This window comes from Tetrao urogallus (assembly GCF_951394365.1).
Source record: "Tetrao urogallus genome assembly, chromosome: 23".
NCBI lineage: Eukaryota > Metazoa > Chordata > Aves > Galliformes > Phasianidae > Tetrao > Tetrao urogallus.
The window spans coordinates 3607829-3715926 of NC_136836.1; the positions used below are offsets into that span (position 1 = coordinate 3607829).

General features: G+C 49.1%; 7 protein-coding genes across 12 annotated transcripts; 5 read left to right on the forward strand and 2 right to left on the reverse strand.

Moving 5' to 3' along the window:
• Positions 1-923: 923 nt before the first annotated feature.
• On the reverse strand, positions 924-5154 carry UTP11 (UTP11 small subunit processome component; the record flags this gene model as incomplete). Its single annotated transcript, XM_079545996.1, has 8 exons — positions 924-1007; positions 1582-1692; positions 3037-3167; positions 3474-3567; positions 4033-4146; positions 4392-4494; positions 4935-4996; positions 5092-5154. 8 exons carry the CDS (start codon positions 5152-5154, stop codon positions 924-926), a joined length of 762 nt encoding a protein of 253 aa, XP_079402122.1.
• A 23085-nt stretch (positions 5155-28239) lies between these two features.
• FHL3 (four and a half LIM domains 3) lies at positions 28240-30186 on the forward strand (the record flags this gene model as incomplete). The annotated part of the gene is made up of 5 exons (XM_079545994.1): positions 28240-28419; positions 28493-28667; positions 29259-29428; positions 29708-29894; positions 30035-30186. The coding sequence occupies exons 1-5, from the start codon at positions 28264-28266 to the stop codon at positions 30184-30186; spliced, it is 840 nt and encodes a 279-aa protein (XP_079402120.1). The 5' UTR covers positions 28240-28263.
• Positions 30187-34596: 4410 nt separating this feature from the next.
• SF3A3 (splicing factor 3a subunit 3) lies at positions 34597-41208 on the forward strand (the record flags this gene model as incomplete). 2 transcript variants are annotated; one of them, XM_079546057.1, is made up of 17 exons in its annotated part: positions 34597-34692; positions 34784-34831; positions 34960-35012; positions 35446-35551; positions 35957-36029; positions 36418-36509; positions 36800-36882; positions 37183-37321; positions 37635-37703; positions 38049-38116; positions 38456-38563; positions 38849-38918; positions 39215-39379; positions 39497-39607; positions 40012-40102; positions 40690-40745; positions 41075-41208. In XM_079546057.1, the coding sequence occupies 17 exons, from the start codon at positions 34597-34599 to the stop codon at positions 41150-41152; spliced, it is 1506 nt and encodes a 501-aa protein (XP_079402183.1). In that variant the 3' UTR covers positions 41153-41208. The 2 variants fall into 2 exon arrangements, with proteins under 2 accessions (XP_079402183.1, XP_079402184.1); XM_079546058.1 differs by lacking the exons at positions 34960-35012; positions 35446-35551.
• Positions 41209-47290: 6082 nt separating this feature from the next.
• Positions 47291-62257, forward strand: INPP5B (inositol polyphosphate-5-phosphatase B; the record flags this gene model as incomplete). 4 transcript variants are annotated; one of them, XM_079546213.1, is made up of 22 exons in its annotated part: positions 47291-47379; positions 47496-47543; positions 47659-47756; positions 48126-48155; positions 48741-48851; positions 52776-52869; positions 54048-54218; positions 54689-54790; positions 55179-55293; positions 55915-56031; positions 56826-57013; positions 57524-57635; positions 57785-57894; positions 58071-58206; positions 58741-58851; positions 59422-59584; positions 59740-59975; positions 60406-60519; positions 60902-60986; positions 61369-61496; positions 61728-61839; positions 62133-62257. In XM_079546213.1, 22 exons carry the CDS (start codon positions 47291-47293, stop codon positions 62255-62257), a joined length of 2595 nt encoding a protein of 864 aa, XP_079402339.1. The 4 variants fall into 4 exon arrangements, with proteins under 4 accessions (XP_079402339.1, XP_079402338.1, XP_079402336.1 ...); XM_079546212.1 differs by having other exon boundaries at positions 47291-47347; positions 47464-47543; positions 48741-48857; positions 52782-52869; XM_079546210.1 differs by having other exon boundaries at positions 47291-47347; positions 47464-47543; positions 54030-54218.
• A 1873-nt stretch (positions 62258-64130) lies between these two features.
• On the forward strand, positions 64131-76220 carry MTF1 (metal regulatory transcription factor 1; the record flags this gene model as incomplete). 2 transcript variants are annotated; one of them, XM_079546094.1, is made up of 10 exons in its annotated part: positions 64131-64541; positions 68830-69068; positions 69372-69503; positions 70080-70153; positions 71167-71300; positions 71555-71632; positions 73423-73525; positions 74106-74666; positions 75012-75071; positions 75485-76220. In XM_079546094.1, 10 exons carry the CDS (start codon positions 64131-64133, stop codon positions 75877-75879), a joined length of 2187 nt encoding a protein of 728 aa, XP_079402220.1. In that variant the 3' UTR covers positions 75880-76220. The 2 variants fall into 2 exon arrangements, with proteins under 2 accessions (XP_079402220.1, XP_079402219.1); XM_079546093.1 differs by having other exon boundaries at positions 74106-74662; positions 75005-75071.
• A 6588-nt stretch (positions 76221-82808) lies between these two features.
• Positions 82809-84923, forward strand: YRDC (yrdC N6-threonylcarbamoyltransferase domain containing; the record flags this gene model as incomplete). The annotated part of the gene is made up of 5 exons (XM_079545944.1): positions 82809-83143; positions 83268-83382; positions 83632-83751; positions 84411-84553; positions 84860-84923. The coding sequence occupies 5 exons, from the start codon at positions 82809-82811 to the stop codon at positions 84921-84923; spliced, it is 777 nt and encodes a 258-aa protein (XP_079402070.1).
• A 1719-nt stretch (positions 84924-86642) lies between these two features.
• Positions 86643-89033, reverse strand: MANEAL (mannosidase endo-alpha like; the record flags this gene model as incomplete). The annotated part of the gene is made up of 4 exons (XM_079546234.1): positions 86643-87279; positions 87716-87792; positions 88208-88317; positions 88607-89033. The coding sequence occupies 4 exons, from the start codon at positions 89031-89033 to the stop codon at positions 86643-86645; spliced, it is 1251 nt and encodes a 416-aa protein (XP_079402360.1).
• Between the last annotated feature and the right edge of the window lie 19065 nt (positions 89034-108098).

Genomic DNA, 108098 nt, shown 5'->3' on the forward strand with positions numbered 1-108098 from the left:
GCCCAGGCTCTCCTACTTGCCTGAACTGCTCCAGGACACTCAGTGATATGTCTTCATTGTTTTCAGTTGAAACCCCCTCCCAACTACCAACGCTGCAACCAGCACAACATAAACAGCACAAACTTTTGTCCCACATTTGCCTTTTGGAACTCCTGTCCTTGTATGTGCATCTCAGTATTGCCTCTCTGCTCACACTTGCTGGTTGCACTGGCAGTTTGATTACGTGGGCACTGCTCTGTTGTAAGGCACAGGGTAAAATAAGCACAGCTACACCTACAAATGTGCTCTTCTCAGCTACAGAAACAGCGTTTCTCTGTTCTATGGAGTGAAACATTCCTCTGCTTCCAGAGCCATTCCAAAAGAGTCTTTGCTAAGGCTGCATTGCAGAAGTCAGGTGCCGTCGTTAGCTGATGTCTTTCACCTCTCAAATTTCAAAGTGCAGACAGATAAAGCAGAAGAGGAAAATAAGAAGGATGTGGGGCAAAAATAGTCACTGGGAGGATCATGATTCGACTTTAACCTGTTTTGAAAACTTAGCTAAAAAGAACTGCTCTGAAGTCTGGTTTAGGCACTGCAGTGGTCCAAGAACTTAAACAGAAACTGTTCCAGCATTTGTTACCTTGTGTGCTGCATGCATCTCCCAGTCTCTGTATTCTGACCTTGACTTCACAAGGATGGTTTATGGTGTGTATTACTAGGACAGACAGGCACCTCTTGTGGCTTCCCACTGTAAATACCAAGAGAACAAACTCTTTGATTTATTAATCAATTAATTAGATAAAATATATTTATGGCTACTGCAGACCCGTGGTAATTTGTTTCAACCAAGTGTCAGGCTGTGACAAAAAGCAAACGGATCCTTCACCATAAGGAAAAAACTCTTTCTAAACAAGGACTGCAGCAGTGCTTCTTCAATGGAACGATCAACGCTTCCGCTGGAACTTGAATTTGTAAATAGCTGGGCCATTTGTTGTCTCCTTCTTCACCTTTACTTTATGAGTTTTGTCCTGGAGAAGGGGAGGAAAAAGAGAGCAATGATTTTATCTGCTGTCATGTATTTTTTTTAAACCTTATGTTACAAAGTTCCTGTCTGGAGGTTGACAAAGCATTACTGGAAAATGGTCACTTTCCACTGTTTAGACTGGAATTACATTTCCATCTGCTTTTTCTGTCCTTAGTTTGTCAGGCAGAAAATCTGTTTTGTTCAAAAGCACCAGTGAGTGCAAACGCCAATTGGGAGAGTTCCTTTTGGTCACTGGGTTAAGAGCTTGGAACCAAGAGAACTGCTTCCTTCCCTCTGCTACTTTTTAGTGTTTGAGAGGCGATGACAACATTTTAAAGACTGCGTGCTCAAGAGTTGAGCCTTTGTTGTTGATGTGATAAAGTTGGATTAGCAGGCATACATTTGTCACAGTCTGAATGCCTCACAAAATCATCGTCTTGCCTTCTCTGTATTAAAGAAGGTTACATTTCCAGGTAACTGCTAAAAACAAAGTCATGGCAAAACAAAGAGCGAAGAATCTGATACACAGACATCCAGACCCAGCAAAACAGCTCCAGAGAAACAGTCAGAGCTCTCACCAAAAGATCTTTACGTGTCTGGATTTTCTGTGCAATCACAAACATGCTCTTCTCTCGCTCAATGCGCTGCTTCAGGAGGTCGTACTGATTCTTCCTTTGTTGGTCTAATTTCTGGCAGGGAAAAAAAAGAAGCATTTCTAAGAACGAGGAACAAGACACTACAGTTCACAGCTGACCTATTCTGAGGCACTTGGACCTCACAAACATTTTTTACATTTCAATCGCATTAAAGAATGCTGCTTCAGTGTTGTGGTTGGATTCCGGAGGACTGTTTAATATCTTGATTTTCAGACTGGTTTTTCAGTTAGGTCTTTATTCTTCAAACTTGTTTTAATCTCCTCAATCTAAACCATAGGAAAAAAAAAAACAGCAAATAAAAAGCACCACGTTTTCTAGCTGAGATGCTGTGGAACATCATTTGGTAAGCAGGCAGACTTTCAGTTTTACAACTCTTCTTAATTTCAATTGCAAAAGAGCATTTAACTCCGTAAGGGAAAACTCACAGATGTCTTTTTTCACTCTGGATGAATGAGATCAATTCCTGAAGTGCACAGAAACTGCAGAGAGGCCTCCCAAAATGCAACTTGTTTGGTCATGTTTAGCTGATGGTTTTCCCAGCACAAAAAGGTGTTACAGCAGGTGTGATTGAAGTAATTAAATTAAGGAGAACGGATCCAAACATGCTTACAATGTGACTCAGACATTTAGAGAGAAAACTCGTTCAACTGCTTTACTGACAAGCCAAACCAAGAAAGCTGGCAAGATGGAAGAGACCAGAGGGTGTTTGTTATCTGACATCTGGTTCAGAAAACAACAGGTTACAAATTTACCACACAGCAGTTTAAGACAAGTTTATTTTTACCTTACACACACTGGCTTCAGCTTATAGAACTGCCCAATATCTAAACTAATTAAGAGGTGTTTCCACTGTTAAAGCCAGGTTTAGCTACTTCTAGGGCAGAGTGCTGTAATATTAAAACATCAGAATCAAAGTTGATTGTGCAAGTAATTCATCCTGAAGAATTATTACTTCTGCTAGAGTACTGTTACTGCTGGTAATACAGTACAGGCAAATAGATTTTACAGAGGACTTTAATAGAAACATTTGCTTCAGGTTCAGTGATGCAGGTTTTTGTTTGTTTTATTTTTTACAGGAGTCAAGGAAGCATCCTCATCAGATATGTATTGCTCCTTTCTGCCCCAAACTTCACAGCTCTTGGTTTATCATCCCCATTGGACTGGGACACAACCAAACAAGTTCTCCACCTTGGTCCAGAAGATTTGACTGCAGTCTCCAGGTAAGTGATGACTAAATGATACCCGCTACAGCCTTGTGTCACCAAGAAAAACTCCAAGGTAACAGAACAACTTTGTTCACCTGTACAATGGTCCAATGAACGCTTCTCACTGCTTATTATTTCTATTAAAAAAGTAAAGCATTAAGAAAAAAACTACCTTTAAATGAGCAGGATCAGTAGCTCCTTTCACTGCCTCATTCTGCAGTGTTGCAATGGTTGGTCGGTTGTAGACTCTGTCTACCAGCTCTGGAACAGTATTCAGATGAGTTGCAATATCAAACTCTTGAACTATAAATTTATAAAAAGAATTAAAAAGATTTTAGGAATAAACTCACGCAGACTTCTTGGATTAACATCCAGCAAACCTCCCAAACATGTAGCTTATGTACAGCCAGCAGCAGAGAGAGACCCAGCTAAAAAGCTCCTGTAGAACTGAGGTCGTCTTTAGTAATCAAAATAGATTTCCAGAGCTCCTGGAATAAAATCTTCTTTTATAGCAGCACATAAAGCAAGCACAATACTGCCTTATATATTTTACACTGCCTGAAACAAACTGGGGGAAAATATGTCTGGCAAAGTCTACTTACATCTTACCTTCTTTCTTAGTATCAAAAAAGAACGTGTGCTTGTTGGGCTGCTTCCCCTCAACATCCAGCAGATGGAGCTCTGACTTCAGCCTTTCGATTTTCTGCAGGAAACGACAGGTAAGCAGTTTTTCCAAAGATCTCTAAAAGGTGGAGCGATGCCTCTCTGAAGGGAATTCCTGCTTGTTCCTCGAGCTCATGAGTACCTGAACTCCTCCTTTCATTTTAATATTATAAAACGCATCTAGTTTGTGTCCTATTTTCAAGCCCTTTTCAAGTCAAGGTTACCCACTTCAGTACCAATAATACTGTTGACACGTACGTGTTTAACATCTGAAATGTTTGCAAAGGTTTGCTGTGCTTTCTGATAATGTACAGCATTGTGTTTAGCAGCTTTCTGTAGGCTCCATATACAGAACTCTGCTGACATTTTCATCTTCAATTTTCAATATTATACAAATCAGATTTCACTAAATGTAGACACAATATAAACCACCACTCTAAAAAAAAAAAGTAAACAGAACAATTCTAGGCAAACTGGGAAATGATGAGAAAACAAAGTGTATTACCTTGGCTTCTGCCACTCTCTTCATTTCCACATACTTAAGATCCTGTGTTTTCATCAGTTTCATCTGCTCAGGAGTCACTTCATCCTTTGGCTGCTTAATTACATGAACTCCATCCTAAAAACAAATTGCAGTGTGTAGATGCAGTTCTTGGTACAGAGAACCATGGGCTCTGATTTAAATTAAATAAAGGCAGAACCTTTTTGTCTGTTACACCTCATTTTCTTCCAAGACTGCAATGGGCACCGAGCCCAGTCTGTTGGTTTATTTACTAATTCTTAAATTAAAAACATGAACTAACTTTAAAAAAGCGTGACTTGGTGCAGAGTGTCATCCTACCTTAAAGCAATCTGCTTTCTCACCTTGAGCTGTGTACGGATCATTTTGAAGTAGAACTCATCAGGATTCTTGTCCAGAGCTTTCTTCTGAAGCGCTCGGAGGGCATTTTGCTTCTTGTGATAGTCCCTGGGAGGAAGGCAGAGCAGCACAGAGTTTCCCTGAGCCCACATTCCCTGACAGGAGGCACAGCGATGCAGAGTTGCCATGTGCTAGGCTGCTCAGTTTGATCCCAGTCTGAAGGATCATAGAATGGCTTGGGCTGGAAAAGACCCCAAGGATCACCAAGTTCCAACACCCAGCCACAGTCAGGTCCACCAACCTTCAGCTCTGGTACTAGAGCAGGCTACTTCAGGCTCCATTCAGCCTGGTGTTGAACACCCCCAGGGATGGAGCATCCGCAGCCTCTCTAGGCTTCCTATTCCAGCTCCTCACCACAATCTGTAAAGAACTTCCCCCGACATCAAATCTAACTCTGATCACATTCGTAGCCATCCTCTGGACCCTCTCCAACGGCTCCAGCACAGAGATAAAGCCGTTTAGCCCGCACCCCCCGCTCCCCCACTCACTGTGCCCGCAGCCGGTAGTCCTGCTTCTTCTCCAGCAGCCCCAGCTTCTTCCTGCAGGCGGGCTGCGGGGACAGGCAGGGAAGAAGATGAAGCGGAGGACCGAACTCTCACCGAGGTCCCGCGATCCGTCCGGGAAGCCCCGATGTCGCTCACCCACCTGTGCCCGCTCGCGATGCTGCCGCTGCCTCGATTTGGCAGCTTTCCTGAAGGCGGCCGACATCGCGATACGGCGCGACACGGCACAGCCGCGTGCGAAGCGACGGTCTCACCGCGCCGAGGGGTGGGGCCTGAGTGCGTGACGTCACGACGTCGCCGCAACGTAGTCACGTCGCCGCGGCGTCATCACGCCGACGCAACGTCACCACGCTGTCTCCATGGCGACAGCGGCGCTCATCCCGCGCTCTGCTGCCGCCCTCGGTTCGTGCGCTTTGCTCTTCCCGCGTCTCCGCGGCTCCCCGCGCTGTGGGGCTGGGCTCGACCCCGTCCCGAGGCTCGGTCGTTGCTCCCTACGCTAAGCCGCGGCCCGGCCCGTAGTTCTCCGTCCCATCGCCGGGCAGAGGCCGTTCCCGCTCCCGTTGTGCGCCATGAGTGCCCCGCAGCGCCGTGCCCGCGGGGAGCTGGAGCTCCAGGCGGCATGCGGGGCTCCTTCACCTCCTCACGGCGCACGGACCGCCCTGCTTCCCCCCTCCTCACCGCCCCCGGCCCGGCCCAACCCACCGCCCCTCGGCTGCGCTCCGCCCCGGGTCGGGCGGGGCCGCGCTCAGCGCTGTTGAGCAGAGCAGAGCCGAGCCGTGCCCAGCGCAGCCCGGCGACGGGGCGAACAGCGGGACGGCGAGCAGGTAGGGCTGGGGGGGGAGCTGGGAACCCGGCGGGAGCGGCCCGCTTTGGGCTTTCAGCCCCCGGTACGGCGCTGAGGGGTGGTGAGCATCCGTGCGGGGTTTGCGTCGCCCCAGAAGGAGCCCCTTCGGATCAACTCGGTGGGTTTTGTTCTCTGAAAGCACCAATGAAGTCTTTCCGCCGCTTCCTTTTGCCAGGCTGTAAAGATGCGGTGCTTAATGTGCGTTTCATTAAGAAAGCGCTGAAACTTTACCCGGCTTATAAACTCTGAAGCAAAGCAAAAGGCAATGCTCACGTTCGGTATAGAGGAACGTTCTGTGTGCAGTGAGTACCGGGGCTGGTTTGGAGTAAAGCTCCTCCGCTTTCTTCCGTTAAACAAAACCTCCAGCAGTCACAGCTGGCACCTCGCTGTTTTGTGGGAGGGCTCCGTGTCGTTGCAAAACGCCGTCGTTTTACTGAGCACGGTTTGGTTTCGGCTCCTTATGTTTCCTTACAGGTAAGGTTTTCTGGTTTGGTTTCCAGCTTTGTATGTATCTTGTACTTGTGGTTATGTTAATGAATTTGTCTCTGTTACGAGAATTCATGGGAATGTTGGTTTAGCTTACAGTTAACCTGGATGGAGCACGTTAGCTGAAGGAGATGGCACCTGGTTGTGGTTTCTCGTCTTCGTAGTGCAGGCTTTGGTGCTGGTGTCTCTCTGCTTAATTGGAGTTTCATACATTCGTTGTTTCCCTGTTTCGAAAATCATAAATCAGAACACCTACTATAGGAGCACAGGTAATACCTCGTCCAGGGTGGCTTTGGAAATCTGCAGTTCTTCAAGCTGTTACAAATAAGTGACGGTCAAATTCTGTTCACTTTTGAGAAGCCTTTTCTTGTGTATTTCCTCAGGAGCATCCAGTTTCTAAAAACCTGCCTTTGAAACAAAATAATATCTTCCTGGTGTTCACAAAGGTGTTGAAAACTGCCTAATTTATTTCCCTAATTTGCTTTGTCAAAATGTGGTTTAACTTCCTGATGCGCCATCAGCAGGATGGTAGAGAAAGGGAAGTCTGACTTTTTCTCCCATCTTATTTTTGTGCCATTCTTTTCCTGGGATGGAAACCACATGGTTTCCTCCTTCTCTTGCTCTCTTCTTCTTTAGAAGTTTTAATAGCTCAGAGTTCAGAGCTCTGGTTTTGTTCTTACCAGCTAGGACTGTAATTTTGTATACTCTTAAGGCTGGTGACACAGCCCTGCCACAGCTGAAGGCAGGGCGGTGCTTGGAAATGCCTCCAGTTCCCCAGCAGGATGCCCTGGGAACAGTTCCACTGCTGCTGGGGCACCACTGTTGCTCCATGTTGGATGTCTCTTGGTGGAAAACCTGGGCATCTCCCCTGCCTTCAGAATAGCATCTGCAGAGCTTGTGTGCTGAGGGCCAGACTGGTTGCTGGGTCTGTAGGAGAGTGGGAGGTCACTGCCGTTCCCTGTGAAGGATTTGCAGCCATCTGTAGCACGTCTGCTGTCAGCTCAGTTTCCTGTTTACACTGCAGTTGGTTTGAGAACAGGCTCTGAAGCAGCCACGCTGACTGAGGACACTGCTTCAGCTGGAGGCTCAGAGCTCCAAGGTCCCCATGGGGAAGGAAGGCAGTTGCCCTCCTCACACGTGTTTTTTTTTCCTATAGAGCACGAGCCTTGTCTGGCTGTAGACAGCGGTCACTGGACAGTAGGTTTCTGAGGGTTGTACACGTTTTGGACCTGGCAGCTTCGAGACAGCAATGAACCTTTAAATGTCAGACTCAGGAAGAACATCTCTGTGGGCAGGTTACTGGAATTCCCAGCGCACCACTTTTGGAAGCACTCGGTATAGTTCACAGCCAGGACTCGCTCTATTGCTTGTGCTATGAGGCAAGATGCTTTCTGCTGTGTTCCCAGTTGTAGCCTGGCTGATGCTGTTACATGACCTGCTGTTTTCTGCAGTACTAGCAGGAAAATGGAACAAATTGGTTATTCTTAGTGCTCAAATGATTCCTGCTCCCCCTCTCCCAGGAAAGGGACTTTTATGGTAATCACAGCAGTGACACGCAAGGTTTTCACAGTGGCCTGCTGGGGTTCTTGCTCGTGTCTGTGGGATTTTCACTGTGCTTAGCTTGCATGAGGTCATGCTTGAAGAACCCTAATTGCATCAGTAGCCTCAGGAGAGACACGAGTATAAACCTTTTTTCCTCTGCCTCACCTTTCATGTCAGAAAGTTTCCATAGACAAATATATATATTTACAGAAAACTGGGGACTGACTGGCTGCTTGGTCTGAATGGAAGCCAAGCTTTTTTTACTGGACAAACAGCTTCATAATTTCTGGTAATTGCTCATATAAGGAAGTCATTTCTCCCCTGCTGCTTGGTATCCCTGGTTGACACTCATTGCCTGTGCCCACTGCAGAGCACCAGCTTGCTCTGGCACTGCCACTTCTGCTCAGCTTTCCACTCTGGAGCTCACAGCTCCTCGTTCCTTATAGGGTTTTGACTGTTTTTGCTGATACAGCTGCAGTTTTGAGACCCTGGCTGGAAGAATGGAGAGAGAGCAACATTTTGTCTGTTGGTGCCATCAGAACAATTGTAAATGGATGAGAACAGAAAGAGCACCTCTAACAACAGCTACCAGCTGCAGCAAGAAGACCAATTGTCAGAGGGCAGAAAAACTTTACCAGTATTATTTAATCTTCAGGTTAACACTGACAACTTAGGCTTGCTTCTGAAGCCTAGGATGTTCAGGGGCAAGGGCTGAGAGTTTGGCAAGTGAAGGGATTCAGCTGCACAGATTTGCAGGTTCTGGTGGGGATGCTGGGTTCAGTCGTGCACTCTGTGCTGTGGGTGCTCAGTAGAGAAGAGGTGCCATTTATTGTAATGACTAATGTGTCGTTACTGGACTTTATCCATTAATAAGTAACGTGTATTCAGCAGCAGGCAGAAAGAAAAATGTTCCATTCTAGGGAGATGTAGTTGCTAAGAAAAGCCCTTGTTCTTTGTTTCTCCTTTCCTTTCCGTTTTGCTCTGGCTTTGCCAGGTGTAAAATACAATTGTCAGCAGTTTACAGGGAAGGGGGAGTGTCAGCTTTCCTGTTGAAGAAAATATCAAGGGTCTGATTGCAAAAAAAGGGAAACTGAAGAATGCCACACGGCTTCCACCTTCCTGTACTTCATCCTTGCAGAATTGCCTCTGCTGTGTGAGTCACTTGGTGTCTGCTGGTGTTTGCTAAACGGAGGACAGTTTTAACAAATGGTTCTGCCCTTAGTCAATAGGAACACACTGATGGGATAGTATTACTCTGGGATGAAGCAGGACAAGGACATTAGGAATAAGCTAATAGTCTTAAAATACTTAAGAGAGAGTTATTTGGAAATAGCTTAGCATGGAGGCTAAGTAGAAATGCAGTGAAGATCCTAAATTCATGTTCTTGCTCTTACTCAGCATCTCTCTGACTTTCTGTTTTGGCTCTGAACGTATCACTGCACATGATAACAGGCTTGCAGGTTTGAGACTTATTTTATATAAAGCATTTTGAGATTTTCTAATAAAATACAATCCTTAAATCAGCCACTTTTGATTAGGGTCATTGCTGGACAAAAGCTGGGTCATGTTTATGCCCAGTCTGCCCAGTGCCACTCAAGTTTGGGAGCAGAAATCAGCTTCCAGCACCATCCAAGGACATAATCTTAACTGCTTTCTAGCTGGGTTCTGAGCATCTAAGCTGTAAGCCAGAGGAATGTGCTGCATCCAACCTGAGCTGTTCGTGGCCCCTAAGCTCATAAATCCTGTGAGCAGAGAAGCCAGTGCAGGTGACTGGACAGCTGGAGCCATTCTCTGCTCACAGGGAGGAAAGGGACCTCTGAATAGCTCAAGGAAATGCTCAGTGTTGATGGAATGGCTGCAGATCTGCTTCCCTAGTGCTTCCTTCACCACATGTTACGCTTGACCCTGCCAGTACTAAACACCAATAGGAGGCAAGTCATCGTCCCCAGCGGCAGATTAAACTGCTTGGCCATTGTTAAGAGTCCAAGATTTTCCTCTCTCACCCTGTTTAAATGACTGCTTGGATGTGCAGCCAAAGTAAACATGAGCTAATAAAAAATGTAGAGATAGTAGATAGCTGTTATGGACTAAACAGTCATGCTGCAGCACAAAGATGTGTGGGTTTTACTTGCTTGTTTTCTCCTTTAGTGTTTGAAGCTCAATTTATCTGACAATGAGGTGGTACGGATCAAGTATACCTCCTTTCTCCTGTACAGGAGAACTTTGAAGAAGAAATTGATCTCCCAGGATCCATGTGGCAGCTCTGGAGCCCTTTCCTGTATTCTCCAACAGTACGTTTCCTTGTTGACAAGAAATACATTGTCAGTGGGCTTTTCACTTTTTCATCTACCCAAAATAGCACAGCCTGTGAAGGCCATTGCTGCAAGATAACATGTTGATCAGAAGTCTGGGGTGCTGCAGAGAGGTGGGATATCTATGTGCTATCACAGCTACTTGAACTTGTGGTAGAGAAAGAGTTTTGGAGAGGGTCGAAAAAACTCAGCGTGAAACAACCATGCAGTGATAGGGGTTGGGTTCTCCCTGTATTCCTGTGATTCCCATGGGATGCTGTGTTCTTTTACAAGAGTTGAAATTAATAGCTGGACAGGTAGAATAAGTGTTTGGACACGCATCTGCTTCAAGTGCTTGGATGTTGTTAGCACACGTAATCGCTTTGTATCTGAAGCTGACTGAACTGCCCAGGTCCTTGCAGTGTAACTTGCTTTGCTTTCCTTTCTGGGGCTGGTGTGCCTGCTGCTCTACTGGGTCCTGCACTCTGATCTTCAGCCTCTTCTGGGATCAGAAGTTTGTAGAGAGAGACCAAAGGCTGAGAGTGCGATATGACATGAAAAGATTACAGGCTGCTGGGCAATAATTACCACAAATGATGCAGACAAGTCCAGATCTAGGAGCAGCTTTTTCCTCTTTCATCCCAAGCCAATCGTGGCTCAGGCTGACAGCACACCTGGAAATGAGGTAATTGAATACTCTGCCCACATTGTTCAGATTAGCTGGGGCTCGGGCACAAGCAGCACAATTGTTTTCTGTGCTCCTGGGCAACTTTTGTTCTCCTGCAGCCAGGAAGCCTTACTGCTGCAATGAGACAAGACAGGATGATTCTCTTCCTTTCTTGGGAAAGGCATTCTTAAGCCACCTGTGGTGTGACTTTCCTGAGCAATACCCTTTCCAGATGTGGAGATCTTGCTGCTATTGAAGTATGAGGCGGAAATACTTCCAGTGCTGCCTGAACATGTTATTTAGGTCAGTTGGAAGGAAGGTGGCAACATGAATCAGAGAAAGGGTTGGAAGAGGAGGAAGGTCGTTAAGTAGTGCCTTGCCATCCCTGCCAGCACAGGATTTTTCTCTGCTGGTGCAGAAGGACGTTTAGAGATGCCGTTTGTTGTCTCTGTACTCTCTGCATACTCCTGTGACTATGAGTAAGTGGACTGGAAATGAAAGAGAAGACCTCAGACAAAAGCCTTGCCCTTATCTCTCTGCATCAGTATGTCTCTTTCCTGATGGATTAGCTAATCTCTCTCGGAGATAGACAGAGCATGGTCTCCTCTTCATTCCTCTGGAAAACAAGCTGCATCAGAATAATTGCTCTGACTTCATCCATTTGGGGTGAATGAGTCTTCAGAAGATGCTTTTATGGAGGCACAGCAATCCTATTTTTGTGGCAACTCTTGCTGGTGGAGAGCTGGCAGAAGCAGCTGGGGGGTTTCCCAGCAGGTAAGTGGCCAAAGGGGCATGAGGGGTAATGCAGAGCAAAGCTGACAGGGTGGGCTGAAGGGATGGTGGGAAACCTCCCAGAAATGTCCCATGTGAGCAGGGCTTTGCTGAGCACCTCGTTTCCCTTTCCCAGAGGAAGCAGCCTGAATTCACCCGTTGCTCTGTAGAGACCCGTAGGCTAAAACAAATTATTCTTACGCAGTAGAAAACACTGGAACCAACCTTAACTGATGAAGCAATTTGCCAGCATTTAGCCTCGAGGTCCCTAGTCCCTCAGGGCTCTCCAGTGCAATGACTTGAGCTGGTTTCCCAGAAAGATTCTCTTGGATATGTGCTGTTGGCAATGCTCTGGCTTGTTGCTGGCCTTTTATTTTTCCAAGAGCCAGCTCTTGTTAGCTTCGTTCTCACAGTATTGTTTTCTTTCTAGAAGAAGCTTTTGCTGGCTCTTCTAAGCCATCACATGGGAATTGCTTACTAGCTTAGATTTATTTTTTTTTCGTTTTGACCCAAAGCTGTGCTTCGCTCCCCTCTGTAACACTGCCAACATCATTTCCAGTCTCTTTTAAGCGTATGTTTTGCAATAATATCTAAACTCTTGGCTCCAAATAAGTGCCTTACAGAGAGATCCGTATCTTTTAACAAAGGAATTGAGAAGCTAACAGTGAGAACAAAAGCAATATCTTGAGAGCCTTTAAGCCTCTGCTGACCTTTCCCAAAGGCCTCGGCTGAGGCTCCTGCATCCAGCGAGCAGATGGCAGAAAGCAGGGTGGCCTTTGGTCGGTTTGCACAGTCCTCTGCCCCATCCCTGCATTTGCTGGAAATGTGCACTGCGTATTGTTGCCATCTGGGATCAAGTGTGCTATTCTTACGGTCTCCAGGGAGCCTTCTCCAGCAGAGCCCATCTCTGATGGAAGTCCTCTTTGGCTGACCTTGCACTTGGGCTAGTGTTAGCAGTGTGGATTTTTGAGATGTGACAGCAGCATTCTTCAGAGGAAGACTTGGGAAATGTCTTGTCGTGGCTGGGAAAGGCCAGTGGGCTGCTTGCTGGCTGAGTTCTCCAGGTATCCATCTAGGTACCTGATTTAAAACCAGGCAGCAATGAGGTCAATGTTAACATTTTCAAATCTTCAGGACAAACAGCCGCAGCAATGCAAAGACCCTCACCAAACCAACTGAAGAATTGCCTTTGCTTTAGCCAGTGGGAAGACTTGGACGTATAGGAAGCAAGACCAGTCAGGGAAAGTAGCAGCAGAGCTGGAAGTATTTTCTGTATCTTCTGACATTAAGAAGCTTCTCCTTGGTTTGCATCTGTGCATGAAATGGAGGCTGTCTGACCAGCAGAAATAAGGGTTAAGGTTTAGCAAATTGGCGTTTCTGGGAGTGAAGTTTCTCTAATTAGCACGTTGCTCAATTTGGGTTGCAGGTGAGTTGAGAGAAAAGTTGGAGCCGCTCCATGTGTTTGTACAGGTTTGTTGGTTATTTCTGTCCTCATTTATGTCTTGCTTTGTATTGCAGTAATGTCATAGGTCTGGAGGTTGTGTATTTCAATTAAATTTGCGCAAAATGGCTTTGGGGCAGTTTCAGCATGGGAATCTTTGTTGTTGTCCTTGTAAATATAAAACCTGACATACCAGACTAAAATAATGCAATCAGGATGGATTTTCTGTAAATATTTCCTAATCCCTCTGAATTGACATTCTTAAAACTTGTGCTCAGCTGCCATCTGTCGCGCAGGCAGAATGAGGGATCCGAGTGGGATGAATAAGAGCCCTTGGCAGTGCTATTTACACAAGTTGGAGCTGAGCTGTGTTCAGGATGTCCTGACCTGCCCAAGTTGCTGCTCGTCCATTCGCACCAGCTGCTGCTGTGTCTGGCACAATTTCCTGCATTGCTTTTTAAAGACTTCTATATGCAGGGACAGAGAGGGAAGAAAAAAAAGAAGACGAAACATAACAGAAGATCAGAAGATTCATATACTCCATAAAGCTCCTTTCCTGATGTTGCACGCTGTGGAGCAACCTCTCCCTCCAAGCTCACTGCCATGTTGTTCTGAGTGTTTTACCTTTGCACAAGGGAGCCTTTTGCTGTGTGTTCTCCATCCTTAGGCAGGTTGGATGGCCAAGCTTCAAGAGATGGGAAAGAATTGGGCACAGAGACCCCCATTGCTTCCTGATGGGAGGCTTCATGGGACTGCATGAAGGCTCTGCTCGTAAGAGGAGCTGAGCTGACGTGAAACAAATGGTGCTCCTGAAACTGATATACAAGCTGCCAAATGCAGAAACAAAGCAAGAGCAGAACCAAAATCCTTCCTGCCCTCTGCTCTGAGGCTCAGCTCAGCAGTTTGCTGTGGAACAGCCCTGCCCGCATGGTGATCCCTGAAGCATTTTATTGTGGGGAGGCTACATCTGTTTGTGCTGTGTCTTGTAATGTGTGCTCAGAGACCCGCATTGCTTCCAAACCCCGGTGCTCCGTGTCTGTCTGCGTTGATGGATGGCCGACTGCTGAACCCCCAGCATCCATTCGCCTTCTGCTCCAGCCCAGCCTCACTGAAAAGTCTTGCTCCTTCCTCAGCCCTTGGAGCCCTCCAGCTGTGCTCTGCTTGGAGCCCATCCGAGGCTCTTTTTGCCACGTCTCCCAGCAGAACCAGTGGGATGATCCCAGGAGGCTCTTCTGGACGTCTGTCCCTTTGTCCCTGGGTTCTGGGACGCCAGCCTTGTGCTTGCTGGCCCCAGGGCCTCACTCAGCCACGCTCGGAAGGGATCATAGCAGAGTTAGACCTGGCAGATGGAGGCCTGTTACCTCACCCCACAAAAATGCTTTGTTATTGAGAAAATGGAAACTGTCTGAGGTTTGGGAGCTGAATGGAGTCATTGGTGTCTGTTTTAACCACAGTTTGGTGGTGGCTGCTGAAAGTTCCCCTTGCTGAGCATTCCCTTTTCCTACACCCATAATCTTGAAGTCATCAGAGAGCTGCAGCGATTTAACCATTAGCTGAACAAACGCTGAATGCTGCTGCGTGCTCTGCAGAAACTTCACTAAAGCCTCAGCATCTTCCAGCAGAAGTAAAATGAGTGGCTAATAAATAACCCTTTACAAACTGTTGCCCAGAAAGGTGATCCCTGTGAGTACGAAGCCAAATTCAACTTCCTTTTATGATCTCAGCAGTGCCCCTTGTTTACTTGATGTATTTTTAAAACGCTGCACTAAGATTAGGCAGGAGCTTTTTGGGGGGGAAAAGGCACGCAGACACTGGAGTTCTGTACCATGGGTATCTGAATCCCAGCTCGGGAGAGAAGTTTCATCTTGTCAATGTGTTTTTTTTTTTTTTTTAAGATTTCAGTGCTGGGAACTTGGGAACCTAGGAGAAAGAATACAACTAGGGGTTCAACTATTAGCAAGCTGGTTTTCCTATTGCTCTGCGTGATTCGGGTGAGTCAATACAGACCAGCTGTAACTAAACACAAGACTTGTTGGAGTTAACAGATAGCTGTGTGCGTTTGTACCACTGTAGGATCTGATAGACCCTGCCAGTATTAAGCATTATTCACTAAGCACCCTAATAAAACTAAACCAAGCAGTGTTAGCTTTTTGGAAATAAAATGAACGTTTTATTTATGTGTATTTAAACTAGCAAATCTTTGTAAGCCAAATTGATGTCTTCCAGCTGCTACAGATGTTTTTTACATGACAAAATATTTTGGTGCTTAGAAAAACCTCGAATGCTGGCACCACAAGATATTAAATATTTAATTATTACACCGGAATGTAAATAGGGTCTTGATATTTAAAATCTGTTTACTCCAATTTCAAGTGCTTACTTAGAAACTCTTAAATCAACGTGCTTCTTATCTTGTTACATGGGAAGGAGAGTGACGACTTGGCATCTTCTCCAGATTTCTTTCAAGGTCAACGTGGGTTTTAGTAGCAGTGATTTGGTTACCTGGAGAGATCATCCCAGCTGCTTCAGGCAGGGCCGGGGAGCGATGTCTGCTGTCATGGCCTCTTTCCATTTGAGATCCCTGCTTTCCGTGGGTTTGCAGTGCAACCATAAAAATCCTTTCCAGGCTGAGCTCTGGCTCCTGAAGTCTTTGGGAGATTTTTTTAATATAAAATGCAAATAGCAGAAACAACTGGCAGTTGATTTTTCAAACTGCATCTTAGCAGCACAGAGCCCATTCTGGACATGTGTTGTTCCTGTAGCTGTAAAGCAACCTTCTTTCTTGAATGATCCAAGCCCACAGGATTTCCCTTGTGTGAGTATGTTTGAGGTTAGGTAATTTCTCTTGCTGTTTGGATGGTGGATGTAGACCGTGCAGTTTCCTACCAGAACAGTGTATCAATAGCTCAGCCCTACAGGGGAGAAATGTCTGTTTTTTTGTTTGTTTTTTTTTTTAAGCTCTTCTAATGAACCAAAAGAAAGGAAACAACAGTGTAAATGTCTATCTGAAAGGACAGAAATTCCTCTTTGAGGTCCACAGCTGATGGCAGGATTCCTTTGTAGTGCTTAGGATACAAGGGTGGTGAAAAAACAACGGGGAGGAGACCCCGAGCTGCCTCTGAGCACTATTGCCAGGCGCTGCCCCGAGCTGCTTTTGTTGGGCTTTTGACCTCATCTTGGAATTCCACTGCCCTCAGTTAAGGAAGAAATGGTTTTAACGGCTCTTAAGACCTAACACAGTCTGAACTGGGGCGTAGCTCTGTGTGTTCATGTGATAGACATTGCTGCGGTGCTGTCCTCCAGCTTCTTGCTTTGAAAGCACAAAGTTGCAGTGCTGGGAGCTGCTCACAGAGACACCACATCACAGAAATCACAGGATCACAGAATGGCCAGGGTTGGAAGGGACCTCAAGGATCATGAATCTCCAACCCCCCTGCCACATGCAGGGCCAAAAACCTCCACGTTTAATGCTAAACCAGGCTGCCCAAGGCCCCATCCAACCTGGCCTTGAACACCTCCAAGGACGGGGCATCCACAGCCTCTCTGCGCAGCCTGTTCCCGTACCTCACCACTCTCTGGGTAAAGAATTTCCCCCTAATGTCCGACCTAAATCTTCCCTCCCTCAATTTAAAACCATTTCCCCTCGTCCTGCATCGCTCAGGTGAAAGGCCTGGAGCCCAGGCTCAGGCACAGTGCTCAGTCTGCTCACCTGAACCTTTCTCTCTCCTCTGCTTCTCACAAGGAGAGCAGTGTGGGCTCTGTTTGAACATAGGTCTGTAGCACGCATGAGTAGGCATCATGTTTTCCATGCTGCTGCATCTCAGGAGGAGGAGGAAGCTTTTTGGTTCCATTGCTGGCCAGCAATGTGGATCTTGGTGCCTTTTTTTAGCTCTGCCAAGCTCGCCCTGTGCCAAAACCCTCTGAGGTGCAAATCTCAGGAGGGAGATAAATTAGCATCGTGCCCTGCAGGTGTTGTAAGGGTAAGCAGTGCTTCTGCTGGTGACAGCTGCTGGGGAACTGACCAGGCAAGAATCCTGTGAAAGGAGGAACGGGTGTCAGGTCCATGGAAACTGAGCACTCTGGTGTTTATGGTCTTGCACTGGGTCATCATATGTGTTTGTGCTGTTTGTGATGGGATGTCAGGGAGCTAAACCACCTTCCAAGCAAACTAATCTTCAGTTTGTGTCCTGGGTGAGGGTTAGTTACTAACTGCCTCTTTTCCAAGCACGTAAAGCTTTTCAAATAGAAAAGACAGCAATTAAAATTTAAGACATTTCAGTGGCTGCCTTGAATTCAGTGAACGCTTTCCTACCAAGAAAACTGCTGTGATGCCTAAATCAGAGGTTTCTGGAATATGTGGAGTGTCAGAGGTACTTATTGAAGTCATTAATAGCAGAAAGAACACTGTGTTGCATGTAACTCAGCCAAGAGAACTTTTATTTCTAGTATTTCTCAACCCTGTGCAAACATCATGTAATACACAGGAAGATTAATTCTGGCCCGTTGGGCTTGTATAGAAGTCTTGGATGTGTTGCTTTTGGAGAGCCTGAGCAGCTGTATGTGGAAAATTGCAAATGCATTTCATGTTGGCAGAGGTGTTGGACCATAAGCACACACTGCATCATGCTTCATGCTCCGAAACAATGACTCAACCCAAGAGTGATGAAATACGTGCTGTCAGATCCTTGATAACTCTGAGCTTTAATTTCAGAAGGAGATGCAAAGCAGAGCTTGGAATAAGAAGGGAAAAGAACAGGCCAGGGATTTGGAACAGCTGGGCCCCAAGTGGATGATGCTGTACAAATTGCACTGACCATTTCCAGTGGAAAGCAGTGAGCATTGCTGTCTTCAGGAGATTGAGAAGCAATTTATATCCAACAAATTGGAACCAGGGATTCCCGCGCCCCTCATGAAAATATAGAGCAACTCAAATTGTAAGAGTCCAATTTCATGTCACAAGTAACGAAATCTGAACCCGTGCAGGAAATGCAATCCCTGTGCTGATGTCACCCTCTGGTTTATGATGTGGCTGCTTTTGTTCCTGGGTGAGCGCTCCAGCGTTCTGCGAGCGAGGTGCTGACTTACAGGAGAGTCTCTTGCTCTGCACCTGCAGTGAGTGCCTGCACCGTGAGTCAGTGGGAGCCTCCCTAACTCATCCCCAGGCTCTGCACAGATCCTTCACTGCTGCGATGCAAGGTAACAACAGCCCGGAGGTTTGGGTTCCCAGCTCTGCCAGCTTGGGACATGTTGTCTGTGGATAGATTGGTTTTTAGTCTGACTCATGAGGAGAGCAGAGGGAGGGTTGTAGGGTGCTGATGTTTTCTTGCTGCAGTGAAGCCTGAAGTGCAGGAGCGTGCAGACAGCCCTGGGAGCTCTGCAACTCTTGGCAGAGAGCAGCTTGCTGTTGCTTCCTTCAGGGAAAGAGTTTGGAGCATCTCCTCTGCAGCAGAGAAATGGGGCATTGCTTTGCATCTTCTGTTTCATGGGCTGAAACATCAGCTCTTCTTGGTCTTTGTGTGGAAGCCTTGGATGTCTGCCTTTCTTTTTTATCTGTTTCACGTGGGTCTCCTTGTAAATCTCAAATTTAAGCAAGAAGATGAGGATCTGTGAATGAGCCCTAAGTCTGGACCCAGGGCTGATTAGTGTTGCTCTTTCTTATCCGTGTGTGTTTGCTCAGCAAAGGAGTGCTTTTCAGCTGTTGTTGAGTTTCTGGGCAGTCAGCACATGTGCTTTGTGCCATGTGCCAGCAGCAGGGCATGGGGCTGCAGCACAGCTGTGGGGTGGGCTCCTCCACACACTGGGAACTCCGTGTTTACTGTGTGAGTGATGCCGAGGCATTTACACTTCATTTTGTGAGTGTTTGTGACCATTTATAATAGCTGCTTCCACTGCATCTTTTGGACGTGGCGAGTTTTCGCTTTCAGAAGTGCCACCAAAGTCTTCACATCTCAGCGTATGGCAGAAACTGGAAAGCATGTGGCTCCTTGCAAATTCATCTGTAGTGTTTGCAGTGGGTTATTTCTAAGAGGTTTTGTGTAGAATGTGCATTCACTTAATAATCACAACTTCTACAGCTGGAAACGTGCAGTGCTTCAGATTAATTTTAAAAGATCTCCATGAGAAGTGCTTTATGAAGGAGACCAGTTGATGACCAGGTTGCTTAGCAAGAAGATCATTAGCTGTAGAAGATTGAAACTTATTTCGTGTCTACGCTGGCAGGAGAGTGGCTCCAGGAGGCCTCCCTCTTCCCATGCCATGTCCTTCTCAGCTTGGCTCGCCGTCCTTGGGAGCGCTGCCTTTTTCGGGATGGCTGCAGCTGGCACATGCAGCATCTCCCAGGCAACAGAGGATCTTAGTTGTGTTTCGGACCACAGGCGAGCGGTTCTTGGGATGGTAACCTGAGACAATCTGCCTCTGCCAGGATTCAGTCCTTCCCCAGATTTAGAAGTGTTCACATGCTGTGGGTTACAAAGCTGTAATTGCCTTTGCTTGCGAGGGACACAGCAGCTGTAAGAAGTGCGGCAGGCAGGACTGCAGGCTGCAGAAGTGAGGGCAGAGGCAAAGAGGCCCCTGGCTGGCGATCAGACAGCGAGAAGGCAGCTGCGTGGCATGCGAGTGGCGGTGCAGCATCTCCCTTATCACATTGGCTTTTGCTTTGCTCTGCTGGTTTTGTGTGCAGGTGCAGTGCCATCCGCCTTCCTCAGCATCGCTGTTATGTGCAGGAGGCAACTATGAATGCTTAGAGCAGGGAGACAAGGAATTGACTCGAAGAGAACATGTTGACCAAATCTGGTGGGGGGAAAAAAAAAAACACCAATCCCTTTGCCCTTGAAGCAATAGGTGCGTGTTAAATAAGATGTGCCTGTTCTGGATGTCTTTTCCTGCTCCTGTAGATCAAATTTACTCTGTGTATTAAAAAAACATCAACAACAAAACTAAAGTTGAGTGGATCCTCAATCAACAAAAGAGCTGCCAGGCTCTCAGATGAAGGTGATTAACAAGGGATGGGCTCAGACCACTCAGAACTGCTTTTCAGCATAGGTGCACAAAGCATTCACGTGGCTGCATCTGTCCCTTGCAGCCTGCCAATGTGGACACAAGCTTAGAGGCAAGCTTGAAGCTCCCGTGCAAAACAGAGACATAATCTTTTTATTCAGGGACTACAAAGCACTTTGTAAAGAGAAATTTAAATTATTCATCGCTTCTGAACTAAGAGCGGCTTCATCCTCAGTGTAAGAAAACAGCTGAAGGAAACAAAAACTACAGCACAGAGCTGGAATTGTAAGAGAACATTAGGGAAATAAAGCAGAATGCCTTTGTTTTGCAGTGATGTCCGTACCGAGATGCACAGCCCCCAAAGCAAGCACCTCGAGCAGCCTGAGTCTTTTTTTCTGCATGGAAGCTGTGATGTCTGTTTGTATTGCAAGATCTTTGTGTACTGGGTAGATCTAAGACGAAGGTAAATTGGCCTCAGCGTGCAGTTAGTCATTTCCTGTCATGCTTTCATGTTTGAGTTGTAGTGTACTGGGTTTGACCTTTATTTCTTGGGGCAAAGAGATTTTGAAACATTACTGCTGCAGCCCTCGTCCTGTGCAGTTGGATAAGCAGTTAGGCATCTACATGGCCATGGCCCAAGTCAGCTGGGTTTTATGGGCATCAATCAGTTCAGTCCCAAACTAAATGTTCTCTGCTCGATTATTATCCTCCCATGAGCTCGGTCCTTGGGACTCCCTTTTTGTTCCTGTCACAGCCAGGGTGCTGTATGGATCTCACTGTTTCTGCCCTTAGGAAATGTAGGCAGATGCCGCAGAGTTCTGCTGAGTTTGAGGCATGAATGTGGGGTTGGTTGGTTTGTTGGTCTTTCTGTGGGTGCATATTTGATATACGTTTGTTCGGTGGAGAACGCTGCCTCCATACAGGTGACCTGCTGTGATCCTGATGGGCTGGGATGGGGCTGCAGCAAATGGAAGAAGAAAGGGGTGTGCTACAACAGCAAGGTCACACAAAGCCCTCAAACACCACTTTGCAGTTTCATGTGCATTTATATATACTCTCTTTATGACTTTCTAGTTGAACCCTCATCCAGTTACGATCCCCCACCACCTTTTCTTGTCCATCACTTTGCAACGACAAGGGCAAAGGAGGCTTACTGATAGATTAATCCACCTCTAAGCAACAGGCACTTTCCAGATTAGCTCCTGCCTGGACCTGGTATGAAACCTGGGGCCTGGAGGCCAGCTGCTGCCCGTTAATTTGTTTTGATGACTATCTTTAGGGTTTGTTTGTGTTCTTGCATAACTGTTTGTTGCCAGTAGGACAGCGGTAAGCGTATGGTCTGCTCAGTGCATCTGAAAGGTTTATTCAGCCCTGCACAATAAATATATTCCTTATTCTTGCCTAATTTTCTAGTTGAAAAAGGGGAAAAAAATGGGAAAGTAAAAAAGAGAAGCAGGAAGGGATTGTGAATGTTCCCGTGCTGGGAGTTCAGTGGGAGATGATGGAGCCAACTCCAGGAGCAGTGCTATGGCTGAGCCCCACAGTGCCTTCAGCAAGGCAAGTCTTAAGACTGCGTGTGCTCTCAGCATGCATGTTTTTGGTATCCCTGTTCCCATAATGGAGTGGGAGAATACCCTTCTTTCAAATGGCATTCAGAAAGCAGTTGCGTGTTTGATTCTTACTCCTTTTTCAGGCTTTTTTTAAGCATCCAGCAGTCGCTGCCCCAAGCAGTGAATCCCCACTCCTCTCATCACGCCGAAGCTCCCGTGCTCAGTCACGCTCCTTGAAACTTGGCTCCAGTGTCTTTCTTCCTATTATGGTCACCCTGGCCATGTCTGCAGCTGCTGCCCTGGAACCAGTACCAGCTCCAGCAGCAGTCCTTGTTGCAAGCTGCTGCCAGTGGGGGCTCCCCTGGCTCAGTCGGTGTGGCACAGGGTCAGGTACCTGCTGTGGGGAGCTTGGACCATGCTCTCTCCTCTCCCAAACCTCTTCAGAGACCAGCAAGAATCTCCTCTGGCACATTTCGAAGCCCCACGTTCCCTGACCATCTGGTAAATGAGACTTCATTTCACTGGGGAGAAGTTTCTGATGTGTTTGGATCTAACTGCTTTGCTTTTGGACTTCCTCCTCGAGTTAAGTGGTCGGTTTGAATCATGGGGGTCCAAGCAGACCAAGTGGTTTCAATTCCTGACTTCCTGTTGCATGCACAGAATTTGCTTACTCTGTATACATTTTAAGTAAGATTAACAGCTGATCTCTTGAACAAACGTTGGGTTTCCATGCCAGCAGAATGACATGGGGCTCTTGTTCCAAGTGGGTCCTCGCAGCTCTGCTTTCCATTCAAGGCAGGATTTGTTCAGAACCTGAAATAATCCTTACAGATGTTTAGTGTTGCAGTCTTAACTCTGAAATTGTCTCCTTTCTCCCTGGGCAGAGTTTCATTTTCTGGTTGCATAGGAGGGACTTACACCTCTTTTTTCAACCCAGTCAGGATTCACTTTCCCTAAGGGAAGTAAGCCTGCAGCAAGAACTGAGTGGGCTATTGCCTTTCTCCTTGTCTGCCTGAGCTCTGCTGTCCCTTTTGGAAGGTGGAGACAGGCAGTGAGGACGAGCATCCAGGGGAAGCCTGCATTTCTCACTTGAATGGATCTTGTGTTTCTCTGCTTCCAAACACTGGCTTTCATGCTCAGCCCTGGAGATGCTTCCTCCTGTAGCTGAAGTCACTGGACCTGCTCAGGTATGAAAGGGACAGAAGCTTGAAGACAAATGTGGAATGAGGTCCTGACTGCAAGCAATTACAAGCTGAGTCTCGGATGGGCCATCCTGCCTGCTTTTCCACAGTGGTGTGGAAAGTTGGATTCCCTTGCAGAGTGGCCTCATTAAAAAGAGGTTCTTTCTGTAGAGGACAAATGTCACAGTGTGTACAAACACTGGCTCAGAACTTTGTGCTATTACCTTGTATGGGGATGCTGCTTTGTGAGAGCCTGGCTTAGCAGCAGCAGGTTTTCCATTCATGTTGGAAAAGTTTTATGTTTCCTTATCTTCAGTGGAAGAATGAGGAATTTATTACCAGAGGGTGAAGGTCTATGAACTCAGTAGTGCTGTGAGACCAGAACAGTGTCTTGGAGTGGCTCAGAACCCTGCACGTCCTGACTGCCCCACCGTGTCCCTGTGGGCAGAGCAGCTTTTGGGGCATGGAGGACTCCTGCCAACCTGTCCAGGTCTGCAAGCACATAAAGGGTGAGGCTGTTTCCATCTGCACACTGCGGATTCTGCATGCAGTCTCTCAAAGTGTGTTGGCTTTCCTGGATTATCTGGCTCATTACACATAGTAGTCCAAAAAATTAATCTCCACTAGGAAATAATTTGTTTTCCAGATCTTCTGAAGTGTATCTTGTCTAGCAGAATTCAATGGGTACTTAGGTCATGCATTTTGCTTTCAGAATCAGCACTGCTGATTCTGATGCAAGAAGGCATAAAAGGAGAGTCCTGGCCTTGTAGAGATGGGGCCAAGCTCCCTCAAGCTGTGTCTCTTCTCCTCCTCCTTCTCCTCCTCCTCCTCCTCCATGGAGTGATGCTGTCGTGGAAAATAAATAACAGCATACATAGTGTGCTGTGTCACTATGTATAACCTGATGAGGACGCCTCCTTTCTGCTGGTTGGGGCACCTCTTGTTGCATTCACCAGCATGGGGCTTTCTCTCTGTCAGCATGTGAGGTTCTCTGGGTAAGATCTGACCTTATGTGGGACAGCTGAGTCTCTCATATAAAAGCTGCTGGGAGCAGTGGGTTCTGGTTTTGCACTCTGAGGTCTTTTCTGAGCACCAGGAAACCCTCAGTTTACCATTCAAAGGGTGTATTAAAATTATGCACAGCCTCAGCTGCCTTTATTCCTTGTCAGATGCTTTAACAATTCTTGCTGCTTCTTTCTCTCGTAGCTTCAAGAAGCTGCCTGCTGTGCTGAGCAAAATTCAGTTCTGCTGGCACAGATCTCGTGGCAGTGCAGGGTGTTTCCTCACAGCTGTGGCAGCCATCTCAATGGATGCATTGCACAGTTCCAGGCCAGCAGTCAGTCTCCCTGTGCCTGGAGAAGCAACGGTGCTGCAGGTTTTTGGATGCCTGCAACCCAGGGCACAGCACCAGTAGTGCAGGTGGGCTGTGCTCACACCCTGCTGCTCCAGGTATCTGCTGCCTCTTCCAGGCTGCCCTTTTGTGGAGCTGGGAGGTGTAGCTGTGAGCAGGATGTGACTCAGGGGTGCCTGGAGCAGGCGGGGCCCTGTGCAGGCAGGATCCAGCTAGCAAAATGCCTGGCACCCTCTTGGCTCCCCCAGCTCTCACCTGAAGGCAGATCCAGCAGCAGCACGGATGCTGGACTGCTGGCCCAGGCCTGCAGCTCACAAGTTTGGGAGCACGGGGGCAAGAGCCATCCCCACATGGCCCAGAGGTGGTGTAGGGGAAGGGGATGGCTCTCAGTCCACAGCCTCGTGCAGGGGCCAGCGCTGCTCCCCTGAGTGAGCAGCTGGTTTCCCTTTTAGGGTTGGACGAGAGGCAGAAACAATGTCACGCGGATTCCAGCACCTATAATGGTTCTGGAAAGCCAAGGGGAACAAAGAGCGTTCTCCTCTGTTGACCTCAAAGCATGCTGAAGACCATCTTCCAAAGCTGCCTCGCCAGGAGGTTTCATCCTTACATGGGAGCCCGTCCTGCAGTGCTGCACTGTGCCCACCGCGTGCCTGTAGGTGTGAAGTGCGAGCGCCAGGGCGAGGAGAGGCAGGAACCCAACACATAAAGGCAGCTCTATTCCTGTGTCCTGAGAAGATTAGGTGTTTCCCTGGGAATAGCCTTGTTGGATTGCCTGGTGGAGCAGCTGGTTGTGACCTGACAACGAGCAACAAACGCATATGGAGTTACACAGGACTGTAGGTTCACTGTGAGTGTGAGAGACCTCGTGTAGCCCGAATTGCATCCAAAAGTGATTAAACCCTCAAGTGATTGCATGCAGCAGAAAGTCTGGCCCCGGACCTATTCTTTGCATAACAGTTCAAGACACTATAATGAATGTAACGATCTCCTGGGGTTGTTGCTAAGCCCTCTGAGGTGTTGCTGTGCACGATGACACCGGCGTGGTGTTATGTGCCTGGTACTCTGTAATTAGAAAGCAGCCTCTGCTGTGCGTCCTTGGCGAACCGCTGACCTTTCCCATACGTGCAGCTATTCTGAGCTCTGTTCCAGACTGATCAGGTTTGCATCCCGGAACACTTTAAATATTGTTTGCGAGGGGAGCTCTTGTTGCCAAAGCTGTTTGTTCTTGGGCGCAGGCGAGAAACTGAGCTTCCTTTCTTCCATGAGCGCTACTCTGTCAAGCAGAAGGATTGGGTGGGCAGCTGGCAGGCAGGGAGCTGCTGTTATTTCTGCCCTCGGACAGCTGCAAGAGTGCCCCAGGTCTGGCAGCCTTCATCCTGACATGGGGGAGTGGGTGAATGCTCTTTGCAACTGGAATCCTATCAGGTTGGGGCAACACCTTGGCTGTTGTCTGGAGGCGTTGCTGACACCAGCCTAGATCACAACTGGTGTTTACAGGGTGGTGCAGAGTGCAGAGTATCAGCACATGCTGATTAGCATGCATGATGACTACCCAAAAGTCAGTTTAAAGGGTCCTGAAGCCAGGACACATTTTTAATACACTTTCAAACTCCACTTCTTGTCTTCACGAATTGATCCCAGATCCTCATTGCAATCACAATAAGAATTGGATACTTTTGACCTATTCCTTCGCTGTGTTTCTTTTGTCTCCCTTTTCTCTGGGCTGTGACCTTGGTGCCACATCCGTGGGTGAAGATGTGGAGTTTGCTGTGGTGTTGTGCAGGGTTTGCCACTGCTGCACGACGCTGTATGCACGACCAGAACAAAGAGAGCAAACAGATCACTTCCCTGCAGCTTATCTAAGTCAAATAACTCTGAGTAAACTTCCTGGGCCTGGGTTTTATTCTCTGCAAAAGGCAGCACAACCGCCTGATCCTGTGTGCTCTCGCAGCAACCTCAGCCATGTGATGCTTGGCTCTGCTGACCCCACACCCCCAGCTAGGACCAACGGAAGCACACTACATCTGGGGAGAATCTGCTGAAAGCAGAACTGCCCCAGGGAAGCGGCGCTTTGCTTCCAGTGCACCCAGTTCTCCCAGTCTTCATTTTGAGGGCTTTGGCACACCAGCACAGTTCCAGCCCCTTGTGAGCAGGGTGGGTATTGTACTGGCACGGTACGATTTGGGGCATTGCTTTTGAGCAGAACTTGGAATATCATTTTCAGAGGGTTTCTATGGGTTTTGTTCCCTGTTCCATGCACTCCTGCAGCACCACCCACCTCACTGTCCTTAGCAAAATGCTGTGACTTGCTTTGTGGCTGGGGACAAGGAGGGACAGGCTCCGGGCTGGGGTAAGCAGCGCTCAGGGACTGAATGCGTCTCACCAGCAGAAGCCAAGGCTTCTCCCATCGTGCTTTTTTTTCCGTCTCTCGTGTTTCCTGATGTTCTCTGACCCCATATTTTAGGACCACAGAGATAGCACAGCCCATTGAGCAAACAGAGTAGCTCCAAGCCCTGGCAGTATCGTGGTTCGAGGCCCTTTTATTACAGACACACCTTGGAAAGTTCTGTACAGCAGGGCTGGGAGGAGAAGAGTGGTAATTTCATTTTCTGTCTTCCCCGGAGGGAAAGGTCCCAGGTAGCTGCAGCAGTTGAAGGCAAGCAGGGTGGCAGGGGGGAGCGCTGGGGGTGCGGGAGCTGCTCCTTGTGTGGGCATCACAAAGAGAAGGTGCCTGGGGACAGAGCTGTGGCAGCAAGGGGAGCACTGGCACAAGCACCCACTTGGCTCTTTTGAACAAAGCTCCATCCCAGTGCCAAGCTGGGAGCTGTGAGGCAGAGCGATGGCCCTGAGCTGCTGGTGGGGATGAAGCCATCCCCCGGGGCGGGCGGCAGTTGGGTAATGAGCATCTGAATGGGGACTTTTTTCCCCATCCGCTGGTCACGTAGCCATGTGGGAACGCTGGATTTATTCCCCAGCAGTGCTATCAGCACATACCAGGCTTCACAACAGCTGGGAGCCATGGAGCTTGACCAAGAATAGCACTGGGGAACTCACTGCCTGACTCAGAGCTGTCTGGAGCAGATCCTGCCTTGCACCAGTGGATTGTTGCTGCCCCAGGGGGGAACTTTGAGGCAGCAGGCACGAAGTGGGGGGCTGCCGGTCCCCATGGGCACTGGGTTGGGGATGGAGCTGTGTGGCTCCTTCTGGGGCAAGTGGGATCCTGGAGGGAGCTGCAGTGCATGGCTGTGTCGTGACTGCTCAGGTGTAATTCCATGGGCTTGTCTGCACTTGACAGCAAGCTGGTATTACAGAAGGGTGTGAATTTGCAAGCGGAGAATTCCATATTTAGGAATAACCAGGTTCAACCAAACAGCAGGAAGATACTCTCATTCTGGAATTAATGTTCCAAAGAAAGCACCCGAGTTCTGCATCCTGCCTGCCTGCAGGAAGACAGGGCAAGGAACGATGTCAGATCTGCATGCAAACCCCAAACACCTCTCTTGTTTGTAAAATACATGCCCTCCCCTCTGCTTGCTCCCTTAAAAGAATTTGTAGCTGGAGCAACAACATATGCGTGGAGCAACACGTGCAAGGAGGGTTGGTGGGATATGACTGCAGCCGGGTGCAGCTTGAGGTGCCCGATTCCAGCTCCCCTGCTGAGCAGCTGCTTTAAAGTCCTGGAGCTGTTCCAGCTCTGAATGCTGCAGCTCGATGGGGCAGCAGCAGCCTGGGGCCATGTGCAGGGGCCCTGCCCTTGGGGGGCTGATTAGGGATCTCTGAAGGAGGCTCGTGGCTGCTGTCCCTGCTGGTGTCTGGCTACGGTATAGCAGTAGGTGCATGCACACAGTGCTTGTGGGCCTGCTCTGGGTGCTAAGTCAAAACTTCCCGTGTGGAAAAACATTCTTTTTTGATCCTCATTTACCCTTTGTTTCCCAGCAAGGAGCCAAACAGTGCAGAGCTCCCTGTGCATGCATCTGTATTTCTCTGAGCGTCTGCGTGCTCGTGTGGTTGGATCCATCCCAGCTGTCTGCAGATTTGGGGAGGGTGTTCAGGTGCAGGAGCTCAGTTCCCATTCCTGTCCTTGTGTCCTGGGGACACGGAGCACTGCAGGCACAACCCAGGCAGTGCAAAGCAACTCTGAGTGAGCGTCCTGCTGCTCTCTTAGCAGGTGAAGGTGGCCCTCAGACCGGCACCATGACCGAGTGCTTCGACTGCGACAACTGCAAGGAGTCCTTGTATGGGCGCAAGTACATCCAGATGGACAATGGCCCCTACTGCATCCCCTGCTACGATGCCCATTTTGCCAATACATGTGATGAGTGCAAGGAGCTGATCGGCCACGACTGCAGGGTGAGTATGGGAACGTGCCGGGCAGTGCAGTCCATAGGTGCCCATCCCCATCTCATCCTACTGTCCTCCCCAGGAGCTGTACTATGAGGATCGCCACTACCACGAGCACTGCTTCCGCTGCTTCCGCTGTGACCGCTCGCTGGCTGACGAACCCTTCACCTGCCAGGACGAGGAGCTGCTGTGCAATGACTGCTACTGCAATGAGTTCTCCTCCAAGTGCATCGCCTGTGAGAAGACAGTCATGCCAGGTGGGAGCTGGTGGGCACTGTGGTTTGCTCCCAGTCCCGCTGCATGGGGCTACAGGGTCCAATGCCATGGCAGCAAGCGAGAGCTGAATTTCTGCCCTTTAGCTGCTCTTTCACTGCACGGTGTGGGTTGGGCACAGTCTGGTGAGACAACAGGCTGTGATGAGCACAGCCCTGACTGTGTCTGTTTTCCTTTCTTGTGGGGAAGTGAGCTGAGGAGGAGAAAACAAAGGGTTTCCTGGGCATTTTCTGGTATGTGCTGACAAAAAGGGAAGGAGTGGTTGAAGGCATGTGAGTGGCTCTGGAGATAGCCTGAGGCAAAGGAGTGCCTTAGCTTGGCCATTCTGGCATTCTGCAGATATGGGTTACAACAGACTGCTCTGCAGTGGCCATATTGGTGCCAGAGAAGTGTTGCTACAGCCCCCACTCGTGGCTGCTGCTGCTCCTGGGGCTCTCCCCCAGCTGCCCACACGGCCCCACTCACACACCACTCTGTTGTGGTGGGCAGGAGCCTGCACTGTCCTGCACAATCTCCATGTCCTGTGTGAGCATACGTGCTCCCCACTGTCCCTCTGAGCACAGCTCTTCTTGCAGGATCCCGCAAGCTGGAGTACAATGGACAAACCTGGCACGAGCACTGTTTCATATGCAGCAGCTGCCAGCAGCCCATCGGGTCACGATCCTTCATCCCAGACAAGAAGGATTATTACTGTGTCCCCTGTTACGAGAGCAAGTTTGCTCCTCGCTGCACTCGCTGCAAAAAGGTATGTCTACCATGGCAGGCTGAGCCGTGGTCCTGTGCTGGGGGGTCGTGCTTCCAAAGCAGGGGGATCTGTTGGCTCAGGAGAGGACAGGGTGCCCCTGCGCAACCCAGCCCTGCCACAGTCAGTGGCTGCTCTGCTCTAGCAGTGCTAGGGATGAGCAGACTGTGTACCAGCTCTTTCCACACCCCATCAGAGAATGATTCGGGTGCCAGCACCCTGGCTGATGGCTGCTCAGGTGTGGCACTGCCCGTGTCACACGTGTGCTCTCTCTTCTCACAGACCCTGACCAAGGGAGGAGTGACCTACCGGGACGAGCCGTGGCACAAGGAGTGTTTTGTCTGCACAGGCTGCATGACCCCCCTGGCTGGCCAGCAGTTCACCTCCCAGGATGACAACCCCTACTGCATCAAGTGCTTTGGGAACCTCTATGCCAAGAAGTGCAGTGCCTGCACAAAGCCCATCACAGGTGAGCAGGACGGCCCTAGGGACAGTGCGCTTCCTCCTGGCAGGCCGTGGTTTGGAGATGAACCAAGACCTCTGGCTGTGCAAACTGCTTGTCCAAATGGCTCCCGAGGGTTTTAATGCTGTACTCTGTCCCTCCCACAGGCTTCGGTGGTGGTAAATATATCTCCTTTGAGGATCGTCACTGGCACCATAACTGCTTTAACTGTGCCCGCTGTGACACCTCGCTGGTCGGGAAAGGCTTTATCCCTGACAATGATGAGATCCTGTGCCGCGACTGCAGCAACGACCTATGAGCCTTGGAGGACACTGTGGGGCAGGGGCTTTCTCTATTCTTCACAGTCTTTGTGCCAGTTAGCCCTGGCAGCATTGCAGGGGCAGGGCACAAAGCATAGGAGATGAGGGCTGACCCCTAACCACTGTGTGTTCAGGAGGTTCCCGTGCCCCTCCTTGAAGGCTAGAGTATGCTACACTGTGGCTCTGTGCAGAGCCAAAGCTAAATAAAGTTGAAAAGGAGCTTCAAGATCCCCATTATTTACTCTTTCCTTTTGCTTACTGTCTGACTGGGCATGAGCTGAGCAAAGGGCAGCAGCAGCAGCTTCAGTGCAGGGCTGCTGGATCTGCACGCTGGCAGCACGAGTTCGCTCCCCTGGGCACGGTGCTCATCCTTCTTCTTTTTTCCCTGCTCTGCGTGCTGCAGGGCAGCAACTCCTGCTCTGGTCTTGGCGGTGTTCGCAGTGGATGGCTTTGCAGCCCAGCATTGCACAACCTGTGCATGCGGGGCTCTCTGCTCTATTCGGGAGGCTTGGGGACACCGGGCTGGAGCGGGAGCATGTGTCACCACCATGGGATTCCTGCAGCCACTCTGCCACCTATGTGCTGCACCCTTTGCTCAGCGTGGCTCTGCGACAGAGCTCAGGCACTTGCAGGGCTGTAGCGCTGCCCCAAACCCCTGCCTGTCCTTAACTGTTAACAACGAGGGGTCTAAAGGCTCACACGAGCCTTGCCCGGTGGCTTGGCTGGCCCTGCCCCCCCAGAGCTCCTCTGCAGAGGGAGCTTGTGCTTCTGCCTAGTCTGCATCCCCCTTGCTCTGCCCTGCATGGGGCCCTTCCCCCAGCCCTGCTTTCCTGCTTAACCCGTGCTTCTCTGAAGGCATCTTCTTGTGATGTTTATTCGTTTTTGGTTTTGTTTTGGTTTTTTTTTTTCCTTTTTTTGTATTCTTTTGTCATGATTATCTGTTATTCTGTAACCAGCTGTGGGATGAAGGGACTCTCCTGCCTGCCCAGGATTCAGTAGGAGCAGAAAAACTTATGCATGTTGAAGTGTTATTAACTCTGTATTCAGATCCTGCTTGAACCCTCGTTTGAAAGCTTTGATGCAGGCAAATCAGAGTTTGTGTGTTTGCTATTCTGAGGCGCTTGGAGCAGTCTCTAGAAGGAAGTGTCCTGAATGTCAACCCCCTGTATGTTTCCTAAGGCTTTATATAATAAACCGTTTTAGTGACACTCGTTCCCGTGTGTTTCTCAAGCAGCAGGCACAGGGCAGTACTGCAGTTCCATGCTCAGCCCTGTCCCCATTCTATCCCCATATAGGAGTGGGGCTGATCCCCACCACACTCCTTCCTCCTCTTCCCCAACCCCACCAGCTGTACAGGCTGAGGGCAGGGGGATGGCAGTTCCCTCTCCCTGCAGCAGCTGCCTGTCTGTCCATGCCCACGGTCAGTCTGCAGCACCAGAGCAGTGATGCTTTCTGGCTGATCACAGCCCTGCCACAGCTCTGGGTACTGCCTCGCACCCCACTGCACACAGCAGCTTCCCCATGCTGCGCCCCACGCTCTGAGCTGTGGGGAGCTTTGCTGGGGATGTGGCTGCAGGCTCCTCCTGGCAGCCTGCCCCACAGCACTGAGTGCTTGTTACTCACTTTTATCAGCTGGGGAGCCAGTTGTTCCCCTAACATCTGAAACTGTTTTCCGCAGATTCCTTTACATTTACTAACAGCTGCCACGGCTTCCTGCAGGCTCGCCAGCCCCCGCACCCCACGGGTGCTGCTGCAGCAGGACCACGATGCTGGCTCTGCGCCTGCACACTCCTGGATCAGCTCCTGCAAAAACTATGGTTTTGTTGCTTTTTTTTTTTCTTTTCTTTTTTCATGTAAGATTTTTGCTTCTTGTGACCTGTGCCAGGCTCTGGTTTTGCTGCTGTTTGGCCTCAAACAAGGAGCGAGCAGCTCAGGCCCTGGAGGTTTCTGGCTGAGCCTGTCCTGCAGCAGCAGCACCACCAGCCCTTGTTTCTGCAGCGCTGTTTCCAGGGATTAACCACAAAAGGTTTCTGTACAAAGGGCCCCCGGGCTCCTCTTTTGCTCAGCCTCAAGAGCCTCACGTTTTTAGCCAAAAAAGGAAATGACCCAGCTGCACGTAGCGCTGGAACATCTGGATTTTATCCCTGTCATGAATGGGTCATGGCTGCGCGCGGCCCCGTGCCTGATTTACGGGAGGGGGAGGGTGATGTCATGCACAAACCTCCCCTGGGCTCCCGGAGCACGGTCTGAAGCAGGCACGGAAATTCTCCTCAGCACGCAGCCTGGGCCCTCGCTGGGAGCCCAGCATTAACCAGACACTGAGCTCAGCTCTCCTGGGGAAAAGTCAGCCCATAGGGGGACACGGTGGCTCCTGCCACATGCTTTTTGGGCTCGCTGTGGGCACCCCACTCTGCCCTGTGGATGAGGGCTCTCTCTCCTTCCAGGCAGACTTTTCAGCTCCCTGCTGGCGGTCACCCATTTCTCAGCTGCATGCTTGTACATGCAGCAGCATTGGGTCACGGCTCCAGCACGGCCTCTCCTGAGCTCCTTAACCCAGCATGGACCTGTCCCAGCCGCTCCTGCAGCCCTGCAGGGATGGGTCTGGAGGCCAGGTGCTGCTGGAGGCCGAGATTTGACCCTGTGTGTGGTAACAAGCCCAGGACCACTACTGTCCATTCTGCCTGGGGTAGTGGGGAACCTGAGTTGAAGAACTTTCTCCTTTGCCTCCGTTGCATAAGGTTAGGAAGGTGGCTGAGCCCTGCAGGCATCCTGCACGCTCCTCCTGGTGTGATCCCTTCTTCCAGACCCCCAGCAAAAGTCCAGGAAGGTGGGGAGAACTCGCAGAGCCACCTTTATTCCTGTTGCCCCACCTCTCCTGGTGGGAAAACTGTCCCCCATCTGCCCCAAGCTGCTCCCACATTGCCTTCCCAGCCCTGCACAGCTCAGCCCACAGCCTGCCTCCTCCCATGGTGCTGCTGATGGGCAGAGGAGGAAGAAGAGCAGCATCAGGCTCCCGGTGCACCAAGCCCACATGGCTGGGGGTCCCCACTGGGTTTCAGCTCCTTACCTTACTGGGGATGAAATTTCACGTGAAAGGAAAGGGAAAAATCAAAAACCAAGTCCAAAATCTTATCTCCGCTTGTATTTTTAGATGGGCATTCATGAGAAGAAGTGACACATGTAGGGGAAGACTTTATTCCAAGAGTAATTAAATACAACGCTCCTATCATCAGTATCATCCCCTCAGTGCAATGAATGTTCCCAGGGCAGGATCATCTTTGTCTGCCATAATGAAGCCAAGTTTTTTTTGTTGTTATAGTTAAATAAATTTAACATGCATTGTAGGGGAAAAAATATTTATGGGTTTAAATGTAATTATAGTTTTGCATCTGGCAAAGCGGAGGCAAAGCACTGACACGCTCCTCAGCATTTAGAGTAGATCTGAAGATGGTAATTAAAATCCAAGAAGAAGTGGAAGGCCACAACCGTGACCTCTTCAGGATGACATCCTCCAGAGCCACATCCTTCAAGCCTTGATGCCCAAAGCCCACAAAGCACTCCTGTTTTTCTCAGGAGCAACGGCTGTGACCCAAGGCAGGCTGGAAGGAGGCAGCACCGGGCTGGACACGTTTTGTTCTGCTGGGTCTGTTCCTGTTTGGGCTGTGATTCACAGCTGTGTAACGCTGCCCACAGCCGCCCTCAGGCTGGAGGTTTTCATCCCAGCCCCGGGGGCACCTGCAGTGCTCGCTGATCCCCGGGGTGGGCAGGAGCAGAGCTGCAGGGTGCTCACAGCGGTTATGGGGGGAGAGGGGGGAGGAGGGGGTAACTCAAGCTGTGGCTTTTCTAATCGCTGTGACAAAGGGCAGCGTGTGAACGTGGGCTCTGATTGACCCTGCTGGGCGGGCAGCCCTGGTTAGAGGGAGGCCGTGCGCTGCCTGTTTGTGTGGGGACACACGGGTGTCCCCCGGGTGTGTTTGGGAGCACGGGACAACACGGGTGTGTTTGGGAGCAGCTGTGCCCTATCGGGGGTTGGCGCTGACACCCGCGCTGATCTCCTGGAGGCCCAGAGGCTGTTCAGGCTGCGAGCTCCTCTCCTTTCAGTGCACATTGGGACAAAGCCGCCATGCTGGCAGCGTTTGGGACAGGACTTGCGGGCGTTCAGCCCTCCTCTCCCACCATCCGATACCGGAGCGGCTTCCCACCGCTCCACACCGCCTCGAGGCTGCACGAGATGTGGACGAGCGGCTTCATAGCTCTGCCTCCCCCGCTTCGCAGCGGCGATAATCACCGCGGTCCCACGTTCAGCTCGGATCCTTCCGGCGAGGATCAGGACGGGGGCGGACCCTTCTGGTAGCGCACAGGCTGCGCCGGAAGTAGCGCGCTTCGACTTCCGGGCGGGACGCGAGAGGATGGAGACGATCCTGGAGCAGCAGCGGCGTTATCATGAGGAGCGGGAGCGGCTGATGGACGTCATGGTGAAGGAGATGCTCACCAAGAAGTCCACGGTGCGGCCGGGGAAGGGCGGGGGGTCCGGTGGGGTCGTGTGGGGGATGGGCCGGGCCCAGGCCCTCGCTGACGCCGTTCCTTTCCCCGCAGCTCCGCGATCAGATCAACTCCGACCACCGGACGCGGGCCATGCAGGACGTGAGTCGGGGGGGGTGAGCCGCTGCGGTCCCGGGATCCGTACGGAACGGCCCGGGAGGCTGCCGAGCTGCGGGGCCGGGCCCGGCTGAGGTTCGCGGTGGCAGCGCGGGGTTTGTGTTGTGTTTTAGAGGTACATGGAAGTGAGCGGCAACCTGAGGGACCTGTATGACGACAAGGACGGGTGAGTGTGCGGCCTGCCGGCTCGCGGATAGAGGACCTGGGGCTCCTCTGGGTCTGCTGTAAACACTGCACGACGCTGCAGTTCAAGGCTGGGCGTCAGCCCTGAACCTGCTGGAGGAGGACCCAGGCTTCACATTAAAAAGTGTTCGTGCACAACGCAAACATTTCATTGTTTTCTTGGATTGAATCATTGAGGGAAACTTGAGTGTTTGTAACTGAGACTGCAGCGTTTTCAGTCGAGATGTGACCCAGATCTGCAAAGCATGGGCCTGACTGCCTGTGGAACATCACTGGGGCTTTGTGGGGCTGTGCTGTCAGTCTCACTGGTGTTTTGTGGGAGCAGAATTCAGCGTTACACTTCCAAAAAGATTATATCAGCATAAGCATGTTTTGTTTGTTTGTTTGCAATCTGTCTTCTTCTCATGCACCTGTAGCTTACGGAAGGAAGAGCTCAGCGCCATTTCAGGGCCAAATGAATTTGCAGAATTCTACAACAGACTGAAACAAATCAAAGAGTTTCACCGGAAGCATCCCAACGAGGTGAGTAATTCCCTGCTTTGTGAGAATAACTGATCTGTGGAGTGTCGGGCTTCACCTCTGCTGTGTTAAAATGTCACTCAGGAAAACAAAGCATTCAAGAGTAGGCGGTGCTTCAAGGCTTTATATAAGGCTCTGTCTGAGTAGGAGAAAATGCAGGATGCTCACCATGTCCTCCCCACACTCTATTAGTTGAAGAACATTCTGCTTCTGAGCTAGCATTCGTTCTTGCTTGCATAACTGTCACAGTCACTGGGTTGTACTTTTTTTCCTTAGTGCAGATGTGATCATGAAGAAGTGCTTTGAACACCTGTTCAGTTACCAGTTTTACTGTTTGCAGTATGAATTACTCCTGGGCGTTAGCTGAACTGATCACTTTTTTTCTGTAACTTCTGTCTGTTCTTGAAGATTTGTGTTCCCATGTCAGTGGAGTTTGAGGAACTGTTGAAGGCCAGAGACAACCCAAGTGAAGAAGCTCAAAGTAAGTCTTTAGGGTTGTATTTGTTTCTTTTTTGGGGCCAGTTGAAGTGAGAATACATTGCTTGCTGCGATTTAGTGACCTGTCTGATCTGGTTTGCATAGAGTCCCACCTCCCTTTTCCTGCATTAACCGTGACAAATGTTCTTATTTCATTTACATTCTTCTGAGCTGCAGAAATGTTCACAGTCGTGATGATTCTTTTGAGGAATGTTCTGATGCAACACAAGGAAGCTGGCAGACATCTAGTCAACGAGGATCCATGTGCATTATAAACATGCTTAAGAAAGACAAATTGGCCTGCAGTTCATTATTTTCAGATTCTGAAGCGTGCGTTTAATAAGCAGAGAATGTGAGGTTGGTAACAAAGCTCTCCATGCTCTTTCCTGCAGACCTGGTGGAGTTCACAGATGAAGAAGGGTACGGGCGCTACTTGGATCTGCACGACTGCTATCTGAAATACATTAATCTGAAATCATCAGAGGTGAGAAGCTGGGTTGCTGTGGGTGCTCAGCTGTGTTGCACTTCAGTGCTGAAGGCTCTTGGTTTCGTGGGTTGGTTGTTGGTTTGTTTCAAAGGGCATTTATGTGCAAATAGCTGTTTCACAGTGCTTGTTTTGCTTTGAAAAGCAGGTGGTAAACCCCAGCCCTGTGCAGACCGTGCAGAATAAATGAGCTTTGTGCTTTTCTTCTGGTCTGGTAACTGGAAATGAGATGTTGATTTGGCTGCATGTGTATAAAGTCTGACTCAAACTGTTTTTTGTTTTCTTCTTAGAAACTGGATTACATCACTTATCTGTCCACATTTGACCAACTCTTTGACATCCCCAAAGAGAGAAAAAATGCTGAATATAAGAGGTGAGCCTTTTGTCCTGCCTGCTTCATTTATGATAGTCGATGAGAAGGAATTTGCTTCTCAAGTGTCCAGGAACAGAGTTAGCAATCAAGCATAGCTGATATAAATTGAGCTGTAGTAACTCAGCCATACTGAGTCCTGAGAGGACATGAAGCACAACAAAATGTGGGGAGCCATTGGGCTTCTTATTCTGTGGAAGTACTTGAGTTTATTGCATTCAAAGCTACTCTTGATAACTTTGATACCGTTCTACCAGTACTCTGATATGGAATTATTGTCTGTGCTGATAATTACTCTGCCAGGTATCTTGAAATGCTCCTTGAGTACCTACAGGAGTACACAGATCGAGTGAAACCGTTACTGGACCAGAATGAACTGTTTGGGAAAATTCAGACTGAGTTTGAGAAGAAGTGGGAGAACGGAACATTCCCTGGCTGGCCGGTGAGCAGCTGTGAATTCAGAGCTTTGTTTCATTTGTGACAGATTTCTTATGAATTGCTGGTGTTAAATCACTGCTGAGGTGAAGTCTGATAGCAAGACGTCACAAAGGTGGAGTTTGAAGGCATTTGCAGGCATTTGCAGGCAGCCTTTTTAAACGTTTGCTTGCTTTTAATCTTTTCTGTCAGTTCATTGCGTGGTTCAGCGATGGGGTGTTTGTGTGTGAACTGAACTGCTGTGCTGTGTGTTGGGTACCTGGATTGCATGAAGAGTTGCAGAGTGTCACACGGATGTCCCACATGTTTTCTCTTGGCAGAAAGAGACCAGCAGTGCCCTCACTCACGCTGGAGCCCACCTGGATCTCTCAGCGTTTTCCTCTTGGGAAGTAGGTATTCAGTGCTGTGCTTCTAAACTGTGGGCAGATGGGAGCTGAACCGTTTGGTTTCTTGCCATCATCTCTCTTCTTCAGCCTTTGTTTTTGGCTCTGTGCTCTCTGGATGAAACTTTGGTTGTGCTGATGATTTAATTTCTCCCACTAGAGGGCTGCAGCTTGAAAGCTCTGTTGAGATTTGGCACATGCCTCATTTTTTCAGTAAGGAGTGGCACCCACTTGACAGTCATTTCTTTAGTGCTGCTCATATTCCTTCTTCCTCTTTTTTTTATAAGACACATCCATATTATTTATATTTTTAATAGCTCTTATCTTACTGTGATTTGCTGTGTTGAATAGGAATTGGCCTCCCTAGGACTGGACAGACTGAAATCAGCATTATTGGCACTGGGGCTGAAATGTGGCGGGTAAGATGTGCTCTTTTCCTAAATCCTTTTCAGTTTTTGAGGTCTTGCCACCTTGCATTCCTTTATAGGATATTTGCTTGGCTTCTCTGCTGTACAAGAATTACTTTAATGATGTTCAGCATGTTGAAAGCCAGTCAGGGAATTCAGTGATGTACAGTTTTGAAAAGCGTGCCGTACTGGAGTCTGTCATGTAGGAGAATTTGGTCTAAAAAACAAAGATCATAGAAAAGCTCTTCACCTTTAAAAGCTGGATTTATGATGGTGCTGCACGAATTCAGATAATATTCTGGAAATAGAAAAAAACTGATCTGAGTTCATCTCCTCCCTGTTTCTCCACAGGACTCTGGAAGAACGTGCGCAGAGACTTTTTAGTACTAAAGGCAAGTCCCTGGAAGCACTGGATCCTTCCTTGTTTGCTAAGAATCCAAAGACAAAGGGAATCAAAAGGTGAGTTCTTAAAGGCTGTTCTCAGGTCGGTGCTGATCCCATCACTGGGGGATAAACATCAGCACTGTATAGTTGTGTCAGATTCCCAGAGTGTTGGAATCCTTTTATGTTGGTCCTGAACCAAATGTGAGATATCAGAGCTGAGTAGTTTGCCTGCAGTTTAGTTTGTCAGCTGTTTCCTTCTCTTGCTGCACTGGAGTCAAAGGTGTCCTTAGGAGGAGTTCATGTGTTTGGTGTTTGCAGCTCTGGAATGGACTTAGTGAAATTTCCCTTCTCTTCTTTCAGAGACACTGAAAGAAATAAAGATCTTGCATTCCTGGAAGCTCAGATATATGAATATGTAGAAGTTCTTGGGGTAAGAATTCTATTTTGTCTTTGAGCTTTTGGTTACAGACCTGTCCAGCAGTGACCAGAAGATCATTCTGTTTTTACCCAGCGTCTCCATAGACTGTGTCCACAAGAGCTGCTTTTCTTTCCAGAAGTTTACATGTTTCCTGTGGAGAAACTGCCTGCCTTTCTTTCTTTCTTACTCCTCCTTAATGCTTGCCTTAAATCCTTGCTTCAGTTTGGGGTACGGTGGCAGCTGCCATTGGCTTGCCATCTTATTTTATTGCTGTTGTGTGAACACAGTTCTGTTTCCTCACACTCCAGGAACAGAGACACCTCACTCATGAGAACGTGCAGCGTAAGCAGGCGCGGACAGGGGAGGAGAGGGAGGAGGAGGAAGAAGAGCAGATCAGCGAGAGCGAGAGCGAAGATGAAGAAAATGAAATCATTTATAATCCTAAAAATCTGCCCCTCGGTTGGGATGGCAAGGTAGCTGAGGCTGTTAGGTCTGGATTTAGCTCTGAACCAGTGGGGGATCCCACTTCACTCTTCTGTTTGAAGCTCCCTTGTCACTTGGCCTAATCTTTGTTTGTCTTCCCTTCTCAGCCAATCCCGTACTGGTTGTATAAATTGCATGGTTTAAACATCAACTACAACTGTGAGATCTGTGGTAACTACACCTACAGAGGGCCCAAAGCTTTTCAACGCCATTTTGCAGTAAGTGAGGTTTGGTCACAAGAACCATCAGTGCCTCATTCAGACAATCTTTATAGTAAGTGATGAGAAAATGCCACGAGCATCTGTGTGGCATTTCTTCCATTTACAAAATGTGTGTCTGCACCGATGCTGCAAGGCCATGCTATTGAAACTGGAAATTCCCCACAGCATGCAAAGATCTGTTCTGCCAATTTATATCCAGTCTCTTGTTTGAACACACCGATATCCAGGCCTGATTGATGCAGGGCACTCAGTGTCTTGTTACCATCAGAAAAAAAACAATGTTTGGGAGATCTGTGTTTTGTTAGCATTTGTTTTACACTGCTTAGCTCATCATAGGCCTCCCAGCAGGCACTGTGGTGAGGTGCCATTCCCTCTCAGTGACTTTTGCCTCTCGTTCCCAGGAGTGGCGTCACGCTCACGGGATGAGATGCCTGGGCATTCCCAACACTGCACATTTTGCCAATGTCACACAGATTGAGGACGCTGTCTCACGTAAGTCTAGATGGCATTTCTTTGCACAGGGACTGTGCTACGAGAACGCTGGTATTTGCTAGCTGGGGCCAGGAATGTATTACCCCACGACTGGTGACTAAGGGAGGAGTGTAAGAAGCACGATGCTGCTGGGATGACCCTTCATTGGAACATCTCTCACAGTTCTTAGAGGGAGAATGTCTTTGTTTCTTGCTGGATGCCTGCAGAAATAGATGTTTGCTAGGCATGCCAGCCAAGTGTCTGTTTGTTGCCAGCTTTTTTGTCTGCAGTGCTTTATGTATGGAATCTCAGCCAAGTGTAGCAGGCCACCATTTATTCAGAGTGTGACTGTGTGATCCCATGCAAGTGTTACTTCACTGATGCTCCTCACAATCTCCATGGGGAAACCAGCAAAACATTCAGAAATGGTGGAGCCTCCAGGGAGGTTTTGAAAGCCTGCAGTACTCAGTGAAAGGCCCAGAAGTGACAATGGTTGGGATTTACTTTATTTTATTGAATTTTTTTAAAAGCTGATGCATTTTAGTAGTTTCAAACGCAGCGTTTGAAGTGAAATGGTGCTCATGTTGTGAATGCCTTTGTATTTACAGTGTGGGCAAAGCTGAAACTACAGAAGGCTTCAGAGAGGTGGCAGCCTGACACAGAGGTAAGATGGTAGAGACACTGGGGTGTTTCTAGTCCAGTGTACTTGGGGGTCTTCCACTACCTTGCATGAAGTGGCTCTGGCTGGAGAGTTTCTAACACAAGCTGTATCACAGGCTGAGGTCTCCAGGACACTTAGAGCCTTCTGTCATTATTCTGAGTCTAGATAAGATCATGCTGAGCTTGCTGGTAGATGCCCTGCATGTCTTCATGTAGGGAGGCTCCTGGCAGAGTGGCTGTGCTCAGATGGAACTGGAGCTGAACTGTGAATGCTGTAGCACAACCTGAGTCAGGCTGCATGCAGGTGTCCCTAAACTGTTCATTCTATTCCAGGAGGAATATGAGGACTCCAGTGGGAATGTGGTGAACAAGAAGACCTACGAAGACTTGAAACGTCAGGGGCTGCTGTAACTTTTCCCAGGTGAAGGATTTCACATCAGAAAAAAAAAGAAGTGTCACCAGCTCCAGTTCTTCAGCTTATTGATTTTTTTTTCGACTTGCATGAACATAGGATACTTCATAGAATCGCTTTCTAGTAAGCCCTTTGTGAGAAGCAGCCTTGTGATGTTATTTTATATTAAAAACCTTAAAAATAAATGGATTTTAACTTAGGAAGTGCTGAAAATGCGTCTCCTTTTGTATGCTGGAAGGAGGAGATTTGATAATGGTGTCTTTCAGAAACTTTGTACACGGTTTGAATTGTTAGAAACAATTACTTCTCTCTTATTCCAGTGCTGATGGAAGTTTTTATGATGAGGACTGCCTTCTTTAAAGCACACACGAGCATTGCATGCTGACAATCTTGTACTGTATAATAGTTTAACGTCTGTCTGTGCTCCTTTGCAGAGCAGGTATTTGGCTTGCATTGCTGCTTTGGCTTCAAGTCTGGCTTCCTGTGAGGCTTTGGCTACTGGGATTTTTTTCAGGGAACCAATAAATGAGCTTTGTTTAGGATGGGCTGCCGTGTGGGTAGTTTGTGTTAGTTTGTCCAGCGCTGGCACTGACTTTAGCAGATGCTAGCACGGATCCTTCCTTTGCTTCTCTTGAAGTGTGGTACTGCCACACGAATTAAAGTCCATGAGGAGAAAAGAGGCGTTGGGCAGAGGCCTTGTGCTTTGTGGCAGCCCTCACACTGCCTACAGTGGGCTTTCATTTCGGCATAGAAGTTCTGGTGCGACACCTCTAGCCTCAAAAATCCCTTTCTCTGTTTTTTGCTGCACACAGACGTTTGCATCTCCAAATCCAGCAGAGCTGCAGGTAACAAACCCTTCTCCCTGGGTGACGGTTTGTGCAGCTGCTGGTTGGCAGGCTGGGGCTGCTCACTGGCACCAGGGTGTGAGCTGTGCTGCAGGCGCTGCAGCTGCTCGGTGCTCAGAGGCTCTCCATCTCTTGCAGCAGCTGCAGGCTTCCTCTGGTGTGCAGGGGCTTTCAGGGCACGGACACAGGGTGAGTCTGTGAGCAGATTCCTTTCCCTGCTTGGGGGGAGAAGCTTGTTTCGGGGTGAGCCTTTTCTGGTTTGACCTCAGCCTGTTGTGGAGGTGAGCCTGGCTGTGCTCTACCCTCCTCTGTAAGGGCTTTCCTAACCTGCTCTGGGTGCGGGGGCAGCCTTGCTCTGGGAGGTGAGAAACTCCAGCCTGTGTTGTTTTCTGTCACTCTGAAAGAGTGCCCTAGGAATGCTATCTGAGCTTAAATGCTAAGGCAGAAGGGGAGCATTCAGAAAACAGCCTTGGAACCTGTTTGGAGTTATCTCCACTGTTTTCTTTCTTGAATTGGCAAAGATTTTGCAAGGAAAACGTCTGCTTTCATTCGATGGAGAGTAGTGTATCTCAGGAAACACCTGAGGAGGTAGAACTTCCCCACCCACAGTGTGAGCAGTGCAGGGATCAGCGTTGGGAAGCAATGCAGACGACTGGATTCAGAATTCCATGCAACGGGGATGTGTGTGCCTCCATCCTGAGCTGGGCAGCTTCTTCATTTACAACAGCATCAGCAGTTTGCTGTGTGTGGTGCCAAGCTGGTGCCTCTCAGAGCTCTGTTACATGAGGGTGGAGGGTTACCACACCAACGGCAGCACGTGGCCTCCCGGGGGGCTCCTGTTTGGCAGGGCTGGGCTGAGCCCATGGGGAGAAGTGCTTCCAGGGTTCCTCAGTCCTTGATCAGCCTTCTGCTGCTGCAACCGAGACTGGAAGGGCCTGGCTCTTGGTCCCTGAGGCCAAACCAGAAGGATAACTTCTGGGTGATGAGCTGATTCTGACTGCCCAGTTCTGATTGCGTCTGTCTGCCAGGTCCCAGCTGAGGTTGCTGGTGGGGACGATGGCAGCTCACCGGCAGCTCCTCCCTGCTCAAGGTAATGTGTGCTCTGAGCAGAGTCCATCCCAGAGCTGGTACCCCACAGCCTGCAAGGATCCTTGCTCTCCCAGGGAGGCTGCCAGAGCTGAACTTGGCCTTTGATGGTCCCAGTTGTCTCTGCTCTGTTTCAGGCCTGCTGCTCTCTGTCTTGGCTCTGCACTTCTGCACCCAGGGCCCTCTGGCCATAGCAGGTGAGTGCACGGGAGAGGATCCTCTTGGGAACGGGGCAAAGGCAACCTGGGACAATGGGACAACATGGGACAATGTCCCTGTCCTCTCTTGGCTGTAAGCTATCAGACAGAGCTGTGCAAAAGAAACTCTTCTTGGGGTTTTGACCCCAGAAATGGCTGTATCTCCTATGCAGTGTGCCTTGAAGGGGAAGGGAGAAGCTGCTGTAACATTTCCATAATCAGTGATTATCTCTGACCTGCTGGGCAGGCTCCTCACTGCTGGTTGCAAACGGGTCTTTGCTTTTGTTTGGGATAGGGAACCACAACTTGTTAAGCACATGGATGCTATTTCCTTCACCAAGGGGGAACTTTGTGTTTTTCAGGGCGCAAAGTCGTCAACATGTCCATAACAACAGCCACCAACCACGCCTCGGTGGCTGCCACCAAAGCTTCTGTGGCCACCAAGCAGACCTTGGTGGCTGCTGCCAACACCTCAGTGGTTGTCACCAACCAGGCATTGGTGGCCACCAAGCAGAGCTCAGTGGCCCCCTCCAACCAGGCATTGGTGGCCACCAAGCAGAGCTCAGTGGCCACCTCCAACCAGGCATTGGTGGCCACCAAGCAGAGCTCAGTGGCTACCACCAGTGCCTCAATGGCTGCCTCCAACCACACCTCAGTGACCGCCACCACCACCCCGGTGGCCATCAGCCAGGCTTCAGTGGCTGCCAACGCCTCCGTGAACCTTACAGAACAAACCCTGGTAAGGAGAGGGAAGGGGGATGCTGGCCATGCAGAAGCTCTGCTGCGCTGTGACCCCTGGCACGTCCTCCCCCCAGCTCAGCTGTCAGAGCTTCCAGTGCTTCGGGGAGAGGTGCTACCAGGATGAAGCCCACAGGAACACGACGGCCACCTGCCACAATGAGACCTTGTGCGAGGTACGGAGCTTACGGTGGCTGTGAGCACAACACCTGATTTTCCTTTGCCTCTCTCACAGTCTGTCCATTATTTTTGCTCCTCTGTAATTGCCTCTCTTCACACTTCTAGTGTTTGTTTTTTTTTTTTCCCTTTGGCTCTGCTGTTGCAGCTTTATCGTTTCTCCAGCACGAACTACACTGCCAGGTGCAGCAGTGTGTGCAGGGCAGAGCCGTGCAGGACCAGTGGCAGCGTGGCCCTACAGCAGTGCACCGTGGAGTGCTGCAACACCTCACTCTGCCTGCAGCTCAATGCAAGCTCCTATGGTAACTGCTCCGTGGTTTATCCCACTGCATGCGAGAGAAATGGGTGTGCAGACCCATCGTGTTGGGCTGGCTGCATCGCTGCAGTTCCTCTGCCCCACAGAGGCCACACGTGGGCTGTGTCCTCAGGGCTCCTCTGTGCCCACAGGTGATCTGCCCCCCACCACCGTGCCACCCACGACCACCATCACCACCACCACGACCCCGCGGCCCCCCCCACGAAACGTAGGTACCCGATGTGATCTCTGTGCAAAAGCTGCCTCGAAAGGGGAGCAAATCCTTCATGAGCTTTGCAAGGACGGAGATGTAAGGGTGCTAAGCACAGCATCTGCATTGCTCCAAGCGGCCAGAGCTGGCTGTGGGACAGAGTCTCTTCGAGCCACAGAAGGGATGGGGTGGTGCTGGTGCACTCAAGTGATGGGCTGGAAGGAGCTTTATCTCTGCCCAGCCTCACTGAGAGGAAGGAAAAGGAGGTTTGAAACTTGTGGTGGCGTTGCAGTGAGGTTTCGTGCAGTGGCAGATGGGAGCTGTCTCTTATCTCTGAGTGTGAAATGCCGGAGACAGATGATGGCAAATGCTGAGATGTAGTGGAGGTTTGGGAGGGCACTGTGGAAGGAAGGGCTGCCCGAGGTCCAGATCTGGCCCTGGGCATCCTGCTGCCTGCACCACACCTGCACAGGTCTCCTCTGGTCTTGTCTTGCAGGGGAAAATCTGTGCAGCGTTCTCCTGCCATGGGGAGGGATGTTTCAAAGGCAAGAAGAGCACAACTAGATGCTTTGTTGGGCATGATTTCTGCGAGGTATGGCTGGGACAGGACAGGTGGGATGTGCTGCAGTCTGTGTGCATCCCCTCAATGCAAATGCCACAGGCTGAGCAGGACCAGCAGATGAATCTCTCTCCTCCTTCCAGATGAAGAAGACGGGCTTCAATTACGTGGCAGGATGCAGCAAAGCCTGCAAGGCTGCCAAGCCTGTCTGTGCCCAGGGGGTGAAGGCTGCCTGCTTCCAGGAGTGCTGCCCCGCCACCCTCAAGGGCAGCTGCCTGAAGCTGGATGGCAAAGTTCACGTGAACGGTGCTGGGCAGGTGGCTGTGTCCCCACTGCTGCAGCTCCTGGTGTGGGGGGCAGCCCTCCTCCTGAGCTGCAAGGCCTCCACTCCCCTACACGGGTAAACAGCAGACCTGCAGCCTTTCCCCTCCTTGATTTCAGCTGAGGTCACTATCAAACACCCTCTGTTACATCCCCATGCTTGTAGATCCCTGGAGTTTGTAGATGGTGACTTTTCCCCCCCATGCAGGTGATCCCCATTACACGTCATCTCCAGGAGCTGTGAGCTGCAGCATTGCACCTCTGTGCTGCAGGGATGGTGGATGCTGGAAGGAGAGACCTCAGGTATAGGAGTGAGAGGGTGCTGAGCCAGCTTGGAACCCAGGAACCTCTGCCTTGACTCAAGGCACAGCTTACACAATGTAGTTACAGGCATCACAGGCAGCTGGTAACAGCTCTGTGGTGCCACTGCACAAACACATTCTGTCCTCTTCCTGTTCTCTTTTAAGAAAATAATAAAATAATAACAATAATAAAGAAGCATCAGTCCCTTGAGTCGATGTCAGGCTGCTTTGGGCACAGCTCAGCTCGATGGATGCGATGGGAAGGGAATCCCAGCCCTAGGGCTGTGCTGGGACAGCAGCAGGAAGGATGGCTTTGCTGGGAGCTCCATGCAGTGGATGTGGGGCTGAGGGCAGGCAGTGTGCAGCCATCACCAGCCCCTCCACGCTGCAGTGATGCTGCACCAAAGCCATGCCACAGCCTGGGCCGTGTTGTCACATCAATGTATCAGCAGAAAGTGACAACGGGACGGAGCTCTCGGATATTCCTGTTTCAGAACCGACTCGCAGCACCACGTTTCTTGCAGGAGCGCTCTGGAGTTTGTAGCTGATGTTTCTCACTGTTCTCCTTTGTTTCCTCTTTGCAGTCTTTTATCTGCTCAGCACCATTGCCGACAAGGGAGCAGAAAGCACAGGCTGCTGCTTTTTCCGTATCTGCCCGACTTTTGCTGTTAGTTACAGCGGAAAGAGCTGACTCACCGAGCTCCCCTGTTGGGCACGTCAGCACCTGCTGACATTTCCCAGCACCTGCTTTCACCCTTTGCACCAGTTCTTTGCATAATTAAAGCTCGGAAGTCAGCTGGGTCACGACATTTAACAAAACATTCCAGGTGCTACCGCAAAAAAGAGCCCTTCCTGATGGCAGTAGGAAGTTAGCGGCTCTGCATTGCCGCAGGCCCGGCTCTGTGCACGCAGTACCCTCAGCCTGAGGACGCTCCGTGCCCCCCCTCGCCCGTACTCCGCTTCTGCTCAGCCTTTCTCGCCGCTCTCCCGGCTCTCCGCCCCATTAACCAAGCAGCATCCCGTTTAAAAATCCTTCCCGGTCCCATCCAGCGGAGAGGGAAATGATGCTCGGTCGCTTCCTGGCGCTTTGCGAGCCTCTGTCCGGGCGGAGGGCGGCGGTTCCGGCCGCGGTGAGGAGCCCCAGCAGCGGCTGCCGAAGCCCGGAGATCCTCGCGGGGCCGCACCGGCGCAGCTCCGTCCCTGCGGCCGGAGCCGAAGGGTTAAGGGAGCCCTGGGGCAGGCCGGGAGCGCGGGGCGGGGAGAGGGGCGACGGGGCGACGGGGCGGCGGCGGCGGCTCCCGGCAACGGCGACACCGAGCGCGGCCGCATCGCGGACCCGACCCCCATCCCCGTCCCGACCCCCATCCCGGTCCCCCCGAGCTCCACGCTGACCGCCGGCCCGGAGGATGGACCAGTCGGTGGCCATCCAGGAGACGCTTCTCGATGGGGCGACGTGTCGAATCATATCCTTTGCCCCGTGCTCGTCCGGGGAAGGGCTGGCGAGTTCGCTCTTTTTTTTCTTCCCTTTCTGACCCCTCGACTCCCATCTCGGTTTGCCGTTCCTTGACCCACGCCGCACGCCGTGCAAGGAGCCGTGGCTGCGGGGCAGAGCGTGGAGAGCCGGCTGCTGGGCCTGGTGGAGCGCGGCGGGCAGCACGCGTGGGTGCCGAGATGGGGCAAAGCGGGCTTGTGCTTGGGGAGGGGGAGGGATTTGTGTGGGGTGGGATCTGCCTGGATCGAGGCCATTCCCTCCGCCTCTGCTCCGTGTTCGCAGGATCTACGTTTACACCCACCGGCGGATGGCCATCGCTGCGGAGGACGTGTGGCTGGAGAGGGTTATCCCCATCTCAGAGGGGTTTGCAGTGGAAGAAGGTATTCACGCGCTTCGGGGCTCAGTGGCCACCTCCAGAGGAGGGGATGGAGGGATGTGGAGTCTGTATTTCGTTGTTTACTTGCTGCGCTTTGGGATCTACTCAGCCCATCACGTTTCCTCATCAGTTTGTAATCCTTGGTGAAGCTGATGCATCTTATGGCCCAGCTGAAGGGCTCTGCTTTATCAATCCTGCAATCCAGAGCAGCACTCTGGGCACCTGCAGGGCTGCACTGCCCACCCCTGTGCCTTCAGGGAGCAGATAGGCAGAATCTGAAGGCTGTGCTCAGTAATCCGACCTCAGAGTGTTAAATCAAATGCTACAGTCCTGTCACTCAGCTTTGTAACAGCACTTTTGTTTCTGTTTGCAGTGATACCTGATGGTGACCTTCACGTCATTGGTGAGTTTTGCTGTTGCTGTTATGCCTGTGCTGCTGCAGCCACTGAATCATAGAATCACAGAATGGTTTGAGTTGAAAGGGACCCTTGAAGGACATCTGGTCCAACTCTGCAGCCCAGGGCACCCACAGCCCAGCCAGCCTTCTCCTGGTCTGTTGTCACCAGCCTGGCTTTGTTGCTCATTAAGGGGTGGTGCACCCTCCTGGACTTTCCTTTCCCAGTTGCTGTACCTATTGAAACCCATCTTATCCTTCTTTGTGCCCCTTGCCAAATCCAGTTCCAGCTGAGTCTTGGTCTTTCTGACCCCCCCCCCCCTCCCATGCAGCCTGGCAGCATCCTGTGCTCCTCCCAGGGTACCCGTCCCTGTTTCCATCGTGTTCCCAGAACAAAACATATTCCAGAGAGTGATTTTTGCATTTCTTTAATTACATCCTCACGCAAAATGTGAAAGTGAAATGGTAAGACCTGGGCAAACCTGCTGATGAAAGCCTGCAGAGGCATGCTTAGCTGCAGGGAGCAGAAACGGGGCTGTTCCTGAGCAACGGGCAGCACTGATGCATGCTCCTCTCCTCCTCCTGGTGTCACAGGTTCAGATGTGACCGTTCGGATCCGCTCCCAAGGCGATGGGCTCACAGTGCAGCTGCCTTTTGGTTCACACACCCGCACGTTCCTGCAGGAGGTCAGCAAGTGCAGCACAGGTACGTGTGAACACCTTCCTGGAGGTGTTCAAGGCCAGGTTGGATGGGGCCCCGGGCTGCCTGGTCTAGCATTAAATGGGGAGGTTGGTGGCCCTGCATGTGGCAGAGAGGTTGGAGATTCGTGATCCTTGAGGTCCCTTCCAACCCTGGCCATTGTGTGATTCTGTGTGCTCAGCGGTAGGGATGCAGGAGCCCAGGCTGCATTTGCGCTCACTGCTGAACCTCACGCACAGCAGCGATGCTTTGTGTCACCGTTCTGCAGCACCAGGGGGCTCAGCAGAGGGGAGCAGCACGTGGAGGCAGTGCTGTGATACACACCTGCGTGCTGTGCAGTCAGAAGGCCAAACGGAGATTTGCTCTGTGTATTCCGGGAGACCACAAGCAGAAAGCTGTCTCCTCCCACGCTCTGTGCTCGCCCTGTGCTCTCATTTCCTCGGTACCGGCAGCAACTCGGTGCTCTTCCCATCACGGCTCCCTCTGGGTTTCTTTTTGGGGGGGATGGAAGCCCGCTGCACGCTGCTGCTGTCCCAAAGACTTCGTGCTGCGGTCAGGGCCTCAGGGCCGGCCCCGGCTCCTGCGTGGGGCGGGAGGGACGGACAGCCGTCCTCCGGCGGGCGGAGCGAGGCGGAGCGGGGCCGGGGCGGAGCGGGACCGGGGCGGCCGGGTGCCGCGATGTCGGCGGGCGGGCGGCCCCGCCAAGGTGAGCGCTTAGGGGGGACCGCAGGGAAGTGCAGGGGCCGGGATTCGAGGTCCGTCCCGTCCCGTCGAAGCCGCCGCGCTCGGGCCGGTGGCGGTGCTCAATCCGCACCGACGTTGGGTCCGAGCGATGGGAGCCTGATGGTTTGAGGGAGGGAGGGTCAGGAGGGGTCCGGGCGCTTGCTTAGTGCGTGGTGGTGCTTTGGGGAGGGCACGCTGTCCGCTCGATGCCGTGGAAGCTCTCCGTGCTGCCCCGAGGGCTGCGGTGAGGGGCGGAGGGTTCGCTCCGAGCAGCAGCGGCTCAGCCCGCGCTCCTGGGCACGGCGGGGGGAGATCGGCGGCGGTGGGACCCCGAGGGCCGCGTTGCTGGCCTGGATTCCGGGCTGCGCTTTCCTCGATGGTGAATCCGGTGTCGGTTTTCATGTGCTGTGGCTGCGACCTTTCAGCTGTTCTGGGCCCGGCTGTGGGGCCGCCCCGTGTTGTGCCGTGCCGTGCTTTGCTGTTCGCCTTTTCCCCTCCTGCTCCCAGGAGCTGCTGCTGTGCGAAGGGAGCGAGTGAGAAAGCGCAGAGAGCAGAGCGACGCCGGCGACTCGGCGTGGCGTTCAAAATAGAGGTCAATCCGTTTCTGCTTTACCTGCCTTTGGCTGGGCTGTCGCTGCCATTCCTCCTCTCTGTTCTCTGCCGGGAAGAGGTGAATTCTGCAATTCAGACGTGAGACAGCGGCACAAAATGCACTGAGCTTTGGATGGGGGAACATCTGTCCAGCTGTGCTGTTTAACACGGGGCTTCAGAGCAACTGGGAAGGACCTGGACGTGTGCTTAGGAGGAAAAGCACTGAGCTGCACTGGAGCCGGGTGCTGTGCTGGGATGTTTTTGTTGCACCTGGAGAGCAGCAGTGCCCTTTGCATTGTGAGCTCGTTGGGAAGCAGCTCTCCTATGAAACTCTGCCTCTGAGCTGTGACAAAATCGCCTTCTCAAGGTTTTGTTGTGTGTTTCTTCAGGCTGAGTTGTTCAGGGATCTCTCTTTACTTTTATTCCCTCTTAGAAGAAGAAAGCACCGTCACACAAGGTCTTTGGGGACAGAAAGTAATACAGAGTGAGGGTTTCTCTGCTGTTTCCCATAATATCTCCCTCTGTGTCGTTACGGGATCATGAGCACTGAGCAAGAGACTCCCATATGCAAAAGCACATTTAAATAGTGTGCAAATGCTGCCATTTGCTCATAGAGCACTACTGGTTCCTTCTGTCTTGTGTGGATTAAGGCTGGTGAATGCATCAGGGGATCTGGGAAGGGATTTTAATGGGCTTTAGCTTCTGTGGTCGTTGTTCCCAGTTTGAGTTAGGCCCCTTGTCTAGAGCCCTGTGTGTGTGTGCAGACTCGGCCTGTGTGCTCCTGTGCAGGGAGGGGTGGGCTGGATGCGCTGCTGCAAGCAATGCATGGCACAGGTAGTTCTCCCTTCTGGGTGCTGAGCTGGGTCTGGCTTTATCTGAAGGTAGGATACACCTTGCTGCTGTAGAATGGTGTTGGAATGTTGCTGCATGCTTTTCATAGCAAGTCTTTGTTGCCTCTGAAGTCCCTTCTAACTGCAAATCCTGGGTCAGGCTGTCTGTGTTCTGCTGCTCTCTTATCCCTGGTTCTCGTTGGTTCTGTGCCCCCCTCAGGGATTACATGAGGTTGTGCATTGCTAAAATATTCCACGTTGGGTTGCCAAATGATGGACCCCTTCTAGTTAGATACAAACTTATCTGAAGGAAACAGCCCATTTCCAGGGCTAATCTCTTCCTTAGAAGAATGCGACATAAAAGTTATTGCTGTTAATGAGGTTCAAACATGAAGGTGTGACGCGTGGCCATGATCTTTGTGCCACACAGTGCTGCACAGCACACAGCAGCCAGACATCTCCCATGCTGCCCAGCGTTGTCCAAACAGAGCCCAAACTTCTGCTCCCTCCTCCAAAAGCAGCAGCAGTTCAATTCCTGCTCCCTTTACTGCCAAAGTTCGAGTTGGTTCACATCACTGGCGAGATGCACAGCGTGGTGCTTATCAGGAGCACTGCAGGGGCTCAGGCAGCTCTGAATCAGTGCTTAATGCCTGCAGAGAACACACACGGCTCCATCCCAGCGCACACAAGGGGGGCACTTTGGGTTGGATGGGCTCTGAGGGAGCGTTGTGCTGCAGTGGTGCTGCTGGAGGAGGTTTTGTCTTATCAAAGTCTGCTCCTGCTCAGCACTTTGGGCTGTGTGTGATCCGTAATGAGGTTTGAATCATGTGCTCGTGGAAGCAGCCACTGATTAATCCTCTTAGACAGCCTTTCTTCTCAGAGGGCTCTTTGGGCAGAAGAGGTTTTCCAGGCTGTGAATGCGCCCACTTCTTGTCGGTGTGTTTATACTCAGAGTACTCAGAGTTCTGTCTGTGGGATGTGCTCGTGCCCCAGAGGATGCACTGCAGCAGCAATAATACTTAATCATTCTTCTCAACTGTGCTCAGCTGAATGAATGGAACCTTATGAGCTGAAGAGCATCTTCTGTGTCATCTTCAGATTTGTGTGCCACGTGTCGTAGCCCTGAGATTGCCTTCTGTGCGTGGACATATGGAAAAGCTATGCAAAATTCTCTGTTTTGCCCCTTGTAGGAGCAGAATGTCGTGGCTGAAACAAGCGCTGCAGGCTCTCTAAATTTTGCTAACAAAGTGCCACGTAATTACTGTTGTACCTGAATCTAATTGCGTTTGCATAGGGTCTGCCCTGTTGTTTTTTTTTTTTTTTAGGGAGTGTGGTTTGCATTGAGGCACTGCTTCTGCTGCAGTGTGGTGGGTTTGCACAGGGGCTGTACTGCACTGCTTTGCAGGAGGGGCTCCCGTGCTTTGCTGTGCTGCTGCAGACAAGCAGAAAGCCTTTAAATAGCAGTGTGCTTTTTATTTTGTTCTTCCTTTCCTTGTACTTCCTGTCTTGCTTCAGAAAGGGAAAGCTTATTATCTGTGCAGCTTTCTGCATGCCTGGGATAAAGCCCAGGGGGGTGGGCAGCTCTGCAGCCCTGTGCCACGCTGTGTCCCTCCTGCCTGTCGCTGTGCCCCACCAGCCCATCAGATAAGTGACAGATCCTGAGATAACCGAGGTGCTTTGGTTCTCTGTACAGACCTAAGCTACGTTGGTTTCCCTTCTGTTTGCCTGTGGTTGCTAAGTTAAACGCTCCTTTGTGTTTCATGTGAAACTTTCTTCTTCTTTCCAGAAGCAGTTGGCTCTGAAGGCATCAAGCAGAATGGAAAGAAGCTTGCAGTTAATCCAGGCTGGAGCCAGGACAGCACTGACAGGGGTGCTCCCAGGTATGGATTCTGTCTGACTTCACTTGAATCACATTCAAAGTGATGCTTTTCTGGGTGCTTCTGTGGAATGGTGGGTAGCAGGAACGAGCTGCAGTGGGCAAGCTGATGGTGTTCTGGTGTTGAGAGGAAGAAGGAGAAATTGCAGAGTGCTTGCTATCTGGTTTCCTGGTTTTCAGCTGGAAAGCAAGAGGAGGAACTTGGTCTCTGTGGTCCCAATGTGTCTGAGCAGGGCAGCAGCACAGGGTATGTGGCTGCTGCATTATCTGCTTCTATCTGCTAGCACTCACCACAGGTACCAGGATCTAGAGCGGCTTCTTGAGAAGAGAACCCTAAGATCCTATTTAAGAGAGGAAAAATGAAGTCCAGCATCAGCATGCTGTCAAAACTGGAGTGGGAATTTCTGCGCTGCCTCTTGGAGCCAGTCCTGCCAGTCCCCCTATTTGGGCATATTTTGCTGTGTAGTGGGACAGGACTGGCTGCTGTTGTTTGTTTTGAATTCAGAGAGCTTTGGCTTAGGGCCACCCCATCTCATAGATACACTCCTAGAATGTTAAGAGTTTCATTTTTCAGTTCCCAGGACTTTGTGGACCTTGCTGCATATCCTTCAGAGTCCGTCTCTGTGCCATCCTTGGCATTCACGTGCAGGTTGTTGACCTTACATTTATATCATATACTTGCTTGTGGGAACTCCTGAGCTGTGTCAAAAGGAGCTTGCAGTAACTCACAGAGCCACAAGATACTAAACAAAACCCCCCACCCACCCCTTGCTGCCTCCTTACTAGACAGAAATGGGACTTTTCTGCTACAAAAACAGTTTTGCATTCTTCTACTGTCATCTGAAGGGTTGAGCAGAGGGCGATTGGCATCTGCCTGTTCCAAGGAGCAGGAAATGTGTATGGTTTTATACCAACATCCAGGCGGGCAAAATCAGCCCTGACCCGACAGGCTGCACTGGGTGAGCCAGAAGGTTTTGTTCTTTCAGTTGGTTAAACTGGTTTTATCTAGAGAAGCTCTGAGCTGTCATCAGAAGCGCTCGTTTCACTCTTGTCTGCTCGTTCTGAGCACTGGCTGGTGAAACAGAGAGGAAGATTTGGATCGCGTCCTCAGCAGCAGAACGAAGTTGGTCAGGGTGTGTGCTTATCCTGTGCTTCATCTCACAGTTCTGCATTCGCTTGCAGGCAAAGCAAACTCAAACCAGAGGTGACAACAGAAATGGTGCAGTCCTCCAGCATGATGGTCTCAAACATGGCTTCAGTCTTAGCAGAATCAAAGTTTGGGCTACGAGATACTATTGTCAAATCTGAGCTTGTGCAAAGGGAGGATTCCTACACGTCCATCCAGAACTTCAGGTAATGATCAGTCCTGATTTTGGAAGTGGGATGAGAGGTTTTCTGTACCTGGAGGTGCATTGGTTCCACGCAGCCCTGCCATCTCTCTCACTGCTTCAGGTCACTGTTTAACATTGCTGCCGTTCTAATGAGCTCCTAAGAGCTTAGGAGGAATAATCTAATGATGAGCAAAAACTTTTCTGTGGTCAAGATCCACCTGTGCTGGTGATGCAATGAATTTGTCATTTCAGACTGCTACTGCACAGCTCAATCAATGTGTTTTTATACTGTATGCAAAAAATGTGTGTGTTTCTGTTAAACAGGCACATAAAGGTGCTACTGTAATTAAATCACTGTAGGAATTTAAGCTCTGCCACGTTGTCTTAACGTCCCTCTGGAAACAAGTTACTCCTAAATAATTAGTAATTACTTGGGTTAATAATAGTGATATTTGCAGCTCTGGGATTTAGCAAAAGTGAATTTCTTTGCAGGTTTTTTGTTGGGACTTACAATGTGAATGGTCAGTCCCCCAAAGAAAGCCTCCAGCCTTGGCTGAGATGTGACTCTGCACCTCCGGACGTTTACTGTGTGGGGTGAGTGCCTCCCTCCTGTTCTTCCCTCCAAACCTCAGCCCTGGGTTGCTTTGCTTGTGAAGGCATAGCATGGAGGTGTTCAGCCAGGACAGCTGAGGAATGTCTGCATTGCCTTACTCTGCTGCACTGCTTCAGAGTGTGTGTGTGTGCATAGCCTGGAAGGGCTGTTGTTCTGGTGGCTGGGCTCTTTGGCACTGCAGTTTTACATCATCTTCAATGCGGTTCAATATAACTTAGCTTTACATTTAACATACCTCTGAAATGAGCATATCTGAAAATTCAAATTCAGTTATAATTTAGAGCATAAACTGTTTTAGTTCTTTCCTGGAGGAAAGGGCTGGAGTTATAAACAAGTGTGTGCATCCACGGGTTCCTTCCTCTAATGCAGTTTCCAGGAGCTTGATCTGAGTAAAGAAGCCTTCTTTTTCAATGACACACCGAAGGAAGAAGAATGGTTTAAAGCTGTAACTGATAGCCTTCACCCAGACGCCAAGTATGCAAAGGTAAACGTGACTTCTGGGGAGGTTTGAGTGTGGAATCGTTTTCCAGTCGGGCCTCTTTTCACCTTGTTCTCCTGTTTTCAATCGCTGTGTCTTTCAGAGGGGCATTGTCTGCAGGCTTTTGCTCAGTCAGAAGGTGACGTAGGCAGTGTTACTGTGCAGAATGCCAAGGCAGAGGGCAGGCAGGACAGCTGGGCGCCATGCCTTAGTGGAGCTCCTCCGGTTTGGGGGTAGAGAATAGGAAGCATCTGATTGTTTGCCCTGTCTGTCTCCTGGTATGCATGCTTGAATGAGCTGTCAAGGCATCTTGGAAGGAATACTGCTTGTGTTTTGGCTCCTTCTCCTTACTTCTGCTTTGTCTCTCATCAGTTGTCTAAGGGAAGCTCCTTCTATGGGCTGCCTGTGCCTCGGGCTTTGCTTTGGGCTTCTGCTTCCTTTACTTCAGCATTGCTCCCTGGCTCCCTCCTGTGCTGTGCTGCTGGAGTGCCTGTAACTGTGTGTCGAGGTGGTCTGTTGGATGAGCCTGCAGCTCTCCTTTGCATATACTCTGACCTGTGTTCTGGGCTGGGAGGCAGTGTGCCTTCTCCTGTTCTGGTATTTAATGCAACAGGATCTGTTTTTCAGGTGAAACTTGTGCGACTCGTGGGAATAATGCTTCTGTTGTATGTGAAAGCAGACCTTGCTTTGAACATCTCTGAGGTGGAAATTGAGACTGTGGGAACTGGCATCATGGGGAGGATGGTAAGAATTGACAACAGACTTTGGAGAACCCTGGCAGCCCATCTCCTCGGATGTAGAGGTTATTCTCCCAGCTAAAAGGTGCAGCTGCCTTTAGAAATGCACGTGGTGGCTCAGGGTGTTTGCTGGAGGGAACCACCATCTGCTCTCAAAGCCTTACAGAGCTTGAAAGCTTTTTCCCAATGGCATGTGTTGGGCTGTGTGAGGCCATGAGGTTTGATGATGGCTGTGGTTTTGCCTGAGGCAATCAATGTGAGGAAACACAAGCACAAGAAACCTGTCCTTCCAGATTATAGTTTTCCTGAGGGGGACTTAGTGGCCCCTTGCCATTCTGCTCCATTGGAATGAAGTCTATGTCCTTTCACTGTCATTTCTGCAGCTGTAACTTGGCAGAGGTGTTTTGGACCAGCTGAGCCACATACTTCCTCCTCCACTTTCAAATCTTTATGTTCTATGTTGAAAGGTTTAGTTTGTTGCTAGACAGGTTTCAGGACTGATGAAGCAAGTGACCAGCACTCTTACTGATTTGAACTTCCTTTAGTGTTAGCTAAATCCTGAGTTACAAATGGGCTCTGTGTGTTTGCTTGCCACCTTCCGTTGCTGTGTGTGATCCTCACCTGAGCTAAAATTCACAAAGCAGTTATCACCTGCAGTTACCAGTTGGCTTTTCAGCCTTTTTTTCTTCTGGAATTTGTGGTCTGCCTCGGTGTCTCCTGGGTTGTCTGCTGCTATTAACTCATTTCTGGATTCATCTGTTGAGTACAGAAAAGTTTCTGAGCGCTGTATTTCTCTTTCAGGGTAACAAAGGAGGTGTTGCCATAAGGTTTAAATTCCACAACACAAGTGTGTGCGTTGTGAATTCTCACCTTGCGGCTCACACGGAGGAATATGAGAGGAGGAACCAGGACTTCAAAGACATTTGCTCTCGGATGCAGTTCTGCCAATCGAATCCCAGCTTGCCACCTCTCACTATCAGCAAACACGAGTATGCTTCTTGTTTGACTGTATGGATCACTGCAGGAAGCAAGACAGAGCATTGTGAATGTGGTGGGCTGGGATGTGAGGAGGGTGGCTAATGCTTTAATTGCTAGCCTGGAAAGGCCAGAAACACTTCTCTAGAACTCTGGTTTTGATAGTGGTCACCTATATGGTTCTGGCAAGTCACTTGGCCACTTATGCTCTAACAAGCCTTGTTTTAGTTCCTGCAGGAAGCAGGAAGGGGGCAATAATACACATGAATCTCCTCAATGTGTTTTGGTGTTTAGTGAGGAATATAAAAAGCACTAGCTGTGTAAAGATGGTGACAAACATGCAGAGTGGGAATTAAGAACAGCAAAGGTGGAAAAAGTGGCTGCTCATTCAAGTTCCAACTCTTGCTTGTGTGCTGTGGTGCAGGAAGACAGACACAACACCCACCTGATCATGGGGAGATTAGGGAGCTCACACGGGCATCTTTGGGCCCACGTGCAGACTTCTGGTCTACGTTCTCTTGCAGTGTGATCTTGTGGTTGGGTGACCTCAACTATCGGCTGGAGGAGCTGGATGTGACGAAAGTGAAGCAGCTTGTAGATGAGAAAGCATTTTCAGAGCTTTGCCAATACGACCAGGTACTGATGCCTCAACCACCTGCAGGTGGTGCTGAGTGTGCTTAATGAGGGACTGCTCACGTACTCCTCAGTGCTGAACATCTCCCCTTTAGCTCCTATGGGAGTTGGGCTTGAGCTCGTTCCATTTTTCTTCTTTTTTTCTCCTGTAGCTGAAGAGGCAAATGAATGCAAAAGCTGTCTTTGAAGGCTTTACAGAGGGGGAGATTTCTTTCCAGCCAACATACAAATACGACGCTGGCTGTGATGAGTGGGACACGAGGTACAGTGATTGCTTCATATGTGACGCTCCTGTTATCCTCGAAGGCAGTAAAAATGAAGTGAAAAAGAAATACAGAAATGGGCCTTGTTCTGGTTTCTGGCAGAGCAGTGTTCTGCCTTGCATTGTTATTCCACCTGAGCTGTGCCTGGAAGCTGTAATTTTCACCTCTGTCCTAGTGAGAAGTGCCGTGTTCCAGCTTGGTGTGATCGGATACTGTGGAAAGGGCAGAACGTTGCTCAGCTGAGCTACCGCAGCCATATGGCTCTGAAGATCAGCGACCATAAGCCAGTTAGCTCCGTGTTTGATATTGGGGTAAGTGTGTCAGTGCTGAAGGAAATTAAGTCTCCTGACCGTGTCGTGTGTGGGGGTGGAGGAGGGAGGCTCTCCTGCTGGATTGTCCCCACTTTGATGGCATCCACGTGGAGCAAGGGCTGGGTAATACTGAGCATGATAAGATAAGCTTGTGTTAAGTGATGCTCCTCTTAAGTTATTCTGTCAAAGTGTATCTGCAGGTATTTTTTTAGACATATTCTTTTTCTTTAATCATTTTTTTCAGAAGCTTGCAATGCAGGAACACTACATGACTGGCAGCCCAGGAGTGTGCTGTCAAACTTCATAAATAACAAACAAATAAGCAAAAGCCCTGACCGTGTGATTCTCTCTATAGCAAGGTCCTTTATTGCTGGATCCTGAGCAGATCTCAGAGCAGTAGTGCTCCAAGGAGCTCTGTTCTTCGAATACATTGCACTGCTAAAATGGAATCACTTCATGTTTCGGGCCCACATATTATAGCTCACCTGCAGAGGCACCGTAAACACAAACTAGTGCTGTGTGTGCCCTTTTCAGGTGAAAGTTGTGAACGAGGAGCTCTACCGAAAGGTCTTTGAGGAAATCGTGCGCTCCCTGGATAAGGTGGAGAACGCCAACATTCCCTCGGTGACCCTCTCCCAAAGAGAGGTAGGGTCTGTTCATCTGCTGTGAGTTGCTGGACAAATCAAGCATTCCCAGACCCTAGATGTGTTTTCTCGTGGTAGCAGTTTGTTAGATGGATGTTGGACCATGTGGTCTGGTTCCAGTCAAGTACAGGCTACCGAGCTGAAACGTACAGCCACGTTATGAGATGGAGAATAAAAGGGCAGTTTCAAGTAACAGCAAGTTCTTGGAAACATAAAATGTGAAATTCTGAGGGATTTGGAGAAGGTCACAAGACCAGCGTTTGCTTTGTGTGTTGGGGACTATAGAAGATAAGTAACCGAGAGGCTTACAGATACCTTGTTCTCAAATTCCACTGGGGTTATTTGAGGGGAGCATTGGTTTTAAAGGGCACGCTGCTGCAGTGTGTAAATAAGTGTAATCCTTTTTAATCCTGGAAGAGGCGGGATGTGGGAGCAAGAGGGTTAATCTGGGTATCTTGCTGCTTTATGATTAAACTATGGGGCAGCAATGGGAGGAATTGCTGCTGGTGCTTGGCGTGGGGGGATTGGCTGATGATGTTGGCTGATGATGTTGGCTGACGTTTGTTTCTAGTTCCACTTTGAGGACGTCAAATACATGCAGCTGCAGGTAGAGAAGTTTACAATCCGCAATGGACCAGTGCCCTGCCAGTTTGAATTTATCAGCAAACCAGATGAGGTTACCTACTGCAAGGAGTGGCTGATGGCTAATCCTAGTCAAGGCTTCCTGCTGCCAGGTGAGTTCCTCACTGTTCATTTCATGTAATGAGCTAATTATTGTAACGTGTTGGCTTTGTTCTTTTTGCTATTTTGAGAGTGCTGTGCTTGTTGACAAGTTGATTGGTTTAATGCCTTTTTTAAAACTCAGTATTGTTTTCTTATCTTCTGTCAGGTTCTGAGATCACAATTGAGTTGGAACTGTTTGTTAATAAATCAACAGCTACACACTTGAACTCTGGAGAAGAAAAACTCGAAGACATTTTGGTCTTGCATCTCGACAGGGGGAAGGATTATTTTCTGTCTGTAACAGGAAACTACTTGCCCAGTTGCTTTGGGTCTCCCATTCATACGCTGTGTTACATGAGGGAACCGATCCAAGACATGTCTGCAGAATCCATTCGGAATCTTGTGAGTTAAAGATAAGCTTCCCTTCTGAACCCACAGACACCATTAAAACTAGGTGATTGTCTTATTTGTTGCCACAGAGCCTTCTTTCGCTCCCCTGGTCCATAGTCTGAAAATGCTGATACATCTCCACGCCTTGTTTTAGTGCTTTGTTTGGGTACAGCACTGACAGTAATATGCCATTTGCTCTGCTTGCACGTTGAAAAAAGGTGTGTGCAAAGTGTGATTGAGAGCATCTTTTTTTGTTTGTGCTTCTGATACAATTGTGCCTGACACAGCAGTCTGTGAAAGCTGGTGAGTGCAGCTGCTTGTTAAACAACAAGTCCTAGTTCTCAGCTGTAAACTCTGTGAAGCGATTTGCAGAGTTGAACAAGAAGCTGGCTAGCTCACTTTGTTCCCTCTTTATTTTTTCCTCCTTACCCCTCTCTCTCAGACCCTGATGCCGCTGGAAATGAGTGATAATGCTACTCAAGCTGAAAAGCCTCTGGAAATTCCCAAAGAGCTGTGGATGATGGTGGATCACTTATACCGCAATGCTTCCCAGCAGGTTGGCAGTGCTTGTGCTGGAGCTGCAGAATAATTTGTTGGCATTCGGTTAAGGTTTGGGGAAGGTGGCAACCATTGCTAAGTGTGGATGTTTGGCTGATGGTAAAGAGTGAAAATGAATATTTTTGAGATAAGAGATTCTATTACCCTGAGTTGCAGAGTTTTGTGAAGGCGATGCAGTCTGTGTGTGGCATACACCAGCAGCTCCCCCTTTGCTTTGCTCTTTAATGCGGTCTCATAGCCTTCCTAAAACTGCTCATGGTGAGGTTTGTGCTGATGGCTACCAACCTAGGGATGTTTTTCCTGCCATTTCATAATTTTGGCTTTATTTACCCAAATAACTTCTGTTTCCCCTTGAGACTGATCAATGATGGCCTTTGCAGGAGGACCTATTTCAGCAACCAGGCCTCAGGTCTGAATTTGAGCAGATCCGAGACTGCTTGGACAAAGGAATGCATGATACCCTCCGTATCCTTTCAGGCTGATGTCTGATTGGGCTCACTATGCCCAAGCAAAAGATCAAAGCTGAGAAAGGTTTGATCAGTCTTCTGTGCTCCGTCACGGTTTTTAAACTGCTCTCTGTCATCTCGTGGTAACTGAGATGTGCTGCTCTTTGCAATCAGTCCTAACGCCTCTGCTGAGTCCTTGTTGTATTGATGCACGATTGTTGATTAACTACATCAGTATCTAATTGCCAATGGAAACAGTTTGCTGTGTGGGGCCAAGCAATTTGACTCAAAGCTGTGAACAGCAGTTCTCGGAGACCTTAGCAAAGATGAGTGTTTCAGCAGACATACTGCCAAAATAGAGCACGCTGTGCTTACCTCTTCCTTAACCACCTTTGGACCAGTTGGCAGCAACCACTCGGTAGCAGAGGCGCTGCTGCTCTTCTTGGAAAGCCTGCCAGAGCCAGTCATCTGCTACAGGTACTACAGCAGCTGTTTGGAGTGTGCCAACAACTACCTGCTGAGCAGCCAGGTAATGCCAGCTTCAATGGGGGACCGCTTCTGGAAGGGGGTAGACTGGTTTACTCTGGACAAATTACAGCATTTTGCTATGAGAAATGTAATCTTATCATGAAAGAAATGATGCAGAACTTGGGTTATTAAGAACTGTTCCCATACACAGACAGCGTGATGTTGGTAGTAGACAAAGCTCCCAAGTTATTGTCGTTTCTTCAATATATGTTGTTTTTTTTTCTCCACCCAGATTATCTCTAACCTGCCAGAGTGCCATAAAAATGTGTTTGAATATCTAATGGCATTTCTACGAGAACTACTGAAAAATTCAGGGAAGAACAATTTGGATGTGAATATTCTAGGTAAGGCAAGCAAAATAACCATTCTGTTCAGAGGGGTTTTTCAGTTAGTAGGACATATTTCTCCAAAGCAATTGCAGTCATGGTCTCCATAGAAAAATGGATTTTGCATCCTTGCAGTAGCCAGAAAAAAGTTTTATGGTGTCACAGAGAGGTCAGTGTGTCATCAACTTTATCTAACCCCTCCTGAAACCAGGCTCTCTCTCATTACAACTAATTGAGATTGGTGGAATTACCCTTAATAGCTTGCTGTTGACTGGTGCTCTCTTTCCTCTCTCTCTCTTTTAAAAATGCAGCTAGTATATTTGGTGGCTTGTTACTTAGACCTCCTCCTGGACATCCTATGCCTGATATAACGGAAAAGAGGAAAGCTCAGCAATTTATCCATCAATTCCTCCTGAAAGAGAACAATTTATCGTGACTTTCAGATGCAGCTAATCTGACTTTTAGATATGAAACTACTGTAAAGAAAAAAATGTACAGTGTATCAGTTTTGTTTTTTTTTTTTGAATCACAGTATTTTATACAATCTTTTGCTATTAAATGCAGCTCAGGCATTTAGAATCAGGTGTCACTGTTAATAAGCTGTAAAGTACATTGAATTTCTAAATAAGCTGTACGTAGACAAGCAAAAATATAAAAGCTGATATTTACTCTTGTATTTAACTTGTATTAAAGCACAGAATTTTTAAGTCCTTATTATTTAAATAAAAACATCTCAGTGCATTTTCCAGCTTTGGGCTCTTGGTTTTAAGTGTGCTTTAAGTCCCACCTGTTACAGGCACGGAGCAGCTCTACCCACTGTAGGATACGAGCATTTCCATGCCTTTCCCAGCACGCTGTAACCCTATGGAAGCATGCAGCACCACAAAGCAGCACTGCAATCAAGGACAAGACCCTGGGCTACAGAAAGATGGGTAGTTTTAAATCCAGCTGCTGGCTGACGGCCCAGCATTGAGCAGCACCATGGGCTTCTGCCTCATGGGGGTGGGCCTGGGTGGTGGTTCAGGGCTACTCAACATTCCTCATCTCTTCATAAAGATGCAGCAGTACTCAGCGTGCAGTGGTGGAGCAGTTTGTTATCTGGTGTCTGATGATCAGGGGCCTGGAGCACCTCCCCTGCGAAGACAGGCAGAGGGAGCTGAGCTTGTTCAGCCTGGAGAAAAGGCGGCTATGAGGAGACCTCATTGCAGCCTTTGGTTCCTGAATGGAGCCTACAAACAGGAGGGAATCAACTCTTTGAAAGGGAAGATAACAGCAGGACAAGGGAAATAGTTTGAAGTTGAGGGAGGGGAGACTTAGGTTGGAAGTCAGGGGGAAGTTCTTTACAGAGAGAGTGGTGAGGTGCTGGAACAGCTGCCCAGAGAGGCTGTGATGCCCCGTCCATCCCTGGAGGTGTTCAAGGCCGGGATGATGGGGTCCTGGGCAGCCTGGGCTGGTATTGAATGAGAGGTTGGTGGCCCTGAGATCCATGATCCTTGAGGTCCCTTCCAACCCGGGCCATTCTGTGATTCTGTGATGTGGCCTTGGGGGATCCTGAGGGTCAGTTTGGACAACGAAGCTCTGAGGAAAACCTCATTTTAGCTCTACTTCCGACTTTGTCTAGGGAGGAAACCGCACAAACGGGTACACAGCTGCAATCTGTTCCCTACTGTGCGACTGATTTAAGGCTATGAGTTTATTTAAGCAGGAGCTGGGCTCCGTGTCCGCTCTTCCCTGCCGCTCCTCATCGCCCCACACCCCGCTCCCCTCACATTGCCGCCGCGCCCAGCGCAGTTCCTCACTGCGCATGCGCACCCCCTTCCCCGCTCCCATCATCACCCGCGGCGGGCGCGGCCCTCCCGTCGTGCCGCACGCGACCGGAAGCGGAAGTGAGTGCGCTGGTAATCATGGTGCCGCTGGGGTGGGGAAGGAGGTGCCGCCGCTGCCGGGAGCTCGGTGAGCGCGGTCGGAGCGAGACGGGGCGGCCCCTGGGGGTTGTGTGCGGGGTTGTGGTGGGTTCTGGCGGCGGGTGGTAGCGGAGCCGGACGGACTGAGGCATCGCTAAGCTAGGGGGTGGGAGGAAAGGCCTGCTTCGGCCCGTAGGGTGCGGGCTTCGGCGCGGTGCCGACGCCTGGGAGTGCTGCGGGGCCATTGAGCTCCGGGAGGGGTTGTGCGGAGAACGGGGGTGTGACCGCACCTGAAACGAGGCTCGAACGGGCCGGCCCTGCCTGAGCCTCCGCCTTCCCGTTCCTCTGTTGCAGATGGGTTGTTACGGTCCCGCTTCAGGATACCGCAGTGAGCGGCGGTGAGCCATGGGGGAAAACAGTCCCGAAGGCAACGTTATCTACTATGAAGTGGACGATGACGAATTAACCCAAGATGACAATATGATGAGGTTTGCTGATAAAAACGGACTGGTTTCTTCATCGTCTGGGATGGTCTATGACAGGACAACTGTTCTCATAGAGCAAGACAGCGTGCTGGAAGATGATGAGGATGAAGGACAATGTGGTGATCACTTGCCTTTTTTACCGGAGGGTCATGAAGAAGGATTTCATTTAATAGCAGATCATGAAGGAATGTCCCAGGGTTATGTGCAACATATTATTTCTCCGGATCAGATTCACCTAACAATAAATCCTGGTTCAACTCCTATGCCAAGAAACATTGAAGGCGCAACACTCACTCTGCAGTCTGAATGCCCAGAAACCAAGCTTAAAGAAGTAAGTAGTTAAATATATTTTTAAATTCGTGCTTGCTGTGCTTAGTCTTCATCTGGTGACCTCAAATGCTTTGAAAAATACAGTGACTAAAAGTGTGTGCCAGAAGGCAGGCAGCAGCTTTTTCTGTTCTTAAGGATCGCCGTATGGCTGGTTCTTATGAGTGATTCCATCAAACTCCCTGTTACTGTTAGCAGTAGTAGTGCCTTGTGCAGGGAGGAAAGGTTGTGTTCTATGGTCCTTTGGTGCATCAGCAGCATGGCTGTGAATGTCTTCAGTTTTTAATCTCGTGTCTTGCTGTTTTCCTGTGAAGCAGCAGGAAGTGTTTTTTGACATCTGCAAGCTAGAGGAGAATATGGCAACAGAAATACATTGACGGTAGTACTGTTTCTGTTAGTAAGTGTAGTACTAGTCCTGCAATTTTATTGTTCGGATAATTATTTTCTGAGTTCAGCTAAAAGGAGCATGGGCTCTGTTATTCTGTGGTGAACCACATTCCTGAGAAAAGCGCATCTAAACTGCAGCTTAAAATCTACCCTCTCAGAGCTAGCTAAAATATGGAGCTTAAGATGCCAAACTTAAAATTCCTTTTTAGCTTTATTGTGTCACTCACTGAAAACTAAGAAGAAAGCAAGAGAAACCTCAGAGTACCATCTGCTGTCTTAAAAGCTTAAGTTAGCTTATGTGTTGGAGGATAATGTATGGAGGCTGCTTCTAATTCTGTTTCCCTGATGAATTCTACCTGCATGCCAAGTGGTGATGGCTTGCAGGTTTGTTACTTCTTAGGTGCAAGGCAAAGTGGATTCAAATGACATATTTCTAACAACTTTGCCCTACTTTCTTGGCCCTGCTGAGTTAAACTCTTACTGGTGCCTTAGCAAGTATCAGTGGCAGTCGTATCAGCTGCTCGTGTAACTGATATTCAGTGTGAGTGAGAATTGCAGAAATGAGCCGCTGCTTAGGGAGAAAGCTTGGTTTGAATGCTGTGAATAATTTAAACTAGCAGGCAGCCTTGATTATCACTCACTCAGCAGCGAGGATACGGGGCTGTAGGAGGTCAGCTTTGCAATTAGTTGTGAAGCTTCTGGAGCAAGGTTTGTGCAATGGACCCATCCAAAGGATTCTGTTTGCTCAGATATTATTCACACTCGTAGCAGCTGCGTCCTCCCTTAGCTGCTAAAATGTTTAATTTTGGTATGTCAGTCATGCCAGTATTTTCATTTCTTTTAGTAGAACAATCAGCTTGCAGTCTGCAGTGTGTGAGAGCAGTAGTTACATTGGTGCTGATGGCTTTACACATGCTGTTAGACTGATTTATTTTTCTATGCTGCCTTTTAGAAAAACGCTTGTAAGACCTGGAACTGCCTGATTCAGTTCTTTGTCTGAATTTATTTCCCATCTCTTGGCTTAGTTTTCAAGGTGGGAGGGGAGGAATTGCACTATAATTTGAGTGCAGTGGAATCGAGTCTTGAGCAAACAGCTCTTTTCCTTTTGTTCAATGATTTCAGATGCTTGGTAAGTTTTTGGAGGGGGAAAAAGAAACTTTAAAAGCTCTGAATGCTTGGGTCAGCTCTCAGTGCTACCAGTCCAATCCTTTTGTATCTCCAAGACATCTGAGGAGGTCCTAATAATGAAGATAAATGTTTTATTATCTCATACTTTCAGGTCAACCTTAGACATTTGTGTAGGAAAGTTTTACGCTCCTTTAAGTCCCTTTAACTTCCTGGTGTTGTCATAAACTTCTCTGGCTGTGATTGTCTGCATGAGAGTAAATGCAATTGCAGTCTTCAATTTCAGTCCCATTGATGTGGCTTTAATCAGTGGTGGTAGGCAAAATGCAAACCTAAGGGGAAAAGCCTAAAATAAAGACCATTTAAAGGCAAACTGAGCAATTGAAGTGGCCTTTGGTTCAGCTTTTGTGAGTGGTGTTGGTGATTGGACAATTAGTTCTTACTTCTGGGGTAAATACTTAATGAAGGCTTCTAGCTTCCCTCTGGTGTGTGAGGAGCATGTTATCTTCTGCAGAAAGCTGATGTGATACGGCCGCAGCCTTTGTCTTCAAAGCAGCTTGTTCCTCTACACGTTGTACCCAGCCATCCCTGGCTTTTCCTGTAGCTGCCTTGTTTCTGTTGTGCTGCTTGCACGTGGTCCTGAGCACAGGCTGCTCTGTCTGCCGGTCTTTTGTGGTCAGTATCTCCATCATTTCGTGTGTATGATGTTTATGTGATGTGCTGAATTTCCTAATGTGAAAAGAGAATGAAGTGCTTTGCTGCTGTATGAGGAATTTTATTTATTTGTGACAGTATTGCTTCTGTCTCCAGCATCCTTCTAAATCTGCAGAAGAACAATTCAGTCTTTGCAGAAAAGGAGGAGCTCCACAAGGCCTTCCGACTGAACTGCCATCTTCCTTTAAATGGGTGCATGGCAGCTAGGGCCCAAATCATTACTACCTAATAAATATTCTTTTCCTTTCACTTTCTAGGCCTAACTGTAACCACAAAGGACTCTTCACCTAATAGTTTCTAGGTAGCTCATGTCTCTGTCAAATCCCTTTTATTATGGGAAGCACAGTGGAAAGCGCCCTATAATGCAGCGTGTAAAACTAATTACCAGCTGCCTTAAATTTCCAAAGGGTAAGAATTGACTTCCAAACTATTATAAATTGTATTCCAAACTGAGTCTGAAGATCTCTGGTGGACATAATGTGCACGTTTTCTTCTAAGAAAAATGTGCTTTCTGACCCTGTGTCTGTATTTTACAAGTCTGTACTTTTCCTTCTGTCTTGGTGGGCTCAACACACAGACAAATTTATTAATTATCTTTTAACTGTATTGTAACGCCCATATATTTGTTGGTAACTATTAGTGTAATATATATGTCCAGATCCCATTAATTACCCTTGTGGCACCGTATTACATTGGTGGGAGCTTACATGAGCACAGGTCAGGGGATGCCATGTTATTTTCAGCTATTTCATGTGTTTTCAGCCCCCCAAGCTGTGGTAATTAAAGAGCAACGAGTTTCAAGTTTTCTGATGGATGTATGCATAAAGCAGCAAGAGAAGAACATGTTGAGACCCATAGATGTTACCTGCTGGTTATCTATAGGTTCATCTACCTCTACTGTGGTACCAAACTACAACTCAGTGGGTTTTTCTGTTAGTTAGTTTTAAATTTTCTTGTTGAAGGCAGTCTGAGGTGTTTTCTAAGCAGAAATGCTGTGTGCTGTGAGGTAGGTGTTGAGTGCCTTGGTAAAGAGGAGGACTGCTGACCTTGACCTGCTAGATTATCTTTCAGTCTAGTTGTTAGAATACTAAATCTGAAGGTTTCTGCTCCTCTGTTGTGACTTTGCATCACCTTTCCAAGGATTTCAAAATTAACATCTTCTGCAATGCTGCTTCTGCTTCTTGCCTGTCAAGCATCACGTTCTCTCCTGGGCTGTGTAATTACTTCTAGATGTTAAGGATTCTCAGCTGAAGCAGTCAAATGAAAGCCACCAGTCTGATAATTAATGTTGGAGGGAGATTAATCAAGCATATCAAGGCCTACTTCTTTTTCTTCACAAGAGAGAATGAGGTTTAATTAAGTGTTATGACTTGCACGCTGGCAGTTTCCTGACGTGGTCTCTTGGTCTCTTCCTGCCTGTTGCAGAAGATGGGAAGGCTGTCAGATCTAATTCATATGGAACTGCTTCCTGGTGATCTAGATGGCTGTGAAACCAGTGGCACCTATGATGTGAAGCACCCTGTGTAACTCAGTGTGCTTCAGGCGTGTGATGTCTGAGTGAGCACAGGAGAACACAGCACGACGAAGGCTGCTTTTGAGATAAAATGGAGTAACACTGTAGGAGGTTTAAATTATTGTAGATTCCTTCAGGGTGTCAATGCAGCACACAGGCTGGTTTTTTGAGGGTTGACTTGTGAAAGTACATCCTTCCTTGTCTTCCTTCTCTGTAAATAGCTCTGCTATAAGCAGTGGAGGTGCTCTGGATGGGAACAGTGGGTTGGTTTGATGTAATCTTGGGGATCCTTTCCAACTTTTGATTTCTAACTATATATATGGAATTTTTTTTCCCCCCTTTTTTCCTTTTCAATCAGTTTCCTATTCTGTAAGGTCAGCCTGCTTTCCAGTGCGTGCCACTCTTTACATGGTCCAGCAGATCTATTAAGTAGTCTGATAACTGAACTGTTTTTATTTTTTCTTTCCTTTCACATCACAATCCATCACGTTGTCTCCAGATTCCAGGAATGATTAAAAAAAAAATCAAATCATGCAACATTTCTATCCCACAGGTTAAAAGATACCAGTGCACTTTTGAGGGCTGTCCACGAACCTATAGCACTGCTGGAAACCTGCGCACTCACCAAAAGACACATCGTGGGGAATACACTTTTGTCTGCAATCAAGAAGGCTGTGGCAAAGCCTTTCTTACCTCTTACAGCCTCAAAATCCACGTTCGAGTGCACACAAAGGAGAAGCCGTTTGAATGTGATGTGCAGGGCTGTGAAAAGGCATTCAATACACTGTACAGGTAGGAATTCTCTGCGTGTTTCTTTTGGAGAAATGTGGGAAATGGGTGCCAAGAAGGCATAGATGTCCAGGATGACAGAACTTGTGATAATGTGCTTAGCTTGATTATTTTCTGGTCGTTTTGAAGATGGTGCACAGGCATGAGGAATTCTCAGATTCTGTGAGGACTTGAGGAGTGATATCAATTACATGCATTAAGCATTTGATCCTGTCTTGTACACTGAAGTGGACAGCTTGCTTGCCTTGGAAAGAGGCTGGCTTGTGTGACAAACCATAAGAGGGATTTGTTTTTAACTCATTTTAGGTTGAAAGCACATCAGAGACTTCACACAGGGAAAACATTTAACTGTGAATCAGAAGGCTGCAGTAAATACTTCACAACACACAGTGACCTGAGGAAGCACATTCGAACACACACAGGAGAAAAGCCATTTCGGTAAGTTACTGGATGGCAATCTTCACTGCTCTGGAACTTCTGTAATGGATTGCCTGTGCCAAAAGACAACCATTGCTGCCATTAATGAAAACTTATTTTTGTGCCAAAAGACAGCTGTTACTGCCACTAATGAGAACTTGTTTAAATAAAATGAAGGAGGCTAGCATTTGAGCCTGTTGGTTCCAGAACTCTCTCAGATGTCTGTAAAAGTGGATGAAATAACTGTCTTCAAATGACCAGAATCATCAAATTAGAATATTCCTTTCTAGACAGAAATATACCCCAAGATGAACATGCTTGTGAATCGCATTGCTGCTGCTCTGTTGGGATGCAGTGTTTATTCCACAACAGCTCACCCAACTCCCCAAATGATGAATTTGTGTTTGAATTTTAAAGTCACAGTCAGAATCCTGCCTGCATAGCATGCTTAGCAGCAGCTGGGAGTTGTAAATGATAGCAGAGATTAGTATCAGGCCAGCCCTTTGGAGTTCTGTGACTACTGCAGAGCATGACAAGAGGTGGTAACACACGTGTGAAAGAATCTTGATGCCAGCTCTTCCCTGATCTTCTGTTCAGGTGTGAACATGACGGCTGTGGAAAGGCTTTTGCTGCAAGCCACCACCTCAAAACACATGTTAGGACACATACTGGTGAGTCCGAGGGGTTTGGTTTTGCTTTAATTGAGTCTGTTTTGTTTGTACTGACTCTTAGGATCCTGATATGTGTTTATATTTGCATATAAAATAATCTAGCAAGGACACTTAATTAGATGTTACACCTATCAGGCAAGGTCATCATATGGTTTTTACCCTTATGTGTAATTCCTAAAAACAAAAATTCTTTCATAGCAGCCCTGGCACAATTGCTTCTATTTTTTAAGTTACACAATACATTCAGGGTTGCTAAACACAGCTATTTGAATAGATATAACTCAGTGAATCTGCTGTGAATCATTTATTTCCTAGACATCTCTAGGAATCTATCTTTCAACCTGTGTTGAGCAAACTGGTGACGTGCAAATGTAGGTGGGCAGTCAAAACTTCAGCTCATATTTCAGATGAGAACAAAGAAACAGAACCATGTAGAAAAGCCACCTCACATTTATGCCTCTTGAATTTCATCAGCATGTTTCACAAACGTGTCAGTAACGATGCATACGAGTTAAATGCTGTGTTCATGTGTCAATTCACTTGATAAAATGGGAGCTTTTGTTTGCAAGGCTCTTTCCAAGAACGTTGAGTGTATGAAGTGGCATTATGATGACTCTCAAATCTATTCATACAAGTTCCAATATGCCACGTAGTAATTGCTCACTGTTTTCCAGAGTATCATTAAGGCTGTTTGTAGGATGGGACCCAGCCTTTTGAACAGGGCACTGTGATGGCAGGTTAAGGAACTGTTTGTTAGCTGTTACTGCTGCTGGCTTGGCTGTACGTAGCAGTTTGTGTAGAGAGAAAGGTACTTCTTTTTCTTATCAGGGTGTGCACTAGTGCAGAAAGACTTTGAAGTACCTGACCTATGGTAAGGTTTTGCCTTTTATACTAACTGAAGTTGTGTTTTGGAGAAAAAACGTGCTTCTATGTATGTAATGCTGTTATTATCCTATGTAGTTTAAATATATGTCTCACATAAGTTTGTCATGTGTGTTTCATGCTGCCTGCAGGGGAGAAGCCCTTCTTCTGTCCCAGCAATGGCTGCGAGAAGACTTTTAGTACACAGTATAGTCTCAAGAGTCACATGAAAGGCCATGAGAAAGGACATACCTACAATGCACTTCCCAATAACAACGTGTCTGAGGTTAGTAGCAGTGTGTAGGCAGTTCTGTACGTGGTCATGCTGTCCCTGTAAACTCTTTATGTTTCAGTCAGCACTGTGTAATACATGTTTGAAGTAAAGCAAAGGCTGGCTATGAATGACTGGAATTCTTATTTTCCACAGGCTGCTTTGCTCGTGCTCATTTAAAATTCTTTGTTCCTTAATTTTTTTGGAAAGCAACCTGCCCCTTTTTTTTTTTTTTTTTTCATATTTAACTCAATTTCTTTTCTTTCCAGGATACAAGCCACTCGCTTTGTCTGAGTGACTTAAGCCTCATATCAACAGATTCAGAGCTGCGGGAGAACTCGAATCTAGTGAGTTATTGTCTCTGAATTGCTTCACTTGTAATTTGAGTTGGGTGGTTTTTCCCCTAACATTGGGCTTGACCTCTTGACTGGAACACAGTAGATGAGATACATATAACTGGTTGTTCTGTTTCACTTAGTCCAGCCTGCAGCATGCTCTCCTTTAAGCTTTCATCCTGCTGCTAGGAGAGATGTACTCTGCCACAGAATAACTGATTGGAGTTGCTTTAGGTGTACTGAATAGTGCCTTTTGGTGTGCCTTGTTGCAGTTTGCAGGAGGCAGTCTCTTGACACTCTGTTCAGGCTGTCAATCTGACATTATTGTGTCCTTTTTGGGATGTTGGGACAATATTTGGGATTTGGACTCTGGGTGGAGTTGTATTAGCATATATGAATTTCCCTTCCTGTCATCAGTGCTGTTCTTTTTTTTTAATGGTTAGGGGACAGTTTTTTTTCTCAAGAAAAAGAAAGCCAACAACAAATTCTAGCATTAACTTTTCAATATAAAAACCAAATTGGATTGGTTAGAAGGAACAAGGTTGAAGAGTGTATGCAGATGACATATTGCATTAGTGCCTAATGTATGTCAGAGGTGCAGCTATGATGAGCTTTCAGCTGTGGGATTAGAGCAGACTGAGCAATAAATCAAGGAGGTAAGCAGTTGATATACTGGCCAGCATGTTTCATCTGCCTGGGTGGGGAGTTTTGTACATGTCCAGACTAAGCATGACGAGTTCACCCTCAAAGAGATCAGACAGGAATACAGAGAAGCAAATATTCAGGCAAGCTTTTGGTTTTGTACAGTTGTGTAAGGTCTTCATTAAATCTGCTACTGAGAGAAACCTTATTTGGGGCAGAACTAGCATTTAAACTTTTAGGATATTTTCCGTGGCCTTTTCTGTTTAAATTTGGGTTTTAGGTATTAGCTGGATCACTTCTATAGAATAATTTGTTGCATGACACAGTCACTTAATTAGGTTATCAAAGAGTAAGCTTTCAGGTGCCCTTTAAATAGATTGCATCTTTTTGCAAGTGCATCAGTGAATAAAGCTGTAAGTGCTTGAAGAGTCTGTTCAGGAAGTAATTGCACCTTATTGGCTCTTTTAACTCAGAGCTGATAGAAATGACTCCAAAGTCTAGCAGCAGAATAACCAAAGTGAAAGAAAGATTTTCTTCTAAAACCCACAGTGATTAAATCATACCATTTTTCAAAAGCTCAGCACATGATTTTACAGTAATCATATTCTTATAGCTAACTGGTGACCGAGGTTACATTTTACATGGAGGAAAATTATATACTGATAAGACTGTCCTTATTTTGTACTTCAATAGGGAAGCAGCACGTAGGGTTTTAATATATTTTATTGCTTCAGTAATGTGAGTGTCAGTAGTGCATAGTCCAGGTTATTATCTAAGCAAGCTATTTTGTTTCTGCTCCAGAAAAGGTTTTGCAAACACACCAAATTAGTGTCTTTTTCTATTTCCAGCCAAGTGTTACAAGAAGCAATGTTTAAAGAAAGTATTGATGCAGAAGAATATATTTGCATTTGCCTTTAAAAAGGACTTGCTTGTTTTTTGTAAGGATTTGCTCATTGTGTTGGTCAGTTTGATTGTGGGTAATAAAAACTAAACGTCATTTTATGTTTTATGAATGCATGACGTGAAATATGCTCTGTTTCCTGAGGTTGCCTGGTTAATTGGGCAGAGGTTTCTGATGTCGATATGTTGCCTAACTGGGATTTGTGCTATTTATGGAGACCCAAGATAAAACGTCTTCCTCTTTTCTTTTCATTTGCCAGACACACGGACAAGATCTTAGCACAATCTCACCAGCAAGCATCTTTGAGTCTATCTTTCAGAGCACAGATCACACCACAAATCAGGAAGACTCCAAGCAGACAGGTACAAATTGTATCTGCAGTGTTTTAAGGAAGTTTTTTGACAGCTTTCCCTCTCTGCACGCCTATGCTTGGTTCAGCAACTCAAACTGAAGTCTGCTGCCCTACATAAGTTCAAGCAGCAAGCAGGCAACTTCAGCTTCCACGCTGCAGTGCTTTGGTGTTGAAATACATTCACAGATGGTGAAACACTTGGGGAACGGGCCGTGTATTTACAGCATGCCCTTGTTCAGTCCCAACACTGATGCTCTTGTATGTCTCATATAGAAATATCTTCTTTGAACTTTCTCTCTTGATGTAGCTGCACAAACGTGCTGATGGAGGGGGCTTCTTAGAGAGAGCTAAAGGGGCCAATCAGTTCGTGTGTAGCGTTCAGTGTTACCAGCTTCCTGAATTTGGACCTGCTTTTAGATTCCACTGTCTAGTGCTGTATGTTCTTGAACGCTAGTCTGAAGACATGGAAAATGCCAGTGCTTTACTTAGCAAAAACCTGTTAGCTAGCTGGTAACTATATTGAGAGAGCTGTTTATTCAGGTATGATGAGAACTGACGTACGTATACTTGTTCTTTGTTTCCTCTGACAGCTGCCTTGATTGAAGCTTTTAATGGTCATGCAGACTCAGTCACTGCTGTTCCGCCTTCTGCAGGAGATTCAGCATCGTTGTCACTTCCACTTGTACTGCAGCTTGGCATCTCTGAGCCTTCACATTCAGCACTACAAGCCTCAGCAGCACCTGCTGCTCCCTCCTCCATAGGAACCAGCTCCCAGCAAGCTGCATTTGGAAATCCTGCAACTGTTTTACAATCCCCAGAAGTGCCTGTACCTCACAGCACACAGTTTGCAGCCAGTCACCAAGACTTCCTGCAGCACACTCAGACACCACCGCAGCCCATTGTACAAGGACTTTCAGTGGTTGCTGGGGCACCTGCCCCAACAGCATCAAGTGCCACTGAGCCCCTGCCAGCTGTAGTTCAGACTGTGCCTGTTGGTGCGAACTCTGTTCTGACCAGCAATCCAACCATAACAATTACTCCTTCTCAGAGCGCTGCTATTCTGCAGTCCAGCATCGTCATGGGAGAGCAAAACTTGCAATGGATATTAAATGGTGCCACTGGTTCTCCACAAAGCCAAGAACAAATGGTTAGTATGCTCAGCCTAGCTTTGAAACAGCTTGCACCATCCCTGTTCCTCCTAGAGTGAATGAATGGCTGCAAGTAGTATGAGCGAGCCTGGCAGCTTCTGAATGATTCATTAATTCAGTTGTCAAAAACCACAAGCTGTGTAGACAGGCATGTAGTGCAGAGGGAGGCAACTCATCATCTTCAGTGCTACTGAAATAATATGCTTAGTTTTGGAATAGCCAGAACCAAATAGGATGTTGATTAATTGAATGTTTTCCTATGTGTTCTCTTTGGAGTTTGAACAACAGAAATTTGTTGGGAATCGACTCTCACTCTTTCTTATTCTCTTTTTTCCTTTAAGCCACAAGTTCCAAAAGTAGTAGAAAAGGTCTTTTTTACCACTGCATTACCAGTAGCTGGCAACACAGGTAAGCATGTTTGATACCAAGCCTTTTTTTTCTCTTTCTCTGTTTGCCTGTAATAGGATGTGTGGTGATGTTAATGATTCTGCAAGCAGTCTGCCTGTCAGAAAGGTGACATACTGTTCTGTGTTTTAAAAAAAAAAACCACAAAACAACACTTAGACCAGACCTCTGGGCTCAGCCTGTTCAGGTTGGCCATCAGCAGAGAGTACCTGCTATAGTATATATACTATATAGATACTAGCAGTATATACCTGCTAGTGTCTATGTTTTTTTCTTGTTTACTTTCTGCTGAGGGCGTTCATTGTGCTTGAAAAAATAAGTAATCTCTGCTTTGAGGTGTCTAATGGTGATTTGTCTCTCCTGTGGTGAGATCATGCTGTTTAGTTACGTGTGTTTTAACTTTGTTTCACCTTCAGGAAACCCTGTTCAGCAGATCGGTCTCAGCGTTCCTGTCATTATTATAAAGCAGGAGGAAGCCTGCCAGTGTCAGTGTGCCTGCCGAGACTCTGCCAAGGACAAAGTCACCATTAAGAAGGAGAATTCCTCACCTGAACCGAAAGCTTCGGAGCAGCCAGCTCCCCAGCTGCAGCCTCAGACCTTTCCTTCCTCTTCCTCTTCCCCTTCTCCCTCACGTGGGCAGAGCAGTCAAATAGTTAACCCTTCAGACTTACAGACTGAAACATTAAGTGCCATGGATGTATCGGACTTCCTGTCCCTCCAAAGTCCTGAAACCCCATCTAATATAATTCCAATCGAAGCACTACTGCAGGGTGAGGAAGAAATTGGTTTGAATAGCAACTTCTCTAAATGAAGATGTTCTGGATTTTCTTTTGCACCTGGAGGGTAAAACCTTCCTCTTAGAAGCAGAAACTGAAGGATCGATTCTTTTTTTCCTTCCTCTTTGGAAGTTTTGTGGCTTATTTCTGCTTCCCAGATGTCATCTTAGTCACGTCCCAGGTACATCCATCTTTAAGAATCTATCTAAAAATAGAAAAGGCAAAAAAAAAAAAAAGAAAAAAAAGAAAAAAAGCTAAGTTATATATGAACTGTTTCGGCTGCACTGTCTGTCACTTTTGCTTGTCATATGTGAACACGGAAGTTAAGGTTACTCGTGTGCAAAAAGATTTTAAAAAGAAAAAGGGGGGTTGGTTTGTCTCCAATTGCACATCACTTACATTTGGGTTTAAGGTACTGGCAGCGAGTGAGTCTTTGTTACAACTCCTTGGGTCTATGATTTTTCTTTTGTCTCTTATGTCTGATACTAACCATGCACTATAAGGGGAGCCCAGGACAGGAATTTGCTGTAGCAGAAAATGGTTTTGTTGTAGTAGAAGGTGATTTCTCTGCGACTCCATTGGAATGCGATTGTCACGTCACTGAGCTGGGAGTTGATGCCTGGGTTTGCATTGTACTGTGGCTGTTACTGAAGCCTACAGAAGAGTTTGGGGAGCTTATTGCAGGAGAGCACGAGGTGCTTGTGCTCCTTATAGATTGCTTCATTTAATTAACTAGGACTTAAGGTGTGGTGGCAGATGTATGGAAACACTATGGGAGCCCCTGCTCGCTCAGACTGGAGAGTCTGTTTGCCTGTCTTTGAAGGATGCAGTGAGTTCCAGGTGTTGTCAGATTGGTGCCTGCTGCTCTTTTGATTCGTTTGGCTCTCTTCAGAAACGAGTCACCCTCTTAAACAAGCCCTCCAATCGATTGATCAGGAGCGTGGTGCCTTTGCTGATTGCTCTCATCTTTTGTCAAGAAGAACTCTAGGAAAACTTTCAGAATGATTTGATGGAACTTCCGTTTGGGTTCAGTGAGTTTCTCCTTCAGCTGCCCAGAAATGCTTCCTCTTTTCTGTTAAGCTATATAGTTTCTGCCTGAATCTGCCTCCAACCTAATGCAATGCCAGCTTTTTGTGCACGGGGCTATTTCTTGACTAAAAAAATGTTACACGACGTAGTAGTTTTTCATATCAAACTATATTCTAACCTACTCAGGGTAAATAAAACACAAACCCCCCCTTCCACCAAAAAGCCTGTAATGTTGCAATAAATGCAGTCTCATTCTAAATGGTTTATTTATGCTGCATTATTTTAAAAGATGTAATTTTATAGTATTTTATCCATCTTTCTGGCTTTGGCTGTCAGTCTTCTGTGCTAAAGGACAGAATATTAAATAGTCTTTATTCAGTTTACAGTGTTGTCATTAGTGAGATACAAAGATAACGACTATAAGCCAATTAACGTGGACTGTCTCTGCGCACTAAATTTAGGAATGCAAACTCCTAGTGGATAGAGATCTTTCACTCTTTGCTCCTCTCTGATCGTAGCCGCTGTCTGCACCTGTGGGGGGGAGTGATATGAATGCAGCCAGACCTCCCCGAGATAACCTGGTGATCTGAAGGCTTTTTAACTCTCTTGTGACGTTCTCAGTGCAGCCTTACCACACCACTGCCAGTCTTAGCTGAGGCAGTGGCTTAAGCTATCTCATGGTTTTGCAAATGCACTGCCAAGGCGCAGCTGGAAATGGGCTGAAAGGAACTGGCTTTTCACCTCTCTGTCAACTTGCTTCCAGTTGTTAAATGCAGAAGTGTAAAACAAGGGTGGTCCGTTCAGGTGAGTGTGAGGGAGGAGAGACTGTGGAAAGTGCTGTGTCGCTCTGCTAGGACAGAACACTCTTGCTAATTGCAGTGATGAGTTTGGAGGCCATCACCTGAACTGGAAACATGCTGCTGATGTTTCCTGTCTGGGAGCACTGGCTCACATTGCAGTGCTATGCAGTTTATTACAATGGGGATGTGGGTCCTGCAGCAATAAGGTTTGCATCCATGAAACGTGGATTAACAAAGCATCTGATGTTTTGTTCTTGTAATGGCAATCCCTTGAGGACAGTGTGGCGGTGCGGTCCCCTATGTTTTTCTTTTCCCTGCAGTATCATTTTGTGATGCAGTCTGGTTGTGTGGCAGCAAGAACTGCTTTCAACACAGAAGAAACAGCCTCGAGTCTGCGTGAGTGGAACTGTCCCCCCTTGAGTGAGTCTCCTTGCCCCTTTCCTTGGCACAGTGTGGCAGTGGTGCTTTGAGGGTGTGTGGATGTAATTGTGTGTGCGCATGTGAGAGTCTGCTAATGCAAGAGCACATAGATTCCCCTTGAGATGTGGGGTTTTCTCTGATGGGGACAAGATGTGCCCTGAAATGTGACAGTTGAGAGGTTTAGCAACCTTTTCTGAGCCTTTCCATCCTTCAGGGAAGCATTTTTTCCTTTCTAGCCTGGCTACTTGTGACTTAGTTCATGTAAAACATGCTTGTTGTTAGGCCAGGTAGCATCTTCAGAAACTCCCTTGTGGTAGAAATGAGTGAAAAAAACATCTGCCAAAGGCTTTGAAATTAGAAGTTCATTTGGAGGTGTGGTGATTGGCAGCAGCAAGATGCTGCATGCATCCTTTCTGAGTGGAGATAAGAGGTTAACCCCTCTGCTGCTTTCTCCTCACAGCTACTGTTTCATATTGGTGTTTTAGGAAAAGCAATGCATTCCAGGTTTATACTGACTTTAGGTGTGTTGGGTTTGCAGTTTTCATATGTGTGTCAGGTGTTGATTTAGATGAAACTAATTAAAGCTTGTAATAAGGGAAGAAGAGTGTGATTCTGAGTGCATGGGCTGTGAGCTGTGCATCCCAGCTGTTGTGTTGTACAATACTTGCTTTTGTTCTTTCACTGTTGGTCTGTTTTCCACGCGCCATGTATCTGATATGTTTCACAGTGAACATGGCTTTGCATCATCCCCAGTGCTGTGTGATCAGACGTTGTGCTGCTGGGTGGTTGTGAACATGCTTGGAAGGGAGGAGCTGTGTGAGCAGCTGGCATGAGAGGGATATCACAGCAAAGCCCTGTGATTCCTCGGTGCCAGGGAGCTCATCATAGGATCATTTGAGTTGGAAGGGCCTCTTAAAGGCCATCTAGTCCAATCCCCTTGCAATGAATGGACATCTACAGCTCCATCAGGTGCTCAGAGCCCGGTCCAGCCTGACCTTGAATGTCTCCAGGGGTGGGACATCCCCCACCTCTCTGGGCAATCTGTGCCAGTGCCTCAGCACCCTTATGGTAAAAAAACAAACAAACAACAAACTTCTTTTGTTTTATAGCCCCCCTTTAAATACTGGAAGGCTGATATCAGGTCTCCCTGCAGCCTTCTCTCCTCCAGGCACAGCCAACAGCTCTCAGCCTGTCATTGCAGGGTGGTGTCCCATCCTTCAGGTCACTTTTTGTGGCCCTTCTCTGGATGTGCTCCAACAGGTCTGTCTCTCCTGTACTGGGAGCTCCAAGTACACAGCACTCAAGGTGAGGTCTCACCAATGCAGAGCAGAGGGGCAGGATTTCCTCCCTTGCCCTCCTGGCCACGTTGCTTTGAATGCAATTCAGGATACAGTTGGCTCTCTGGGCTGTGAGGGCACAGTGCTGGCTCATATCCTTTACCCCCAAGCCCTTTTCAGCAGTTTGGTGTCATCTGCAAACTGTTGAGAGTGCACACAACCCCACTGTCAGTGGCACTGATGAAGATGTTCAAGAGCATCGACCCCAGTACTGACCCCTGAGGGACAGCACTGGTTGCCCCAGCATTTTGCATATTCATAAAATCTTATTAAAAAGTGTGGAGCTTTTGTCACTGTAGATCTGGTAAGACGTAGGATTTCCTGCTATTGTGCTGGAGCCTCTGAGAGCAGTGTGTCCTCCCTCTGCAAAATCTGTACTTCATGAATTCCTTGAATTATCACCAGTCGGAGCACAGCTGCTCTTGGTCCACCTGTGTTAAAGGATTTGCTGTTTTGTGGCTTGTGGGGATTGATTGGTTACTTAGATTTTCTGTATGGGTGCAGAAGCTGAAATATGTAGAAAGGGTCTGCTTACCAACATTGGTGGCTTTAGTGGCCAAGCAAGCAGACTTGGCATGCAGTTGAAGGCTGTGGAAATTGCTTTTCATGCTTGTAGTTGATAGAGGAATGGAAAATCAGCACTGTTGAAATGCTGGTACTGAATTACATAGAAAAAAAAAAAAGTACGAATTGGGCACTTCTGTAATGCTGAGTGTGTCCAGAAAGACTAGTTTGCAGAACCTCATACTGGTATCTAAAATGCACTTTAGGTTATTTTATCTTTAACCCAATTGCTGCAATTTCTTTTGTATATACTTTCACAAAGTTTATTTTCGCTCTGAGTAAAAGTTAACAGGGGTGTGCAAAGATGAGCACTTAACTCGGTGCAATACTTGTAGCTAAAGATCATTGTCCCACGTGGTCAGTCTGTCTGTGTCTGTCTAATTGAATATATATAATAACTACTAGCTCAGTGACATATTGCCCTACCCTGTCTGTACCCAAGAGAAATTATGCATCGTTAGCAAATGTCCAATCTATGCAAATATTTCACTGAGAGCACTGTGCTTTAGCAGCCTTTCCTCTCACGCTTTCTGGTGAGCTGCTTGTCACTTCTGTTGGAAATCAGTACCTTCTTCCAGCCACGATCTTTGTCCCTTCTCCTTTCTCCTCCGTCCTCCTGTCCCAGGAGTGTGAACAGAAGTGACAAGCTGTTCCAAAACAGGCATGTTGCACCTTTAAAATTTGTCTTTGCCAGATCATTTTGATGTCATGTTATCTGCCTTACTGCGGAGGGTGGCACTTCTCTGTCATCTGAGATATTGTGTTTGCAACTGCAGCAACGTTGTTAAACTGTTTACAGTACTCTTCCCACGACGACTATAATTAAGACACTGAGAATGAACTAATGATTGGCGTGCCGGTTGTGGAACTGCTGGGGGGAAATCAGTTGGGCTGTAATTGACCTTGAAGTTGATCAGAGATGAAAAGCTGTTCCTGATGGGTTGGGGTTGGAAGCGCAGGTGGGAACTGGAGCAAGGGGCAGGCAGGGCTGTGCTGCAGCTTGGTGCCATGCTCCTCGTGCTGCTGGCAGGCTGTGACCTCAGGCACGACGCTCAGCCTCTCCAGGCCTCAGTTTCCTCCCTGTAAAACGAGGGTGTTGAAACCTGTCTTTGTGAAAAGGGCATCGGAGCGAGAAGTCCTTTGCATCGGTGATCTGAGCTAGGTGGGCAGAAATGTGAGAGTCGATTTGGACTGTAAGGCAAAAAGGAAGGGGAAAAAAAAGAAAAAGCATGTCTTTAATAAACCCTGCGAATTTCTGGTTGCGTAGTTTTTAATTGGTATACTATTTTCTCCTTAGCGTATTTTGGAAACAATGTCAAGTTTTTATAAACGTTTCCTGTAGCTGATCCTCATGGACAGGGCTGAACTTTTAACTTTTTTGCGTCTCGTCTTGATATATATCTCATGTTCTAGGAGTTGGAATCTGTGTCTGCACTGAGAAATGCAAATTAAACTGGATATTTATGTAGTAGTGTACATAGTCTAAGTGTGTGTGTTCTCGGAACTAGTTTAAAAATCCCACACCATGCTTTTGGTGGTGTGCAAGCTGGCCAAAATTTGGTTCATTATGCAGTGTACACTTTCTCAAATAAATGCCATTTCTACTTTTTCTTATAGAGATTTTTTTCATACGATCTTTTTCAGCAAAACCAAGGGTATGTTTCTGCAGTGCCGTAGTTACAGTAGCTGGTCTTTCTTGCTGTGTCGCTTTGTGTCTTTCCACTTGCTTCTAGAACCGGAGCTGTGTCTGACCCTTGTTGTGAGAGTGGCTGTCGTTGTGTTTCACACCAACTAGCATCAATAAGGCAGGCAGGGATGTGTGAACCTCAGGCCTGGTCAGTTACCCACGTCGGCTTCAGCGTTGATATCTGCATAGCAGCCAAACCGGGACGTCCAGGAGAACATAGGCTGTCTAGTGACTGCTTTTGTTTTGTTTGACATGTATGGGGAGCTGGGCAATGATCTTGGAGATGATAAAATAAAAGAAAACCCCAGTTTTTCAAGAATGTGTTTATGGTATTAAAGGAATTTATTTAACTATGAAACACGGGAACAAATGTGCTTACATTGAGCAATGTGAAGATGTTAGTTACAGGTACAGTACTTCCAAAGGAAGAGCATCTCCAAAACCCCCCCAAAAAAGAGTAAATATGAATTTGTATTTTTTGAAGAATGTAAAATGTGAAATAATGGTGTTTGCTTAATTGCTCATTTTGTATGAAGTTAATATTGTACTTTGAAATATCTGCAAAGAAGTGGAAATTAACTTTTTTTGGAATTGAAAGCAATATTAATACTAATGGAATCCTAATTAAATGCTTATTTAAACACTGTGTTACAGTAGTCTTTACTCAGGGTCCTGACAAATTATTTGGGAGATAAGCATGGGCATCGTGCCTTCTAATACACATCAGCACTTTCTAAGTTCAAAATCGGTTTCTTTGTCAACGTTCTGCTTTTTAATATAACATCGCAGGGCTTTTTATTCGCCCCATTCCCCCTGCAGCTCTCATCCTCCTCCTAGAATGGAATTAGCGCTATAGAAAAGCCTACCCCCCATTATTGCAATGGCGGCCGGAAGTGCAGCGCGGCGCCTCCCTCTGGCGGCCGGAAGTGCTGTGCGGCGCCTCTTTCCGGAAGCGGAAGTGGCTCTCACATGCTGAGAGTGCAGCGAGCGGCGCTGGCGGGGTTGGTTCGGGCCGCGGAGGGGCTGTCGGGCCCGGGCCGCGCCCGCAGCTCCTGCTTGCTACCTCTGCCCGGCACCGCGGCCCGGCCGGAGCCGCGAGGTGTGGGGAAGGGGCGCGGTGGGGGCTGATGAGCGGCGGGAGGCTGGGCCTGGGGGAGATGGGAGGCGGGAGGCCCCCGGGGTGGGAGGCTCGAAGCGCGGAGGCCGCCGATGAGAGCCTCGCGCGGGTTCGGTTGAGGCTCCGGACTGAGCCGGCGGTGTCCGTAGGCTGGAAGGAGGCGGTGGCAGCCGCCGTCGGTGCCCTGCAGGAGGGCGGGCTGGTGGCCGTGCCCACGGACACGGTGTACGGCGTGGCCTGCCTGGCCCAGGACTCCCGCGCCGTGCGGAGCATCTACAGCCTGAAGGGGCGGAACGGGACGAAGCCGCTGGCCATCTGCCTCGGGGACGTGGAGAACATCTACAGGTGAGCTTCCTCGCGGGGCTGTGGCCTCATGCAGCCTGGCAGGAGGCTTCTGTGTGCTGTCACCAGCTTGTGGGACCCCTGGGGTAGGGCTTACGGAGCCGGCTGCCCCTCTCTTGCCCTGTAGGTACTGCCACGTGAATGTGCCGGATGAACTGCTGCAGGACTTGCTCCCGGGACCTGTGACTTTGGTCTTAAAGCGATCAGAAGAACTAAATAAAGACTTGAACCCTTTTACGTCGGTAGGTCTTTGCCACGGCGTGCATCTCAGTGTTTATTATTGTTGATATGCTGTTGTGACGTTTCTGCTGTAGTAGCTTTAATTCTGATTTGTAGTTAACAGCGATTATTTCTCTTGTTATTGCTTGTGTGGCAGGTGTTGGTGTATTCGTTCTCCACAGTGTCAGCTTTCGGTCAAGGGCTTTAGGCAAAGCAAGATTAAAAAGGTCTGTGGTTACTGCATGTAAAACACGCTCTCTTCTTCCTCTTAGTTGGTTGGCGTTCGCATTCCAAACCACCCTTTTATTAGGGAGCTGGCACGAGCTTGCCCTGGACCATTGGCTTTAACAAGTGCTAACGTCAGCAGTCAGGCGAGCACGCTGACGGTTTCGGTAAGGCTGCTTTTGCTACTAAGTGAGATTTTTGTGGCAGGTTGTCAGAGCCCGAGGCATTCGTAATTGGAAGCCAGTGTTAGTAGTAAAACAAGGATTTCTCTGCTGCTGTTTCCTTTTGCTTGTTCATTTAAATGGCAGTCTGTAGTTGAAACAGCCTGCAGATCTGCATTGTGGGGGAGCTGTCTGTGATCCTCACCTTAGAAAGCGTAGAAGGTGGGGCTTAAAAGTAATGTTTACATGCTCATACTTCCTTTTGAAGTGAGTGCCAAATCTGAAAGAGAGGAAATTGCTGTAGGAGGGTTGGATGTGGAATGTGGATGTGCTATCTGTACAGCTCCTTGCAGCTTGAGCACCAGCTCAAGGAGATGTCTTCTTGCTAAGCTGTGGACCCTGGTGGGGATACAGTTGAGCACGGTACCAAAAGGACACTTTTTTGTACCGAAAGCTTTGCTGGTTTTTGTGTACGTGCTCTTAAATAAACAGTGCTGCCACCAGGCAGTTTTGAAGCTGAGAAGCATTGTAGCTTTCCTATAGATGTAAGGTAAATCTGTTCTCAGATGTCAAACTGGGATGTGTTTGTGACAGAGGAAAGAGAGTGACAGTAAAGACAACAGACTGTTCAACAGGCCTGTTAGCCAGATCTATTATTTCTCCAGGAATTCCAAGACCTTTGGCCTCAGTTGTCCTTAGTTGTTGATGGAGGCCCAATAGGGGATGTCCAGAGCCCAGAATGTCGTTTGGGGTCAACTGTGGTTGACTTATCTGTGTCGGGGAAATTCTCCATCATTCGTCCTGGCTGGTAAGCACTCTTTGCTGTGTATCCATAAGCAATGCTTTTTATTTAAATGAAATGAAGCTTTCAAGTTATGGTGGTCCTGTTTTACATGTTTCCTGGTTACTAAATTATCAGCATCCTCAGAAATCCTGAAGGACAACTCCAAATGCTGAGACTCTTTTCTAGAAGCTTCTACACTAAACATCCTTCTTTCTGCACTTCACTTAATTCAAAATGACTGTGTTTTTTAGCTGGTTGCTCTTTCACAATAAAATGCAATTTAATCCTTGGGAAAACATTTTTTTCTGACAGTTGTTTCACCCCCCCCAGTGCACTGACATCTACGGTTGAGATCCTGAGGCAGAAGTATGGCTTGATCCCAGAATCATCTTAAGACTTTGGACTCTGAGGCTCTACAGAGCTGGTAAAGCTGGACACTATGTGCCTGTGCATTCAGCAGATGGCGTTAATGGCCTTGTTTAATGAGGTTGATGAGTTGTGTCAGGTCAGTAAACAAAGGTAATGAGAATAACAGTTGATGGGTGTCTGTTAATTAGTGTTACATCTACCGAATCCTGAGAAACTATTTATGCTAAACTGTGCTGCTGTACAATTTCCAAATACCTGTTTTAGTAACGTGATCTAAAATAAAATAATGTGAGTATTAGGCTGTTTTCAGGATGGCATGATGTCACTGATCCTCTCTGCCCATAAAACTCGTTCCATGTGTCTGTTTATTGCATCAGTTCCAACGCCCAGGTGCTTAATTAGAGTGTGTGTGGAGTCATCGTGAACAGATCCCTGTTTCACATCCCGAGCTGCTGCTTCTCATTTCATTGACACAAGTATAAGCTAATTTGTGGCTCATTTAGAAGGGTCCCAGCATCTTTTAAACCACAAACAGAGCTGTAGTGGAGGAATGGTGTGGAAATGCTGTGTCACAGCTGATGGAGCACCTGGTGGGAAAGCAGGGCCAACCCAGGGGAGCTCAGCTGCAAGCAATCCACTGAGAGACCAGAATGGGTAGAGCCAGGTTGAACCCCTTCCTAGTCCTCCTTTAAGGGTTGGCAGGGGAAGTAGGGGGCATCTGGCTGGAGATCCCTGCCTACCTGAGGCCTTCTGAAGGTAAGCAGCTTATTTGTTTTATTTCTCTGCTACATCTCTTGCATTTGAGCGAATCCTCACTTGCTGCAGCCTGTGATCTTGCTGCTGTGCTATCATTGCTGTGCTTTCCATCATGTTACAAGAAGGGAAGCTACTGTGAGCTGAACTTCTTTCAAAAAACAAATGAATGGTGTTTTCAGCAGCATTTTTATTGCAAGTGGTTTGATTTTTTTTCTCTTTTTTTTTTTCCCCCCTTAATTCTAAAGTGAATAAAGCAACTTCAGGTCTAAATTTTCAAAACTTGGAGCAGTAAACAACCACTGAAGAACTTTTAGGAGAGAAATGGTTGCGCTTCCTTGGTTTCCAGCATGTTGAGTAGTAGGGGTAAATAGCCACTAGCATTTGGGCTGTTATTACCCTGAGTTATTTGGAAACAGTGAGCCATAGTAACAACACCTTGCACAGAACTTGGTGTAGAAGAGCCTGCATAAGCCAGAGGGAAACTGCATGGATTAGTTTCATCTACAGTAAACAATTTAGAGGAACTTTTATTTCTTTTTTTGCAGCCAGCTGGTAAAGAAATGCTTTTGAAGTTGCTAGTGGAGTGAGGGATCTGTGGTGGCAGCAGAGGGTAAAATGCATGCTGGAACCCAGCTAACTATGTCAGACATCACAGAACGTACACACCATAAGGAAAAATGCATCTTTGGCCCTGAAGCCAGCACCCCCATGCATTGCAGAAGAGCTCTGAAAAGGTCATCTCTGCTACATCTGCACAAAGTCAGATTTTGCTGCTCAGAGATTTCCTGCTCCTTGTAATTCTTCCTCCTGTGGCTTCAGAGCTGGGACTCTTGCAGTCCTTGGGGTGCTTGCAGGCTGCTGCAGGCTCACTGACCAGCCTGGGCTGAAGGTTCTGCAGCTGGTTTCGTTGGTTTGTTTTTTTCCTGAAGCACCTGTCTGTGCTGCAGCTCTGTCAGTGGGATGGCTTTGAGGAAGGCAGATGCTGAAGTCACATCAACCACTGCTCTTTCTCCTTGCTGAAATGTTCTGCCCACCTGCGGGTCAGCTCCAGGTACATGTTGGGCTGATGAGGAAGGTAGTCCAGGTAAAGACGTGTCAGGGTCTTCTTGGGAACAGCTTTCTCAATCTGGGTGCCTTCGTGCCATTCGTTGAAGGACGTGATGGAGACGATCTCTGGCCTGACCATGAGAGCAGCCTGCAGTGCTGTTTCATAGTACTTCCCATTGACTCTGTTCCGAGTGTTGTGGTTGTTCCAGGGGCGAATGCTGGTGTCAACGTAGCCTGGTCCAACGCTGGGGATGAACATCAGGTTGTTGGAGTCGCAGAAAGTTTTGATGGCTTTCCAGTTCTGGTGGGATGAGCCGAAAGAGAAACCGTTGGAGGCGAAGTACGTGTACATGCCATCATATCCTGCAGAGAGGATATCCTTCTTGTGCCCTTCCTCCACCAGCAGCGCTATGAACACAGCGTCGTAGGCGGTGTTACGGAGAGAATGGGAACCTGATGGTGTGAGAAGGTTGGCCCAGGATTCAGCTGGTGTCAAGTAGGAATCGTAGATATAAAACAGCGGGAGGCTCCTGCCAGTGCTGGTCTTGTACTTATAAAAAGCAGCGTGAGATCCGTATCTACAGAGAGAGCAGAAAGCTTTTTCAGAGGCTGGAGTGATAAGCCCTCAGCAGGTATTGCTGTTAAAGGCAAGAGTGATGTGAGACTTGGTTTGCCAAGGGGGCCTCTTTGCTCAGAACCTTTCTCTCCTTTCTGGGAGCGCTCTGTAACTGTGCTGTTTGTTACTTTGCTTCCCTTTTGAAGGAAAGAGTGGAGGTGACAGGCTTAGAAACCTGAACAGCAGAAAGCAGCTTTGGGCTCTAGAGGCAAGATACTGGAAAAAGTGGGATTTGATTACAGCTCCTGCTGCTCAGCACTGCTTTGTTGGCTAGCTGTAGGCAGTTCTCACTGTGCACTGCTTTTTGGATGCTGTTCTGATGCATTTAATTCAAAGCCCGCTGTTTCTGCTTAAAGCAGCACTCCACAGCTGGATTTCTGCCTACGTGAGAGACTTACTTGTCCACGATGTATTTGATATTCTCATGCACTGTGTGGTCATCGCGCCCTTTGTACGGCTGGATGTGGAAGGCGACCTTCAAAAGAGGAGGTGGTGGAAGGGGGGGTTATTTTCAGCACAGTCCCATTCGCTCCCTTTTCCCCCTGACCTCCCAGATCATCCCAGAGCTGTTGCAAAGGACCTTCTGTGCCCTGCAGGTGAATGGGCTGGGGGGACCCGTGTGTGACACACGTGGGCAGCCTGCTCAGAGATGTCGGAGTGGGAAGTAAACTGAGAATCCTAATTATTAAGGGGAAAAAAGAAAACCAACAACCCCTTAGTATTTAGCTGCTGAATTGTTCCCATGAAATAAGAGCTCTTACATGAAGTACCCGTTTACTTCACTACTAACTGAAGCAGAGGAGTGGGACCTTTGCCCAGGCATAGCATCAGCTTCATGTCGGAGCTGAACAGTGAGTTCAGTGGCCTCAGACAGCAGACAAAAGCGTTACCTTTATGGCATACCGTTGTGCAGCATCCAGTATGAATGGCACGAGGCTGTCTGATGGTTCCCCGTTGTCATCTGCTAGGCCGGGTGGGTACCACGACAGAACCAGCACTCCTGTGGGAACACAATCACGGTTTGCTCAGACGTTTTGTTTCTCAACTTTGCCTCCTCCCGTGCAACGGCACCGAGGTCACTGATTCACGGCACTGCAATGCTTGAAGCGCTCCGTGCCGTGCGAGGTTTGGTTGGAAGAGCCTCTAAACGCTGCTCTGTTGTTGGCTATGGGGTGGCAGAGGGCAGCGGCCGAACGGGATGCTGAGCCGGGGCGGGGCGGGGGGGCTGAACTCCGCATCCCGGGGCGCTGCGGGAACGGATCCGGGTTGCGGTGCGTCCCGGTGCTTACCGATGGCGGCAGCGCGGAGCTGACCCATGTGCTCGTCCACCACGGCGGGGTCCCGGGAGCTGTAAGGGCCGAGCGCGGGGTAGAAGCTGGAGCCGATGTCATCGGGCGGGCGGTGGCGGCCCCGGGGGTAACTGGCCGACACTTTGGGGTCCCAATGTGGCACCAGGGCGTGATCCCAGTGCAGGTAGCGGCCCTCGAAGCGCGGGCTGCCGTACCAGGCGTAATAGAAGGCGTGCAGGTCGTAGGACGGGCCGATCCCCGCTGCCGGCTCGCGGGCTCCGGGAGGAGCGGGCGGCTCTGCCAGCCCCGGCGCTCCGGCGGGGAGAGCATCGGCGGCGCGGAGCGTGCGCAGCGCCAGCACCGTACCGAAAACGAAGAGAGCGGCCAGCAGCAGGGCCAGCCCACCCCGCCGCCGCCGTCTCCGCATCGCCTGAGCTCCCGCTACCGGATCCCCGGCTCGGAGGAGGCTGCTCGGGCCCGGCCCCGCGGTGGATGCTCGGCACGGCGGAGGACGCCTCGCTCCGGCCGGGCGCCGTTCTGATTCTCGGCTCCCGGCCCCGTTCGGTGGCTGTGTGCTCTCTGTTGCCCCCTGCTGGCGGCGGCCGGGACTGCAGCGCCTCCGCCCCGCTCGACCCCGGCCCCGGTTCGGCCGCCGCCAGCAGCGCTGCGCCGTCGGGACCCCGCGCTGCCCTGCGAGGGGCCGGGAGCTCCTGGATCCCCCCGCTCGGAGATGTGGGTGACCCAGGAACTGCCGTGGTGCTGGGAGTGGTGGTGATGCAGCACCCCGATCGCAGCCCCGGGTGGGGAAGCGGCTGTCGCGCACTGCGGGAAGAAACGGCTTCTATCTGTCTCCAAGTGAAACACTTGAAACGAATGGTTGGTGAAGGATTAAACTTAAGGAAAGGTGAACGAGCCCCAGCGAACGCTGACATGTGACTATCCGGGCTGCTAAAGGAAATAACATTTTAATTGGGTGAATCTGTTATGCACAAACGTTACAGGCGATAAAACTCCTGCTAAATGGAAACCCAGTAATGAGATAAACCTGTCGAGGGAACAAATTGCCCGTAAACCACAAATGGGTTTCTGAGGCTCCCCAGCAGGGTTGGGCCTTCCATTATTTCGCTCGGCTGAAGCTCGTGCCGCCCCACAGCACTGAAAGCTTCTGGCAGCAGTTCCTACCTCCATCCATCCCTGCATGGGGCTGCGCTCTGCGGGTGAGCAGCAGGAGTTTGTCTTTCAGAGCTGGATGTGGGTTTTGGCTGGGTCAGGTGGGGGTGAGGACTCACTGCAGAGCTGGTGTGCAGGATGCTGAGCATCACTCAGCAGGGCACACACCTGACCCACCTGGCTCCCACCTCTCTGGCCTCTGCTTTGGCTCAGAGCAGAAATGCAGCTGTGTTTTCTTAAGGGAGTTGCTGGACCTCCTGGTTGCAGGGAGAGATTGGAAGCCATGGGCTGAGTGTACTTTAGTGACTTAGAGACTCTAAGGTGAATAAAAGCCTGGCCTGCTTTCCCCTATTTAGTTCTCAGATCGCTCTAGGACCCTTTGTGTTGTGATTTGGGAGGCCTGGTTCAGCTCGGGGTTGATGCTCTGTGCTTGTTTGCCAGCTGACGGGTGCCTGGGCTCTGCAGGCACACGCTGAGCCCCCGTCTGCCCTTTGCCCCTCACGTGCTGCCATCTGCTTGAGATGGCATCTGCAGGTGGGGCAGAACCATCTAGAGACCAAATACTTGGAAGCAGTGATAGGAAGGTGTGATGTGCCAGTCGGGGTGCTCAGCTCCCACCGCCACTCCCCATGTGGTGCAGCTCTGGCATGGCACAGTCGGAAGCTCTGTGCTCCCGGTGGGTTTTTGTTCCCAAATTCCCCAAAATGATTTTCATCACCACGGCACCTGTTACTACTATGCTGTGATCACACTTGTCCTGGCCAGCTCTCCTGCTGGTTTCATCCGATGCCATCCATCTGTAGATGGATCTGTGCAGCGCGCCTGCAGCCTTCTGCTCCCTGGAGCTCTGTCTGACCACTAGATAGTGCTCGGCCACCGAGGGAGTGCTGGAGCAGCCCAGCAGCGTGCTCCGTGCTTCAGAGCATCGAGCAGTGGGCGCTGAGTGGAGCACGAGGCAGCAGCTCTGCTTGGTGCACGCTGAGCCCACGCTGCGATGATTTTTCCCGGTGTCTGAATGCTGTGGTTATGTATCTTCATTGCTCACGAGCAGCTGTCTCTGTTGCTGCTAATGGACTGTAATACTCACAGAGCTGACCCCAAAACGATGGCTTCAGAGAAATTGCTGTCTGCCGAGCTGCTGCTGGAGGAGTCAGGGAGCAGAGGGATGTGAGGGGATGCCATCTGCTGAGTGTGTGCGTGAGGGGTCCCCTCCTCTGAGCCTTTCCCCTGTCTTGTCTTCCCAAATCAGATCCCTGCAGCAGAGAGAAAAGAGAGAGGGATTGCTTCTCTTTGCTCTGCTTGCTCAGGACCCTCTCCTCTTCCCTACTAATTCTGCTGCTCTCTGTATTTGCATAGGGAGCTTGCCCCCCCCCCAGTCTCATTCCTCACCTCCTCAGCTATTCATTGATCCTTGCCAGCCTCCTCCAGCGCTCATTCATCACTCTCGCACCCGCCATCCACTTTCCAAATGTTTCCTATTTTTCCAGTGATGTATTTCCCTGCTCAGACAAGCTGATCTTGTGCCATCAATAACCAGGGTGCAGCTGTGCTCTGACCTCTGCACTGGGGCTGGCATGGACCAACAGAGCTGTGGGGACCAACAGAACTGAGGTGGGTGCAGGACGTGTGTTGGCTGTGTGCTGAGTGCCAGGTGCCTTTGCTCCTCCAAGACCAAAAAGCTGGAGGTCTTTAAGGAGCTGTGGAAAAGCCATGAGACAGAGCAAACTTTAGAGAAATCCTTGCTTTGCTGTCTGCTCCAAGGTGCCCAAAGCCTTGTCCCTCTCTCCTGGCCTCTGTGAGAGCCAAAGGGAAACATACTGATGTCAGTCTGTTTGTGGCTCGTCCCAGGCTGCTGGTGCTCGGCGTCCCTGCAAGTGACAGCTTTATTTGTGCTGCTGGCAGCAGGAGGATGAGCTGTGTGTCAGGAGGGTGCGATGGTTGGTGACCCCTCTCCTTCGCAGGAGATGCAGGCACTATCAATTTACTGGCTTCTGGGTGTCCGCAGGCCATCGTGGCTGTCATGATGATGTACTCAGCACCAGCTAAGGCAGCCGGCCCTTGTGACAGCATTTGGGCACCGTCAGCAGCACGGAGTGAAGCCAGGCAGATTTGGGGCGGGGATGGAGGGAGGTGGATGTGAGCAGGAGCTGCTGCTGGCTGGGAATGGCTCAGCGGTTTCCCATGAAATCAGATGATGCGATGTAATTGCAGGAGATGTAGCAGAGCTCAGAGCCCACGGACGGGAGGTGCCGCCTCTGCAGGGCTGTGTGTGAGGTGGGGGTGCTGCACAGAGCATGCATGCAGCTGGGGCAGTGCAGGACAGAGCTGCCTTCGTACTGAGCCCCAGACTTGGGGATTCCCATCACAGGATGGCTCTGCACTGAGCTGAGGCTCCGGGGAGCAGCCCTTGTTTTGCTCCTGGGCAGCATGAAGGTATTGGTTTCGATGCTTATTTAGTGGTGTTGGTACATCCGTGAGCAGGGACCTGCTGCTGGGCAGGTTGACTTCCAGCCAAACCGTGGTGCTGGGAGGTGAGGGGATGTGGGATGATGGTGATCAGAGCACTGCAGGTGATGAGATGCGTTGTGCAAACGCACTCCTCACGGTTAGGACGCGCTGATCACAGCTGCTGCAGTTGGGGGAGCTGCTTATTTAGATCTTGTAGGTGGAACTATAAACATTTCCCTGTTCACGGGAGCTGTGCGGAGTCAGGGTGACTCCTGTGTTTGCAACCCTTGTTGAAATCACACTGATGTGAGCACTCGGAGCAGGAAGTACTCAGCTTGCATTTTAATGAGCACTTGACCTCCAAATAAAAACGCATCTTCGGAACCTCGTTTGCAGAGCAACTTCAGACTTATCCAGCAGAGATCACAGGAGCTGCACTGAGCTCTGGCCCTGCTGATGGCAGAAATGGGGGTGTGAGGTACCACTGCAGCATGGGGGTCCTGAGGGGAAAGGCCTCACTTTGCAGCTCTGCAAAGCCTCAATTGCAAAGCTCTGCAAAGACTCAAGGCAGAGCAGCCACAGAGCATGCTGTACTGCATTAATAGATGGGGGGTCTTGCAAGGGGTCTTTGGTGGTCGTGGGGCCCCAAAGGGGACCTGCTGCCACACAGGCCAGGTCACTTATTTGGTCGAGAAATCATTTACGAATAACAATGCTGTTGATAAGTTTCTAATTAGCACTTAACGTTTGCTATGGTGCCTATGTTATCAACCTGGCAGGGCACAGTGCACCTCCTCACAGCTCGTGGGTTGTTGAGATTGCTTTGAGGCTGCATACGTCCTGATCACTAGGAGAAGCAGCCTTCCCAAGGCACAGTGTCAGTTTGCTGACGAGTTTGGATTAATTGCTGAAGGCCCTGAATTTATTGCCTGGTGTCATTGCCACCAGTGCTCAGCAGCAATGGGCTTCCAGAAGGAAGCAGCCTTGACTGGGTCCTGCTGTCCCAGGCAGCTGCCAGCACTGTCCATGGAGAAGTTCTGCTCCTCCTCCACCAACCAAGCCCTGAAATGCTGCTTCTCAGCACCCTCATTTCACAATACAGAGCAAAGACAACCAGGCTTGGGCTAATTACGATAGAAATGTAACGTTACAATTTGTAGCTGATTAAATCTTTCAAACAATATTTATGTTAATCTCCTTCTGATTTATTTTCTCGTAATGCCTCGCACAGGAGATAACCCAATGTGTGGGGAAATGGTTCCAGATGGAGTGTGGCCCGCCTTGCCAGATGCTTGGAGCTGGGGATGAGGATTTGTCACTGGTGGCTGCAGCTGCAATAGTCAATCCTGTCCGTTCAGGCCATTTTTGCACGTAGGGAGGGATGTTGAGCTGCAGTTCTGCTTTTGTTCCCCTCAGTGTAAGGTGCTGTGAGGTGCTCTGGTGCTCACAGAGCACAGGGGATGAGGACAGGGCTGCGTGCAGAGCTGTGCTTGCAGGCAGGATGGCTCCAGAGGTCAGGGGGGTTTCACTGTGGAACTGTTAAATTAACTATTCATTTAATTATATTGTGATTAAATTAGATCCTTTCTCTTTCTTTTTTTTTTTTTTTTTTTTTTTTTCTCTCTTCTTTTTTTTTTTCTTTTTTAATTTCACCAGCTAATGATTCTCTGTATAATTAATGCTGGCTGATGCTGCTAATTCCCTCCTTGCTGCTGTGGACACAGAGGGCTGAGGGCAGTGCCTGACTCCCCCCCTGCTGCCTCCAGGAAAGGGGGGGGGGCTCCAGGGAAGGGGCTCAGCCCTCTGTTTGCAATCAGTTATCAGTTCTTATCCACGTGCCATCCCTCCCCTGGGTGCATAACGATGCTCTCTGCTGACTCTGTGCTGGGAAGTGGGCTGGCTGTACCTCTGTCAAGTGTGATTACCTCGTTACACAGTGATGCAAACTGTCACCAGCCCGAGGAGGAGGAGGAGGAGAAGTCTGGGGCAGGAGGAGCTGTGCAGCTCGAGCACAATGTTATACGTGTGAGAAGAAAATGGTGGTGGTGCCTGGGAGGATGCAGGGGGTGAGGCAGCACCTGGCCATGGGGTTGTGGGAGCACTGCTACCTCCTGCTGCCTTCAGAACCCCAAGCCCAAGGACCTGCAGCAGCCTGCATCTCTGCTGGGGGCTCAGCTGTCTCCCAGTGAGATGCAAATTTAGTTAACCTCAAATTAGGCAGGAGAATGGGAGGCTCTTCTGTGAAAAGATGTCATTCAAACGGTTGCACTTGAAATTACCCCCACTAGAAATGCGGCTGGAGATGGTAATTAATTCACCGTGCTCCCTTAATTAATTCCACAGCCTCTCTCTCTGATGTGCTATGGCTGAGCTGTGCCAGGCTGAGCCCTGGGCTGAATGCAGGTGTCCACAGGGCCCGGTGCCTCCTGCGTAGCTCCTACCAGCAGGTGATGCTCAGTGCCTTTTTCCCTTGCTCTGCAGTCCTACTCTTTAAACACCCTTCAGACCCTGACAAGTTCCTCGAGGTGCAGAGAGCAGCTCCCTGCTCCAGGTACCAGAAGGAAGAGGCAGCAAGGCCACGGAGATGCTTAACCTTAATGAACGAAGCTCATCTAAAGCCTGCAGGGTGGTTGCTTTAACGCTGAGTGATCCATAGAGGTTGCACCCAGCTGCCCCAAACCCTCCTCCTGCTCACCCCCGGCACCTGCGTGGTCCTGAGCAGCTCAACCAGGGCAATTGCCCAGCACAGTGCTGAGCCCTTGGCTCCTGCATCTCTGCTCAGTGCTTCTGCAAATAACCTCCTCGAAATGATGCCAATTAGGCCGGCGCAGCTCTGTAATCCGGATCCCTGTTGTGCTGTCAGACTCGATTCAAATTTAATTTGCAGAAGGTGTATATCGGGCAGCTTTTTTACTTAGCACAAAGCAGGAAGATAACGTTGATGGAAAAAATAATAGGAGTTCATATTCTTTTTTACCTTAAGGAAGGAAAAGCGATGCCAGAAAACTTGGCCGCATTTACATTTTAATGGGAAATGTTACGACTGCCTGCTCTGGGAAACACAAATTGCTTTCTGGAAGGGACCCGATCTTTGTACCAAAGTGTGGGGAATTGAGTGCAGCAACTCCCGAGGAGATGGAAGGGACGGGGGGCCAGAAGGGATGTCGTGGATGGCTGTGTCCCATTGTGACCTCTGTGTGTGCTGGGCAGGTATAGGGAGCAGCAAGCAGGAGTCTGTGGGTAAAGGAACTGCTCAATTGCATGCGGTGCTGTTGGGGATGTTTCCAATCCAATAATGGAAGCAAAAGCATCGCTATTAGAGGTTCAGGCTGAGCAGATGCTCTGGCACCCATGAGGCTGCTTCCCGGTGTCACTGTCTGGAATCCAAAGCAGTGATAAATCGTAGGTGACCTTCAGTAATTTATTACTGCCTCGTGCAAAGCGCTGCTGCGTCTCAGGGACGGATCCTGGGCATCTGCCTGGGATCAGAGCAATTCCAATCTTTAGCATGATAATAGGTTTGTCATGGGTTAGATAATGATAAAAGGCTGTGGATGTAGGCAAGTGCTGGAAGCAGAGCAGGGATGCACCGGGACTGGGCAACAGGAGCATCTGCTGATGTGGGAAATGCTGTGGGCTGCAGCGCTGGGCAGGATTTCACTGTGGTTCTTCTGCACTGTGAAGGAAAGGGGTTTCCATCCGGCTCGGGCTGCTGCTGCACGCTGCTCACGGGAGTCAGATGAGTGCTGTTAGTGAGAAGTGATGGCAGAAGCTCTGCAGCCACTGTTTGCTGTGTGCCAGATGTTCTGTTAATGACAACACTGCTTGTGGCGTGCAGTGGGCTTCTATTTCACAGCAACACACTGAGTCTGTCCCAAGCATGGTGATGTTAGGTTGAGGGAAACGAGCTTGTTTAGCTTGGAAAAGAGAAGGCTTCGAGGAGACCTCATTGTGGCCTTCCAATACTTGAAGGGAGTGCATAAACAGGAGGGGAAACGGCTGTTTGTGTGGGTGGATAGCGATAAGACAAGGGGGAATGGTTTTAAACTGAGACAGGGGAGGTTTAGGTTGGATATTAGGAGGAAGTTTTCCACCCAGAGGGTGGTGAGGCACTGGCACAGGTTGCCCAAGGAGGTTGTGGGTACCCCATCCCTGCAGGCATTCAAGGCCAGGCTGGATGTGGCTCTGGGCAGCCTGGTCTGGGGTTTGGTGACCCTGCACATAGAAAGGTGTTGAAATTGGATGGTCATTGTGGTCCTTTGCAACCCAGGCCGTTCTATGATTCTATGATGTGGGCATCTGCATTCCACTGCATCACTCTGTGCTATTGGGAATAGCATGGACTTGGCTGCGTCGCGGTGCTTCCTCCCCAGAAAAAGTCGCAGGGAGAAAAAAAAGGAGATTCTCAAAGAAAAACTTCAGAGCTGAGGCCGCATTTACATTTTGATTTTGGAAATCAATAGCCCCTCACAAATAGTTCTCCCGTGCTGCTGCAGGTCATCCATCAGCTCTGAGGCGACGCTCGATTGGAGCGCTGCATCGTCTGTTTGTTTGTTTGTTCGATATTAGCGGTTTGTTCAGCTGTTCTCCAGGTCTGTGTTATAATGGCAAATTACAGATTTGTTTTTTTTTTTCCCCAAGTAGTCTTAGAAAACGTGGATGGATGACACTGTCGTGTGCTGCTGAGCCAGGGCATGAGAGAGCAGAGCCGGGGCAGTGGGACTGTGGCTGAAAGCTGTTGTTAACCATCACTGCTGGGCTTCCTTTCTGCATACCAAACTCGTGATTTTTGTTCTCTGAGCAGGATGGATTGAGATTAAGGCACTCGGGTGTGTCAGAAGACTTTCAGCCTCTCTAAGTTCAGCAGTGTGGAACTGGGATGGAATTTGCTCGCTAACGTGGCTGTAGATCGCAGCGACCCAAACCATCTGAAGGCTGCGGCGCAAGGGCAGCGCCTGTGTGGTGCTGCAGCACTGACCCTGCAGCAGTGGGTGATGGCTTTGGGGTCCATTTACCCAAGCGAGGGTCACCCTGACGTTTAAATTACCTCCAGCATCTGGGTGCTGGAGTCTGCTTTGGGTCTGAGATAAGAACAGCCAATCTGAGCTGCTCGCGGGGTTTCTTTGGTGCAGTGAGGGAGAGGATGGAGCGGGATGAAGCCAACCCGGAGCTGCTGGGTTCTGTGGGTCGGTGGCTGCTTGCCAGCTCCAGGCCCTGCTGTTACAGCAGTTTGTGCTGAACGTCTTTTTAATACTGCGAGGAATAACTTGATTAGTGATTATTGGTGCAGAACACTTGGGGAGTCTCTGCAAAAGGCGAGGACGGGCTGTTCCACCAGAGCTGCCTGTCAGTTTTGTCATCTCATTATAAGACCATTCAGTGCCACAGCTCTGGAAAGAGAGAGAGGGGAAAAAAAAAACCACCTTGGGGTGATTATATTGGTCACATTTTGTAGGCACTAATGACTCGCTTAGCAATTAATGTTTCTGTGCCTGGCTGGGGAGATGTCATGGCTCTGGCTGGGGGACGTGGCTCCCAGGCTCTGCCACTGGTGGGGATGGGGGCGTCCCAGGGGTGGGAGGTGGTGGGATTGGGGTGGGTGGGATGGCTGATGTGCTGGGAGGAAGGCAGCCCTGAAGGAGGGACAGCGCTGCAGCTAGTTGTTGTTTACTGTTTGTTCCTAACAAGCATCATTTTCAGCTTAATAAAGGTGGTAGGACGTGAGCTGGGTGAGAATTACCTTGGACCCCGCCATCCGAGTGGTCAAACAGTCAAGTGCTTATTTTACGCTCTCTAAACAGACATGGTAATTTTTTCCCTCCACACTCTGTTTTACACCAGCTTAATTCCACCAGTAAATTGAAATCAAATGAAAAGCCGCTTTCCTGGCACGAGTGCAGAGCAGCAGCCCTTGGGGGGGGGGGAAGGGGTGCTGTCCTGGGACAAACAGAGCCAGCAGGCAGAGGGGTGCAGTGCCCACATCTGTATCTGCTTGCTTGTCTTGCTTGCTTTGCAGCTCAGAAAGGAGCTCCAACCCTGGCTGTATGCAGTGCTATTGCAGGATGAGGCCGTAGGGACAGCAGCAGAGTGGGACAGAGGTTCGTGGCCACCATAGGGCAGGTGAGGGCACAGAGGTGACCACACTGGGGCACGGTGCTGGGCCAAGGGTTGGTGGATCCACCTGAGCTCCGCTCTCTCATCAATCAAAATCTCGCCGTGAACTTTAGCGGCACCCATAAATTCTCCATTTATCATTATTAAAGATATGTCAACATTCCAAAATTGATTTATAGCTGGTAATTTGGATGGCGAATTGTCTCTGATACGGTAAACTATTCGTACCCAAAGCTCATCGTGCAGTTTTCTACTTATTAGGAATTAATGACTCGGAACACAGGGCCAGAGCAGGCGGTTGGTGTGGGTGAAGGGGCAGCTGTGGCTGTTGGCCATTCCCTCTTGAATATATCTGGAGGGGCCCTGAGGAGCAGGGATGGGGTGTGCAGCCCTCTGCCCACCCTGGGGCTGTGCCATCAGGTGCTCTCCTCTCCCGTTTCCCAGTACGTATGTCAGAGCTCCAGTTCTCAGCACTGGCAAAGCTCTGAAATCCTTTATCTCCAGGAAGGGCCATCTGCTGCTTCGACACCATGGAAACAGCTTTCGGCGGATAAAAACTTCGGTTTATCATTTTAATTCAGCACCAAGCGCTGTAAATTCAATAATTCATTGCGTGCTTTACAAGGTATTTCTCTCAGTCTCTAGTGTGGCTGTTGTGTTGTTTTATTTTTTTCCTCCTTCTTCTAATGTTGTAGTGATTTTACATTTGTGTAAGTGCTGAGGAATTGACTTTATACAGTGAGACAGATTGTCCTGTCCTACACAGCGCCTCGTCCCAAAGCAGCAACAGCTGCTTGCTGGCTGTGCTGCATGGACGTACCCACCTTCACCAGTATGATATAAAAACCAAGAAGAAAGCTATTCTAATGTCTAAATTGAATAGGATCAAAGCTTGAATTGGTTTGGGCAAGGTGGTGGGATGATGACACAGGGTCCTGCAGTGGGATCCTTATGGGGTCCTCCCAACCCGTGATGCCCGATGGTCACTGTTGCACCATGGGCTGAATCCCTCCAAACACAGAAAGAGAACAGAACTTCAGGAATGAGCTCAGCTGAAGGCTGTGCTAACAGGTCTCACGGCCAACAGCACGGCTCCCTTTTTATTTGCATTCCTTGATTGCCACGTGGAACCTCTGCAGTCAGTGCTGCTGCTGAGCTGTGCTCTGAAAACATCCCATGTCTTTTCGTGGCGTTTTCAGCCCTGCTCGTTTCTAAAAGCATCACCAGGAAAGCTCCCAGCTCTGCAGGGCTGTGCTGGTGTCTCTGAGTGCGTGCGGTGTTGCAGATCTTGGCCAAGGGAGGATTTGGGGTGGGTGGATGGTGCTGGGAATGGGTCGGCAGATGCAAGGCTGGCTCCGTGTGCTGATTTCTTGCTTTGTTTTGGCTTCAGAGAGGCTGTTTGGCATCCCTCTGCCTGATGAGTGAAACTGCTGCTCGCCCACTGTGACATAAACGATTGTATTTTGGTTAAAAAGCTACAAAGAGATACTGGCGTGATAGAATGTGCAACATTACCTCTAATGAGCAATTATATTTCATAATGTGGATTAATTGAAATCTTACACTTAAACCAAGTAGCTAATTACAGACCTTTTAGCTTAATAAAGATAGAGAGCGGAAAGGGATAATAGATACGGTAATTATTGAGTTAAGCAGGACGTAATGTGCATCCGGGGCTCACTTAGGACATTCTCAGTCAATATTTAATTACTTCTCTCTGAAGCCTGCGTGGCTGTGAGCTGCTCACACTGCATCCCCGTGTCCCCGCATCCCCATATCCTTATGTCACCACAGCTCTGTTTTTCCTTTCGCTGTGTTTTGGGGCCCAATGCGCCCAAGTTCAGGTTCTGCCAGGTGCTGGGCTGTGCTGGCAAAGCAAACCACAGCAGTGGTGCCCTGAGTGCCCCTTGCTGCTGCGGCTTGCCTTGATGGAGCATCATTCCCAGCACTGTGCAGCCCTTACGGTAACAGCGAGGCGAAATTTCGTTAGCGAGTCTTAAGGTCAGGATTTGAGAGTTAACAGCCTCAAGGTTGGAAATACAGAGCTGCAAAGAGAAAACAAAATGTGAAACGTGGTGCTCGGGCGAGCGTTGGGGCAAGGATTCCTGTGCTGCGATGGAGCAGGACGTGGGGTGCAGGATATGGGATGGGGGGTATGGGATGCAGGATGAGAGATGCAGGATGAGAGATGCCCTGTATTGGTAATGTTCGTGTAGTAATGGTACAAAGGCTGTTCTCCTCCTGTTTTTCTACGGACAGGGGATGGATGGATGGATGGACAGCCATCCCGGACTCGATTTCCACACTCTCATGTGGTGAGGCCAAGCCTTCCTGCAGGGGTCCCAGAGCTCCAAGAGGTATCCTGCGCTGCTTTGGAGGGACAGGCAGTGCTGTGAGCTCTAATGAGTGGAGTTAGTGGGAGCTGCTGGCTGGGAAAACAGTGCTTGACACAGCGCCAGCGGTGTCCGGCCAGAAAATTTTGGCTGCTCTGAGAAAGGCCACTGCAACGCTTGAGCTGGTTGGATTATAAACAGCTATTAAAAAATAGCAGTAAATGGAAAGTGGGATAAAATGTACTGTGGGTTCCTCAGCACGCAGTCTGGACAGCCTGTCCTGTGCACAGCAGGGCAGGGCAGGTGTGGAAGCAGCGACTTGCTGAACAGGAGAACAGGAGATGCAAACTGCATGCATTCCTGTCAAATGAGAGAGAAATAAATAGGTAAAGCTAAGCAAAGTGAGACTGGAATGAGAAAGGTGAGAGCAGCAAGAGCTGAGTGGGGAAGACCTGCAGAGGCAGGGCTGGGAGGTGCTGGTGGCTTAGGAGAAAAAAAGCAGGAGTGAGGGAAATGGGATGAAATCTGCTAGGAAGTGCAGTGCCACACTTCAGGCCTGGCAACAAATTTTTGCTGCAAAGGAAGTTCGTTGGCCAGAACCTGCTGTGCTGAAGGCAGACCTGAGGCTATCAGTGCATGGGGTGGTTCTCCATGATGTCCCCAGCTCTGACCCTGGCCTTAGGCGACGGACCTGCACGTAACCCCCCATCCTTGATGTTCGATTTGTGGCTCACGCAGCACCCACCGTGAGGGGCTTTAGAGAGGCTGAAAGTCCCCTCTTAGGAGGAGAGGCCGTGTGATTAAGCAGCTCTCCTCCTTTTCATCCAAGTGCTGCGCTGTTTGGCAGCTGCTCTGTGGCTGTGATCGTTATGTCAAAGCATGAGGTGCCATCAAGGGTCTCCGACCATCTGCAAGTGAAGAGTTTTCTCTCCAATTACTGACACTGGCATCTCATGTCCTCTTTGGTCTGAACCGATGCTTGCTGAAGGATATTGGAAGAATTAGGAGATATCTTTCCCTCTAATCCCGTCCCAAGTGACAGTGAAATCAAACTGAAAAGTGCCAGATCATGTGCTGTTGTTTTAGGCAATAACCCAGTGGTGTTAATGAAGGGTTTTTATCATTCTGGGGGCTGCATTGATTTAGAGAACAAAATATCCAAGGTAACAAAGCCAGATGAATTAAAAGCTTAGCAGCATGAGGAGGTATTCCAGCACAGCCCTGGCTCTTCTGGAGCTGTCTGGGCTGTTCTGCTCCTGCAGACAGGATGTTCTTGCAGCACTGGGTGTGTGGGGCATCGCTCCTCCAAACAGGGACCCTCAGGAGCTAAAGCACACAGACTATCCATTTTAATGTGTGAATGTTCATACAACTTCTATGGAGTGCCTGCCTACTCCTAGAAGTGCTCTATATGTTAAAATCCAATGCTATGCATATGCTGCATTAGTATAGGGTTCTTGCAAGGGGTCTTTGGGGGTTGTGGGGTCCCAGTGGGGATCTGCTGTCACATAGGGCAGGTCCCTTATTTGGTCAGGAAGTCATTTACAAAAAGGCTTGGCTGTTGATAAGTTCCTAATTAGCACTTTGCTTTTGCTATGGTGCCAACATTATCACTCTGGCAGGGCGCAGTGCACCTCCCCACGGCTCGTGGGTTGTTGAGATTGCTTTGAGGCTCCCTGCGTCCCGCTCACCTAGGAGAAGCAGCCTTCCCAGGGCACAGTGTCAGTTTGCTGATGAGTTTGGATTAATTGCTAGAGGGCCTGAATTTATTGCCTGGTGTCATTGCCAGGCAGCAGCACTGCCCTGAGGGAGAGCTCATGGCCTGGGTTCCCTCTTTCTAGGCAGGAGGCTTTAGGGGAAGGCAGACTTGATGGACCAGATAGTACAAATGAATGGACTGGATTGTTAGCAGTCGTGGTGCTGCCACATTTCTGACTGGCTTGAACAGCCAGAGGAAGGGTGGGGAGAATTCCCAGTCCCATTTGGTGCCAGCTTGGTGCAAGGCACTGCATGTTCCTCTGCACCGAGCAGGATGTGTATACAGGGAACGCCATATTGAGATGAAATTCCTGTTTTCTCTAAACCTTATAATGAAAGCTGATACAGCAGCTCACCATACAGCTCTTTACTGGTGCCTGTATTCATTTATGAAGGCAAATGGAAAAGGATTTCCAAAGGATGCAAACAGCTGCTTGAAATCATAGGAAAAAATAAGAAGTGCCTGTGGCCACAGTGCTTACGAATGCCAGCTTTGGGAATGGAGTTCTGCTTCTCAGGGGCTCTGAGCTCAGCATCCCACTGGCTGCTCCTGGGGAGCTCTGTGCTCCCATGGCCCACACTGTGGTAATGCTAACAGTGATATTTGTCCCCTTAGTGCAACTGCAGAGGTCATGGCAGCGTGCAGACCTCACTGGAGGCAGGATGGGCAGATGGGGGCTGGGGGCTGCGTTTAAACCTGGTCCTAAAGCCACTCTGCTGCCTGTATCACACGTGTTTGTCCGGCAGGAACCAGCCTGGATGGTAATGCAAGGGAGATTTGATTAGTTCTGATAATGCTCTGCTGTTAAAGCTTGTGTTATGGCAGATAATGTTGCTGCACGTCCAGACAGTGCTGCCCATGGCAAAGCTCCAGCTTGGAGTGCAGCCCCTCTTCCCAAAGGTAGGAGATGGGCTTCTGCCTCCAGGCTGGGGCTGCTGCAGGCAGGGTCATGGGGCTGTGGGCTGTCCCAGGACCCTGCCCCATTGGGAGGACCACTCAGGCACACGTAGGGCAGCTCAGGCACCTGGGGTGAAGCTGCTGCTGTGCCACGTGGGCATCAGAGATTGTGCCATACCTCGGTATCTCAGACATACTTGTGGGATAGCATCAGAGCCCCCGCACCACGCTCCAAGATGGGGTTTCCTGGGGGATTTATGAGTGGCTCCAAGCGTTTCTTTTCTTTTATGGTTCTTGATGAGTAGATAAAAGGCCCATTTCTTCTTTTAATGGAGTCTGCGATCTTAATGGCCTCTCTCCAGTCAGACGAAGTCGCTTTGGCCTGTTTCAGTCTAATCAGGGCTGATGGGGAGCGTCTGGCTGTGCCGTGCTGCCCTGCCCAGTGGGAGCTTCCTGGAAATTAAAACAAGCATAGGCTGGAGGGGCTCCTCCCATCACCATCACCTCCCCTCCATGCTGTGGGCACTCTGGGACATGGGAACGGCACAGGGAGCCCCAGTGTCCCTAATGACCCCCATCCCTCCCGTGCAGCAGAGATGGGATGGGGCAGCTCCTGCACCCACACTGTATGGACAGGGCAGTGTTTGTGCATGTTTAGTGTGTGCTCCCCAATGTTGTTCTGCCTCGAAATGATCCTGGAAATGTATCGCCCGCTTAACTGCCTTTTAATTAAAAGTCAGAGATATTAGAAAAAGGAAATCAATTCCTGTCACAATTAAGACTTGGTTTGAACAATTGCGGCGTGTTTCAGCAAAGGATCGTCTCTGGACGTATTGATCTGTATTGTCATAATGGCTGCTTTATTACCGTGGCTCAGATGGTCCTAAATGAATATTATATCTGAGATCCGCGTGGCAGCGGCGTGCCTGGTGCTGGGAATGGCCATAGGATGGGTCTCTCCATGGGGACGGGTTCCTCTGTGGGGCTGGAGGGACACCAGAGATCCCAGCAGAAGGGGAGGGAGAACTGAGGGCTGATTAATCAGCGTGTGATGTGATGGAGAACCTTGGCCACGGTCTGAGGTGCCCCACTGGTGGCTCCTCCGCCCTTTGGAAGTTCTTTGAGAACCAGGGGGTATTGAGGAAGGCAAATGGATTTCTCACGGTTGCTTTTGTAGCTTGGGGCAGGGAGTAAATTCAAAGAGGCCCCAGAGTGAGACGTCAGAGCCTCTGTGGCAAAGGCTGATAATGAGATGTCTCAGATAAATCAGGACACTGCTGCAGAGAGGTTTCCCCAAGATATTGGTGTGAGGAGGGACCAAGTGCTGAACGCTGCTTGGGAGCATGTCTGGCAGTTGGAATGCCACAGCCCCATTACCCCCAGGTCAGGACAGAGTCTGCCTGCTCACCCCATTACATCCCCATGGAGTGGGGAAGGAAAAGCCCCACTGCTGTGACGGTGTTCCTCGGAGACCAGTGGCTGCTGCAGGCTGTTGGATACAATTTGCTTGGTGATAAATAGGACAGCTGTAGTAATTTCTGGCTTTTATTAGTGCTTTTAATCCGTAGACCTCAGGAGCACGCAGGCATGGGGAGGTGAGCCAGGACGAGAGAGATGCCGAGGGGAAAAAAGGAAAGCAACAGAGAAAAGGGAGGAGGATGAACTCTTTACCTCTCGATCCCATTAGCACATCCACTACAGGCTGCAAAATCGTGTTAGGAGCTGGCAGAGCCAGGAGGATGCAGGGTGCCTGGGGGGAGGATCCAGCTCTGCCAGCCTCCAGGATCTGTGCTCCTCTATTGCTGGGTTCAGTGACCCTCAGGCTGTGCCTCTGATGTATGACTAATTGGAGAAGTGTCTAATCTTGTCCTCTACTGATGTTGCCATTGCGCAGCCCGTGATTAAACACGCTGTCAGTCTCTGCTGCTTACAGATAATAACGCTGCTTCTTCGCCATCCCGACGCTATCGGCCTCATTAGGATGGTTTACAAATAAATGAGGATAGGGTTGAAAAAGAAGTCTAAGAGCATCTGCTGAGCCCTGGGCTGCGGGTGGCCCCATGGGGACCCCGATGGTGGCTCTGAGCTGCAGCGTTGTTGGGACCAAGGTAAGCCTTGCCCCACTGCTAACCGCTCCTCCTCTGTGGTTTCTCCTCCTGGTGACCCTTGGTGTGGTCCAGGCCTCTTCTCCTGCCTCTGGGCTTTCAGCATCGAGCATAGCACTAAGAGTCTGGGCTGACAAAATTCCCTCTGATGCCTCATTATAGGAAAAATTGCCATATAGGCAGAAAGCTGTTCTTTTTCCCCACTCGTTCTCAATTCACACGTTCCCAGCGAAGGCTCCCGGTGCGGGGGGTGCGTGGCCCTTCAGATGCACCCGGAACAAACTGCAGCTGCAGATGGGAACAGGTTGTTTCTCCTATCTGTTACTCTTTCCCTTAATTATAATGCAGATTGGACGCTCTCTCCCGCGTTTCCTCCCTTTCTGTTTATTTAAGCAGTATTTTTGCAAACCTACATGGCAATCTCACTCTGGGACACGAATGCAACCTTATTATCAAAGTGAATGAGGATTTGTTGCTTTCCAGGGCTGCTGGCATCACTCTGCATCCTTATCCTAGGGCTGGGGAGCTGGGTGGCTCCATCAGTGGGATGCAGCCAGTAGGACTTGTGCAATGGGGACCAATGGAGGGGGGTCCCTGCTCAGGGGCCAGATCCAACCCAGAGCTTTGGCAGCAGAGCAGCTCCTGGGGGCTCGGGAAGGATTCCAGCTCCCCACTGCACACCCAGAGCTCTGCAATTAGCAACGAGCTTTAATGGAGCTGGACATAACGTGCCGGTGCCTGATTTAGAGTCTGCCCAAGCGCTGAGTCCTGGAGAGTAAAATGCATCCAGGAATTAGCCCCAGCTGCAGTAAATTGCTGATTGTCATTTGCAAAGTGTATTACTCTCTTTTTTTTTTTGTTGTTTTTAATGCCCAAATGAAAAGGACTCGCTCTGCACGCCCTCCCTGCTACCCTCACACTGTGGCTGGGGGATAATTGGTGAGGCTGGTGCTGATGGAGCCACAGAGCGAGCATCGTGCTTCAGCATCATCCATGGCTTGGCAAAGAGCAGCCAAGGCAGCGCTCACCCCAAAGAATGGGACTGCAGAGTCCTGTTGTTAAGGGACATTTATCTTCACGTTCCTGAGGGGCCAATGAAGTTAGAAATCTCAGTAATTGATTTTATACGGTGATGCAGTGCAAAGACTTAAGGTGAAGGAGCTGTTAACAAACACCATAGGAAGGGACATCCAGACCTGTGAATGCTGGCACTCTGAGGGGACATGCAATAGAAATGGGCACAGTGCAGGGGACAGCCTGGCCCATCGCCTTCTGATTTAGAAAGGTTCAACATTGAGCACAGCCATCCTGGAGCTCACTGTCTGCTCTGTGCCCCATCCAACCGAAAATGCGTGGGGATGGTGGCCCACACTCTGCAGAGCCGTTTTTGAGGCATAAACAGCCCAGTGGGAAATTATTCCTGATGCCACTGAAATGAAAATCCTAATGACAACACTTCAAACAGAACTGCTGCAAATCTCTGTAAGTGATTTTAATGAAACCAGCCAGGAATACAAGGAGAGCAAATCAAAGCTAGGACAACTCCTTTGTTCAAATTACGTGTAATTGGTATCAAAATTATGATAATGGCTGTTTGCACCATTATACTTGAGGTGTATCATCATTTCTATCACAGAGCTGAGCTCTCAGAGGCTCAGGCACCTGAAATGCTGTGTTTCAACCAGGGTGAGGAAAAGCAGAGGGTCTGCTTGCCTCCAGAGAGGGCTCTCTGTGCAGAGCAGGGGGGGCTGAGTCCTGTCCCATGCTCAGCACCACCAGCAAAGCATCTCTGCAGGGCTCTGCCCCAGGGAGGGCTGCAGGTCTCTGTTCTGAGCTGTTCCCATTGGTTTTGGTGCTGGGGGGAGGAGGATGCTGCTCCCTTCCCCCCGAAACATGGGGCAGCAAATCGCAGCTCAAGAGTTTGGTGTTTCTGAACCTAAAGTCTGTATCGAAGGGGGAGGGGGGGAGAGAGTATTCAGATCTAAATTCAATCTGTTTGCTTTAAGTTGTTGGATGCTAATTATCACTAAGTTACACGTGGGTTCCTCTGGAGCTCTGATAACTTTGCTGCTGGTGCTGAATGGTTTCCACTGGGCTGATGCCATGTAGGTGAGGGTCAGAGCCTCAGTCGTCAGGGAGCGATGTGTGCAGTTTGCATCTCCTGTGCTGTTGCTTAGTGAGTGACTGCTTCCAAAATGCCCCAAAGCACGGTGCCTGTGTGCTGCCACGGGTTTGCTGGAGCAAGACTGAGTGCGTGAATGCAGCCTCTTTTTCTCCTGGAGAAAAAAGTGAGTGTTTTTCCAGCATGTGTTTCTCCTGTGCACTTTGCAGCCCAGCACTGTGTGTGGATCTGTGTTGCTGCTGGGACTGCGCTGGTGCTGCTTTTGTTACCAGTGATTGATGCTCCAGGTGTGCTTCTGCTTAAAGCTCCTCTCACATCACCCATTCCCTTTCTTTTCTTTCCGCCATCCTTTGAAATTTCCTTTCTGATCCCAATGCTGCTGCCCACCAGGCTGCGGATCTTCCCTCCGTGCCACCAGAACAGAGCCATCCCCGGGAGCTGGGAGCCTAATTAAGGCACGTAATGAATCTGCAGAAGGAGATGGCCCGCTGCACTCGTGCATCCTCGGGGTTCTTCCTCCACAAAGTTAATTGCATCAGACAGC